Source organism: Platichthys flesus, chromosome 8, assembly GCF_949316205.1.
Source record: "Platichthys flesus chromosome 8, fPlaFle2.1, whole genome shotgun sequence".
Taxonomy (NCBI): domain Eukaryota; kingdom Metazoa; phylum Chordata; class Actinopteri; order Pleuronectiformes; family Pleuronectidae; genus Platichthys; species Platichthys flesus.
Genome location: NC_084952.1, coordinates 13443984 through 13583966, shown reverse-complemented (window position 1 = coordinate 13583966; position 139983 = coordinate 13443984). Strand labels below are relative to the sequence as shown.

The following is a 139983-nucleotide window of genomic DNA, read 5'->3' as shown; positions in this document are numbered from 1 at the left end:
CAGGATTGTGCGACAGGTGTTAAATGAACAATTAGATGAATGGATTTGATTTACAAAGCAATTACTTTGTAGAGCAAAATGTCCTTGAATGAAAATCAAGGACAGACTTAATGAACTGACAGCGATGAATTAGTGCAGTGAATTTATTACAGTTTGCATTCAATTTGTTCATTTTCAGCTCTGACTTAGCAGAGCCTCAAATATTCCATCCACAAGATCGTTAAACAGACAATTCAAGTTTTAACTCAATTGTTTAATGGGTGAAATACTGATAGGCTGACTTTAGCCCCTTTTCCACTGATAGAACCCCCCCCCCCCCAACATCTGGCTTTTGTCTGCATTGGTAACGGATTAACTCCTGGGTCAAATGACTGTGCAGTAGACACGTTTTAATCGGCTCTGGCTCCTATCAGCAATGATGGAAACGTGACATCTGGCAGAATACATTTATTTGGCAAGGCGAGGGAGCTCCTCAGTTTATGGGGCCTTTGTGACATCGAACATTTAATTTGATTTGGTGTAAAAGAGGCATTTGTTACTTTTGACAGGGTCGACCTGGTTGTTTCCCCCATTTCCACTCTTTATACTGTGCCACACATACTTAAGAGAATGGTATTTATGTTCTCAGCTCACCCTTGGCCAGAAAGAAAAGCATATTCTCCCAACTACTTCTTTAATGCAGGGCTCCACAGTTCAAGGACTTATATCTGTACTCCTCCTCTACAACCTTAAAACATACAGGTAATAAAGAAGATATCTATTGTAGGTTTTTTGTTGAGATAAATGCTTCGGTGCCGATTACAAATGTCCCAGCCCTTAAAGGGTGAGCCCAGACCCAACATCATTGCCGGATTTGACTTCTCCACCACCTGTCTCCTCTCTCCACTCGAATGATTAGAGGTGCAAGTAATCCAATTATTTAATTTGTTTAATTTACACTCTCCAAGTAAAATTTGTAAATTTCTCATCTTAAAAGTAACTGGTTACTAAAGTATTCAACATACAAAAAAAGGCTCAAATACTGTACATCTTTTGTAAAGAATTGCTTGTCCAAATATCATGGCAAAGATATGGCATAACACTTAAATAATATCACTGTGTTGCCAAAAGGCAAAATTGATGAAAAAATGTCAATAATTTTTAATTTTAAGACACCCGCCTACTGTGGAGGATTCCGATGTGCTGGCTCTTTTCTTACCATTAGGTTGTTCTCTGCCAGCCTGGATGAGATACTGTTTGGCCATCACTGCATCTCCCATCTCCAGAGTGGCTACTCCTGCCCTATACAGTGCTTTGACATTGCCTGGTCGCCACTGCAGCACGCGCAGGCTGTACTCCTGCACACGGGCAAAGTCAACACTCTCTCTCTGCAGCAAACAGGCTGAAAAAGATAGATGCAAGTATATCAAATATAAGACTATATACTACTGTATATAGACATGATACGAAAGACTCCTTACAAAACTAGTAACTACAGGAAACGTCTTCCTGGTGAGAAGCTACTACAGACAGAATATGAGATTGATTATGTCAAATAGCAGTATTTCTACTTGAGTTGGATATTCAAGTGCTCTTTCCACTTTGCAAGTTCTGAAGTTGTATCTACCAGCTAAGTTGTTGTAGCAGTCCACTTGTGTGTTTCTCAGTAAGGTATCCTGTTCTGGTGTGAGAGCAGGTGTCTTGGGGCCAAAATCCTTCACTCGTGCCATCACGTCAGAGTCGAGGCCTCGGAGGATCAGGAGTGCGCGGTGATAACGGCCAATGGCCGAACGAATGTTCTTCTCCCTGTAGAAGGCATTTCCTTCTGTTTTCTTTTGGGAAGCTTCCTCTAGCAAAGACCAAGCCGGCTTTGTCGAAGTCTGCTGGTGTCCAGAAACGCCTGGTTCTGCAGCTGCTGCAGCTGCTGCCCCCTGCGTGTCTGAACACTCCTTCTCTGCTGCATTCATTTCCGCAGTGGAGCTCATTGGCTGGTAAAAATGAGAAACTTAATGTAAATGCATGCGTTATGATCCCAATGAAGAACTTTATGTACAGATTTAATTTTTTCGCTCCTGTTACATGTTTCTAGCTTAACATCATAGCTGCAATCCTGATACAAAATATTGAAACTGAAGTCAAGTGGATTGACACAAAAGATGGTTCCATGTCATGTTGGATTTCCTTCTGGACACATGAATAAATGCAATATTTACATCTCTGCAGCTACCACTGACCACAATGTCATGAGACAGTTAGAGAGAAATGTATGCATTTTACCCTGATAATTAAAGAAATATTAATTATGTATTCACCACATAATTCATGATATCTTCTCTCAATCTCATACTGGTACATAAACTACTTTTGTGTGTGTGTGTTACTCCTGTTTAAAAACAGATCTAATTACTAAAGAGACACCACACAATCCACTGACGTCTATAAACCTGACTTGTGTGAAATCGCAGTACCCACTCCACTGTTCTCATTGTGTGTCTGTGACCTGCGTGAATGTGAGACATGTCTAAAACAGCACCCTGTAAGTTTCTATGGTTACGCTACAGGCTATTGTGGCACATGTTGTAATTAGCATTAGCAACATTTTAACGAACTTAGCCGCACGTTGTGTACATGAGACCGTTACTGGTTTGAAGCTAACCGAGCTAACTCTTTATCGAGGCTTACACGAGCGAACCTTCCCTTTAGCCCGGTCCAGGTTGTGGAAAAATTCTAACGGTTCAGTACATCCAAATGTTTGTTTTGCATCCACTCACCTTACACGTGGAAGATAAACGACCATCAGGGAACATTTACTTTCCACAGTTGACAACCATCCTGCTGCAGCCGCTCACTTCCTTGTTTTTCTGACAACGTCATCGACGTGCAGCGTTACTGCCCCCGCAAGGCCGGATATGGAACTACACCTGTGAGGTGAGTAAAAATGCTTCACAATATTAAGATAGTGTTTCAATCACTGTCTGATTTGCGATAGTTCTCCTGTTATGTATTTAATATTCGATGGGAAATTAAATGATGAGTTATTTACAGTTGGTGGACGTGTTTGAGGTTCACTTTTACAAATGTTTTTTTTTAAATATATTTAAGCCCTTAGATTATTAAGGAAAATGGATGAATAAAGACGTTTTGAAGTTTTGGCAAGTAATGTTTTTAACATGTCTTAAATTAACCAAAATCAATCTGAGGCTTCTTTTAATCTTATGGGTGTAGATTCAGACTAATTAAATATTTGATTATTGAAACTAAATTAAATGGGTTAGGCTTATGTTAACTCAATAAAAACAAGCCTATTATTGATTGTTATAATCGTTACTACTAATAATTGATGCTGATAGCAGTGCAGCTGTTATAATTATTTGACATTATTATATCTACTAGCATCACTATAATTGTACTGTAACCTGTCAGTGCTTGAATGCATCATTTACATTACATGACATTTAGCTGACGCTTTTGTCCAAAGCGACTTACGTATTTAGAACACTCAACAGTTATGAGGGGCCATTAAGGGGTTCAGTATCTTGCCAAGGACACTTAGGCATGCAGATGGGAAAGAGTGGAATTCGAACCGGCAACCTTCTTGTTGCAGAACACTTGCTCTATCCCCTAGGCCCAGTCTCCCCCACATGGCTGTACCAGTTATTCTGCTTTTATTTCTATACTTTCAGCTTAATTGTGTTGAGGTGAATGGCTGCTCAGCCTCTCTGGGCCCTCGCTAAAGTTTTCTCTCTGAAACCTAAGGGTTGGTTTTTCTCTCCAATTGGGCTGAATATTAGCTCACCATGTGGACTGCTGAGCTTCTCTGTGATATGGTCCGGTCTGATTCGGTCAGGTCTTATCTTTACCAGCGCGAACAAATGATGATGATGATGAAAAAGTTTATATATATATTTTTTTTTTTATTAAATTAAATTAAATTAAACATTAACAAAAATGTATTAAATAAAAAAAAACTGCACATGCACATCCTGCGCAGAGCCGAACTCCGCACATCATGCGCAGAAGCCTACTGCGCACTTCCTGCGCAGAAGCCCATTGCGCACATCATGCGCACAAGCCCATTGCGTGCGCAGTTTTTTTTAATAATTAATTTTAGATTTTGTATTTAATTTGTAAATTTACATAGTGTAAGATATTTTGCAATTAATAGGACAAAAAATCCTGCCAATTTTAAGAGTTCAGTAAATTGCCAGCTTGAGGATTGGAAAGAGTAGGGTTCAAACCCAGGTCCTTCTTGTTGAAGAACTAACACTAAGAACTAATGCACAACACTGGTCTGGGTGCAGTGTGTGATCCTTCAGCAGCAGTAGTGTGTTGCAGCAGAAACTGTCCACGTTTTCACCGCAGGGGGCAGTCACGGTCGATAACAACTGTGCGCATGCGCAGTAGGACTTCACACAACCGCAATAAGCAATCATGGCGGCCGCCGTCGACAGTGTTGTGAAAGTGTAAGTTTACCTTCATTTATTGTAAGAGTAGAGCGACCAGCCACGCTGGGGCGAATGTGCCGATCTGTATCGTTGTGTTACTGCGGAATGCTATAGTCCGCCAACATGGCGTCATCTGTGTTGATTCTAAAAAGTGTCCCAAGAGAATAACGTTGCCCACTGAGCTATGGTTAGCCTGTTAGCTATGGGACAGTGTGATAGTGGGGCAGTGCTTTAGCTGCTGCTCGGCACTAACTTTAACAGTCGGAGGTGTGTGGAAGGTTGCGTTACACACATTCTGACCTAACTGTTGCTGCACACACGGAGCAGAGGGTTCATGTAGCGGGCGGCCGGCAGCTTGGCGGGCGCTTTGTTGTGGCGAGAGCTCGCTAACAATCACCCTTTTGTTCTGACGTCCCTGCGTCGAGTGTTGGATGTTCTAACGAAGAGTCCCGATGATGAACCGGGAGAGAGAGCCGTCCGCAAGTGGAACGCAGGGCGTAGCGAGCCTCTCCACTGACAGCGAGGGTGGAAAGAAGAAGTGTATTTATGAGGAAAGACGCGTAATCGTCACCACTGTCATTCCTTTTATTTAACGTTTCTGAAAATGGCTGCCACATTATGATACTGCTAAGAAATCCCAGAGAACAGGAAGTGAGATTATGATGTACTGTGTATCAGAATTATGCAGTAAATGGCTGTCCAGGGATTACACGGCTCCTTTGTGTGGCACTAGTTTGTGATCACAATATCAATGTGTTGTCGAGTGCTGCAGCAAAGTGTAACTTTACCAGCCTCACTGCGACCCAAGAGAACGTGTTTATCAAGTGTGAATCTTTTATTCTCTAAGCACTAAAATGTTGATGCACTAAAAATGAATGAATGATCAGCGTGTTATTGATCTGTATGTTGTCAGGTAAGAGGAAATTATTGCAACAATATTACTCGGGTAAAAACTTTGAAAAATTATAAAGGGAATTATCACCATGATGTAATTTCTTGATCAGGGAGGACGTTTACTTTTTTAAGTGAATGTTTTTAACTTCGAACATACCGTGGTCATAATTATAAAAGGTAATTTAATCCCTTTATTAGTCCCACTATGGGGAAATGTGCCGTGTTTCAGTGGATAGCGGAAAAACTCCCTCAGTAAAAGAAAAGCAAATATACTGGACAAATACATGGAATAAAACAGTTTATACAATGTAAATGGAGCATACATGGGGTTACAGTATTACACATAAAGATTGAAATTACTGAAATTTATACAATTCTATTAACGAAATAATTTTCTGAAGGAAAAAACTCAGAGGCGTATTTTTGTCTATGTAATATTTAGAGCTGTTATAAATCAGCCATTGTCAAACAATTTTACCATTTGGTTTGTTAATTGGACAATATATGACAACATTTTTAGAAGTAGTTACATTAGGATTTGGAATATATTATTATAAATTGAACAAATATAACACCATGTTCATGTAAAACGTGTGGAACAAGAGTAGATTGCATACATTTAGAGATATTTGTGCATTAGTAGAATTGAGAACTGTACCGCGTTTGACTCACTGTTTGGAGTTTCTCTTTGATTTGCAATATTCCTACAGCAGTGATTATTTCTGGTCTCTCCAGATCTGTGTTATTTGACCTGTCAGTGTCCCACTACTACATTTCAGGCTGGGAGAGCAGTATTACAGAGATGCCATGGAGCAGTGTCACAGTTACAACGCTCGCCTGTGTGCTGAGCGCAGCATCCTCATGCCTTTCCTGGACTCTCAGACTGGGGTCGCCCAGTCCAACTGTTACATCTGGATGGAGAAGAGACACCGGAGCGCAGGTAAATGTATTATCGTTTTAAATCGAATTTCAGTTCAGTTATAGTATATATGATATTGTTAAATCGTGTTATCATTTTGCAAAACAGGTGATAAAAGTTCTTGTTTTATGTAGACTTGTTGATTATTCTTTCCAAGTTGTGACATATATAAAGTACTCTCAATAATAACTATGTCTTTTTAATTTTTGCATGCCACCTCTCCAGTAAGCACACAATAAGGCACATAACGGTCCATTATTTACAGAGTTATTCATGCCGCAGATCATTCCACATCTAACTTTATCTCTTTGTTTTATCCATTTGTCCTGTGATGTCACAACAGGTGTAGCTCCGGGGCAGCTGTACACCTACCCAGCCCGTCGCTGGAGGAAGAAACGGCGTTCTCATCCCCCTGAGGACCCTCGCTTGGCCTTCCCTCCTCTCAAAACAGGTATCACAACTTTTTCCTTCATGCTGGTGGAAGTTTCCTGGTGAAATTCCTGTCTTTGTGTTGTGTTATTACATGAATTACTGATGTTTTGTTGTGTGCAGCAGAATTGGAACTGGGTTTGAAGCGTGACACGTTGGGCGCTGTGGATGGCAGCAGCTTGGAGGCCCTGCTGAAAGGGGAGCCCCTCGACAGGAGGAGTGGAGTGGCAGACGCCCGCGGACCAGAGGATGACCAAGCCACCGTGGAGCCTCCTGCCACGTCCACAGCCACTCACACGTCCTCCGGGCGCATTCGCAAGGTCAGGCTCAAAGGCTTTATATTGAAGTCAGAGGAGCTGTTTGGCTATTAACCTTTAATCATACTCATTTATTTGCGTAGAGCAGATAATAGTGTTTGTTGAATAAGGATCAACAATCACCAGTTAGTCCCACCACATGTCACGGTACATTGTTTCATAAATACTCAAAGACTTGACTTGAAAACCACAATTAGAAGTTAAGACATATCTGAACACAGATAAACATCGGGGAGGCAATTTCTTTCCAATCATTCAACAACCCACAGTCTATATATTAAAATGAGACCTAATCCATACCCTCTCACTGCAGAGAGTCCTGGATCACGATGACTACCTGGATGACCTGGACGATGATGACTTTGAGGATGAGACTCCCAAGAGACGAGGGAAGAGCAAGTCCAAGGTGTGTGCCACTTCCTGTTCAGCCGTCCCTTGTAGGATTTCAAAAGATTGGTGTGTGGGGTGAAGACATCACAGTGATCAGTTTAAATGTAGAAGGAAAGAGTCACATTTCTGATCAGTTTAACCACAGATCAAAGCACAGAGATTTTTTATATTTCACCTAGTTGCTTTTTTTTCCTTCTACAGATTTGTTATTTTCAGGCAAACATTTGGTGGTGCAGGGGTTTTCAGAGACGATAATTTTGGATTACATGATAATTTGGTTTTTGAAATTCAACTTTTTCTAAATTTTCTGACGTTTTATTGACAAGTAATTGAAAGAATTAAATGCCAACAATGAAAATAATCATTAGTTGTAGCCTTACACTCAGGAAAAGGAAAGTGTTTAATCTTTCTTCTTGTCTTGATGGATTAATTTATCTTTTTGGTTTTATACTTGGTAGTAAACACTCTTAAGCTGTAAGTCATTGTAGCCTTCCTGTTCTTTTCTCATATGTCATGTTTGCTGTTTTTTAAGCAACTTAAGAAACTTACAAAGTGTGAGATGCTGTTTCAGTAGTATTTTCACTGTCTACTGCTGAATGTGTAGGGTCGCAGTGACAAGAATGGTAAGAAGAAAATGGAGGCTGCAGCCGCGGCGCTGGAGGAAAGAGACAAACCTTACGCCTGCGACAGTGAGTACCAGCTTCCTTTTTTATTGTCAGTGTGTAATGCATGTCAGCAAGAAAAGCTTTTGCTTTTCCCCCTGAAAGACAAAAGCCTTATGCCATGCATGGTGTGATCTGAAAGACCCCATCTGGCACGAAAGTTGAACAACATAGAGATTGGAATAGTTGCCGGACTTGAATGCTTTTTTTTGTTCTTAAATGCTTTTATTCCTGAGATGCCGCTTTGTGTGTGCTCTGTAATCTTCTGCTGGCTGTAGCTCACGGTGCAAATGCTCACTTACGCTGTTTGAGTTTGAAATAAGTGTGAAAAATATGTCTTGAAAAAAATTAATCAAAATGGCTGTTTTGGGGGAAATTAACAGCAACATGTTGTGGTTCCACCGTGGGCCTGTACATAGAATTAGCCGTCACCACTTTAACACTTTTGTATGACCCATTTGTGTGTCTGTGTCAGTCTGTGGGAAGCGCTACAAGAACCGTCCTGGCCTGAGCTACCACTATACACACTCTCACCTGGCAGAGGAGGAGGGCGAGGACCGTGAGGAGATCGAGGAACCACCCACTCCTCGCCAGCATGTGGAGCAGAAGAGTGAGTCACTATCTTGTGCTGAAACAGGGGAGGGAGGTGTGGGAGGTGTGGCTGCATGCTCTTTAGCATGCGTATGTTTGTTCAAGGGAAGTCTCTCTCTCTCATTCTTTTTTTTTTCTCCCCCCAATTTTTTTTAATACTGGTTTTGGGGGACTAGACTTCATGTTCCAGTCTAAAATATGCTTGCACATTTAGGATTCTTGCCATATACATTTTTTTCCCCAGCATATCATCCATCTTGTATTTAAAACAGAAACATATCTATCGCATTGCAACATGTGCAATTGTCGGTTGTCATTCATTAGTTTGGATCATGATTCAATGCGTCATCAGCCAGTTACTGAAACTGTTGTTTACAGACAAGGCATAAACAGGGTTATACTTTAAAGTCTAAAATACATTTGATGTTTAGTTCTCATATGCACTGAATAATCTCTCTACTCACCCCCTGCTCAGCTACCAAGAAGGGTCCCAATGGACTGGCGCTGCCCAACGATTACTGTGATTTCTGTCTGGGCGACTCCACCATGAACCAGAAGACTGGCCAATCAGAAGGGCTGGTATCCTGCTCAGACTGTGGACGCTCAGGTATGAACTTTTCCTGTCTCCACATTACTAGTTGACTGTTCACTAAGGCCCTAGATTTACCCCTGGGTTCTGGATTTGGGGCAAAAGTAAACAAAAACAGGTGGATGATTTCTAACAGCTGTCTTAAGCAGATAAAATCTGCTCTAGATTACTTTATTAATTAATATAAGCCTCATGTTGGCTGAGTATTTAGTTTTTACTGCTCATTTTGAAAAGAGAATCCTGTTAAAGCTATCAATAGTAAACATTGATGGTCACTTGATATTTTGTTACCTGTTAAATGAAGATGATATATTTTGTTCTGACATAACCGTGTTCAGTTGCTTAGCTCACATACTAAGAGTTTCCTGACTTAAACTGCTGGAAGAGAACACTCTCTCACGATGACCAGTGTGTTTTACAAACATTGGCTAACATGGATGTGTGGGTCAATGTTTGCTGGAGTTTCTGGACTCCAAACCTCTATTGAAAAGTCAAGTACAACTTCATATTAGCTACACACGTGTTCATCCAGTCCTCACACTTTTTCTGTTACTGTGAAACTCAAAAACAACTCAAGACTTGAAATTCTAAACATCAGCGTTATTCCAAATCCTGACAAATAAGCTGTGCCTCGGTCAAGTTGTAACTGATGTTAATCCCCCGTCGTCTCCCTCCTGCAGGCCACCCGACATGCCTGCAGTTCACACCCGTGATGATGGCGGCGGTGAAGACGTACCGCTGGCAGTGCATCGAGTGCAAGTGCTGCAATGTTTGCGGCACCTCAGAGAACGACGTGAGTTTTTTAAAACTATTCTCATCAAAGGTGTCCTCAGTGTCAAAAAGAACATTGTTTACATGGTTACAAGCTGCTGTGGTACAAATTGTGGCATTAAAATAAAAGTTTACCTGAACGCCATAATACAATTCTCCATTTGGTACAGGATGTTTGCGATGTACTTTGTAGACAAACCGATAGACTATTCACATATTAACCCCACCTAATGAATTGAGTCAGATTTGAAATGATTACATTTAAAGATAAAACAAAATGATGCAAAGTTGTGATATTTGTCCCTTGAGACGTTCCGTGTCTAGGTGATAAATGTGTGATCTCCTTATCAAGTCATTAGAGTGAACTTGTTGCTGTTGTGTGTTCACAGGACCAGCTGCTGTTCTGTGATGACTGTGACCGAGGCTACCACATGTACTGTTTAAGTCCCCCCATGAATGAACCTCCTGAGGGTGAGCTGACCAAGTGTTTTTCTTTCAGTTCGGAACCTAAAAATATTGTTCAAAAAACCGGAGCTCAACCTCATATTTTAGAGCGAGAAGATGTGAATATTTAGTTGTTTTTTGTTTATAAGAGTCATTCGTTTAAATCCGAACTGTCAATGATTATTGTTTACAGTTTCACAGTTTCCCTTATTGTTAATATCTTGTTTGAACAACCTTCATGTTCAGTCACAGCATTAACAAATGGTTCTTACTATTAAGGTATAAAAGTGTTTACGAGATGAACAGATGTTTGTAATTAAGCAGTCCGGTTACTTTCCCTAAATCTGACACTGTTGTTTGCTGTGATGTTTACAGACAACTAACTGTACTTAGCACATTCTTCTCTAAATGAAATCCAAGTGATGCGTGATGATGTGTTTCTACGCCCACGGTTCTTGACTCCTCTCTCGCTGTGCTCGTGTGTTTTCCAGGGAGCTGGAGCTGCCACCTGTGTCTGGCTCTGCTGAAAGACAAGGCCTCCATATACCAGCAGAACCAGGGCTCTGCCCCCGAGTGATGTCACATCAGTAAGTCGGACCCCCTCAGCAACGGGACCCCACACCCCCCGGTTGAAAAACATCTGACCTCCAAGTCCGGAGCTGCAGGCTCTCTCCAGATGTAGCTGAGTCAGATCGCAGATCAGAAGCCTTCATATCTACAGCGTCAACCGGGAGAAATGCAAAACCAAAACAGACCTCAGATCAGTTAAGATGGGGATCAAACCGCCACTAACCTGCCTACAAAGTCCCTGCGGCTTGCCGTCAAACACACACACACACACACACAAACAGACACACACGCACACACAAGACACAGAGAGCATGAAGTAACCATAGTAACTGCTGTCTCCATGGGAGCTCCCAGGAGCAGCGGATCGGCATCACAATGATCTGCACCCCCCCACTCAGAGACACAGTGTGGACTGTCAACACAACGGTTTTTTTTTCTGCCAAAATTCTCTATTTTTATTCCCAGAATGTGGGGAAAAAGACCAATTCACCATGTGTATTGTCCAAGAATATTATTATTACTATTGTCATTATTGTTATTGTTCTTGTTGTAGTGGACTTCTGTCTGATCCATCGCATCGGTTATCTTTTGAAGAGGTTTCCCTGAGGGGATCCGCTCAGTGCCAAGGTCCTTCATCATATGAAAATACGCACGTCACACAGAAACCCGTCACTATCACCTAAACCCTTGTGTTTCATTTTAATTCAGCAGGACAAAGACAATGACTTTGACTTGTTAAAGCTCTTAGCACAAAAGCTCGGGCCTCGCTACTTTAGGGTTTGCTGCGAAACCAACTTTTCACTGCTGATCTGTTACTGGGTCTATGAGTTAGTTTAACCGAACGCTATAGAGCTGAGCATGTAATGTAGGTGGGCCTCATTAGATACAACACATCTTACTATAATGTAATTTCTCAAACTTTTTTCTCCATCAGACAAAAACTAAACTTCTCTTGTTTGGAGTAACCCGAGTCAGATACTGATAGCAGCTCCATGTTTACCAACACACAAGACTCGTGACCATGAAGGTGCATCTGTTTCTCAAAGATGTTTTTGTGGTAGCCATCTAGAAAAAACGTTTGACAGTGACATCGTCCTTCATCAGTGATTGTAGTGACAGCTGCTGTCAGAGCGATGACACTCAGAACCATTAACCAACTGTAGCTGCTTTTATCATTTGTCACACTGAGGCAGATTTGCATGCAGACTGCACCTGTACGAATGCGCACACACTCACATCACAAGTGGTTTTTTGTCATATTGTTTGTAACTTTTTTTTGAAACATTTTATATTACCTGATAATCCATTGGTATTGGGAGTTTTTCTAGTAGAATTTTGTAAAGTCTATCGTATAGCAAACACTTCAAGTATATAGCTCCTAATGCATTCTATGTACTGTATTGACTTTTTATATTTTTGTTATGACTGTGACATGTTTGAATTTATTTGATTATTCTGAAATGTCAGACCTCCATTATGAGTATTTGTAAAATTATGTACTTTGTTGTACTATTTTTATTTTTACATTTTTTTGGTATGAAAGCCAATTTAGCCTGACTGAAATAAAGATCACTTTGAATTTTGTGTCCCTGCTTCATTAAATACACAAGACTGGCCCCTTTCAATGTCCCCTTATGACACCACATTAAATTCACTATATATGTTAACTTGGATTTGCACCACACTCCAGACACTAAAATGAATGAATGAGCATTCATCTGTTGTTTTTTTAAAAGGAGGAAGCAAAAAGTCACAGAACAAATTTTTTTTTAAGCATTTTATTGCACTCAACAAACACTGAAGGATTTTCTCCTACACAGAACTGTGGCTTAGTGCAATTATCCAGAGCGTGTTCAGCCATGCAATGCCATTTACAGCTACACACACAAAGGCATGTTGAAAACGTGACATTTAACTTAAAGTAACTTCACAGACTGAGTAAACGCTATATACATGTACATGTTTAATCATTGAGGTTACTTGTGGCAGTCAATACTGAATCATACTGTAAGTAAACCAACACACTTTGGGTTCCTTATACGATATTCTTGCTTTCAGAATACAAATTCAATACTTTATAAATTTATTGAGAGACTTTCGATTTCATAAAATCTGCGCTGGAGGAGCTTGGTACAAAACTATGTAAAATACTTGATTATCAAAGGTAAACCATGTTATCTGTTGTGTAAATGCTGCTCAAACACGTATGGCCATTACGACATGAAATGAAAATGTATCTGTCCAAACATAGGGTTAATAATGGCTGCAGCGACAGTGCGGAAATCAGTTGGACCACAGACCAAGTCTGAGTTTTGGACCATAAAATGTGTCGAGTGTGTGTGTCCTCTACAGCCTCTCGAAGCTGACGGCGCAGAGGAGGAAGATGGCGTAGAGAAGCAGGAGACTGAATCCCAGCCTGCGGTCCAACCTCCAGTGATTCAGATGAACACACAGGACCTGAAAGAGAGAGGGTCTGTTCTCACTACAGCCAAAATTTTGTACAAGACTAACTTAATTTCCCTTTTAACTGCTTTAAATATAGCCTCAAATAGGTGAGGGAGTCTGAAAATACAATCAAAGGCTCTCACGGGAAAAAAGATCAGATAAGAAATCCAAGGTGAGGAAGAACAGAAGGTGAATTTGTGTACTGATGCTATAATATGAGGAAAAGCTCAGATCAGATTTACTATCAATGGACAGATATGATTGATAACAGAGATCAACTCACAGTCAGTGTGACTGAGGCCAACAGCAGAACCACTGAGTACACCAGACCTTTGCTGTTGATTGTTACCTGAACACACACAAAACAAAACATAAATACTGTTTTAAAAAGCTTTCGTAAACCTGCAAAAAGAAGTTATAACACAACACAAACATGTCAACATAAATTACGTTGATTTAATGAACTCTGTTACCCATTTGGAGAAGAAGGTATTAGTTTGAACAGACAAACGGCTAGGAACACATCACTTGCTTGTTTGAGGTAAATATAAGTGTGTAGTCAAGAATCAAAACTAATTTGACTTCAATTCAAATTTGAATTCAAAGCCTGTACAAAAATGACTCAACTGAAAGTCTATTTACTACCATGGAAACAGCAGAATATGTGTTGGGTCTTAACCACTCGGTTAATTAGTCTCCAAGCGGAAGGCTCCTGACCCTGATCATATGTTGGACCTGGCTAGGTTTTAAGGCTCATGAATCAGGTCAGATATATTAGTTGGAGAGTTAGGAATCTGGTGTTACCACTGATCCATAGCTGACTATGAGAGTCCTCAGTGCCCAAGGGAAGCCCAGGCCCAGCAGCACATCAAAGATGTTACTGCCAATGGAGTTGGACACGGCCATGTCACCCATCCCTGCAACATTTCACATACGCACAAACACAAAGAGGAAAATCAAAGATGGAATCATCAGTGGTTATCTGTGATATGTCTGAGGTCATTTTGATTTAGATTAGTAGCAAACCAAAACAGACAGCAGCACAAGTTGTGAGTAAATGGTTTACGACTAGTAGAAAAGTACTAGTATAAAAATAATACAAATGTTATTGGTATAGTGCTTTTAACAATGCACAAAGACAATTTACATAGGAGAAGAAGAAGTTAGAATCAGCACTGTGTCGATGCGTGATGAGAGAGACACACACACACACACACACACACACACACGGAAAAGTTCAATTAAGGGAATTACACCGGACCAGAGGTGCTTTATGTGCTTTATGTGTGAGCCATGATGGAGTGTTTGCGGTTGGGTCATGTGAAGGACGAGGGTGAATCCAGCCTGCATTAGATTTAAACCCGATCGAGTGTGGAGAGAACAGCAGTTTTAAAGTCTGCTTCATGTTGCATTTTGTAGCATGTTCATCTTTTCCTTATTTCTACAGCTGTGATATTAAAAAGGGCTGTGATGTAACGCAGCAGAAACACAACCTCCTCCAGCTGAAACACACACACACACATACAAACCACACACACACACACACACACACACACACACACACACACACACACACACACACACACACACACACACACACACACACACACACACACACACCTTGTCGGGCGACGATCAGGCTGGCCATACAGTCGGGGACACTGGTGCCGGCTGCCAGAAAAGTGATGCCCATGATGACTTCAGGGATCCCAAATGTGTGGCTGATTATCGTCACCTGGAGGGACGAAAAGAAAAGGGGTGGTTGACGTGTGATATATGTGTGTGTCGGTGTGTGTGTGTGTGTGTGAGAGAGAGAGCATGTGTGTCCCCCTGCACGTGTGCGTTTCCTACCATCCAGACCATGAAGTAGGAGAAGAGGGCTATCCAGAGCGTGGAGGAGAGGAAGGTGAGCAGGTACCAGCGCTCCCACCGTGGCAGGTTACAGTCGGGGATGGTGAAGAAAAGCAGAACGCTCAACGGCCAAGAGAGCAGCCACTTCACACGCATGCACCAGCCGTCTGTGGACGTGAAGATGAAACACACACATTTCCCACCACGGATCATTACGGATTCATTAAAGATTAAGCTTATAAATAATTCACACACCTTGGTGTGGATGTGTCTATGACTCAGTGCCACTCTTCTCTAATGAGCTCCATTAACTATGATCCATCTACTATGCTGAAAAACATTAGGTGCAGCAGGGGGACCGTTCCTTTCCTTTCCTTCTTTCTAATTTCCTGAGTTTGACATGTCGGTTGAAATAATACAAAGAAAGGGGATGTTTTTTGGAGACACACATATTAGTCTGAGTTATGACTGATACAAAAAGAACTACTGACTTCGACCTGTCAATTGATGTGTAGGACCCTCAGTAGTCTTTGAGCTGGAGTTAGATATTTGTCACAAATTAAAAGACCAATAAGAAAACCACTTTCTTGGCTGAACATTTTCTCTTAAAAATAACAGATCCTCTCCTTATCTTTGTGTCTTTGCATTGATGTTCCTCATGATAACAATGGGGAAAGAACATTGTTCCAGATATATACCTATTGTGCTACTTGGTGGGATTATTTTCCGGTCTCATTACTCTTGAAAACATATCTCTCAGCTGGAAGTTCTGTGGCTGTTGATGGGAAGTAAGAAAGCAACGTCTGTGGCCTCTGATTTAAATCAAATAGTAAAGCTAATTCTCTCTTAAGGACATTAGAATGTGATTATGATGAAATTAAAAGCCGACCAAAATGAAACATTCAGTCTACCTTGAATAGTTGTGGATTTCTCTCAGTTTGAACATTGTTGGACACATTGTTGATAATGTAAGTACACAAGTCAATAACATATATATATAATTTAGATCTAGTCGATTCTAGACATTTCATTTAAGAGTTGTTGCATATTATATCTTGAACCACTCACATGGCACGATGAAGGGTTTGAATGGAGTGTTCTCCTCCTCTCGTTCCTCTTGCTCGTCCTCCTCTTCCTCTTCCTCTTTAGACGGTGCTCCCCCACTCGTTCCACCTGCCACCTCTTTACCCGTCTCCCTCTCTCCCTCCAGCGTCTGCCTGTCTTCCTCAGCCACCGACCCGTTCTCCCTGCCCCTTGGCCCGCTAGCCTCCAAACCCTCCTCCCCTGAAGCGGCCCCCTCCTCTGGACCAACCCGAGCCCGAATCAGCCTCTGCCTCTGTGGGTGGGGAGCGGAGTCAGAGAAAAGACGGAGGGAATATGAAAGGAAATAAGATTACAAGAAAGAGTGCTGCGAGCTTATGGAAATGACTTCATCAGACTGTAGAAAACAAGGTGCGGTGATTATGCAGCCAGGTATGTGCTCATATTCACTGGAGGGGATTTAGAAAGCATTGATCAGGGACATGCCTGAGAGCAGGGGCCGCACTGGCATACACACATTAATGTGGCAGTGGGAATGAGAAGCACACATGCAATGAGGAAGCAGATTTGGAGAATGACTTGTTGTCTGCTTTTGTATCTGGGAGGTTATTATGCATCAGGCAGCCCTCACACTGTAAGTGTCTGTTCGGTTCTTTGTGGATTAATTACATGGTGTCGATTTAACAGCAAACAGGAAGGGGTTTGATGTTCCAGTGAGAGAGTGGCTGAGGTCGCAATATTCTGTATGAACTCGTCCAAGCCAGAGAGAGAACTAACCGAGCCCGACCCAAGTCCGACAGGTTTTCTGTTTGTTGTGACTGAATCTGACCAGACTGTGATGTTTTCACCAGTTACAGGCATGTCCAGTGTAAAAGTTAATGAGGAACCCCCCCCCCCATTGGAACCAGATCGTTCCAATGTTAACAGACCGTGTGAGGTGTACCTCACTGATGACCATGTGCCCTGCCATACGCAGGCGTGTGAGGGGGGGGGAAATGCAGGGTCATGAGCAGGTGGAGGCTTGCCTCTGAGAAGGAGAGCTGGTGGGGGTGAGGGTTCATCTGCTCGTCCACCATCGCCACCCCTGTGTCCTGACCGGCCACCACGCACGAGTCTGGAGGAAATGAAGGGAGATGGACAAATATTAGCAGGAGCTTAAATCCGAGAGGACACGAGAGGACAGTTCATTAAGTCCAAAGAAGTAAAGACAGATTTTGTGAAGGAGAAAAGACAGAGAGGAAAAGCTCTTTCCCTCAATGTGGTGCAGTTCTATTTCAGCTTGTTATCCACAGAGGAACATAATTGGGTTTGACTGGCAGCATAAACTGTGTCACTGGGTCTGTTGAATGCACGTACAAACACGAGCTCCAGCACCTGGCTTCAGCGGCACCATGTCGTTGTCACAGTCTCCGGCGTTTCCGACAGCAGTTGTCCGTCGCAGGATGCTCAGACACGGCTGACCTTCCCTGATGCAGTGCTTCTCTACCAGGCTGCACAGAGACCTGTTGAACCTGCACAAGAGATATTAGTAAGTGTGGAGTGATGGGTTCATACCAACAGGAAGGTGAAAGGAGGAAGAGACCCACTTTATGATGACGATGTAGAGGCCGTACATAGACATCAGGATAATGGTCTCCCACCTGAGACATGAGCACAAACACCAACACAGATCCATTAATACCAAATTCAGCTCAATGACAGTTTGTCTGTTTGTCTGTCAACTGATCTGATGTCCAAACAACAGGAGAATGAACAGTAATATGTTCATAACATTCTTACCACACAACTTTTTCATCATAGATTACCTGCAAAAAAGAAAAAGTAAATAAACTTAATTACACTTAAAAAACAAACATTTCACAAGTTTGTAAACCGACCGACCGACCATTCATTCATCCATCCATCCATCCTCCCATTCATTCATCTGTCATTTGATCAGAGGGTTTCTCACCAGGATAAGCACCAGTATGGACAGGATGTAGAAAACAGCGTCACGAAACAGAGGCCACCAGCTCAGGGAGATGGGCTGCAGAGAACAGAAACGCGTGAGACATCAATATTAGTTTGACCAAAAATGTTTTGCGACAACAAATCTTGTACTGTCAAAGTTGGCTGAAAGGTTTGACTGTGTTTGTTTGGCTCAAAATGATGCATCTCTTCTATTGAGTCATTTGGAAATGTGAGGTTACGTCCTTCTTTTAGCTCCTGGTCTGAACACTCCCTTGTGTGTTTGTGTGTGTGTGTGTGTGTGTGTGTGTGTGTGTGAGAACCACCTGTTTGGAAAAGATGCCACAGAGACCGATGATGACCAGGATGTTAAAGACAGCTGAGCCCACGATGGTTCCCACACCCACATCTCCCTTCGTAATAAACACCCCTAAAAACATAGAAAATCAAGAGTCATATCTAGTCATTAAAGAAATTATGGATTGTTTCTCCCTCACACACATATTAAACCAGCAAATCAAATGGAGAACCGAGGTATTAGGTTTTCATAACCACAGGGGCTGGACAGACATTTCTTTTCATAATGATTGTGTAATATTCACTGAATATCGCCTGAAGTCTCCCAGAACACTTTTACAGGCAATAGATTTTGTTCTTATTCACAGTCAGACATTTGTCTCCAGCAGTTTTTAAGAACTTGCACCTTATGTTCTCTATAAACATTACATGAGAGATGAGTCTTCTAGGCAGGGTAGAACACCTTGATTGTATCCAGAATAAAGCGCTTATATTATTTTGTCTCATTTCCACAAATTAATACAACATCTCTGTTTTACAACTGGACCTTCCCTGGATAAAGGGCTCAGAATATGGACACCAGACTCTTATAATTAATGGTGGAAGGAGAATATTTGAATTCCCAAAACTGAATAATTCACGAGTTCAGACAAAAATGTCTTTTGACCCCCAGAGACAGTCCGACCTCTTTAGAATAAAATGTCAGTGAAGGATGTTTGTTTATGTGCACTTCTGCTCTTCACTTTAACGCTTGCTGCGTGTGAGCTTTAACTCCATTCATCACATTTACCTTCTTTTTGTTCTTATCATTGCATTCCTCCCATGTTAGATAATGGTAAATAAATTGTCTTTGATTTGGACCCAGTTGTTATCTGTGTGTTCTTTTGAAACAGAGAACAGAGATCCATTGAATTTGAAGTAACAGCTCCTTATATGAGACTGATCGATTTAATCAGAATGTTAAAAATTAAAAAGAGCAAATTAGTTCTGCTATTACACTGCAAGCCTGTGGACACTTGACTGCTCTCAGTCCTGATCCTGTGAAGATGCATATGATTGCTGGTGAGTGCTGATGTAGGACTGATCAGAGCTAACCCATTCGTAGAGTTATTGATTAGACAAGCGTCGTATTTACCGATCAATGAGGTGAAGAGCTCGGGGGCGGAGCTCCCGGCTGCCATGAAGGTTGCCCCGGCAACATCCTGACTGAGCTGGAGGTTCTGGAGGAGAGACGAGTTTGAACAGATCAAGAACAAAACTGTGGGGGGGGGGGAGACAATTGGAGCAGGAACGCAGGATGGTCTTCAACGCAGGATGGTGTATTTGAAGTTTTTGTGAATTTCTGAAGGCATAATTAAAATACAGCCGTGTGTATAGTGCGTATGTTTATGAATAGGTGAAATGTGGTTTGGATCCAGATCAGGATTATGATCCGGATGTATCTGCTCTCAATACATGTGGCAAATCAGCCATGGTGGTGGTGTGCACGCCCCTTGTTCCCTTCTTGTTCTATTATAGGTTGGAGCTGGAGAGAGGGAGGTCTTGACTGCTTTTGCTTAACCTGTTGCCACAGCGACCTGACTCTGAATAAGCAGCGCGTGATGGTTGGGTGGTAGGATATCTTTTTTTAACATCACAGTATATATGACTATATTTCATACCTCTGATATTTTCTCCAGCGATGGTACAAAGTAAACATCACACACGATGGCCAGCGCATAAAACATATAGATGGCCTGTAAAATATAGAAGATATTATATTGGTAAAGCAGGTTGATCTCTAAAGCAACAAATGCAATTTCTTTCATTTTAAAGTTCTGGCTGTAATGCCGGCAGAGCTGATACCCACACAGAGAACATGGAGGACGACCGCTCCTTGTCTCCGCTGCTCCAGAGTGAAGACGTCTTCAGGGAACTCGCTGATGGCTATAGAAGAAATGGAGAGAGGGAAACGGGAAGATGAATGAAATAAAGTAAGTCTAAATAATTTAAATGACAGGATTTGGACCATGAGATAAAACTGAAACTGTTGATTCAATGATTGACGGATCCCAAATGAGAAAATCTGCTGCAAATCATCCCCTTTTCTTGAAGCTGAGACACATTTGCATCAAGCCAGTGATCAATGTTCACCGGCATGAATAGAAAGGAGCTGTGCAACTCAGACCAGTCCCTGTGACACACGAAGGAAACTTCTCATTCCAATCAGCTAATACGATCACAACGTCCCTGCTCTGGGTCCCTCAAAGGCTGATTCCCCTCAAACTGTGTCTAAAGATGTAGATGTGCAATTTAAAGAAATGAAGGATGATGTGGACCGGAGGAGGATTGTGGGATTAAAGAGATTAGGGGAGAGATGGTTCTTCACACTGCTTTTGCATAGTTAAGTGATAGAAAATTAAACAACAAGGTTTTTGATAATGATTGAAGAGTCATATTTAATAAAATATGAATTTTTTACAGGCTCACAAATTGAAATTTAGCTGGTTTCCTTAGTCTTTGGTGATTGTGAAGTAAATATTCTTGATTGACGATGGCTGGCCCAAGAAAATAAACTATATGAAAATATTAGCTTCGGATCTGATAAATTACCATTGACATTTTTCACTATGTGTTGTCAAATTTTGATCCCAAGTTTTTAAAAGCATCTTAAAACTGTTTTTTTTACCTTGTGGTTTTTTTACATACTTCCCTCTTCGTTAATCTCACTCTTTGTCTTCACTTCTGTTTTCAGGTTTACTTGCCGACTGTTCTTTAGCTCATGCGACTAGAAACTGGATATTTCGTCAAACATAACAATTGATGAATGAAAGCAATTTGATGATATTACCTTTGGTAATTGTTATTTATTCTAGATTAATCAAGAATAATAATTAACAGGTCGTCATTTGCAGCTCTGTGCTGTAAAGGAATTCACTTGTGTGTGTTTGTGTGTGTGTGTGTGTGTGTGTGTGACTTGGATGCGTGACAGGTTTTATCCCCTAGCAACATAGGCAGTGACAGCATGAGGTGGAAGTTGTACCACAGTCATGCACCTTGTAGCGCTCCTCTTGTGACTTCACACTCATGACATCTAAACTCAGGTAATTACATCTTACATACATCACGTATCTTAATCATGAAGCTGATGCTTTTATCCAAAGCAACTTACAATAAGTGCTTTCCACCATGAGGGTACAAACCCAGAACAGCAGGAATCATGTTAGTACATTACGTTATTTTCCACCTCTTTTCAATAAGCTGCATTGCCTGTAAACCTCACCTTCAAGGCCATCTTGACTCTGAGTGGGACAATGTCAGCCTCTTCTCTTCTCTAAGTAAGCTCAGACAAATGCCGTGACAAGTAAATAAAACCGTTGCCTCCAGAGAAACTTGTGACTTTCCTCACAAGGTTTTCTGATTTAGTTGTTAGGATTATAAAACCTCAAGTGAGAATTAATGTCCCAAACAGCAGAGTGAAGCAGCTTGTGACAAATGTGGATGGAAGATCCTGCACAGTGGAAACATTGTGCAGTCTGAGGTGTCACATGTAGGGATTGAGACACGGATGTGATAATAACCTGTCACATGATTGGGTTTGGACACCCGGATCAAACAGGATATTTAAGCATCAAGAAAAAAGACGGTGTTTTGGAAAAAAGAAATATAATAATTGGAAGAAAACGGTTTTCAGACCTTATAATTCCCTGTGGCGATATGCTTTTTTTTCTTTTATCTCTAATTGGCTCTAAAATCTGTTCAGACTATGAGATCATCTTTCTCTCTCAGTCCTTGATCACCTGCTCTGAGTGATGATACAGGGCTGCTGATGAGAGGCGACCAATCAGCAGGTCAATGACGACAGGGCAGGCACTTTGAACCGCTGCAGACACACGCAGCATCCAGCCGCGGACCCAGCGTTCAGTTTCCTAGCAACTGAGTCCCTCAAAGGCCTAACTGTGTTTAAACATCTAGATGTGCAGCTCGAAGAAATGAGGGATGATGTGGACCGGAGAGGTGGGTCGATGCACCGGAGGAGATGGACTTGGATTGAACAGATTAATAGAGATGGGACCACACGCTCTCATGCAAAATACACTCACAAAACCCTCTGGTCAGATCACCATAGTGATTCATCACTGCATGAATATTCAAACCCAAACTTCAATCTGGGTGTGATAGTGGTTAGAGACATCATTATCTCAAGTTGAATTCTCACGAGGGAACTGTTTTTCAAAGGACCAGACAAATAAGAATAAATTAGTACGAGAATAAACTCTCTTCTCCTTCGTCTCACCGGATCTAGGGATGCTGTCATTTTGGTTGTCGGCTTCTTTTGGCTGATCGAGCTCTCTCTTGAACAAGATGTCAGGGTCCACAGAGGCTCCATGCAAACCTAAAGAGAAAAATACATTAGTAAAAAATGTAATAATAATAAAGTGTTTGTAAACTCCCAGAACTTCAGCATAATGTTTATATTAAATCTGTCAAATAAATAGATTGTTTGAGGTTGAAGTGATTTTGTATTAAGTGTATTATTATTATTAACATCTAACATTTGATTATGTTGTAATTTGCGTGGTTATAAACCATACAAGTACTGGATGAGTTAAAACCATTGCAGTTAGTGTATATTCGTGTGAAGCAGCACCTGTCACATCATTCAGGTGAAAGATCCAAGCGGCTGTGATCAGACCGACTCCACAGACGCAGAACCGCGGGAGGAGGCGCGTCTGCCTCGGCGTCTTCATCCCCGCCAGCCGCCGCCGCTCGCCGGGCTCTCCGCTCAGAACATGTCGCTTCCCCCCGCCGCCGCTGATGCTGTCGCTCCTCCTCGGCTCCGGACTGAAACGATCCGGCCTGTTGCTCCCGATCTACCCTCGCTCAGCTGTTCAGGCTCCGCTCTCCATCCGCGACACGGGAGGACGTTAAGAAGCGTCGGCCTCTCATCAGCATCTCAGCGCCCGGGACCGGTGAGTCAGAGTCGGTCAGTCAGCGAGCCCCGACCAGCCAAACGCAGCATCCGCGTCTGCTAGCTCCAGCTCCAGCAGATAGAAACACCAGCTGCAGCATCTGTACAGAAACACCCCTCCAACCCACACCGTCCTCACGTCCCCTTCAGTCTGATCCCCGATTAATGATGTGTTTCTTCCCCTGACTGGGAGGGAGGGAGTCACAGACGAGCCCACCAGGGAGCGCAGTCAGCTGGGTGGGGCGAGTGGACTGAGACTGGCAGCGCATGGAGGAAACTGTTAGGATTGACACACTTAACTAATGCACACAGTGAAACACAGTGAGTCCTAACTGTACAGTGAGATGGGGAATGAACCGCCCTATCATAACTATTAAACATGTGTAGTGTCATTTTAAGCCTGTCACAGAATTTGTCATGGTTTCAATGTCAAACTACATCTATTCACTTTCATCAGATTACGCAGCGCACCCAGTTTATTTGGAATAATTAGACTTTATATTTTACTTCAGTAAGTGACTTTGATGTAATTTAAGTAACATTATAATAGGTAGGCCTCTTTGTTTTTGAGAACATATGTTAATTAACAGTTTTTAAAGGTCCAGTGTGTAGATTTTAATGACATCTAGTGGTGAAGTTGCATGTTGCAGCTGAACAACCCTCACCGTCCCCTTTCCAGCATGAAGGAGAACCTGTGGTTGCCTTTTTTTATAATTGTGAGATAGAGCATTTTTATATATAAAAAAAAGTTTTTCCAGATAATTACCTGGATCTTAATGAAAACATTAGGCGTATTAACAGGACTGTTGGCTCTGCTGAGTACCATTCTAGTTAATGTTGTATTTTTGAAGCAATTCAAATATTAGCTATAAAGCCTTAGGATTTGTGTCGAAAACACAAGTTACAAAAGCAACCCACATTGATGCAGATGAGTGGATGTCACTTTATGAGAGGTTAAGATTTTTCAATCAAACAGGAGGTGCGCCAGCATAGCGCACACTGCAGTAGGGCGGTAATATCATACGTGCACCAGTCCAGAAAGTGTTGATAGGAAATAAATCGCTGTTTCCTGAGATGCTTGCTGACGTCACACAGACCAAAACCAGGAGAAAGAAGATGCACATCAGGAGGAGGCCTGCTCTCTGGACGGCTGTTTGTAAGGATCCTGTCCGTCTTAGATAATGGGGAAGTGAGGAGAAGAAAGAAAAGAAAAAAGAGCCAGAATACAATATATTGTCCAAAAATATTCCTAAGTTTCCTTTATCATACGATCATTAATATATCCAAGCTACTACCTGAATTCCTTTTTGGTCTGAAGATCTTCTGTGAGACTATGATGGTTCATCAAGTCCTCTGTGTCAGTTTCTTTCTGCAGCAACAACACCAGAGATCATCAACAACAGAGCTACTCCAGAGAGTGGACTCTGTAGAGGCACTCTACTTGTCACTTGTGGAAGTAAATTAAAAAGGTGGGGAATGTCTTAGTTCCACATTTTATAAGAGTCAAGAGCCTAAACATAGAAGCAAGACCACATACGTGTCTTAGATGTGTGGAGTCTGTTGTGCTTGTTTTCACTTCGTCTAAAGAGGACAGCAGCTTAATCTCTTCAAAGAAGGACAGAGGGGGACTGGGCGATCCATCAGTTTCTTCCGTCAGGTCACCCAGAGCAGAGCTGGAAGCCAACAGCAGACACACAATCCAGTGTTGAGTGCACACAGATGTAATGTGACATTAAGTGAAAGTAGAGAGGATTTTGAGTGTCAGAGTTACAGTAAGGCCTCATCCTGGCGGTCCTCCCACTGCTCTCTCAGTTCCTGATTTGTCTGCCTGAGATCCTAGAGCAAAGAAATCGAAACAATGTCGCAGACTTATTTCTGCACTGAACTTTTATTATTCCGTAAACAATACAAGGCTGTTTGTTGTGAAATGTTTCAGAAATAACGCAAGAGGAAATAATTAAAAGATGCAGCTTCAAGATATTATATTTAATAAAATAAACAATTCAGTTTGATAATATAAGGTTGTTAATTTCTTAATATAAGTTTAAGATTTTTTTTTTTAAATATGTGTTTTCTTTTTATCTATAGTTATATATAATAATGTTTGTGGTTAAGCTATAAACTATTAAGCTCCAATTTCTTTGTGATAAGCGTTTGATAACGTCATCTAACGAATCAAATGTTTGCTGATATATCATTATCTAAAATGTTGTACTCCTTAATATTGGCCCCCCCAGAAATCCTTATTGATCGGGATATGATGATGATAATGGAATTATGAGGTGTGTTCAATCATCTTTACCTTTATTATGATGGAAAACTCTTCTACGGTTTCCTTCAAGTGCTTCAGTTCTAAGTGTTTCTATTACAAAATACACACATTTAGAAAAACGATGATGACAAATACAAAACTGTCAAAATATTCAGATTGAATTTCCCAAGACAAAGATCATAAAAAAAAATGTTGGTCAGTCGCTGCCCACAGTGCCCAGTTCTGATGTCTCTGTTTATACCTGATGAAGGTTTTCATCCCTCTGCTGCAATCTGACATTAGCCTCCTCCATTTCAATCTGAGAAAACACACAACATAACAAATAAAGGGCTGTACATGCACAATCTGAAATGAGCAGTGATGCGATGAATGGAAGATGAACAATAATTAAAAATCCCTGAGTTTAATCCTCTGTGTTACCTCAATGGTTTTAAGCGCAGCCTTGAACTTGCTCAGGCTGTTCATGTCCTGCTCTCTCTCTTGCTGAAGGTTCTTCAGCTGAAATGATTTCAATTTGGGAAATGTTCACATGAATGTATATAAATGTAGTGGTATACTGCATGATGACAGACTGGAGTTGTTGTGTGGAAAGGAACAGACATTACACCTCTGTGTTTAGTTTCTTATTTTCTTCCTTCATCTTGGTGGATTCCTCCTCCTGCACAAAAACACAACATGAAGAGTCAGCTGGAGATTTTTAATACCAGTGCAGTGAGGGTTTTCTGTATAAGTCCTCTCAAAGGATGGAAAGATGGTGGGTTCAGAACATTTACAGGTTAGTATATGTGATATAACCAACTTCAATAAACTCCCTGTTGTTGAGTAGAATAACCAACGAAAGCCACATCGTATCCCTGTGACAACGCTTACACTAAATCTAAATATTTTCTGGAAACACCAGAGATACATATTGCAATACAATAATAATTATGGTTTCCCACCATTTTCTGAATCTGTTTTTCACTGCATCTTTTAACAACAAGGTCGTCGGTAAGGAGGAACCTGCAAGGTTCTGCTTCAACTTCATGTGCTTGACTGATGAGCTGCTCAAGGCTACAGAGACACAAACAAATTGCTGACAGTTAAACAGTGTTACAGCACTGCTGGGAAAGCACCAATACAAAAACTGTTAATAATAAAGGCAAAACGGTATCTAAATGACACATTCTGATACAAATTTAAATACAATGCTAAAATCTACTGGGATAAAGATGAGTCTTTCATGGCAGGTACAGATATGTATCAACATAGTCATAGGAGGAGTCTTCTGTAACAGAGCTCAGAGGAAGAACATATACATAAAATAGAAAAAGAAAGAAGCCTTGTGAATTCTTCTAATATATTTTGTTATGGTGGTTATTGGCTTGAATACCAAAAGGATGCATATTGAAAAAGACAGATAGAATTATACTGCATCTGATGAACACGCTAAAGGATAATTGCAGTGACAAGTTGAGGTCAAATGGTCCAGGGAGCTTTCTGCTAATATGTAGATGATGATGTGTGACAAGTTACACTTTCACTTGTTTTCTGAGGGCGACGTTCTCTGAGCGCAGTGTCGCCATTTCATCATCTGCAACATCCAGCCAGTGCCTCATCGTGGTGTTCAGCTCCTTCAGCTGGCTCTGCCCGTAATCCAGCTCAGCTATTTTCTCAAGCATCTCCATCAGTGTCCTACACACAAACATACACACACACACACCAGAAACAAAGGTTCATATATTGCTATTAGGTGAACAAATCATACAGTTTGTGTGTGAAGGTTCGTTCAGTGAACATCACTCACATATTTTCCTTTGTGATTTCCATCCTGGTGGATTACTGCTCTCTCCTGCTTGTGATCAACATATGAACAATTCCCATTATAAGTGACACACAGATACATATTCTCCATTGTTCTTCTATCCTTCATTTTTACTGCATCTAATAATATAACAACGTGACATATAAGCTAAAAAAAACATTACATCTGTGATCCACTGAGCAATGTTTATGGAGTAAAGCTCTGTATTGAACTAGACTCACTGATCCAATTATCTTATCAACTATATACCATACATTCATTATTTATACAATTAATAATTGAAATTTAAAAAGACTGCTGGGTTTCTGCAGGGTTAAAGGTATAAAATATACGGATGAAAACTAAAAGTAAGAATTACTTGTCATTCCCTTCGAGCTATTTCTAACAATAATGAATTATCTATACATAGATATCATTACTTCATGAAGCACACCCTTGACCCTCATTTGCAGCATAACATGGAAACGGATTGGATAACCACTTTCAAAAGTAACATTTTCAAATTCAGGGTTAGGGTTAACCCTAACCTAAAAAAGCTTTTCAAGATGTGTTTTTTTGTTAAAACTTTATATATGACATTACATCACATAACATGACAGTGGCAACTTTTAATACTTTTTAAGATCTGTAGATATCCTGGAGTTACCTTGTTAGCAACGACATAAGGTTAGGTCAAAGTAACTTAAACAGCTGCTCTGTCTAGAAAATAAAAAAAATCTATTAAATACAGGAAATACATTTGCCTGGTTAGCTTTAACAATTATAATAACTACAGTATTTCTAATGGAGTTCAGGTTCAATTTCATGCTACTTTCCATTGCTAATGTTAGCTCACATGTTTTGATTTAGCTAGCTCACAGCGAGATTGTTTCGAAAGAACAGATTTAATTCACATTTTAGATGATACTTGTAAACATTAACTAGATTTGAAAAGAGATGTTGACAAATCGTCACTCATGTTCTCACTCAGCTAGCTAAATGCTAACTACATCACCACGGCTAACAGCGTTCAGTTAACTGACTGTAGCTTGCTCATCAAATCCTAATAAACTCATTCATAAGTTGACCAAAGTATCACACTGCTGAGCCTGCCCTGCTGGGTAATACTACACTAGTACTTTATACTGAGAACAAGAAGACTTACCTGCATTGAGGTGCAAACTGGTGAAGGTATAGAAGCTACATTGTGGGTGTGGCTGCTCCATAAGGATCAGCTGTGTTGACTGCACCTGATGATCAGAGTCATGGTTGAGAAAGGAGCTGTAGGTTGTTTTTTATAGTACAACACATCTCCTGACATTCTCGTGTATTAGGATCATGGATATGGTTCGAAAATGGCTGTGCCTGTATTAGTTATGATTCTATTTGAGATATGGCGACAAGCGGTTTGAGAACATCCTCCCTGCAAATGAATTAAAAAGGAATGTGAATGAGTAGATTGTGTGAATAGATTGGCTGAGGAGTGATGCTTTTTTTTTTTTTTAAATGATTTCAACTGAAGAAAAAACTCATTTCAATCCCAAGTTTTATTACCACAACACAACTCACACCAATTTTCAGTGTAAAAAATTATTAAATTAAACATTTTTCAATAGTTCCCCTTCATAAACCTTAACTTAATCAACCTTTAATGACAAACCCAAACATCAAATGGCACGACAGAGCGGAAAAAAGAAATAAAGCACAAATATATTCAGCAAAACAACTACCAATGCTGACAAACAATAGTTTGGATTGTACTGTCAATTTTCGGTTGGACAAGTAGGAGCACCTGTGAAACAAAGGCAGAAGATTTTGCCACAACATTTAAAGGCCGGGACAATTAAAATGACAAAAAGCAAAGGTGCAAAAGAGCAGTGGGTGGGGGTGTTGTAATGAGGCAACAAAAGTGAAGATGGCATCAACGCTGTGTCCCTAACTCATACTAATCACTGAATCGAGGAAGGTTTTGAGCACCGGAAAAGTGATTAAATAAAATAATCTCATAAAAAGCCTGGTGAAACAGTTCCAGGATACATATCAGGAGAAAAAATATAACTATACAACTATTAAAGTGTAACATTTCCGGAAAAATGTCACCCTGAAGCCTGGTGTCTGACGGTGTGTTGTATCACTGGTTGTAAAAACAAACTAAGAGTAGGAAAATGGAGCACAGCAGTCAGAACCTGTCATGTCATTACACTGTAGGTTCGGTTTAACAGCCGCTTTTGGACTGACACATGAACAGTTTGATATGAAACATGGAGAAGGACCATTCACAAGTGATGTCAGTAGGAAGATTTTAAATACTGCATTTACTAAATGACTTCACATTTGTCTGTAAACTGCAACATTAGCTTTCAGATAAGTTGCCCTTCGGATGGTAAGACATCACTTTCAGTATCCAGTAAAAAATGTCAGTGTATTTGCAATAAACTCAGCTTTATAGTTACAGCAGCTAACACACAACAGCATATAAGAGGCAAATGACGGTGTAAATAATAATCTGATCGTCTATTCAGGAACAGTGCAAGCTAAATGTGTTCGCCCCTCACATTTAGGCAGCTATACTGCATCCAGCAGGACTACGACACAGCAGCTGCAGTCTGTGAGAGCCTGGTAGTGAGCATTTAAAACTGTTAAATTTTCATCTTCAATAAAATACATTCACGTTTACATACATTTCAGTGCTCAGTACTCCAAAGAAACTTGAGGCCCGCCTCAATGAGCGTACAAATTACCTTTGATTAAAAGTCAAAGTACCTTCTCAAGTAGACCCCTAGATCCTCTGCTAAAGATACAGAAAAATATTGGTGGGCAAAATCAAACAAAACCACATGATATTCTAGCTTCTTCCCTTCCCAAAATGTCTCCTCTTGAACTGAGGCGATCTCCCCTGCTGCTGATCCCTACCACTATTAACCATCACCACAAAAGTAAGGACAAACAGCCGGGTAGTCTTCGGACTTTCTAGCTTTTACCGGCTGGGTTCTAGTGACCCGGTGACCGGGAAGTTGATCCCATCTCCAGGTAGAGGTGATGGGATGAGAGGGCAGATCCAGCAGAGGTACCAGCGTATTCCTAGGGTGCTGCGCATATTGCCCAGGACTCCCAGGTTGTAGGGTCGGCGGGATGAGTACCACTCCCTGGTGGTCTGTCCCCGAAACAGCAGGAAGAGGTGGAAGAAGAAGAATGAGGACACCAGCAGGAAGCCCACCACACATGTGTCAGCGATGAAGGCGAAGGCAAAGGCGCGGGCTGAGACCTGGCCTAGGACACAGAGAAGGGACATAATCGGTCATAAAACACCAGGTAGAGGCATGCCGCCAGCGTTACTTTGTACTAATTAGATAATAATATACAACTCTGGAAAGGTAACTAAGGGTTAAATTAGTTAAAAACATGAGGCATCCATATGTATATGTAAATTTTACTTCTGATCTCTGTGGAACAATGTGGGAGATTAATGATATTGTGATTGGACCAAATTTGAAAATGTCAGATTAAAATAGAGCAGATGAAACACATATAAAGTAGCAAATAATGTTAAAATATATAGTTTCAGAACAACTGAATTAGTTTAAAATGGAGCAAAAATGGCACCAACATTCAAGACAGCAGATCTTACCTGAAACAAGCATGATCCAGGGTATGAGCAGCAGCAGGATGCTGTGCAGGCTCACCCCCTCCTTCAGTATGACAATGAAGACCTCGGCGTTCATCATTGTGGCGTAGAGGAGCCCAGACCACATGAACAACAGGCAGCTCAGGAAGAAGCGGTAGTTGCGAAAGCCCACACACTGGCCAAAAAAGACACAGTGGTGATCCCGCCGCAGCACACACACTTTGCAGTCGTAGCAGTGGGAGCATCGAGGAGGAGTGTGTGTCTCACATGTGTAACAGTACCTGTGGGAGGAAAATAAATACTAGTCTATAATTTCAGAGATGCACCTAAACACCATTTCACAGATGAAACTGTAAAAAATGGATAATATTGTTTAATTTATAGGCTCTGGCATAATTATATTGCATATTGATTACTTTTGTTGCCTAAGCTACACTTTGTATGAGCCCTGTGTTTGACTCGGGTTTGGAAACTGTAAGTTTGAATGGTAATAACCTCCATATATTATATTCCAAAAATAAGAGGGGAAGTCAATAAGAAATCCTTGATCTGAACTGAGAAGTCTTTCCTCAACCATGAGTCCAGACTAAATGAGCACAAAAGTGTGTAGATACGTGTCCAAATACCTTCGGCCATATCACATAATGTGCTGTGTATTCATCAAAAAGTAACAACCCCCTGCCCTTCCTCACCTCCAGCCCTGACCTACGCCTTCTCCTCCCAGGAACACCCCCCTGATGCTGGGGCTGGTCCTGAAGAAGAGCAGGGCGTTCCAGCAGATGTTTCCCAGCATGAAGTACTGGGCCAGCAGGTGGACCAGCTTCCACCAGGCGGACCACTCCGTCTTCTTCTGGTCCGGCTCCAGCGGAGCCTCGACCACCACCAGGTAGCTCACCTCCGCGGTGATGGAGAAGACCAGGAAGGTGTTGAGGACCACGGGCAGGTGGCGACACACCCGCTCCACCCGGCAGAAAACTTTCGCGGCCACACTCGTCATGTTTCCCTCTCGGCTGTGGCCGTGGTGTGGTCGTGGAGGGACCGGTTTGACAGACACACCCTCGAGTAAGCGTCTGTTAGCTTCGGTGGCGTAACAACCGACTCGTTAGCGTCCTGGCCGACTTTACACCAGACCCGCGATATTATTTAAACCTTCAACTTCTTCTGAGACAAACTAAGGTCACAACAGAGTAAATACAAGACGCTGCCACTCTCACCACGGCCCCTGTCAATGGACGGAATCTGCTCTCGAGTGTTACATAAAAATATATCCGTGATGACTCAAGCTACTTTTTGTTCCGCTAGTAACCAAATAAATCGTGTGCCCTTCTCGAAACGTAAAATGAACAGAGGTAACTAAGCACATAAACTTCAGTTCTGTACTTGTTCATTTTTAGGTTCTTGTACTTGAGTATTCTCATTAGTTACCATATACTTTCAACCCACCGGATTCATTTGAAAGATTAAGATACTTTAGATGCATATGAATAGATTCATCATGTTTCTAAAACATGATTTGTTATAGATGAAACTTCCTGAAAGTATATACAAATAGAGCTGAAATGATTAATGAATTTACATCCACTCTTCTTCTTCTTCTTCTTCTTCTTCTTCTTCTTCTTCTTCTTCTTCTTCTTCTTCCGTTGTTTTACCCATAGATGGTTTTACCTGCCCAGATGCAAATTTCCTGCTAGATAATGGCAATGTTTTTTGATTGTACACTGTACCTGTAAAAAATCTGTTACTAATGCTAATATATGAATAAAACATATGTTCAGTCTCTCAAATGTGAGGATTTGCTGCTTAGTAATAATTTCTGATTGTACAAGTTTGTTTGATTGGGGTTATGCTGGATCAGGGTTACTTATCAACGACATCCCATCCTCTTCATCCGCTAACCATTCAGCCAGAGCAAGTGTAATATATGTATAATGAACTCCTCAGGCCGACTGTACACAAGCTTCTTCTCTCAAGCTGTGAGGATACTCAACAGGAAACAATATCTAATTTACACGTGACAACAATAAAAGCTTGAACCTTGATTGGACCAAACAGACACTGGGAAGGTGTCTGTTTGGTTTGGGGAGAGCGTGGCCTAGGGGATAGTGCGGGTGCTCTGCAACAAGAAGGTTGCCGGTTCGAATCCCACTCTATCCCATCTGCATGCCTAAGTGTCCTTGGCAAGATACTGAACCCCTAGATGGCCCCTCATAAAAAAAAAAAATGATGAGTGTTCTAAAAATGTAAGTCGCTTTGGATAAAAGCGTCAGCTAAATGACATGTAATGTAATGTAATGTGTCGCTTTAGGCTCTGGTTATTGTGATGGACATTTCTCACTATTCTGTGTTTGCTGTCGTCAGATGTTCCCACTTCTGGTCCTTGAAAGCTCTTGAATTATCCCTTTTCCTCAACACTGCCCATACACAAGTAGCTCAAGTAGCTCATCATTGGAAACACTTGATCCAGGTTATGAGGTTTAGGTAAAGAGGGGAAATAGGAAGATTTACAGCAGTGCAACTCTCCAGGACTAGAAGTGGACCCGTGTTGCTGTGCTTCTCCAATATATTTTGCAGTAAAGTAGGCTGATAAAAAAGATAAATGTTATTACAATTTCATTATTAATATAAATTTAATATAAATCAAGGTTTCAGACTCTAACTGGCTTTTATAAGAGGTCCATATCATGTCCAAATGTGTTTAATGGTATAGAGTGATGATCCTCTGTTATGTTCACTGCACTCGTTCACATTTCAGAAATAAAGTTCCGTATTAATTGTTTTCAATCTTTTCAGGTACAGACCTATGGTAAAAGTGAAAGTTTCAAAACTGGATTTTAAGTCCCATTGACAAAAAAAAACTCACACTTGTTTAACTCCTTTACTTTGCCCCATGATGTGCGGATTGGCAGCACGTCTCTGGACCCTCCCCCCAGAGCACAGACCTTAATCCCTGATAATCTCTGCAATCACTGAGAGCTGACAGTCATGGCTGCACCGAAGGAGAATTTAATGTCTCTTGGAAATCTGACCGGCGCTGACAGAAACACTTTCACTCAACAAAGACAGCACATTCTAAAACACAGGTAAGACTCATGGATGCTGCCATGGAGTCAAAGAGTGGAAATCAGGTTAGTGTGTGTAGGTGGGGGTGTGCCATGGGGTGACACTTTTACTTTATGCAATGCCCCTTGTCTTACAGTCTTCACGGGCCAATGCTGGTGCGAGCTGACTTTTCAACTCCTCAGAGTCGCCAGCATCTGTAAGTGCACAGAGAAAACAAGGACGGTGTTTTAATGTGCATCACTGTGTATACGTTTGTGTCTCTGACTTGGTGTGTGTTTGATGCAGCAGAGAGATGCATCTGAGGAGGCGCTGGCAGGAGCTGACGGAGAGAGAGCATTCAGCCAAGCAACACAACAGGCAGCTTCTGCAGCAGTTTGACACAGCACAGGACGCACTGAGAGAGTTGCTGGCCCGCAACGCTGCCATGAAGACTGTCCGGGTCAGACAAGCACACAGACACACAGACAGACAGACACACAGACACACAGACAGAAAGACAGACAGACAGACAGACAGACAGTCAGACAGACAGTATAGCTCAGGAAGGAAGCCTGGTGCTTACTGACTGTAGTTGTACTTTATTCCTGCCTTTATAAATTACTAATGCTCAACTTAACACTGACCTTTGACCCTTGTAGATAGAGTATCAGAAGTACCTGGAGGAGAGCGCCCCCCAATGGCAGCAGCACCTCAAGGAGAAAACTGCTCAGAGGAAGGTCATAACAATTATTCACGTTCAGTTTTTAATTTTCAGTAATGCAGTAATTTGATTCAAAAACCCCTTCGTATGTTTATGAAACTGGATGATTGTGAAACCGTTTTTTTGACAGAGGATGGAGGAATATTTGACATCATGTCTGAAGAATTCAAAGGAAGAACAAATCATAAAATCCTCCGCAGGGCAACTTTTACTTTTACAAGGTTTGTTCTCTTCCTCACTCACTTTAAGAAAGTATATTCTCACATGTATTCTTCTTATTTTAGGGAAATACAGAGATATTTCATGATTTACTTGACACCAATGAATGAATTTCACAGGAATTTTCCACAATCTTTTTCCAAAGAGCTATGTTGTCCTTAGTGTCCTATTTTGCTGAGCTATTTTACTCATAGCACCACAACAGCTCCCCTTAATTTCCATGTCACATTTAGCATTTATTTCTGTTTGCAGGATTAAAGTCACAGAACTGTTCTGCACTTCAAGAGAACAACAAACAAAACAGCTGCTCAGACAACAACCAGGAAGTCTCCTCTCATCTGCCCTGTCATTCTTCCTTGCTCTCCCACACTCAACCCCAGTCAGCGAGATTTCCCACCAACATTCCCCATCAACCGCAAGGTTTCTCTCTTGAGCTTTCATCTCATCTCCCGCCTCCTTCCATCCTCCCTCACTCCCACCAATTCCACCACCTCGCCCCCTTGCTCGCTCAACATCCCCTCTGGCCCAGGCAGGATCAACCAGGCTGGGATTCCCTTCAGTCCGAGAACCCCTTGTCCTGGACGCCAGGTGCTACTGGGATCCCCTCAGCCTTTGAGGCTCTGTGGGGTCAGCTGCACATGGATGACCCTCCACACGAGAGGTTGGTGGAGTTTGAGACAAGAAGAGCACCAAGAGAGACAGGTGGTGAGAGCAGGAGCAGTCACTGCTCCCAGGAGCTGGACATTAATCCGGGTGGGAAAAGGAAACAAGCATTGATTGCATAAAATGTAGTGTTGGTTTTCTAACTGTAACTTGTGTGCATTTGTGTATCCAGTTCGTCTGTCCAGTGGCCAGGCGGAGAGCAGTGAGAGTGGCAGGGACTCCAGTCAGTCGAGCAGAGAGAAGTGGAAGAAGAGAGAGAAGAGAGGAGAAACAAAGCGTACGTCCTCATCCAGAGAAAGCTGCAGCTCTCAGGAGTAAGTAGATCTACACTGATCATCCATAACTGTTTTTTAATTTATGTCTTTTCTTTTTAATCCTGTTTTATGATCTTTCTGTATTTTGATTGATCTTATTGCTTTCTCTGAATTGAGCACTTTGTAACTTTGTTCAGTAAGTTATTCTATAAATAAAGTTAATATTGTTATTATTTCTGACTTTATATTTTACAAATTATTATGCTCCTTTGACCTGTTGTTTGTTCTCACCTAAGGTGCACGACAAAGTTAACAAGTTTTTGTCCCTCTAAAATAATATAATAATATACAGTAATATAACACTGAGACGGGTTATTCTGCAATAAGAGTAGGCTACTTTTACTTATGCTATATGTTCCCTATATTTTTTCTTCCAGTTTCATTAATTGCAGGGATGAAGTCTTTATAACAAAATACTTCTTCCTTATTCCTTTTTTCAGCTCATCTCAGACTTCCAGTGCAATTGTCATTGCTCGAGTCCCAGTGGTCCACAGCGATGCCTCGTGTGGGAACAGCAAGACAAGCGGGGGTCAGACGACAAAGAGGAGGAGTGGGGGACTCACTTTGGGATCACCACTGATCGAGAAGGTGGCGAATGACAAGACCAAGAGTGAAGGAGAAGACTCTGAGAATCACAAAGTGGACAGTCACTCCACTGGAGAGGAGTCAGGGAGTCAGAGTGAGGACTCCAGGAGCAAAGATGCAGAGAACCAAAGTCCTGTTGACAAATCAGACAGAGAGGAGGAATCAGAGAGTGACAGTGTGAGGATTGAAAATGGAGATGCAGAAAAAGAAATTCAGGAGAGCAACGGTGGAGCTGAACAAAGCAGTGATGAAGAGACGGATGAGGAAGAAGAGGAGCATAAGAACGATCTTGGAGATGGGGAGGAAAAGAAGAAGAGTCAGGGAGATGAAGAGAAAGACGTGAGACACTTGGATGACGACGACGACGACGATGATGATGATGATGATGATGATGATGAGGTTTCTGGCAGGAAGAACACAACAGAGGAAGAGCAGACAGAAGCAGAGGAGGAGTCCGAGGATCAGGGAGATGATGAAGACAGCATTAAGGATGAAGATGGGGAGAAGAGAAAACAGGGTTCTACCTCCTCTCAGGATGAAGAGGAGAACGAAAGAGTCGAAAACAAGGTATTTGAAGTTGAGCAGGGGTCTGATGAAGAGGAGGATGGAGAGGGAGAGGAGGAAAAGGCGCAGAGGAGTGACGAAGCAGGGGAGGAGGAAAGCGATTCTGATGACAGTATCATCTCACCACAAGAAAACAGGTAAATAAAGGAAGTCAATGATTTTCTTTGAAAATGACTGAACGTGACTAAATGAAATATTCTATTTTCAGACTGAAAAAGATTCACATAATTCAAGAGGAAGCAGCTGAAGATGAGGACAATGATAAGTCAGGGAGTAAAACAGGATCCTCAGACAGGGATGAGTTCAGCGAGGACGATATCGAGAATCTCCTCGCACCTCAACAACAAACAAAGAAAACGTGAGTCCACTTTTTTAGGTCTGTGATAGTGAAAACACATCAGAAGATATCTCTCATATCTTTTTATGATCAAATTTACAGAGGCAAGGACCTGAAAGTTGATGACAAGACTAAAGGTAAAGTATTAATTGTAACTAATCATGACAGGATGAGCTGAAGATTAAAATAGGATTTATGTTCGATTTCTTTTCCAGCTACTTGTGACAATGTGGAGATTTTTCAAGTGGAGGACAATTCAAAAAAGACGGACCAACAAAGTGATTCGGATGACATTGATGACTTTTACGACTAAACCTGAGAATCCATCAATCCATTATCTACACTGCTCATCATGTAAGGGTCACAAGGGGGCAGGCTGGAACCTATCCCAGCTGATACTGGTCGAGAGGCAGGGTTCACCCTGAGCCAACAGATAGCTCCAGGGACATTCATGCCTACTGCACGTCTTGGGACTGTGGGAGGAAGCCAGAATACCTGAAGAAAACCACCTCTGTACCACCTTGCCACCCATAATTGCATTATTGATGTTTTTGCTGCCTAAAGTTTATAGCTTTATTTCTCATTTGAACAGAACCACAGATAAAAGGATAAGTACAGGAAAGGAGCAGACTGTGAAACAAAAGAAGCATTTTCAACTGTTGGTGTGGAGGCAACACAAACCACAGGTGGACAATAACATTCTCATGTAGAAGAAAAAACATAATCAAGTACAAATGTTGTCAATAATTTATTGAAGAGATTATTTCTGCTGAGGCAGAGAGACTGAACCCAAGTTCCATCCAAAGAACAGTGCACACCCTCAACATGTTGGTCCCACCAAACTGACTGAACTGGGTGAGGTGGTTTCAACCGTTCAAGAGTTGAGTTTACATATCCTACATCAGAGAGCCTGCAGAGGGCAGCGTACAGAGCTGCTGACAAACTGGTCCCGTTCAAGTCAGGTTCTTTTCTGGTGACGGTGAGAATTACAAGTCTTGTTAGATTTTCACCACCTGAGCAGTCAAACAGGGGCTCGCTCTTTTCCCATCCTCTAACGTGGCGTTGCGCTGAATCATCAGCCTGCCGTAGGTCCCGCCCACTTGGCCTTTTGTTAGCCGCCCAGGATTGACACAGACGCAGCCAACCACATCCTGAGGACATGAGAAGACAGGGTTTAAAAAGGCTCATTTAAATGATCATTTAGAGTCTGACCTAATGAAATACACAATTAACAAGGTAGAATGTGCATTTGTTTTAATTTGACTAAATATATCAAACGAATATATCAGTATTATATATATTTTTTATTAATATCACCAATCAAAAATCCTTATCAGTCCAGCTCTATAATCAATAAATAGTCTTTTCTTGTTCTTTTGTGTCACATACAGTCTAACAATGTTTAGTCCGTTGTTACACTTCCTGTAAATGTGGACGACATATCAATGTAATGGAGGAAGGTTTGCACCTTTACAAAGTAGCGCAGCTCAGAGGGAATGATGAGAAGGTCGGGGGTGAGCGGCATCTGACCGAAGCTCTGGAACTTCTCATAGTCCATGTTGACCTCCTCCACAGGCGGATACAGCGGGTAGTAACTTCACAGACACACAGAGCGGAGGCGTTAATGTTCGGAGTCCTCAGAAACAGATAAGAACAAGTATCCTCAGGGTTCCTACCTCCTCTGCGTAAGAATGTGCTTCAGTATGCGGGAAAATCTGTCTGATCCGGTTCCACTGCAACACAAACCAAAGTATCTTTTAATATAAAAATATAGAGTGATGAAAATCCTTAAAACATTTATCTTCATTTGAATTATGTGAAACTTTCTTAAGCTGCATCAGTAACTGAGCTCCACAGCAGGATGAAGTTATGTGAAAATGTAAAATTCCGTTTCAGCATGAAGTGTCCCTCACCAGCTGATCTCCTCTGCGCCCATGTGGAACAGGATGTCAGTGGATGTCAAGCCAAAGGTCACCCCATCGATCAGGAGGGTGCAGGGGTCAGGGACCAGGGTGACTCGCTGCAGAGAATAGAAAAGTAAACATATCGATCAAGATGTGTGACTTCGCACTTAACCAAGACTGAGCTCAAATGCCTGTTGCATGAGCTTATCATGTCATAAAGACAAGCACTTTGTTTAGGTTGCACATAGAACACCACGGTCTGTGTGTGTGTGTGTGTGTCTGTGAGACCTGGGCCTGGTCCTTGCTGAGGTTCGGTAGAGTGAAGGGAGGCTGTGGGTAGATGAAATGATGGTGGATGTCTCTCTGCGAGGGCACGAACACCAGATGACAGCCAACACTGGATAAAAGAATGGTACAAAAACCAAGATTTCTGATTTAAGGCACCATACAAAACACCATGAGGAAAAATGTGGCTTCTCGGAAAATTCAGAAGCTGAATCAGTCCCATATGAGATTTACCTTTTGGTCCCATCCACAATGCTTTCAATGCATCTTGAGAAAATGGCCTCAAACGTCTCAGTCACCTGAGCTTTCTGTTGGAGAAACAGAAAGATGCTCACATCAAGATATGACAAATTAATCCTTGAGCCAGAAGCTCAAAATAGTAAGAGTGATTAATATGACTATTATAATGTTTCGGTTTTAAAATAACTTTCAAATCACAAAATAAAATAAAAAAGATCTTCTGGAAAACAAACGGATTGTGTTCAATGTTAACTTACCTCGATTTGTTCATGTTTGGAATCCACAAATGGGCCCAGCTGGAGAAACAAAGGGACAATTAGGAAACACACAGGTAACAGAGACACTGGAGGTTCAGGGTCATCAAGATACCAGAGAATTTGTAGCAAGGAAAATAAATAAATTCTTCACAATCTTCAGAGGCTGCTGCAAACATGCGCACACACACAATTTACTTCCAGGTTTTATAAATCTTGTCCCTGATGATCTGCGTTAACACTAAACATCTCCATACACCAGTCTCTGTGTGTTTCCCCCAACGTGTCAGTGTCGACATGTTGGCACAGATACACTTGCAGCCGCCATTCCAAGTGTTGTGTTATAATTTACGACGCCTGTCCTGCTCTTCAAGTTTGATGTCAGACGAGAATGCTTAACGTGTTATTAAAAGGGTTATTTACCGTGAAGAGCCACATTGCTATCTACAAGCATCATCTATGGTACATTCAATAAAAAAGAAAGTATGCGTTCTCATTACAGCCAGTAAACTGACTGAGGTCGTTCTATGAGCAATTGTACACAACTAGCTACACAAGGAGACTGTTTGTCGAAAGCAATAAAGATTATTCTCCATTAAAAAAAGGTTTTGATACCAGTAGGCAGACATCAGGACGATCTCTGACGATGATACCGATCAGATCCAGCAGAGGGTCGAAGGTCAGAGTGTCAGACGTTGTGAACGGTCCACAAGCCACAAGGACATTAATCGGTTCTGCAAATGCACGGACACACAAGTGACTTGGCTGATGTGATAAGAGACAAAACTATGGCACATGTCATGCTGTCAGATCTGCTCTGCCTGAACATGTTTGTTTAATCTCTAGAGGACATGGAGTTCTCAAAACAAATCAGTAGCAGTGAAGTGTGAGGAAAGCATTGTTCCTCACCTTCATCCATCTCCATTTTCATCTCAGGAGTGTAGAAAGGAAGAGGGACGCTCTAAAAGAAGAAAATACGATAAACGGATTTAGAGAACTACTTCATTTTTGATTATAAGTAAATGTGGTTTTAGAAATGTTCATCTTTGTTGCTGTAAATGTGTCTGCACTTGCTGTTGACTTGGAGCTGACCTGATACAGTTTGGAAGCCACCAGTTTTCTTCCTGTCGTGTTCATCCCCTCCATCACCACCACCTGCGGAACGAGGGCAGACACGGATGAATCTGTTGAATTCCTCCACAGTAGTTTCAGTTTTACTAGAAGCCGACAGTTGCTTATTCTTAAATATGTCGTTGGTGTCAGAGTTCTCGGTCAGACATTGGGCGAGACTCCCGCCCAGGTCTTTGGCATCCTCTGTTTCTCTTGGTGGTCCCATAACCTGCTGCACAAACTGCAGTGCACAGGCAAAGCAGAGCCCACCGCAGACATTCGATCCATTCATGTCTAAACAAAACTAAATCTATACAGCAAACGAGATTTCCACAGGAGACCCAGTGTCCTTCTGCGCACCTGACCAGGAAACAGGGAGTACTCTTTGAGCTCTGATAGGTCAACGGGTACTTGCTGACCACCTTGCTCTGGTCCCGCCTCCAACAGAACGGACTGTGCGTTCAGTTTGCCGTTACTGTCACAGCACACCTGTCCCAGCACTGTCATACTGTCCTACAGGTGGGGAGAGAAACACGCCACACTGAGCAGACAGGTCATGATGATATACAGACTTGACTGCTATTAACTATTCTAGTAATCTAAAATAACCAATGTGGTTTACACAATGATCAGGTCACAGCTTTTCCCCCTTACAAGACGTTTCTTTAAAGGTTTTTGGAAACACCTGGAAAATTTAACCTTGATATTTAAAGTAGTATAAATGAATAAAAAGCTCATGTAAAAAAAGGTTGGACATTAACTTAATCATATTTGTAAAGCAGTAGGTTAGTTTGAAGTCAAACATTATTCAATGTTTTTTCACGACGTTCACATCTTTACCTGCGCTGGCAAAGAGACGGGAGAGAACTCTTCGATGTTGAAGTGAGATTTGAGGCTTTCTCCGAGCTCCTCGATCTTGTCCGTCAACACTGGGGAAGAGAGATGCAAAAATCTCTAGTGTGAACTGTGACAGATGGGGTCGGTTTATCTTTATCATCCCAGAGGGTCAATTAGGCTCTTTGTAGTATTCAACACCAGTGCACAAATTAAGGACATTAAATAAGAAAAAAGTTAAGAATACATAAACATCCAATGGGGTCACTTTTGTGAAATTGCAATGAAATATTAAATATCTTTGCAAAAGTCGGTTGGTCTTGATTTGATTTGAAAACCCAACAGCTGACAGGAAAAGGATTATAGCACGGTGTCAGGTGTTCCTCCAGCCTGATGGCAGGAGTAAAACTCTGCTCACTCGTACCATCTTCACTCCACATCAAATTTTACTTTGAATGTACGTAAATGTATAAAATCAAGGGACTGTTATGTTTTGACAGAAACCGGGGTCTAGAATTGATGACCATGAATGAGGATGTACGGTTGCATACCATTTCGAACGTCTCGCAGCCTTTGGAACATGAACTTGTAGCTGCAGCGGAGGGAGTCTTCAGAACTTTCCAACAGCTGCAGCTGGACGCCTGCACCTGGATCCTTCCTGCCGACCCAGCGGGTGCCCTGCACAGCCCCGAACGTGACCACCACCTCCCCTTTCCCCCCCCGCTGGCTGTACTTCTGTGAGGGAGTTGCACTGCAAAGAGAGAGAGAGAGAGAGAGAGAGAGAGAGAGAGAGAGAGAGAGATGGGAGACGAGCAGAGTTAACAGAAATCCACCTTACCCAGCGAATCAGTCGATTGATTCATTTAGTATCACGGCTCCAAAGTCAAATTGTGTGTCGAGCTGTTGATGTGCTCGGCTCAGTACCTGGGAGAGAAGCTGGCGGGAGACAGCAGCAGCCCTGGGCTGGTCAGCAGAGCTGCAGTCCTCTTTGAATGAGGATGTTCAGGAGTGGACAGCGCTCGTTTCTGAGAGCCCTGCACAGACAAACGCAGTGCAAACATGGTCAGAGCAGATCACAAGGAGTGAGACCATTTCTCTCAGACTCACTCTCTGGACAGCTAGCGAGTCTTAAATGTGCAGAAATAGAAAAGTGTCCAATTTTTGGATGAGAATAAATCTTTTGTTGTCAAAATGTACCTTTGCAGGAGTAGAGTAGGCATCTAGAAGATTGTCTTCCTCTTCTTCAGCTTTGATTCTGAACAAATGGTGTTAAAGACTAACACAATGATATGATAAGAGACACTCGTCAGAGACAACAGGTGGATTCAGAGGGAGAATCGGTTGTAGAGTCAAGTTGGGTTTCTATTTTCCTAGAAGTTTAATCTTAAAAGATACAACTCCTGCAGTGAGTTAATGTCTCTGGTTCTGTTATGACTTTCTTCTTTCCTGGAGCTTGGCTTGACTTTCCTCTTGTTCAACACCTGCAAAGAAGATGGACAAACACTGAAGATATAAATAGTTTTCCTAACTTGTAGTCAGAGAATCTACCTTTTTGTGACCCAACGAAAAGTAGATTTTTTCAGAGCCACTACGAACTTCTCACCTCATGCTTGAATTGCTCCAGGGTGTCCATGGCGAGTTTTACTCCATTTTTCGTGCTGCTGCTGTAGGCGACCCACTCCAGCACCATCTCATCTGCCTGGATCCTGCTGCAAATACACAGCTCCACCACTGATGGAGCGAAGAGATGGATGTGAAGAATACGCTTCATGGTTGAATTGAACATTATAACAAGGTTATAAGCACTTTCATTTCTTCTACATTGTACATCTGATCACTCTCAAGTTGTGTCTGCAGCATGACAATGAGCCAAACACAAACAAATAAACAAAAAAAAATAAACAAAGATCAAGCACAAACAAATCAATATCAATTTGCTGTGAAGCCATTAAGATTTGGCACAAAGGCAAGTGTTGGTTTGCAGGACTGGGAGGAGTTGAAACACAACAACATAAACAAAGTAATCACTTCATTTGAAAGTTGAATAGCATACGAGACTAGTCCCATCACATTGCACCCAGGGCCGGATGATATGAGAGTATATTGCATTCATGTCGCTATGATGCTCAGCCCTATGAGCTGTAGTCCCCGGGTTTACATGCTAGCAGCCTCTTTTCAGTCACTTTCCAACTGACGTACAAAAATCAGCATCGTTAGCCACTTACTCTTGTCGAGGGTCGACTCATCACTACAGGGGATATCGAACATGTCCAGCTCGGACATTAAGCTCTCTGCGCTCACTGGTGCCATTGTTCCAATGTGTCAAAGCTCCGGAGAAATCCGATCAACGCCAGAAGCTCATTTCATTTTACCGCGAAAAGATTGATGTCGCTGTTGGCGGCGACCGGAAACTACGTCACATCCATAAGCACTCCAAAGTGGAAGTTGTTCTACTTCTTGGTTTAATGTCGGCAGACTGCATTGCCGCCACCTATTGGGCTGGAGCGTGGATCAGAGGATTAACAGCGGAACCAAAGAAAAGAAAGCAAAGAAACAATAAATAATTTATTTTCCTGGTTTCCTTTAATTTGCCGATAGCTGCCACGTGTTATTCCCAGTGTTTCTCCTTTTTTTTCTCCTTTTTTTTTAATTCAGAAGCATACTACAATCATGATGTTCTTTTTATATTTCTTTATTATCTTGTCTAAATCATTCTGACCTGCCTGCTGCTGTAACAAGTGAATTTCCCCAATGTGTGGATAAATAAAAATCTAATATTGAATATATAATATAAAATCTATCTATCTATCTATCTATGACAAATACCAACATTTCAAAAATACTGAGCGATGCCAACAACAACAATATACAAACACAAAACCACACATATACAAATAAGAGAAATAGGTAATGGTCAATCTGGAATTAAGGTACATAGATTTGTAGAGACACTGTAAAAAGATGGGCTGGAAGATTCTCTAGTGTGAAGGCAAGTGGGCGTTGAGGCAAGCCACAACTTTAGATCAGAAATATATTTCAACCTGGATTAGAAGCTGCAGGAGTTAAGTCAGCTGATATATATATATATATATATATATATATATATATATATATATATATATATATATATATATATGAAAATGTGATGGTTTCATCTTCTCATACAAACTAATTTCCTGTTTTTAAAAAATATATAAATTTGATTTGTTTTTTCAAAATATTTATTGATGCCGTTTGGTGCTGCAGGATATTGTTACGGGCATTTTCTATTGTTTTCTTGATGTTTAACTAACCAAATAATTAATAATAATGCAATAATTAGTTGCAGCCTTAATATAGATCTCCTTTAAAACATTTGTATCTTTTGAACTAAAAGTACATTTTGGGTTTGTGCAACACATAGTATAATAACAAAATACAAGTATTTTTCTTGTAATCAAAGGTTAAATAATTTGTCTTTATAGTATCACCAGCACATTTGCAACGTAATGAATATTTACTCCAGTGTTAACTGCTTTCAGAGGTTTCAAACATAAAACATCTCTTTTTTATAATGACAATCTCAGACAGTCTCAGATTTCTGTCCTGGTGAGTCCATCACTCTCTTCCTCTTCCTCCATCTGTGGGAGCAATGATGTGTTGTTAGATAAAGATACCAAACCAGACCTCTGACATTAATGAAGGGCTGCTATAGGAACTGGTTGTTGTATGTGAACAAACATCCCACTCACCTGAGCAGAGTAGCACCGGCCTCTGGGTGTGAATTTCCATGATGTCACCTTCCACAGAGATTCACAGAGGGAGGCCGACAATTCATGGGTGTCATGTACCTGACAAACATACGTACACATTTGTGACTTCTGTCACACCATCAACATGAATATGAACATGTGTTTGTATGTAACATGATTATTTACAGTCTAGCTGTTAACATCTTTGTGTTGTGTCTTTTCAAATGATTTTCTATTTAATATTTTAGTATAAATATCTGCATGTTCATTTCAATAATCATTTCTTTCTCACACCTTCATGCTGTTGAGACAGGCATTTCTGAAGTCCATGTTACTGCTACAGCTCACGATACTGATGGACGAAGAGAGAATCACCTTGACAGCTGAACGCAGCTTCTCTTGGTGCTGTCATGTTGAACACATCAGATCAATTATATCATTATTTACTTGAGCTATAAGGTATAAGGTCAAGTTAGATAGAAAAAATGACCCCCATAATCTCCCAAGCTGAAACTTTCTTATTGCTTGTTTTGCCCGACCATTAGTCCACACAAAAAAGATTTTTAATTCATAAGGGATAAAAACAAAGAAAAGCATATAATTCTGAGATTTGAGTAGGTGGCACAAGCCAATGGTTGGAGGTGTTTCTTAATGAATTGATATAAGGATTAGTCAAATATTCATTCCAAATCCAACTTGGATGAGTGTTTGTGTGTCATGCTTGCCCTTTTCCTGCGCTGTTGGGCTTTCAGTGTTTTCTTTAGCTCAGTCTGCAGGGCTGTTGTGACTGCCTGCCGGTTGTGGCTGAGAATATCCTCCAGGTGGTGCTCTATCAGGGCCTCCGTGGCTGTAAGAGCATCATATATACACTAGTTTCCACTGTGGCTGGAATAATATATAACTCTTGTATCGTAGCTGTTTAGGAATAAATGAGGGAAGGCTGTCTGTAGTGTTTTGTGAGTCTGCATGACTCAGTTTCTCTCACCCATAACATCAGAGAGCTGCGAGGTGAAGGGGTCGCTGTGCTGCAGGAAGAGGAAGAGCAGGAGACCCTGCTGCATTGTGGGAACAATTGATTCCTCCTCCTGGTTTTCTTGCTCTACTTCATACACAATGCCACCACTGAGCACAAGATCTGCAGAGGATGATAAACATTTATTTTCTCTAACAAAAGACAACAAGGAGTAAATAAAGGGGAAAGTCTCTCCAAATTGTAAAAAAACATTGCAAGCCCAAACTGGTTGAAGACACTGTTGCAATCAAACAAATGGGAGACACACCCCTGGGTAGGGCAGATAATCGTTTCTACCATTTGGTTTTATAGATCTAGTTTGAATAGCTTAATGCCAAAGTAAACCTACCTCCATTAATGTAAGTGTTTGTGGTCCTCTCTCTGACTACGATCTGGGCCGAGTGCATTATGAGACATTTCATTGTGGATGTATGAGCCACGTGCATCTCATGTCGACCTGTGGTTTCTGATTCACTGTGTCAACTACGGAGGAGTCAAATACATAATGCAACAGCAGTTTCTGAGATGTTGGTCAGTTTTTAGTTTTATCATGATTTTACTTTGTTACAAACATAAATGCTCCCCTGAGCAGATGTAAGCATCCTCATAAGATGGTGAAAGTGATAAACATTATAACTGCTGAATGTTCACATTAAGCAGAATTCATGCAGCTATTTAGCCAGCAAATTAGGCAAAATCCTCATTTTGATCGCTGTGTAATAACTGCTATTCTAACCAGTGCATAATTATGGTATAGTTTTATTGATCCTGATCCTGATCAAAGGTAAAAATGACAAACTCAGATACGGATTTCTGGTATAAATTAGGATGAGAACCAGAGTCTCCAGAGTCTTCATCACCGTCCAATCATGATTAACACTTTCTTCACCCCAGATTCCACACAACACTTCTCTTATGTGCAGTATGATAGTGTGCAACAAGACACAACACTCTGTTTGCAACCAACATAAACCACTGGTGCAGACTATAGTTTAATCGGAGCATTACTCATAAGAGACGATCATATCAGTGCTGAGCCCCAGATTTACACTGTCGACAGGAAATGGAAATATGTGTTGTCTTTGAGCGCTGTCTCTTTAAGGTACTTGTTATGTGTTCTGTGTCTGTTCTTTGTTTTTTGTTCTGAAATAGGATCTTCTTTTATTTCTCTGACTCAAATTATGGGCTCTTTGGTATTCATTAACATTTAAACAAGCAGCCACAGGCCAGGGCTGAACGCACACTCTCTAAACAGTTACAGGTGGCTGAGCTTACTCTTGCACTCAGACTGAGAGAGGTATGTCACTTGCTTACTCTGTGAAGAAACAATCCTTCTTGTAAAATAAACTAAAATGTTTCCTGTTCTGGTGTGTTGTTCCCATCAGTGGTTGTTATCTACCTTTGTAAGAGGAGCAATGGAGGCCGTGCACGCTAAGTTCTTCACAGCCCAGATGAGCAGGGAGGTTCTGGAAGAAACCCGAGGGGCCTGTAACAGGAACATTACTGGGGCTGTAAACCAAAACGTACACACATGGGAAGTCAAGGAAGACTAATTATAACCAGATGCCCATTCAACCTCCATAGAGTCACCATGGAGGAGCAGTGATTTTACTCTGAGCTCCTCTCCCTCAATGACTGGTGAGAGCAGAAACCCTGAAAAGGAAACTAGTTATCGGTATTGTGATTGCAGTCTTTTGGTTAATTCCCAAATCATACATCACCCTGTGCAAGGGTTGAGGGTTCTCCCTGGTGAAAACGATCAACTATTTAAGGAAAGTGGCCTGGGACTTGGAATTGCTGGCCATTATCACTGCAGCTGGTTCCAGTGCACCCTGGAGGTCACAGTGTTATGAAGCTAGTTGAATCCCACCATCTGCAAAAACAACAGACATAATCCAGAGACCACAATGACACTTTTCTAAACGCCCCCCCAATGATTGTTTCTGGCCGAGGAGGTAAAGAGGGTTTTCCACTAAGGCGGGTTGGTGGTTCAATCCATGGCTCCTCTTGTCGGCTTTCCAGGGTGTCCTTTAGCAAGAAACTGAACGGCAAATTGCTTCTGAAAGCTGTGCTGACAGTGTGTGAATGGTGCCATACAGAAAGGACTTTGTGTAGATACGCTGTATGAATCTGTGTGTAAATGGGTGAATGCAAGTTTTACTGTTAAGCCTCTTGAGAGGTCAATAAGATTGGAAAAGCTTGAAATAAAACAGTGCATTTACCCTCACATCCAGAATAATAATAAAATTAGCAAAGGATATTTGTATGTGTGTGAGCTGGGTTGACAGATTGGGGTACTGCAGCACACAGGGGCTAAGGAGTGTGACAGGCTGGACGCTGAGCTCCCCATACAGGCCTTGATCCATGGCTCGAGGTGGGATACTGAGCAGCAACCTGTCTCCGAGGTCAGGGTGTCCTCCCAGACACCAGCATCCTTTCTTAACACACTCTGGAGGCCTTTGAACCCAAGAAGAGAAAATTACTTCCTGCAGACTAAAGTACATAATTTGTCTATATTGAGATAAACATGATATAAGATGATAAAACAAGTTGTCACTACACATGTTTTCCTGAAAGTAGGATAGCATAAATAAATAATTTAAAAACAACATTACTCTGTATTACAGCTGACATCCAAACTCAATGAGGTCTCTCCTGCCTGTGCAACTCTACTTTTCATATTCACTCTGGAGGAAAATGAACACAGGGTCAGTGCTTCATAAAACAGAGGCTGATATTCCCATCCACCATTTAAAATAATGAGCTGCTGCATTACACCCATGAGAGATTAACTGGATTAATAAGATTTTATCTTTGTGATTATAATGATGAGACTTTTTCAATAGTATTTGTGTGAGGCTTTTTTAATTTAAATTTCTTAAATTACTTTATCCAATAACTAAGCACAAGGTTATTAACATGTAATACAGACTTTCAAATAAATGCAATATGTGATTTCGTTTACAAGCGTATTTGTGGCTTAGTAATGTATTAGAGTGTACCTGAATTCTGGTTGGAGGGTCTGCTGGTTGAGTTTGAATTTGAGGTGGATTTTAATCTGTAAAATTATAAAGAGTCAAGTTTTTACTAACTAGATTTGCTTATAACTATGAATAGGGAAACAGATCCTCTCATACCCCTGCATTAGCCAAGCTGAATGTGCGTAGGAATGTCTCTATGTGGGTTTTCCACTCTGGACTTAAAAGTCTCGCATCTTTCATCTGTAAAGTGAAGAGGGGGAAACAGAGAGAGGCAAATTACTGTCACTACTGAGATTAGATAGGAAATACACAAGAATTTCCAAGTTTAAAATGTTTGCCTCCGTTTGAGTCTTGGGGCTCCACCTATTGACATATGTGCAATTCTGTTCCAATTGTAAAGACCAGTAATTTGTCCCTGCACAGAAGCTGCATCACAGGACAATCCAATACAAATAAGCTGCTCTGGTGCTTAAATGTTCAACGTTCAGTAATTTTCATTCAGGACAACAGGATGCTAGAAGGATGATTGTTGTATGTACCTGAAAGGAGAGGATTAATCTGAGGGAACCATAGACATCAGTGAAGGCAGTCAGCTCCTCAGGGTCAGGCTCAGGACACGGCCACAAGCAGGGAAACATGCTCGCCTTCAAATCTGTGAGATCTCATGAAGAAAACAGAGGTTCGATAGAACACAGATGCATTCACACTATGTGTTAGGTTTGTGTACATACCAGGTTGGAGTGCTTTCATTTTAATCCCAGTGCACCAGGGACCAGCAGCTGCAACTGTACAAAAAAAGGGAAAACGGTTACAACACCTGGACGTTTGTTATTGTGATCATTGTTTTAGACTATTTATTAAACCCCTGTTCTAACAGAGGCTTGGAGCAGTCGCTGTCCTTTTAATTCTCTATACAATGTGGGGGTGGAGTTAATCCCTGATGTTATATCATCTGATATAAGTGTTTTCTACAGTGCAGGCTTCACTCAGTGACTCCTCAAAGATTGGGGATTATTAGAACTGAACCTAATTTCTAACTTGTGTGCACCATTATTAGACAATTATACTGTAGAACCAGTTTGTAATGGTTTGTTCAAACGTCTGCTTGGATCCACGCGCCAACTCTGGATGAGCATGATGAAGGCTAACAACATGCTAACAACACATTTTATTCCTTTAAACTTCAATCAACTCGTCAATAAGTGATTTTTTTCAGGTTGGTTAAAATGTAAATGTTATTTCCTTGAGGTAACACACTGAAACAAAACTTTTTTCTTCTATTTAAACCAGTGATAAGTACTGAGCGGCTTGTTTACTGGCTCGTGTTGTGGGTTGAAGAGTTCCCGCTCACCTGTGCAGTTCAAACTATGAGCAGAAGGTTCAGTGTCAGTCCACAGAAGAACAACTAGTCCCCCGTTCGTCTTCACGTCACGCTGTCGTCTCTGCTTCCCCAGGAGCTTCACCAGCCTCAACACCTGCAGCCATCACAACACCTAGCTCAGCAGGCTAACGCTACACATGCTAGTTAGCTTAGAGTGAACCGTCTGTAATTTATAAACTACAAACTGTCAATTCATTATAAAGGACAGACGGTCTGTTAAACAACAACTTTACCAAGTAAAATTAAAAACATTGAAAGATAAACTGAAAGAATTACCTGCTGGATTTCTCTCAACATGTTAGTAAACTACTGACCTGACATCACTGTGAAAGTGCTACTGAAGGTTAATCAGGAAAATGTACCTTAAATATCCGGGGTAAATGTATTGTAACCTATTCTGTAGAAAATTAATAATGTGATTTACATTATATATATTTAGATATGACTCACTGGGACCTTCACTTAAAAATAGTATTTTATTGTTGAAGTTAGGTTGTAGCATTATTGTTATACATTTTAGATGATAAATATTATAAACATAAATACATTCATTTAATAAAGAAAATATATGTAATAATTTTTGTGCTAAAGCTAATGGCAGTTTTCTATTTGATCTGATGCTTATTTTATTGATTAATGGAGTGATGACTTCATAATAAATAAACGTCTGGAAATGAAAAGTCACGCATTTACTAATCTGGGTCAATACCGTGAAATGTGTGAGTGAGTGCTTTTGCATGAAATATGACCTAAGCAGTTATCTCAATAGCTTTTCTGTTGGTAAACTACCCTCAAACTGAAGTACAAGTTATTCAAAATTGCACTTAAGTTCAATATATAAGTAAAATTACTTTGTAACATACCAGCACTATAGTGTGAGAACTTTAAATAGCTGCTATAAATCAAGAGGAAGTGACCTCAACTACATTTTCGTAAAATAAAACAGGATTTTGTTATGCTGGTGTCATTAATCCACAATTAAACTCTGGAAATGTTTATTACCAGTAAAAAATATAAAGAATTCATTGAGTTATTCAATAGTTTAGTGATGTAGTAACACTATTAGGCATATATAAACAGCACATAAACATTATCAGGTATAGAGATTTTTAATGTTTTCATTAATATGCAGTATTTGTTAACATCAGTAACTTCCATTAAGATACACACCAGTGTCCAATGGATTTTAGTTATTATTGTTCATCAACAAACTTAAATACGATAACAACTACATTATACTGTGTTATAACTATTTAGGTGACCTAACTGAAACTCACTAACTTTTTTCTGACGACTTCATGTTTGTTTTCAATTTGATGCGACCACTGTGTACCTCTTTATACTGTGCAGGAAGCGTTTTTCAAGTTTAGCAGAGCTCTCAATAGTGATCCACAGAAATAAATGTAGTCCTGACCAAATAGCCTAATCATTTTATTTGAATTCATTCATACATTTCAAAATGAAAACAAAACAGTATCAAAAAGGTAGCATTGAACTTCCCAAATATTTCTAAATTTTTTCTGTCAAGCTTTCACAATTTATATTTCTTATAAATATATATGAAGCATTCCTTCGACATGAGTCACTTCCCCTCTCTCTCAGACCACTCCTTGTATCCTCCAGCATAATTACGAGCACTGAAACACAAGGCAAGCACAGAATAGAACATCATTACATAACAACTTCAAATACTCATGGATATCAAAAGCATGACATATGTATGTGTGTATTATTTAAAGGTAACAGTTATTTATTTACTTCACATATCCTAGTTCTTGGGCCTTGCTCGTGGCCATTTCACCTCGCCTGCCCATTTGGCAGTGGAATACCAGCTCGGGGGCGTCCATCGGTGGCTTGGTCACCCCGTACTTGGCCTTGAATTCTTCTGGCTGCATTGCAAACGCAGCTTCGACTGTATCCACTGAATGAATGAACAAGCATAACTTTAAGATAACATAAAGCATTTACATGAATTGAAAAATGTTTGTAACCTGAAGAACCAGACTCAAGTGCAAAGATGCCTATCCTACACGACACACTGGTATTTCAAGTATACGCAACACACCCAGAAGCTAAAGTCTGGTTGTGGATGATTAGCGGGAACCGTGGGGACCGTGGGGGGAAATAAATGAAATTCAGCAATCAGGATGAGTTATATGGTTGATTTCAACGATTTCTCTTCCTGTAAATGAAAATAAAAGAAGCTCACCTGGGATGTGAACAGATCCTGGAATTTGTCCTTTGTCCACTTCTCCTTTGGAGCGGACATCAACCAGGAAGAGATTCTGTCTCTTTTCTAGAAGAGCTTTCAGATCCTCATAGGACACCGCCTTGTTGACTGGAAATAACAGAGAGAACACATTAAAGACGTTGTAAAGTGTGAGCAGCCATTGTTGAAAACTTCCATAAAATTGCATCATTCACTCTTCAGACACAGATTAGGCATAAAGTGATAAAACAGCCTGACATAAGATTTTATTACTGACCATCATTTTCCTGTGATAGGTCATACTATGTAGCTGTACCATGATACCTGCTATGTGGCTTCCTTACACAGGTAACAAGCGAACAGCCTGATAATTACAGATTTGTCAAATGGTAGGAGCAACAGGTATAAGCCAAGATGTGACTGATACATGTTAAATACTCTTTATTTGCTGATATATATTTATATATATTTAGTGTTTCTATGATTAGTTATTCAATCACAGAAGGCTACCCTTTACTTGAATTACTTTATTACTTTACTTTATTAATTTCTTCTTGGATTTTCACCTTCTCATCCTGATGATCATTGCAAAGTTTTGAAGTATTTTTTACACTATTCTTACACTCAGCATTTTTAGGATTCACTCAGACATTTCATTTTCACAAATATGCATATCAGGGGACTTTAGTTTATGTTGGATTTTGATATCTGCTTTTGCTCATAGGCTGAGTCGTGTTGTAGAACCACCTAGGTTACTGTCTCTGTTTTCATCTCGGATTTGCTGATAATTAGTGGAATCCATTCTTCCCTGAATTTGAGCTCAGATAGTTGCCACACAACCCAGAGGAATTAAACCTCCTCCCACATGCTTAGCGGTCGGAAAAGAGGAGGGTGGAGGTTCCTAAGCGCTGATGAGTGATGTGACCAAAAATGCCACCATTTTTTATTTCATATTAAAGTTCAAAACTGACATTGACCTTTTTGCTGGTCCTCACAAATCCAACGAGCTTTTTGAGGGTTAAGACTTGGCGTTAGGGTTGTAGCGTCCTCACAGCTATAGAGAGACGTGCATGTGTGTGTGTGAATTTGTAGTACAGGTACAGTTCTCTCATCATGTGGTTTGTTGTAGGTTTATTTGGTGACAGTGAACTAGACAAGCGTTCCCTGAGGATACACCCAACATCCGTTCTGCTGAGTCATCCTGAACCTGACATCTGTACAATTAACACAGAAACCCTCAATATCATCATAAACAGAGACGATATCCTCATTTGTTATTTATCTCATCAGCTGATGAGATACCTGCAAAGATACCCACACAGTTTAAACGACCTGACAACATAAATATACGGTTAATGCAACTTTGGGTGTGATTGTTATCTAAGTAAACGTTAGAGAAACAGGCTGATTAACGTAAACTCAATTAAAGTTTAAAAAAGCTCGTGTTTTGAATATTCAACCTCATTCATTAAGTTAAAAGAGTGAGTGGAAACTCACCTGCGCCTGCCATCCTGCTGCTGAACAAATGTGTATGCACCTTCTTCCTCACATTGTTCGGTGGCCCATCATTGGTTGAGACACCGGAAAAAGGCGGGACTTACGTTGCGAGACTCCAGCTCATGACCAATTACCACAACTTCCTGCGGTTTATATCTTTAAGACTTTCAAAACAAGAGTGGGAAAGATACCGGGATAGAAGTCGTTGAAAGGGAAGAGGTTTCACCGAAGTAGAGGCAGCAAAGCACTGCATTAAATACCGTACAAAAGTATCAGTAGTATACTGTAATGTGATATTGTTGTGTATGCAGTACCGTACTGTACACAAGTTTCAGAATCCCTTCAAAGTTATGGTATGAATACTGTTTATCAATCAGTTTATGACGCACAAAGTGAAATCTGAAATAATGATAATAATAAATATCTGAGATCAGGGCTCTGTGGAGGTCAATCACTCCTCACAGACATTATTTCATATACACAATATATTATTGCTTCATTTTTGTTATTTATTTATTCTTATTTTTGATAAAATGATGTTTATGTTGCATGCTGATTATATACAAATTGTTTATATTAAAGGCATAATTAGAGTTGAGTTCCATCTTAGGCATATAACATAAATGTTGTCACTTATTTTTGTAAAAATCATTTTCCATCTCTCTGTTTGACGACCTATACAATCTTCAGTTTGCAGTCGACCATCGGATGCCACAGCACATTAAAGCTCCCCTTGTTTTTTGCTCTGTCTTAAAAACTAAATATATGCTATCAATATCATTACTATTACCAATCTGTAAGTCATGAACTATAGGCCAGTGCAAAAACCTTTTGAATCAAAAATTCAATCAAAACATTTCAAACAGTTTTTTATTAAAATAAGATTTAGTTCATTACAAACGTTTTAATCAATAGCTATTGCCTAAAAATGTATTTACAATAAAATTTAAATCTAAAGTAAATCTACAGAGGTTAATTTGCCAGCAAACGACCCTGCAGTTATAATCCCCAAATAGCTTGATAAACTGTTATTATTTATTATTGTGCGCGTTATCCCAGTGATTGGCTTTTGTTCATAATCACACCAGCGTTTCAACTCTATCTCTTATAACTGGGATGGTGGTCCCTGCTGCACTTTTCCGGATTACAGAGTTCCCTCTTTGCTGTAAGAAGGGTTTCCTAGTCCATCAGCAGAGTCTCTCTTCCTCTTTTGACATATTTTCTGTTTCCATAGGATCACAGCAGTTATGATGATAAGTAGAAGCAGGGCGACTCCTCCACCTAGGATCCAGACCAGCAGGTTATGACCAGAGTTTTTAGGAGGGTTATACCGGGTGCAGGAGAATTCTGAGGGGCTGCTGTGTCCTGCACTGTTCATCGCCTCCACACACACCCTGGTCCCAACTTCCAAGGATCCCACCAACCCTCGTCGTAGAGCATCTCCAAACTCCAAAGCATCGCCTTCACCTCCCTCAACCAACACTCTATACCCAGACACCACAGAAGATGGAGCACACCACTGCACCTCTATCTTCCCGCTGTTAGCTCCATTACTGACTGGCAGCACTGTCTGGATGACTGGTGGGTGAGGAGGCTCATCTGCCCCACTGATCCCAGGACAGAGGCACCCGGTCTTCTCCGAAAGTTGGTAACACGGTTCCTGATCCTCCAGGCAGGAATTGATCTTGCAGAACTGGGGTTTCGTATTGAGAACTGCAATCTTCACTGTGGACGGGACTTCAGAAAGAGAGCTGTTGTCATCGTCATTGTAATCATCCTCATAGTCATCATCCGAGCCCAAGCTATTAATGAATCTGATGCGAGGACGAGTACTGGGAGAGGAAGTGGTGGCAGAATGAGTGAAGAGGTGGGAGTGAAGGAGTGGCGAGGCAAACAGAAAAAAAAGAAGGTTCCTGCACAGTGACGTCATCTCTATGGATAGAAATGACAAATAATGATGAGAATGACTTCGACAAAAAACAATAATTTCAAAAATATTACAACCATAAATAGATCCCATTTACTGTAATGGCATGTTTACCCATTCGGTGTATAGAAGTAATGAATCAATATTGATTTCATTGATTTCTCCTTTTAACTTGTGGCCTATATACAAATCAAGACTCGTTATGGAATTCAAATAAAGTGGAAGAAAGAAACTGAAATCGAGATGAAGAAGTTATTGTGGTCATGGTAACTGCGTCAAATCACAGTAACAAAAATACAGATCTTAGTTACAAAACAAGACACAAATGAGTCGAGGATCTGCAAATAGTAATACAAAAGGTTTTTCCCTTTTTTTCATTTAGGATATGTCAAAGAAAAGAAAAACAATAAAGTTTGTTGAGAACAAAGGTATTTGGCCACATTTGGGATCGATTTCACTTTAGTTTACACATTTGAGAATAATTAAACTTTCACAATGTTCTTGTTCCATCCTGTAAACAGCCTTAAATAAATAAATACTGAAAGCTGGAAGAACTAAAATACTTCTATTGGGGGGAACCCTTCAGCACTTCCATTTTTTCTGTGCAGGCAGAAAGCCAGAGGAGTTGTGTGGGAACCCAGAACTAAATCATAACAAAAAATAGGAATGGATTTAAATAACACTCAAATTGAAAACATCTCCATAGAAGATATGCTCTCATGCCTTTAAATGCTGACACAGATGACCACATCTCTAACAATGACCATGTGATCATGGAGTTTGCATCAGTACACGTAAAGTGATGAAATAAATGGAAAATAAAGTAGAAGATAAGAGGAAAAGTGGATTTCTATACCTGTTTGATGCTGATGGATTGTTGGAGTGTTTTCCTCGTTCCCAGTCTGTGTGCTTACACCGTGTGCTCACTCACTCTTCAGTTCTCACCGTCTTAAGTAGTTTCCCTTAGTCTCTCCTCCTCCTCCTCCTCCTCAACACCCCCCAATTTTCTTCGCTCAGTGCCTCTCCCTCCCCTCTTTCACTCTTTCATGCTCTGTCTTTTTTCAATCCTCGCCTCCTACTCTGTTTCCACAGGGCCCATGGAGCAGCCATTGCTGAGATTTTTTATTTCTTAGTGTTGGAGATTTTTGCGACAATGTGTGTCTGGGATTGGCAATATAGGGGTTTGTGTGTGTGTGTGATGGGGGGGGGGGGATTATTCTGTGCCTGTTCAGCATGTCAATATGGTGAGCAACAGCAGCAACAGCAGCAGGAGGCAGGCTTGTGCTTGTTGCAGTATGTGTTTGTGTAATCTGTAGGTGCAGTTGTGTGTTTTTCCTAACTTTGAGGGGCTAAAACTTCTCTCTGCAGGTGTCCCCCCCCTGGAATGAGCGGGACATGAGGACACTTTATTGTGTGTTTATGTGTTCCCCTTTGAGGGTGGGGGGTGAAGAATGCACAAAAGTGTATTTATTATAGACCCCCCCCCCCCCCCCCCCATAGCCACCATAGTGACAAGCTGGGGGGAACGATAAAAGGCTTTCTTTTTCCCCCGTCCTTTTATGGGGTAAGGCTGGCAGAGTAGGCAAGTTTTTTCTTATTCCAAGCGCCTGCATTGAACACAGATGAGAGGAAAAGTACCAGCGCAGGAGCCTCTTTGATTACACAAACAAAAAAATCCTGGAGACTTTCCTTCTCAGAATGAATGCATTCATCGGTCCTTACAACCTTCGAGTTTAGCATCTGTTTATTGTCAAGTACATCTAGTGTATGAGGAATTTTTGGGGTTTGTTAGTTTTTGAGTTTGTTTGAGTAAAACCAGCAACATAAAGCAGAGAGGGGGTTGTGAGAGGTTTCACTTCCATCTATAAATCAACTTATAATGTTCATGTGAAAGTAATCTGATTTAATAAAATGATCACAAAAGTTCTGAGAGCACAGAAACTATAACTTATTGAGAGAAAAACTAAGAAAAACTAAAAAACACATCCACCTAAACTTCACATCCGGAAACTGGAGTACAGATTTATGTAGCTGTTTTTAACACAAAGATGTAGAAAAAGTGTTGTTCAGCTTTTTGTAAATTGTGTGATGTACTTGTGATTGTGAAAGAATCCAAAATGAGAAAAAATTTCACACATACAAAATCAGTCACAGAACTATATAGTTTTAATTCCACAATATGTTTCCAGACATGAAAAACACATTGTTTCAACTAAAAATGCTGAGATAAAATAGCCTACAATTTCGAGTGGTTCTTGAGCTACATGTTGACTCTTGTAAACAAATTTCACAATTTGGATTCCTTCTCAAGTATAAAACTGTGACATATGTGCCTCTTCTTGTGAAGCCTGTCTTACGAGTTCTCTGTTCAACAAATTGTCATTGGCTCTGAGGAAGATCTTGAACGTCAGTCATAACATGGCATTATTTGGTTCCGGTTGTCGTACACACATGTCGGGCAAATGGCATCAAAAAGCTTTTCTCTGGACTACGTGACACTCAGAGCTTTAATGTCCTGTCTCCTGTGCTGAGTGTCTGTGTTTATCCGGACACAACGAAGACAGTCTTAATGGAAAAGTACGATTTCTCTTCCTGAGAAAGATCAAACATTTTAACTGACCTACTTTCACATGAAACCTAGTTTCAGATGTTAGGGGAACATAACAGACAGGAGTTTTTCAATATTGTTCTTGGTGGGAAAATATGTCACTGTTGGTTGTTTGGTCCATCCAACACTTGGGGTCTGTTTCCAGTTGTCGCAGATAGTCATGGTCCCAAGAGGATAGAGCCCCTGACGCATGAATATCAAAACCATGTATTTGTGACACATTTTAATCACACACAATCCAGCAGATAATTCATATATATATATGTATATATATATTTGAAATATCTGCTGGATTGTATATATATATATATATATATATATATATATATATAACATAGAGTATATATTCTATAGTCTGAAATGGGTGGCAGAGGTGAGTCTTCTAAAATCTAATCTCTCAAATCTAATCTCTTCTCTACATCTTTTTCAGCTTCAAGCCTCCAGTTGTTTTGGCTGCACGAGAGACAAGCATCTCCTCCAGCCTGTCTGTCCCCCTGTCCATATCCAGGAGCTGATAAGTCTCTGATGCTAACCCGCTTGTAACTGGGTGGTACAGGTTGCTGTGACTTATCACACATTTCATGATTCATTTCGACATTCATTCCTGAACGAGACAATCCGTCTCCAGGAACTCTGTGTCACACAATTCCAGCAAAACAACAGTTTTTTGTTTGGTATTTCCACTTCTAACTGTAGTTGGCGTACAATATTGTTGTACTCTTGTACTCTTGTGTCATAAACTGGGTTTATGACACTAAATCTCACTCTTGATCAATTTAGGGAAGAGGACCGTGCAGGGACTAGAGTGTGAATTTTTCAAACTGCAGTATCTCAGAAATACAACCGCCTGGATTTCCACAAATTTTGTTGGAAGGATGGGACACGGGCCACGAAAGAACCTCTTAAATTCAGGAATCATTTTCTTTAACATTGTGGGATAGGGACTTTTTTTGCAATTTCCCAAGGACTTATTCACGGACCTAGATGAAAAAAAGCACATATATTTAGATGCTTGATATCCATCAGTGTTTGCAAATTGTCTGGGCTTGATTTGATTTAAAAGGGACTATTAGGCCTTTAGGGCATTTTGGGCTCCACTGAGTGCCAATCTAATTTCAGTTTTGGTCCGTTTCTTTTCTTTGTCGGCAGGATTACGTAAGAGCCACAAAAAGATTTTCACAAAACTTTGTGGATCAATGGGTCATGGGCCAAGAAAGACCTTCCAGATATTGTTTATCCACACAGTGATCTAGCAATTTATTTATCACCTTCTTTAACTGTGCTAGATAAGTTTTTTTTTACATCTGTACTAATTTCCCAGGAAATTATGATTGGTGTGGATCCAAAGAAAAATCCAGACCAAGTGGATTCAAGAAGGTTAGGGTAGCTTTTTAAGCTGTTGCATGGTAAAAGTTTGGCAAAAGAAAGAGGCAGACTGGGGACTTTTTAATCACTTTCTTTACCATTCCAGGATAAGGCCCTAGATGGAATTGTCTCCTGAGTTCTATTCTACTTATTTGTATGTTACACTTTGGCTTTGAGGATCATGTCCTCATCACTTCACACACAGGCACTGGACCACTTCACCTCTTTCAAACAACTTCTGCTACCATTCTGTGATGTCATAAACAGCATAGTGTGTGGGTCTATATATTAGCTTTTTTTTTCGCTATAACTCATGATCATGGGTTGTTGAGTCATTCCAGGATGAATGTGTGAACACACCTCTCACATGCAACCAATCACAGCGCAGGAGGCAAACACAGAACCGTGAACAGATTGTTCCACTGATATGGTTCACAGTTTTGTCTTGAACTCCCAAAATACCCTCATGCACCGATGAGTAAAGAGGTCAAGCTGGTCACCCTTGAACGGTGGGTCACTTGTCAGTGGGCGACTTCACTGAGGAGACATTGCTCATTATTGTATAAGTAGGATGTTATGGGTTTGTCAGTGAGAGGCCAGAGTGCTGGAGTTTTGCACAGACTGTGGATCTTAGGCCCCAGAGGAATAAAAGAGGCCTTAGAGTGTGAGTCATAGCACCAGAGATAATGTCTCCCTCTCCCACCACCACAGCAAGTTAGAGCACGCTGCTGGAGAATGAATGAGACACCCTGCACGTATCATAACCATCTACTTTGGATTGTCACCACCAGAACAATTTCCCCAGAGTGTTGTAAACTCTTATAAAACCTAAATACTTTAAAACTAAGTAAACACAAAATCCCTCCACTTTAACATCCACTCACAAAGTCGGCCTTCATTTCTCTTTCGGACTCAGACATGTGGGGGCCTCTCTTGCTCCCCTTGCTACCCACACCTCTCTGAGGATTTAAAGTATTCCTGTTTAAACAGGACATACTACCATTGGCTGGATCCCTGACACTTTTGACCCCTCGTTTCATTCAAAAGGAATCCCGGGGTACAATTATAACCAGACTCTGTGAAGTTGTGCGACCGCTATTTTTAGTCGTGGAGCCAGAACGGGCCATCCAAACTTACTGTTCCTCATGTAGCTAATTGGAAACAGCCGTTAGGTGATAAAGCGGCTCCGTCTGATGACAAGGTCTCACATTCCTCCATCACAAAGCATGTTTTGACAATTATGACCAATGTAATGAAAAGAGTGCGGCGGTCAGAAAATATTCTACAACAGGTGGAATTTAGTTTAAATCCACCCTGCTGACGTGAATATCCATAGATGGTAATGTTAACCTTAGGGAAGGGAAAAGGCAAAAGACAAATTCATGTGTCCTTTTACATTTTGAGATGTACCACCTGAATGTGTCACATTTAAAATAGATTACCCAATGCTGGATACGGTAAGGTGTGAGTGGGAAGTGAGAATGCTGGACTAAGGTTTGAATTGTTCTTTTACCGACACTTTGTACAAAATAAAAGCTCTTATTGTGGAATATAGCTGTGTTATTATAAAGTAAAGTGTATTTATTCGTTACAATTGTTTGTACTTTGAGCACTGGTTGATTATGATGGCAGTGCCGACAGTTTCACAATTTAAGAATTAATAAAATGAACCATTAATATTATAATAATAATAAAATTGTATTATAAATAATAATATGGTATATGTATTCTCAGTTTTAGAATGTGAATGTAACTATTGAGTAGCTCCAACATTGCTCTTGTGCGGTCAATGCTGAACAACAACTTACAGTGTTGTAGCGCCTCTTAGTGGCACATGCTTATTATTAACGCCTGATCATGGTCAAACGAATAAAGATAAAAACAAAGAAACAAAGAAAAAACTGAAAATGGCTGGAGAATTTTTGAATGGGAACATTGGTCCTTATCTACTTGATAATATACTTTTATATATTATTTGGTAGAGAGACCTATAATAATTAATATTATATAAACTGATTTTTATTTTGTGTTTACAATCTTAAACTGCAACTAAAGTGACAAATGCTGATCACTTATGGGAAACACAAAAAATACTGTAAAAAATGCAGTGTTGTTTAGTAGGTAAATATTATGCTATTATTATACTTTTATTAGGTTACATTTCAAAGTAAATGACTGTACATTTCACTCTGCTACATTTATATGACAACTGTGGTAACTGTATACTTTACAGATAAGGACTTTACATACAGATATTATCCTTCCCTTATTAAACATGCACTGATGATGTGGATTAAATCAAATAGCAACAGCTACAACAGTAAAATGCTGATGACACTTTAATCAATGAGTGGTAAGAACCCAGTTATTTACTGTACACTAACATACAGCTCATACAGGCCTTTTCTGCATGAACAGACTTATTGATATTATATACTTATATTTCATTAAGATTTAAATGCTGAATCTTTATGAGTAATAACAAAATTCACACTTTCATATATTGTACAGATGTGATATAACACCAGTGGAGAGAGTAAAGAAAATATCAACTTCTTTGAAATGTGCTGAATTAGAATTGTAAAGTAGCACAAAATGAAATTCTCAAATGAAGTACGGTTTGTGTATTTGTGCTCTAACTCGTGCAGCTTGGTGAGCTACTTTTGCCTCTGTGGTTTTATGGACACGTGCGGAGCCCTTCGATTCTAGAAGCATATACAGTCTGTGCGGAGAACAAGGAACCCGGAAACATGCTGTGCGTGTACAGCTCACGTGGTAAGAATGGAGTTCGTTCATTGGTGGACTGTTTAAACGACACTTTTCCTCTTTTTCTTCATATATGTTTTTAAATCATTATTATTAACGGTATTATTACTTGTATATTTTCAGTTTTCATCTCCGTGTGCTTGGAACATTGTTGGTCTCCATCTTGACGAAGCAGGCACATTTTTTAGGTTGTACATAAATAAATGAAAGAATATAGGGTTGAATGGGTTCAACACCAGGGTCTTCAGCCGGAGGGTCAATCGTTAATTTCCCTTTTCACAGGAAACGGATCAAGTGTAACACACAACGGCCATTCCTTTAAAGTGCAGCGGCTGAACCAACGTGTTTGTCGAGCCTGTGAATAAATAATAACCACAGTAACATTATAACCTACAGTCTTCGACACGATGGAGGACAACGATTTGCGGTAAGTGTCGAGCGAACCCTCCTCGACCTTCCTTTCCTAGCCGAAGACACGTCACTAACAGACGGATAACCACAGCAGAGCAGTCCGAGGAACACTCGGCTCTCTGCGTGAAACCCGATTAGACCCGAAGTGAAAACTCGTCCCAAAGCAGCCGCACGTCTGCGCGGCGGCTCCACCACCTCTGGGTCCAACCCTCCATCCGCCTTGGAGAAGGAGGCGGTGGCGAGACGGTTGACTGACGGGCCGTGGCTGTGTTGACACTCCAGAGCCGAGCCAGCCCCCGGGACCCAGACCGGCCGACATATTCCATCTCGTTTGACAGCACATGAGAGAGGACCAGAGCCGGTTCGTGTCTATAACCACCGCGGGATGCTGCGGTCCCTGCGACGGGTCACGGGACGGTGCGGTGCCGAGGCGGTTGAGCGGACGTGTTCACAGGTTGGTGATTTGTCAGCGTGCAGGGGGAGCCAGAGGAGACGTACATGTATAGCGTGAGTCTCGAGGATTCACAGAGCCACAGGCTCACGTTAAAGGGAAGAATAGGCGGCGCCTGCTAATTCCTGGTCCAAGACAAACATCCGACGACAATGACACTTCCACCGTTCACAGGTCGGAGTTTATTCACTGAAGTTGCCGCTCGGACCGGGGCCACGAGCAGCGTGTGAGCGGCTCTTCCTGCCAGCAGAGGATCGTCTGCCGTCTGACAGATAGCCAATCAAAGCGGGTGTTCCCGTCGGCGCTCTTATGTCAGTGACCTATATCTCATGCATGTGCGCCAAGAGCCCACAGTAACCTCAGCACCACAGCAGACAGCATGGGGATCAACGGGTTAGACAATCAGGCGCAGCCGTCCAGCGGCGAGTGCCGCACGGAGCAGCCGACGGCAGATCCCCAGATGGAGCAGGGGGATGCTCCCCGAGAAGCAGGCGGCGGCAAGAGCGACCAGGGGCCGGGCAGCGAGCGCAAAATCGTACAGGAGGACAGCACCGTGCAGCTGATCGAGGCCGGGTGCAAGCCGCCCGTCTCCCCGGCTTCGGACTCGGAGGCGGGGATGCAGTCGGCGAGAACCGGACACGAGTTTGTCCCACCCGAGGGGGGTTTCGGCTGGCTGGTGGTGCTCGCAGCCACCTGGTGCAACGGGTCCATCTTCGGGATCCAAAACTCTTTTGGCATCCTGCACATGATGCTGGTGAAGGAGCACGCAGACCCAGACGACAAGACGTCTCAGTTCAAAGTGGGTGAGTAACAGTGGCGTGTGTGCGGGAGGTGAAGCAGCGCGTCGCGGGGACACACACAGGTACACTCTGTCCTGGATACACACGCTTGTTTGCAATCTCTGACATGACAAGTTAGGTGTGGAACTTGTGTGTCCACTGGGGGGATCATTGGCGGAAAGTACATCTTCATGAAACAAACACACTTATGTAAGTACCACCAACGGCACAGACTGGTATATTGTGTCACACACGAAAATCAGTCTGACAAAGATGTGGGGCAACACAAAAGTTAATGTGAGTTTAACCTACACATTTAAAGTGGCAGTGTTATATAACACATGTACATCTCAGGTCTTGTTTAGTGTTAATTTATTCTTGCTGTTTTGGAGAGGACAGTCACCAATGTTACTTATTAACACACATTTAACTTACCAGTCGTCTACCTATTTATTCATTAACACCACTGTTATTCTTATTATCTTACCCAGCTTCTGCCAATTGATTTCACTGACATACACATAGTGGCTCACCCCAAAAGGCTGAAATCTATAGATCCAATCCACAGACGTTTAAACACCAAACCAGTGAGCCTGCTTTTCTTGTCACCATCAGTGTTAGTAAAGTCGCTGGAAATATAAATTCCTTCTTTGCCCCAGAAGTTTTTTCCCCCAAATATTTCAATAGAATGTAAGATATTTATCATTGCATCTTTTGTTTCCCTGCATTTTTTTTTCTTTCCCTTTCACTGTATTCATAGGACAATAAGAGCTTCGGGACATTTGTAAAATGTCCCGAAGCTATAGATTAAACCCTGTGACTTTCTTGCCTCATGGAATATAATGCAAGTTAAAGGACATTGCTTTAACCTCATTCCATCAACTGTCATCACTTGTGAAACAATAAAGATGCTGTTGACCACTGTCTCTGGCATACACCAGCAGTGGAAGCCCAGTGTTCAGCCTGCTGTGTCCCTGCATGCATTACATTACATTACATTACATGCCTTTTAGTTGACGCTTTTGTCCAAAGCGACTTACAATTAGTACACTCAACATTCATGAGGGGCCATTTAGGGGTTCAGTATCTTGCCAAGGACACTTCGGCATGCAGATGGGAGAGAGTGGGGTTTGACCGGCAACCTTCATGTTGGAGAACCACCACTCTAACCACTAGGCCACTCCGCATGCCTAACTTTCAATTATAGAAGAGGACAATGACATCCGCCTTTATATAGAAATTACTGATGTAATTTCTAAGGAATGAGGCGGTTCATTGTGGCCAAATAAATAAGTCTCTTGATAAAGATTGAAAACTGTGGAGCAAAGATTGAATACACTGACCCATCAGCGGTTGAATAGGGAACACTTAAGATCTCTAGAGGTTTGTTCCCTTCATTCTATTACATATTAGAGCACTGGCCTCTCGTCTCGGGTCCCTAACTAAGTGAATTGTTATGGGAAAATGGGGCGGACCCTCGCTTTGAGCCAACTGCTACTCCTGATCGAGTGAGAGCTGGTGTAAAGCAGTGTACCCATCAGTTCTGCTCTTACGGGAAAGAAATGTTTTTGTTTTAGGAGGGGAGTAGCAGAGGTGCGTATTTTTCTGCCCTTCCTGTCAAGTCCAACATTCACCAGCAAAGTTTAAGGTCAGGGTGTGGGAAGGGATTATGGTTCTTAGCCAGTTCCCTGGAACAAATTCTACCCTTTGTTATTATCAGTCTAAAGAGAGTTCCAGGGGGAGAGGAAATAAGCCTTGGATACGCTCACTCTTATTTCAGTTGTTTTTGTAGGCCCACTTTAGCATCTTTAATGCCACCGTGGGCATTGTCATCTCTGATCTATGTCGAGGAAATTGCTGCGTCTGTGGTCAGCTTAAGTCTGAGAGCGACAGACACGTCAGGCATGAATTCAAATGGCAGGTGGCTGTCATGTGAAACCACAAACAATCCGTATATTTTCAAGCAACAGAGGGCAGTTGCTATGAAGGAATTTATATTGCTCTTTCAACTCGTTTCCTCAGTTTTAAATCTTGGTCGCTCTTGTTTGTGAAAGGATTAATCATGTAGGCTAAGTGTTGACTCTTCCCTTCAGTAACAGAAGAAAACTGAGAGCTAAGAGCTGCTTATCTGCAAGGCACTTTTACAATTGAGATGCTTTCAGGTTATCCTGTCGAAAAGGGCGCAGTTGGTAAAAGTCCAATCCATATGTGCGGAACGTCTTGAAACAACATGTCCAAGCACTTCACAACAAAATTTCCAAAAGGCCGTAAAGTGAGGATGTGACAAGGAAAGGCAGGGATGTGTTTACCTCTTGATGACAGATTGCCATCAGGTCTTTATGCTGAGCTCAATTATACAGGCTATTTATCAGACAGGGGATTTTCAAAATATCCTGTAGGAGTAACAAGGTGGGGAGTAAGTAAGGTGGGGAGAGGGCTAATAACATTGTCTCTTGAAATAAAAACTTAAGGAAAGGGGGTAAGATAACGAGTTGTAGATGGTTTAGCTTTTCTTGATCACACGTTTCATCCCTGTTGTGCTCACATAGACTTCTGGTATGTTAGGTTGTGTACAGAGTGGAGTTAAAAAAAACTAATTGCAAGCAAGGAATGAGCCCCTTGTGCGATTCAGCGGGGTGCGGTGATGTTTCTGCTACAGCCGAGTTTGCAACTCGGGGAATGCGTGTGAAGGGCAGAAGAAAGGGACTGAGTGAGCAGGTGATTAATTTTTCATTGATCCCTGAAACGATTTCCATCTGCATGCCACTTGTGTGAGACAGATTATTAGGAAGCTTCTTCTGAAACAAAGAAATGAAGGTTCATCCGAACACATTGTTTGTTAAAAAATTTTCGCTGAAGAAGTCCCTAAGCAATACCAACTTCATTCTCACTTTTTTAGTGAATTTTAGTGCCTTGTTCAAAAGCCTTAAGACGAGAGTGACGTAGCTTAGGCTCCATTAGTAACACTAATCCATCACCTAAGGAGTGTTTTCCACTCAAGTTCAGTCTCAAGTGGACAGACAATAAAACTGACTGACAGCAGCATATTGGGCTAGAAGGATTACTCATCTCGTCTATATTGAGCAGGAGAATTTCCCCTTTAATGTTGATAATGTATAAATTACACAATAAACTATACAGGCTCATGAGCAGTTTGCATTTAGGAAAACTGCAGGCTCCACACACACTTACATAACGACACACAAAGTACTTCAGAATAGCTCAAAGTGACTGCAGTAACAGTAGTGTTATACAAATGAAACCAAGTAGATGTTGGCATTTGTTCATATAAAGTTTCCAAAATTGCTCAAGTGTGTTTAAATGTCAGGTTGCGTGTTTGGCTACACAAAGAGGACGTTCCCCCTTTTTGGTGGGACCTTTTCACTGTGTCATTTGTCTTGGCATCATTCATATCAGGCAAGACAATTTTATTTATAAAGCCCCTTTTGGTTTGAGTCCTCTTTACTTTGGGCGCTTTAACTTTGTAGACATTCACATATTCACTAAAAAGCTATAACCCTAGATTAAAGAGAAAAATGCTTTAATGCATCAAGGGGATTAGTGGATGGCCTGGAATTTGAAACAGCATTTTGAACATTATGGGAACCTACAACTTAATTGAAGCACAGGCTCGTAAAATGTATGCAACATTAGTAGCTCTTTAAAAGTGCCATTCTTTTCATTTAGTGGGCAGAGAAACACAGGCTTGATATAATCACAGCACTGTCTTTATCTCTACAATGAGATATTTCATCATATCAGATGTGGTCAACATTCGGTGGCTGACTTTACTTTAAAGACACATATCAACTCAGTAAAAATAACTTTCTAGCCGAGAAGCAAGTGTCTGTCACAAGCGAACTTCTGTAGTCATTAACATACTGCTGTGCTCTGCCGCTCTGAGGCTCCGCTGCTCCAGATTGCTTCAGCAACTCCAGGGGTCGGTGGAAATCCCAGGTTGGCAGATCAGGGAGTACTGTGGCATTTTTGGCATTCCAGTGGGCGGGCAATGGGTTCAAGTCAGATCAGAGTATCTGCAAGCTCCCCACACAAGCAGGTACGCACAGAAAATCAAACACAGGGATTTTTGTTAAATGTGGGTTCATAAGTTCACACATTTATCGATAGGCAGTATTCCAGCAGGTGTAAAAGGAATTAGTGAAGGGGGAAGAAAGTAAATGCTTCTTTCTGACCCAAAGGACTGATAAGAGCTTATCAGGAGTGAACCCCAAGAGCTGGTTGAGGCAGGAAAATCCAGTTGTTTGATGATGTGACCAGTAAACATTAGCATTGATTTCTAATTGATAGTGATTGGTACCAAATTAACAACTCATACAGCATCTAGAGATTCCTGCCATCATTCATTTTTTTCCATGAAATCTTTGTGTTCAACTATTTTACATAGTTAAAGCTTCACTGGGCAACTTTTTAAACCTTCAAACAGGACCTTGATGAAATGTTCCGCTTTCATTCCTACTCCTAACCCCGAACAGTTTGTTTTAATCATTGTAATTTTGGTAGTCGCAGCTTGTTCTGCTAGAATCAGGCCCAGCAAGTTTAAGAGTAATGGCAAACTTTAAATAATAAGACAATACAGCAGCACATTGCCCACCCCTAGCATCTGCTAAGAGCATTTCATGTGGCCATGAGGGAATGGGCTTCCTTACCAGCAAGTCCATGGTCTATGTTCGTGTCACTATTAATGTTACAGACGTATGTCTGAGCTGCTCCCCCCACGACCCGACCCCGGATAAGCGGATGACGATGAGAGTGAGTATGTACAGCTATTGTTACTTTAACTGTTGGTACCCAAGACAGTTTCAAGAAAATGTGTTATGCATTGTTTTGCAGATCGGATATTTCCTCCCTTTCTCTATGGGAAATGGTTTGAGGCACAAACACTGCGCTAGGAAATAATTTAAACAGTTGTTTTGTTTCTGACTGTTTGGGCACATTTGTGTTTATGTTAAATAAATTAATATACAATTTAATGCATGTTTACATTTTTGCAGTTTCTCTCCAAAGATTCACTTTGATTGTTAAACTAATTATTGTTTGCCACTAAATGCAGGGACTTTCTATTCAATAGTTTGGTTTTAGTTGCCAGAGGCTGGAGATGTGTGTCTCTCCTGATAGTCGATACTTTGGAGGTGAATTTGTTTGTACTGCTCAAAGAATTGAAAAATGTAAGAATAAGTCAGCATCAACCCGACTTTCCAGGAACAATGTCCTTGTTACTCAGGATAATCCTCAAAACAGGCTGTGGACGTTTTTCTTTGAAAGCACTTTCATTCTGTCTAAGGGGCTGTAGTAAATCCCTCAGTGCTCAGCTGATCTGAACGTTAACAACCTCCAATTATAGACGAACGTTCCCACTCTGACCTCATAGTTTATTTTCAAAGCCAACGTCTTGGAGCATACGGCCAACACAACAGTCACTATTAGGACTGTTCGATTATGGAAAACAATCATAATCACGATTATTTTGGGCAATATCAAAATCACGATTATTCAAACGATTATGTGCCCTTATTCTGAAGTCTATGCTTTTTTCTTTAAATGACTGGAGCGTGCGCAATAAAGTGAATCACTTCCGGCTCACCGATGACGGCTGCCTGTCTTATTCTTCCATGAAACCAGGATATCGGTGCCTTGGTTATTCAAACCCTTAATGATAGCAACCCTAACACTGTCTGACCGACTGACCGACGCGGTGAAATAAGGGTCCGGTCTGACCGGTCTGAACAGCCAGGCGGGGGCGCACTTGAGAATAGCGGTGCGTGGCGCGGCCGCTACATGGTGTGCTGCTGCTCTTTTTCAACCCTTTTTGTCGATCAAACAGGGACAACTCGCCTCCTTCACTTTACCGCTGCTTGAGAGTGAGTGCCAATCAGCAGAGCCGCTGAATGCTTTGGGGGAAGGACTGAATTGCGCATCTTAAAAAAAAAAGCCAAATAATCGTTTCACCTCGATTATAGTAGTTTGGAGATCGTTTGACCCCATAATCGATTAAATTTCGAGTCTATATCCAAATTATATACTGTGCTGTAGCTGCTACTTAACGACTGTCACAGCAGCATATTGTAAGAGGAGTGTTGAGGTAATTGCTCCGTCACAATCCTGTCAATGTCAGTCCGGAAGGGACTCCGTGACTCACTGTCGGTGCTCTCACAGCAGCAGAAAAGCTGGTTTGTTTGGCATGCAAAACATTTATTAAGATATTTAAGTTGACTGGGGCCAGTTAAAGCTATATGTACCCTTGAACCAGACCAGCCAAAAAAGCCACATGTTCCAGCTTGTGTAGAAATACAGAATGCTAGGAATATTACTCCAACCCGGTGGATTTAGTTGGGTTTGCACATAACAAACAGCATGCATGTACACTATACAGCTTGCACTGCCTAATACAAGCTAAACCTAGTGACCCCGGGTTAAGCTCATGATGCATTAAATGAAAATGCCCCTTTAAAAACCCACAGAGTCTCTCTGCTGCAAGAGGTTTGTCCCGCTAATGTAAAGATGGGTCCTATTGAATCTCTCTGTCTCTTCACTGCTGTCAGACTGGACACACACACACACACACACACACACACACACACACACACACATACACACACACATTATGTTACATTACACAATTGGTCTTTAAATAAGCCAAACTACAGGTGCTAAATGTAAGTGCAACTAAACTCACACACTCGTTCTTCTGTCTTAGTGAGGACATTCACTGGCAAAATGCATTTCCTAGTCCCTAACTTTAGCATTAACCACCACAACTAAATCCCCGGCAAGGTCTATGCTCAACATGGTCCTCACAAAGATATAAATACAAGTACACACATAAACAGTTTCTTTTCATTTTGCGTCAACCCTCCTCGCTGAGTTCATTTCCTTTTGTTCGAAACTGTCCTGAACTAATCTTCTCTAATGAATACACTCTCCTCCTCTGTCTATTCACAGACCTCAGCCTGTGCCAGCGCAGAGAAGAATGGGGCATTGGTGGGTGGGTTGACAGAAAAGAGAAAGAGAAGGTGGAGGAAAACAGGATTGGGTCTGCGGTTTTGTTCGCCTCTGAGTGCACATCAGACCTTGTTATTTTGTAGACAACGTGCTTGTTTTTTCTCTGCACAGTAGCATTGAACCCAGATGCTGTCATGGTCTACTCCACATTGGTCCAGTCAAGAACCTGTGCATGCAGGCTTGAGGAAAAGTAGGACACAGGAACCACATCAACCATTAATTAAGACAGTTGTACTGGTGTTACTGGTACTTAGGTTATCATGTTAACTCAGGGCCAGATTGCTTTCCGCCTTCAGTTCGGGCGACGACACAAGGTACTGAGGGAGCTGGGAAAAGTGTTGAAGAATGAGTTTCTGGAAATTAGGCATTACAGTTTGTCAAGTGTTCCCAGTCCTCAATAATATGTTGTCTTTCCTTCTGTTTGTTTCCATTCACTACTTTGTTCTACATTACTCATACTGTATTTCTCTGGTCCCATCTTCCTGAAAACATTTATTCAGCTAGGGAGAGAAAAATAGGCTGACATACATATATAAGATCCATCCATACTAAACAACTGGCCATATGGTTTTGGACGAGGAGCGGAGAGTTTTGCTGGAGATAGAGGCGAAGAGTCTGAAGTGACAGCACCATCAATAAGACAGAATATGAGAAGCTAGAGAAATACCAGTGAAGGCAAAAGTGATCCCAGTTGTAGAAGCGTGCAGGTCTGTGGCCATTCATTTCTTAGATTCCAGAGGCCTCTAACCCAAACTGAAATCGACCTGATTATGTCAGGAGGCCAGAGTGCAGCGCTTTTTGTTTTTTTTTAGAGATATATACATATGTCATTAAATTTGAATGTCTGCAGGCTTTTCTCTTGGCTCATGTAGAACCGGCCCTCCACGGAATTGGGATGCCTCTATAATCAAGATATATACAACATATGTTTTGCCATTTACACATTTCCGTAACTAGCATAACTGAAACGATTATTGGGCAGAGTTGGGACTCTTTTGAGTGTTTTGCATTGTGTTTTTTTTTTTCTAAGAAGAAATTGTTCTGTCTTGATTCTTGTTGTTCTTGGTTTGTACCCTCATGGTTGAATGCACCTATTGTAAGTCTCTTTGGATAAAAAGCGTCAGCTAAATGAAAATGTAATGTAATGTAATGGTGCTGTTCGTACTGGAACACAGAGTATGTTCTGCCTTCAGGCCAAATACAAGGAGTAAGAAGTCAACATGAATCATGTGAAGTGAAGCATAACATGATATTTTGAAGATCAGTTGTGGAAGGGTTTTGGTTCAGAGTATTAAAGGTGCTATAATCCATGTTTTTATATGGATTAAAGGATTATGTGTAATGTGAAAAGGATTGATTGAAGTGAAAAACAGATTTTAACCCCACTCTGCAGTTACTCTACAGCACCATTGTTTCAGTTTATAGTAATTACCCTATTTGGATTCACCGTTTCGTTTTCAGCCACAGGAAACAGCAGTTTTAAGGGAAAAGGTCTAAAAGTGACTGTACTCTAACCACCCAGCACCAAATAAGAGATAATAAATGAGAAGCTACTGAACAAACAGGCTTTTAACAGATATTTCCCTGAGGATTTGGTGGGTACAGAATGTATCCTCAGAAAAGCATGGGCTAGACGGTTACAGACCACGTTAGCTGATCCAATGTACACCAAATTTAAAGCAGCAGTCCCTGAAGAGATTGCTATCGTGCCATGGGAGATTAAATCTAAAGCCATACCAGGTTCAACAGAAGCCTCTGCCTCCTATTCCCAGGCTCATTTTGAAGGTTGATGTCAGACAGGACCTGTATTTGATCTAATAGGATTTGGTCGGCTAGTGCCTGTGCTTTTGTTGGTTCAAAAACAATTTGATTGGCTGGTACCTCTACTGCCGCATGAAAACCTTTACCATACACAGCCACGATGTAGTTGGGTAGCGCATGACGTCGGCCCACTCAAAGTGAACGAGCACTGTTCCCATTAAAGCCTCCAAAGAATGCGTGTGAGTCCTGCTTTAACGCTCTAGATCAGTGGTGCAAAATGGGGCAATTGTAATGCTAAGGTGCTTATAGGAAGCCAAACCCCAACTCTTTGGCTCATTAAGTAAAGTGGGTTAATCTGATCTCATGCAACGTTGCTACTGATTTCTCCCTCAGTGCTATATGTTTTCATGGCAAGGGTTAAGTAAGAGACGCGTTGGGAGGCCAATGTAAAGAAGATATAAAGCATTTATCTATTTTGCTGTACATTTTGGTGTCAACATGAATCTGAGTTCATAAAGAACATGTAAAACAGTCCTCTCTTGTTTAATTTGATTAAACAAACCATAGGAAGGCTGAGGTGCAGTTCCACCCTTAAATTATACACAATCAGATGTACACAATAATGGTAGTACAGACAACCTCCACAACAATGGCTGTTTGTGTAACGATGCTGATCTTGTGTTTCTTTGTGTGGGTGTATGAACGTGTGTGTGTCTAAGTGGGTGTATCAGTGCATCCACCTGTTTGTCAGTCTGTCTGATCTCTTTCCCGTCTAGCTTTTACATCAGTGTGACCCACAACCCAGACATCATGGTAGACATTAAAGCTACCTTTGCCCCTGGGGGCCAGGACGCAGGCACTTGTTTGTTTGCACTCTAGGGTACACAGTGTCTCTGTTGGATCACTGTGGCTCGTGATGTTTTAACTCTGGTTGGATATTACACCACCAGCCTGAACTGCCAACATTGTTCCACTTTATAATCTGCTTAACCACCATTAAAAAATATTATAGAGTGTGTCCGATGAACAGTACATGATGCAGAGTTACATGAATTTATATTAATAGCATATTATCACATGGTGGAGTGTCAATAAGAGAGGTATTATTATTACTATTTATATTTATATTATCACGATAAATTTCACATTATTATTTCTATCAGGTTTAACGCCAGATTTTTGGTACTGAGTGAAGGTACTGGTTTTAAACTCTTCTTTATAGGCAAACACGTAAAAATCGGAGGACATTTAAACCTCCTCACTGTGCTTGCACAATGCATAAGCTATATATCTATATACAGTATATATATATAACTTTCAAATCAAATCACAATTCAGTCATTATTGTTATTGTTGTGTCCTAATGTATATAATTCAAATCCTTGGAACCCCCTCTCTTCATCATGTAATTGGGGGTTTTAGGAATTTGCTTTTCTTGTGGAAATTGTTGGACAATTACGCACAACAAGGTTTTGTTGTGGCTGTCAGTTGTATTGAATAGAACTGCATCCTTTATTTCCTCCATTTGTTGATTTACAGCCACAACCTTCAGCGTTTCCACGTTACTCTATCAATCTCTTTATCTCCCTTCTCCTCTTCCTCTACAGCCTGGGTCGGGGCCCTGGCCATGGGCATGATCTTCTTCTGTTCCCCAGTGGTCAGCATGTTCACCGACCGCTTTGGCTGCAGGAAGACGGCTGTCTGCGGTGCACTGCTGGCTTTCATAGGCTTGATCAGTACATCCTTTGCAAAGTAAGCTAGTGAACATTTATAGTAGACATCACTTGTTCTAGCCCCAGTTTGTGCTTCTGGTATATTATCATTGCATTTTAGTTACAGAGCTACTATTAGCATTCATTATTCAAAAATAAACAATATTCATTAGTTTCCCAGTTAAGATTTTAACCTGTTTCTCTAGCTTCAAGTGTATTTTCTAACCTAGCAGCTAGAAAAAAACATGTCTCTGCTATTGTGGAGATATATGAATTCATTATTTTGTGCGTATATCTTTTTATCATGTAAATATGTTTTAAAAATAGAAAGTTACATCAATACAGACAATATGAATGTACATAAATGATCAGGAAACGATGTAATGTAACTTCTGGGTTATTTTGGCTGTGATATTATTGACTTATGCCATTTTATATATTTTTTACAGTGGCATGCATCGTGTGTAATCATCTTATTTATACCTCGTTTGAAAGATAATTAAATAATTTAAATCAGAGGAACTAGAGTAAGTGTAATTGAAACATTATCTGCTCCTTGTCAACATCTTATCATCACTTTCGTATTATCTTATCTTCCTTTATCTCTCTTTTTTATTGCTTTACTCTTTATTGCAGCTCCCTCGGCCTTCGTTATTTTACTTACGGAATACTGTTCGGCTGTGGCTCCTCATTCGCGTTCCAGCCCTCGTTGGTCATCCTCGGCCACTACTTTCGTCGACGCCTGGGACTGGCCAATGGCATAGTGACAGCCGGTGCCAGCCTCTTCTCCATGGGCCTCCCAGTTTTCCTCAACAAGGTGGTGGAACCTCTGGGCCTCAGCAGGACCTTCCAGATCCTCAGCCTCTTCATGCTGGTCCAGGCGCTGCTGGCGCTGGCGTTCAGACCTTTAATGCCTGCTGGAGGAGGCATGGGACCCCCGGGCATGGGTCCTGGCTCTGCTGAGCCCCAAACCCAGTCGGGGGCTACTGCTCAGGGTGCGAGCTGTTGGAGCAGGGCTCTATCTGGGTTCAGGAAATACTTCAACCTGCGTGTGTTTCACATTGTGACATATCGGCTGTGGGCGTTTGGAGTGGCTACCGCTGTGCTTGGCTACTTTGTACCGTATATACATCTGGTAAGAACATCTCATGGGCATGTTTGTAGTCGAATTACATGTTGTGTGTTCCTAATTGATATAACGGTAACTAAACTCAGGTGGTACAAACTGTATATCTTCTATCTATCGCAAGTACAAGATAAGTCATATAGCTGTGTTATATTTTCTTACAGTTGATGTTAAAGGAAGATTGAATGTAGAAACTAAGCTTTGTGCACTTAATCGCCCTCCATCTCAGCCGTTCTAGAACATCATCTAATATAGAATACATACCATAACGAAACTGTGAAGCATAGTTTTATAATCATGTATCTGATATAAAAGGATGTTCCTCAGCTGACTTCAGCTGGTGGCAGACAGTCGTTTATTTGTACCATTGGCGGTCTGATGCCATTCATTTTCTGTGACCTCAGGTCTAGGGCGGTGGAATGCATGTTTAATGAGCGATGAAATGGAAGATATCACTGCGTTCTATCATCGTGTTGTGATGAACACACATCTTTTCCATTGACTGGATATAAAGATGGACGACACAATAGCCCCCCGCAAGTGGAGCCAAAGGCTCTCGATTATTACCATTAGCGGCTGGATGCAGTATATCTCATGTCTTCCTCTATTTTATTGGATGTGACATGGGCCATAATTAAACTGCCAAAGCACAGTTTTCCCAATATGGCTTCTGTCAATTTAGGTAGTTCTTATCCCCCCAAAATGTTTTACAAAGTTTGGTTGTTACTTATTAATTGACGCTGTACAAAGACACCTGAGACAACAATGACAAGCAGGTTCTCACTATTGTGACTTCATCCACCATATGCTATTGTAGGCTCTACATGTGCAAAATGGCAGCGTTCGTACCCAGGATATTTTGGCTTCACTTCTGGATAGCGAGAGGAAGACGAGATGCTTTTGCCATCTTTATTTTCAGTCTATGGTCTTACTTAGCTTATTAACTAACATCTGCTCACACGCTATATATCTACTTAGCTGCTCAGATTACAAACAGATCTTCATTACCACTCCTGACAATGCACTGTCCATGACTTGTACACTACAGCGCAAGTTTGTTTGCTTTGTCTCTTATTCCCCCTGCTGGGACTCAGCTGCTGTGATGGAAAGTGATATGTGTGATATTCTCCTTAAAGTTCTTGTTTTTATTTCACGTATTTATAAAAATAATTGACGATAAAATTTAAATAACACTGATGTTGTTTTCGTCAGCAAACATTTATAACTAGATGATAATGGTATAGTAATTTTTTTGTTCAAGAACAAGAGTCAGCTGCAAAATACTTTTGGAAATTCTCCACACGAACTATGACTTACTTTGGTGTGAGATAGGGATGGATGAGGATGGAAGTGTAAATCTGTAGCGTGGAGCTGTGAAGTTGATCTCCCTCCATCCAGATGTCGGACGTTCCAGCTCCGGCCTCCCTCTGTCAGGTCTGTTGTTTCAGGCCCGGGCCCAGATGTAAACACAGCCCCGGCCTTTGTATCGGCTCACCCACCTCAGGAAACCTCTCCTGTATGGCCTCTCTGTATCCCTAAACATGCCTATCCTATGGCCATTGATGAATGTAGAGCCCTTCAAAGGAGAGCAAATATTTCACAGGGACCAGCTTTTTCAGGAAAGACTTCAGAGGGTGGTTTCATGTTTTGGATCTGAATTGAGGGTCAGGGCTGAGGGGAGTTGGAGGCTCTGACATATATGCGTCGGGTCTCGCTCTCCTGCTGTTCCAAAGGTCGGCGGATGAAGACATTTTGTTATTGTTAGACTGTAGCTTTGGGGTTATGGATGGACAACTCCGCCGTTCCACAGAACACACACCCATTTACCGACTTCACTGATTTCATAGCAACTCAGAACAAAACCATGTGAAAAAAGCTCACCAGCAGGTTTTGTGGTGTCTTTGTTTGCTCATACATTATTGGCAGCTTGGGAGTGTTTTCTCCTGCAGCGTTATCCACTGTTGCAAGCAGCCAAATCTCACACAGCACTGTGTCTGTTTTTCTCTTTCATGTCTCAGATGAACTTTGTGAAGGAGCGCTTCGAGGGGACCGAGAAGGATTGGGTTCTCCTGGTTTGCATAGGAGCTTCGTCTGGGGTGGGACGCCTTGCTTTCGGAAAGATCGGAGACCTCATTCCAGGCCTTCAAAAGATCTACATGCAGGTGCGGAAATTAAACATCTGCACACTAACTTTAACCTGAAACAGGAGACATCTTTGAGCTAACTAGTAACACGTGTGCTTTGTTTGTTATTCAGACCCTGTGTTCCCTGGCACCCACATTAAGCCAATAGTTTTTTATATAATACAATAACAGGCTGATTGGGATTTACTGATTGAAACTTGTTTATTATATATGTGCAGTTAGAGTTATTTGGTGGATGGTAATGGCTTATTAGGCAGAAGATAAACATGACTCAGACACTTTTTGCACTTATAGAGTCTTTCTTAGAATTACACACTTTGTTAACGCAAAAGGAGATTCAGTCCTGGGTTAATAAAAGAGGGAAAAGCAGTTCAGAGCAGTTTTAGACGAGAAAACAACAAGTGTGTAATACCTACTTCCTGTTAACATCCAGATAATCCTTCATTGTATGGTTTAGCAAAGGGATATTAAGTCTTAGGCTGATTAAAACCTAAATACCTCAATATTGCCTGACATTTATGGACTAAATGCAGATGTCTGTAAACATATTGATACACCAAAACAATATGTTTAGACTTCCCTTTTGGCACTTTGGTCCATATAGATTGTGCAGAGATGATATTTGATGATTTAAGGATAAGGACATCATGTTTAAATACATTAAAATAAGAATATGTTTGCAGTGTTCAGCTCAGTAGTTTCTCTCCTGCTGGCTAAAGAATCAGAAAGTATAAAGCACGCTCATCCAATTTTAATAAACACTAGGTCCTGGACAGAAGTGACGTAAACCAGAAGTGGAGAACTGTCCGCACACCAGTTCATGCTCCCACAAACCTTTATATTTTACCAGGTAGGTAAAGTTTTGGGATGACCAGGCCTGTGCAAAAAACGTTACCTACCACGTTGGTGGAATACAAAAGTTTGTGGGAGCATCAACTGAAAGATAAAGAAACACACTGAGTTTAATGGTTATTGGGGGGGAGTTTTAATTGCATAAATGTGCCCGACTTTTTACCAGTTACTCCAACTTTAATATGTCGGTCTTCTTAAAGCTTGAGGTGGTTGTCTCTCTGTATTCTACCCTCATTGACTAACGTCAGCACTGCGGAAATGAACGAGTGGGCAAACATTAATTAAATACAGTACCACATGAAAATATAAATGCATAAATAGCTCATCCTCTCACTGTACTTTTCAGGTGGTGTCCTTCATCGCTCTTGGCCTGATGTCCATTTTGATTCCTCAATGCCATGCGTTTGAGGCGCTGGCGGTAGTGTGTGTGTTCCTGGGCTTGTGTGACGGCTGCTTCCTCACAATGATGGCGCCCATAGCTTTCGAGCTGGTCGGGCCCATGAAGGCCTCACAGGCCATAGGATACCTGCTGGGCCTCATGGCTCTTCCCATGACGGCGGGTCCACCCATCGCTGGTGAGTAGCTGGCTCTTTTTCCTATTTTTGGAAATTAACACCGATTTATACAGAACATCCCATAAGGAACTCATATCCTGTGGTCCGACTTTGGCAGGAACAAGGCACAGTAAGTTGAAATATATAACAGAGAAAAACAGGAGAACAAAGATTGAAAAAATGTGTATGAGCAAAATGTATGGCAGGATTATTTGTGCTGCACATTGTGTCTAGAGAGGTTTTGGCTTGTAGCCAACTCCAGGTAGTCTCCAGGGATTTGTCCTGAGAGAGAAAACCTTGGATGTCAGAGAACAATCTGTCCAATCTTGGAGCAGATCTGGATCCGAGGGCAGATCATTTGGTTACTTTTTAACATTGCAAGATAGAGCGTTGCTAAACAATCTCTTTGATGTCTAAGAGAATATTTCCCGGATCTTAATGAAAAAAAAAACAATGAACATCCCAGATCTTGATCCCTGCCCAATTGGACTGGGTTTTTCCATGAACCATACTGCATCCTTTACACCAATGTTAGTGATATCCATCTAGTTGTTTTTGTTTAATCTTGCTTAAAAACGCACAAACTAAACAAACAACAAAGGGATAAGGGTAACCATAATAAGTTTTTTTTTTATTTAGCATAAGCTTTTTTTTAGCTCTTTTCATCTTTTGCTGTATTTTGTTGAAAACATGTAAAAAAAACAAAAATATTATTCACAATTTCAGAAGCATGGAAAATAGTTTGTTTTCATGTGACCAATATTTATTTTAGCAGAAAAACAGCACGTTCGGCACGTTTGGCAGCAGAAACCTTTATGCTGTAAAAATGGTAGATTAGAGATAAATCTGCAATTACCTTGTACCTTTGCTTGCTGCTCCCTGTTCCTGCACATATGTCTGAAATGTGTCATTAACTGCAGTCAGATAATAGGCTTTACAGCATCCAGTGCATGTCGGATGCTACTGTAATAGGCTAACCAGCAAATGATTGCACTATTTCGTGGTTACATTTTGTGTATGATTACCGTACAGCCTCTTTCTGACTCTGGCTTTATCTCCTGCAGTTAAACCAACATGAAGCTGGCAGGATGCAGACTTTTATAATGTAGAGTAAACATACTGGATAATGTGATGCATCATATCATACTTATCTTTGACTAAATATAAAAAATGCATACATTACCTCTACATTCGATAGAAAGGGCTGAATAATATTATCCCTGTATAAACATATGTGCTTCTGTACAGTACGTCCTATTCACCAGCAAGAATGTGTACACAACAAGCAACAATGTATGCACTCACCCCTCCCAGTGGTCTCATGTCACAAGCTCAGTGCGGTAAACTTGTTGACCTTGTTCTGTCAGTGCACTGTGGGAATAGTTTTTTTGTTTTTACACACATGGGGATAAATACACATGTTCATCAGCAGTAGCATCAAAACCAGGAGCATTGACGGATTTCTATGGAAATAGACTATATAGTGTTTTTATGGCAGTTTTAGGGAGCAGACATTTCTGTCCCAAATTTGCTCAGAGGGAGTATTTTAAAGGAGTCCTAAAGGTTAAAGATAAGTTGAAGTAAAAAACAAACAAATTTGGTTATAATTCAAATGTTTGACAGAATTATTGTGGCTAAATATTGTGTGGTACATAATGTTATAATAAAATTTAGCTTACTTTCTTGAATTGGACTGTGAACTTTCTGACTATAGCAAAAATGATTAGCCAAAACAAATAAATAAATGTGTCAGGGTGTGAATTCAATAGCAGGATGTGACTCACTTTGTCTACATCCATAACATTTATTGTCTCCTCCTGCCACCACTGCCCAGGTCTCCTACATGATTACTTTGGGAACTACACAGTAGCCTTCTCCCTGGCTGGGGTGCCTCCTATGGTGGGGGCCGTGGTGCTGTTCTTTGTGCCCCTGATGCACTCCAGGCTCCAGCGAGGCAAGGCCGGGGCATCACCAGAGGAGACGTCCACCACCGCCCACATGTTGCCCACCACGCCACAAGCAGAGGAGCCAAAGAGCTGCACCAATGGAGACATCCTCCCCGGCTACACTGACGTAGAGACCCACATCTGAGTCGCACTGTACAAAGGTTACAAACATTTACATTTGATAACTGTCGTGCACATGCCTAGAATCTACATTTCCCTTCACGTTTCCTTTCCTTTTGTTTTTTCTCAGGGATTCAGCCCACCAGCACCTTTTCTCATCCTTCGCTCCTCACAACCAGAGCTCTCAACCATGGACTTCTGTTTGCTGACCTTAGCCCTCATTGGCTGTTTTGTTATTATTACATGGAGAGAAGTGGAAAAGGGCACTCTGGCTACAAACTGCAGAAAGGGCAAAAAACAGGTGCATCAGGGTAGTATGATGGACACATTTAGGGAGGATAAGCACAACAAAGTCTTTACTCTGATTTTTTCATCAGTGGGGACTCTGTAGTAATATAAACTTTACCTCCAAGAGGAAAGAAAGGAATAGATTTTACCTGACAGTGGTAGTTTCTGATTTCACAGCAAGTTTGACCAGAAATATATTATATTACATATATTTTCTTGTCATAAAAATGAAGAATAGTCATATTTATGACTAAAAATGACTATTCTTTGTTTTAGATTCCTTGTAAACCCATTGTGAGGTATATAAAAAATGAACAAGTGAAGGGATAAATTCTCAATTTCTTTACGTAGTACCTCATGCATCAAAGTTTTCTCAACACACTGCAGGTTTTACTTTATTCTACTGTTTTCTGCTGAGCCAGCGACAAGAGAAACATATGTACAGTACATGTTGTAAATGTCAGTTGAAAGTTCCTCTGAGAGATCAACAACCAGACACAATCACCTCAGTTCAACTGCACACTGTTCCAAACCGTGCTCAAAGGGTCTCAAACTCAACTACTCAACCATCCTGCCTGCACGGGAGACACATATGTGACTTAGGCAGCTGCTGATTCCACTGATTTATTTGCCACGGACTTGTGTGTTAGATCTTCCAGTGTTATATTATAGGTCAGTTCACTCAGAGGTGAGCAGTGAGATCAGTGCATCTCCTACACGGATCACCGAGAGGAAACACCACAGTCGATACAAGGTCAGCCTTAACTTTCAGCTTTCGATTACGTTTGCTTCTCCAATAATTCAACACTTCATTTGTCTTATTGGCCTTTAAAATCTTTAGTAGGGTGCTAGATAAATCTACATGAACTGTTTGCTATGAATAGTTTTTTAGTGTGCACACTGTCTACTCATATTAGTAGAAAAAGCTGGAATCAAGCAGGCCTCATGGCAGATAGACGATTGTCCTTAACTTTAGATTTTCATCATAATAACAAAAGGCATTTTTGGACATTTTTTATCTTGAGTTATCCTGTGTATGAATGAGTGTCTGTGTGAGTACTTGTTTTTGTTGCCACTTTAGGACCTTTTCCTGCATAAAGACTGACCTCGTCAGGACCAGTAGACCTCATGGGGACCACAGCTTGGTCCTGATGGGGCAAAACTGAATTTTTGAGCCTCTGGTTAAGGTTAGAGTTAATATGTGAATGGTGGTTAGATTAAGGTAAGGGTTGATTATGAATTGTTCATGGTAAAGGTTAGGAATAAAGTCCACCACGATTTAAAGTCGTTGCAGAGTCCTAGTCAGGATGGCTGCACAAAAAAAACCTGTGTGCGTTTGTGTGTGTGCGTGTACATGGGCACGTGTGTGTCTGTGTGCGACACCTGTGCATCTGAATTAGTAGTAGAGGCAGTTCTGTAATATGAAACTACGATGTTACAGTCTGTTGATAAGAAGGGGACTTCTGAGATTAAAACTGCCAAACGGCCACTTCACAGAAACAATGAATCTGCTGCTGTAGTTTAGTCTAATCATGAGCACCTCCATCACTGTGTCAGCAGCTGTGAAACAGAACGTTACAGCCTGCTGTCTTAGATTACAATGGACTCTAATGAACAGATGTGAAGTAGAGCTGCAATAATGGACAGTTTTTAGTGTTTTGAGTTTGGGTTACACTCTTTATTATCTGCGTAGCTGAATACCAGTGGGGGGTGGGGGGGGTGTAGTAGGAACAGGGAAAAGGAAACGCCCTGGTGTTGAGGTGGTATTCCTTTCTTTCAACGCCCCGTGTTGCTTTCACTGCCATTATTCAGTCTGTGTTACAACACTTAAGGACCGTACAGCTACACAAACCTTACTGCTGGGTGTAGCTTTTTTTGGTGTGTGTTTGTGTTTTGGGATGATGACGCCAGATTACAAACTGTTCTGAATAGGAAACACTTATACCTCAGTGATCAATCAATCAATCATTCCTCAGCTGTTTAGGTGTGAACGCTTGGACATTCTTCATTATCTTTGTGGTTTGTTGATGCAGTCTGAGTCTTAAAACCATTAAGTTGCCAAATGCTAGTTTTTTTTTCACATCCTCTGAACAAAGCTCATTAGTGTCCGTTTAAGCTTTATGAAAAACTGACTTCCCTTCCTCATGATCAGTTGGTGCAAGATATATCCTTCCCATTGTGTTTTTGCCTTTCCATCCATTTGGCCTGATGTTTTTCATCATTTACTACGGAATTTCTAGTTGTCAGTTGCTGTAGCTTGTCTTTATCACGGCCTGATTTCCTTGTCTGCAATTCAAAATGCAGTTAATTTAAAATGTCTAAAATTCTTAACTGAAGTGCGGTGGTATTTAACCATGAGCAGTGGCAACTTTTAATTGTTAACTGGTTGTTTAAAAGCAAAATCACAGACCTCTAATTTGACTGAGGCAGTGTTAAAATCTCTTTGCAGCACAGATGTTAATTTGTAGCTGCACAGAAAAAGGTAGGGAATCATTAAAGCTACGGGCTGCGTGAGTGGTTCAACTACCAGCTATATAAGCTAACCAATATCATACATTGTGATCACAAGTTAGCTTTATTTCAATTTAGCCAAATTGAGATTCATCATCTTTCAACTCCTGTTAAATCTTCAAAAATCACTTAAAATGATGTATGGCTAACTTCCTGCCTATTAAACAATAGGCAGAGCTAAACATGATAGTTTTATTTTTGTGATAAGAAGGTTGCAGGAGATGCTTTTTAAACTACACAACTGCTTGGAAAATGAGTAGCCCATTAACCTAATAGCTGATTTTTTTGTCATTTCAACCCACAATTTAAAGATGATGATATTTTGTTTCATCAGAGGATAAATAGGTTAAATTGTTTGCTGTATCCTCACATTCTGCTGGTTTGCACAGCCTTTCCCCAGTGAACGCATAGCGTTGCATGTTACTGACATGTTGCACTAGTTTACTAGTTTGCTGAACTAGACACACGTGTGACAGAATCTAGCAAATGAACTAGTGAATGAAAAGTCCGCAGGGGACTTTAAACCTCTGGCAGCCATATTGGACAACCTCAGCTGCTATAGGCTGAATGTGTTTCTATGAATGAAACAAATCCGTCTAAAACGAAAATTCTCTAGAGTCATTTGATTTAAATGTGTTATTATTATCACTGTGAACTAATAATTTCTTTTTGTGTTGAACATGTCGCCTCGTTATCATCCGCTGTTGTTTTGTAAAACACATTTTGGAAGAGACAAGGAATAAAAACAAGACATTTGAGTTACTATTCTGCCTTATAGATAAACCAGAGCGTGTAGCTACAGATTGGAGTCAAAACAGCAAAGCCTATAAAACGTTTTTAAGATCTAAATGTGACTTTTTACTTCTTATTTTTCTGTTTAGTTTATGGTTATTTTCTGTTCTGAATCTATCTGAAAAAGCTTAGTTACTTAGTTTCAGTAGAGTCGGCCCTGGATTCTGGTCAGAACCAGCTGAGGCTCCTTTTTAACTCTACTGTAGATTAAAATAGATTAAACTGATATATGTATACCAACATATGTACTTTACACTTTTTTTTTTATTAAACATAAACAGTTTTAATATGTTCTATGATTTTTTGGGGGTTGTGTTTTAATGATATAATTCAAAGACTACTGGAAAAAAAGATGAACTGTTAGTGAGTTGTATCTAAAAGTGAAGGAGCTGGTTGCATGAAGAATGATTCAATACATGTGATTGGTATTTGCCAGATTTTTGGGCTTGTGGTCCTGCAACTACTTCTCTTCCTGAAGTCTAAACACAAAACCATGGATGTTTGACTTTGACTCCCGAGTTTTTGTTTCAGGAAAAGCTAAATCCGTCGTAGAGCTCCTTCTATGTTAACCAACATGTATCACACTAACACTCATTTAGTACTTAGTTACTTAACACTTTTTTATCACTAGGAAGTTTTAGGACTCTTCATTGTTTTGCCTGACAATCAAAGCTTCTTATTTCTCTTCTGGTGCTGCTTACGACACACATTACACAGGTCAGAGATAAATATTGGCACATTAAACACATCAGGCTTCACATGAATAAAAACAGGCTTCTGTTAAAGGTTCAGTGTGAAGGATTTAGTGACATCTATTGGTCAGGTTGCATGTTGCAGCTGAATGCCCCTCACTTTTACTCTCCCCTTGAAAGAGAACCTGTGGTAGCCTTCAGTTGTCATAAAAACTCAAAAGGTGTTTAGTTTGTCTGGTCTGGGCTACTGTAAAAAAACATGGCGGCCTCCGTAGAGAGGACGCACTCCTGATTTAAATATAAAGTATTTAAATACAAAGGGCTCATTCAAGGGTAAAGAAAACCACAATTTGTACAGTTTAGATGAATCACACAGGTGATTACCTTATATAACATTTCAGCTAATAGATCCCTTTCACCTAAATCTTACACACTGGACCATTAAACCCTGTTTCTAAGCGTGATTTAGTTTCTCAGTTGTTTCAAGCATTGACTTTAAAGTTTGTAATATCTTATTCCACTGCAGCGTCATTTCATTCAGCATTAACTTCAATTTATTGCTGATAATCTTTCTTTCAAAACCTGACTTCTCCGTTGTAACGCCATTAGGCTTTTCCACTGGCAGGAGAGGAAAAAAAGAAAAACCCCACGATTATTCTGCTCTCAGATGTGCCATTTTAACCGCTCCTCTGACCTCAGTTTCCGCTCACACTCTAACTGCTTTGCTTTTCCTCCAAACCACACATGCAGCATGTGACTGCGGAGGGTCTGTACATTATGAGGCTGAGAGGTGATTTGCGAAAGAACAACTCAACAACTCAGATTCGGCCATGGACCACTTCAGCCCTCGATATGTTTCTGGCTCTGCTCCCAGCATCATAAATCTCTGTTCATTTTACTTAAGTCACATTTTTATCACACCTGGATCACTTAAATAATGCATAGACCTTTTTATATGCTGTTCTAGAAACCCTGTATTTTTCATGCATATCTGTCATCATCTAGACTGTATAGGCGTTGTGTTTTCTCAGCCGTAAATCCCCTGACTTTTGCAGGTGATATATTCTCATTTACATTTGTGCTCGGCCTCGGTGCAAAGCTCAGCCCAGGCCTTCCCACAGCCTTATATGTTTAGGTCATATTTCAATGCAGGGCTCTGCTAAACTTTCCTCCTCTAACCTCCAGTAAGGCTGCTGCAGTTTAACCTCTATTGCCTCCCCTTCCTTTCTTAAGCTACAAGCTTCTGTCCTCGCACCACAACTACTGTACCTTTTTTGTAAGAATATATATTCCTGTTTCACGTCATTTTACAAAAAAATAAAAAAACTTCTAACAAGGCCAGTGGCGTCACTACATCTGAAATCAAGTCATGCTGCTAGGAAATAATTTATGTAATCTGTGTTTTTGTCAAAGTAATTTTGGATCTGTATCATAAAATGGCACATTTTTTCTATTAAACCAACAATAAAGATGTAACATGAAAACAATCCATGTGGTCTTTTGTTGGTCATATGTTTTCAGTCCTCGACTGCTCCACTTCCACATGAGCTGCTGCAGGCACTCAGGTGTTTTTAGACATGCAGGCACTTTGAGATTAAGTCCAGGCTGTACCTTAAATGCATGAAAGACTCGGCTCATTCAGAACAGAAATGTAATACTCCGCTGCAGCTGTGCTGGGATACACTGAATGTGTCCTTGAATGTGTGATCTCCTCATTATCACCACAGCAACATGGCTGGGTGTAGTCAGGCATCAAGTCCTCGCTTGACTCCCTCTCGCCCTGTTTACCATCAGTAAATCACAGCCACTGATTCTCAGTCTTATATCACACAAGTCCCTGAATCTCCCAGGCAGTGGAGCTCTTTATGTACACACAGGGAACTATCGCATGTGACAAGGTAAAGAACAAAATCACTGGCGATAAATAAGGAGTAAAACAATGAGGAACGATCTTTACTGGAGATAATACACTAAAGACATAATGTCGAGCCTGAACTCCTTTACTCAACCATTAGACCTCTACTGATTCCTTCTTTTTTCAGCAAATGCTCAAGATTCAGAAACTCACAGGAAACAAATACCTGTGTACTAGATTAACAGTATTTTTACTCCAACATAATTCAGTTCCATATCAGAAAGCAAAAATGAAATTGTTTCTACAGCACAGGGAGGCATCACACAGCTTGCTGTATTTTTATAGTTAAAGAATGAATGCTCTCAGTTGTTTGGGTACAGATTGTACAAATGCAGGCTTCAGTCATTTCACTGTATGTTTGTGAGTGTACATGACAGCCAGTAGGTGTCACCATACCACTGGTCTGCGATAACTAATGTAACACTGTGGATTGACCAGTAGGGGTCCTCCCCTCCCATCTTCGAGTGAACCATTTTGACTGAACTCATCATAAAGAATCTGGACTTCACAGGGTACTGGTCGAGACCGTAAACATCTCATGGAGAGACGTTAGCTTTTAGTTTATATTTAGTTGAGTGACTTTACTGTATGTCCTGCTCTATAGAACATCTATATAGAAACCTTTCAGCAATGAAATAAAATATTATTAAAAATTCACTAGTTATTTTCAAAAGCATGCTATTTATCAAGAACTTCCCATAAAAAGCATTTATATGAATGAAAAATAAGGAATTAGGGTAGTGTATTGCTATCTGATTCAATAAAAAGACAATAAAAAATACTAAAAACATGAACTGCATATTTTTCCCAACTTGGTTCATATTTTGACAAGAAATACAGTTTTTAATTCATATTAAGTCTTTGATGTGGCTAGCATTATTTTTTTCTGTGGTTGTGAAACTTGCTTTCAGTGTAACTTGTATCGTCACAATAGAAACTAAAATTAGGAATTAACCACAGACGTGTAAAACGCACTGTCCAAAAATAATTCTACAAGGTTTTAGTTTGAGAAAATTAAATGCATCTTCCGGGTTGGTCACAGAAAATGTTACTGTGTTCATCTGTGACCCAGGATGGAGGTTAAACTAACCATGAATAATTCTTAATAAACAATAAAGAGTACATTGTGTCGCAATACAGGAATCTTATTATGAATAAGTACCTGGCTTTTTTTCTTAATATCACAGTGAAAATGATTTTCCTGTGTACATACTGTAGTTCCATTGTGTAATATAAGTGATGAATGAGGAACAAAGCATGTGTGCAGCAGAGTTTGTCACTTGAAATGATGTTGTCAATGGCACCGTGAAAGAAAACAAGAAGAACAAAAGAGAAGATAAGGTCTTCATCGGTTTGTTCGGTTTATCTCACATCCAGGGGCCTGTGGGTCTTCAGGGGCCTACGGACCACAGCAGGAAGTGACGTGAAGACGTTGATAAAACTGTGGTCATTTTATTTCTCTTTCGTCACAAGCTTTTCTGTCTTCTCCTGCCTCCTCATGAGAACCGTCCCCAGAATAAAGTTCTGTACACTGTTATTGCATATCAGCAGGTTTTGACAATGGAGGTCATGTCTCGCCAGGTTCCACATTCACTGAAGAGTATGAAGGGTGGATTATAAATAAAAACAAATCAGTTTACCTCAATAAACAAAAGGGATGTTTCTTTGGAAACTGATTCCAGAATAACATTTTTTTTAAGTGTACACTTTGAAGAAATTTGGACGGAAATGTTGTAATACTGTAACTTTAGCTTCACTCGCAACCACAAGCTTGCATTTCTGAACTGTTGCAAACTGAAAGAAGAAGAAGAAAATGGGGAAGAAGGAGAACCTGTTTCCCATCAAAGGCTGTAAACCATTCTTGGGCCATACCAAATGACTTTCAAAAGTATTTTTGATATAAATAATTTTTCATCTGTGAAAGGGGCTTTACAAATAAACTGGACTCATTGTGTCATATATGACGGCTGGAGCTGCCTCTCTCGAGCGTCTGATGTCAGATGATGATGATGACGATGATGATGCTACCCATGCAAGGTTTCACTTGAATCAACTTGATTGAGCAAATTGTCACCATATAGTAAAGTGTTGCATTAGAGAATAGGTTACGCTCAGAAAGTTCATTCTCTCCCAACATAGTATGAGATATATGTAAAAGCAAGTACTTACATACCTTCAATGAAGCAGAAAGGTTAATGGTATGCTTTTACTTTTACTTGATTACATTTCTTTATATTTATTAGTTTTTTTACTTACTTTTGCCACTTCAGGAATTGCATCCAAGGAAAAGTGCACCAATTTGGGTAAATAATTGATACATAAATAAGACACAGGACCAAATAAAACAGCCAGTCCTGGCTAAGAGTACTAATGAGGACAGGCCTATAGGTAGAGGTCACATTATTGCATATCAACGTGTCTTTAAGTTCATCACATGCCAGAGTAAGGAGAGTGTGGATCTAAAGATAAAGTTGGGTTGTGTTTAACATTCAAAAATCCTCAACATGATATAAGTTAAACCAATAACAGAACACTGCATCACCTCACAACCTGCAGTCCGCTCAAGTGAACACGGTCGGTTCAAGTAGTGGGTCACAGTCATACAGCAGCCAAACAGACTGTGTCAGGGCAGAAGCTCAACACAACTGTATATTATTCAATTCTGCCACAATCTCTTTCAGCCAATCATGCGGTTGCTGTCAAACTTTAAATCCTTTCTCCTCTCTCCTCCTTGACAATAACAATGTTAAAATGTCTCTCCTGATTCAAAAAGATACATGTACATATAACTAGGAACAAGTAGGTCTCAGCCACCCTAACTGCTGTTTGCTCGCAGGGAGGAGTTACATGCCACATACAGTTAAGACAACAGAAATAGGAAGTACATCATGAATTCTGAAATGATGAGTAAATCCTGTGAAGCCTCAGTGTGACCCGCAGGGTTCAGTGTCCGCAGTCGATGCTCGGCCTGTAATTGTTCTCGTCGTCTCTTTCACACGCTGCAAAGCCTCAATTCTTCAGTTGGAGCTGAACACAGGTGCTGTGTCATGTTGCTGAGATAACGGACCGTGTGTTATTGTTTTCAGAGAGATAAAGTGTGACAGCCAGGCATAACGTGCCACTGCTGTTACAATGTGCCAACCCATGTCCTGTCCAGGATAACCGTGTCCTCCAAACGAAACACACCCCCAGCACCGGAAACTTCTTCAGCTGATAGGGAGGTGATAAAGGTCGGGCGGGCGGGCGGGCCTGCAAAAACGCAGCTCGTGTTTTCAAGCCTCGCACAGCGGGGCCCAAAATACACAACTTAGACGCACATGCCCGCCGGCGCCTTTAGATCTCAATGTTTCCCTTTCAGTCACCTCACAATTTCATCTTCTTCTCGGTTTTCCTCAGCAAATATTTGAACTTGTAGCAGAACAATGTTGGAGCCAAGTTGGTCATTGTTTCAAGCGGGAGAACCTGGTGGAGGAGGATAAGCCGAAATAACAGTTTAGGAAAGATTCAGACTAAAGACAGATGGAGTGAAGAAAGAACAGAGATAAAGTGGAAAGACGGAAGAAAACAGAACACCCTTGATTTATCTGTGGACTATTGTTTGAAGCTGTGCATGTTCAAATACCTGTGGTTTTGAAAGCACATATAATAGTTATAGCTTTGGTTTTTGAATCTATATTGTTAGTGCAGTGCTCATTGTAAACCTCCCTGTTTGGTATGGGCTGTTTGCTCAGCCTGTGTTAAGTTACTTTATAATTCCTTGTCATTTGTGAATCCTCCTCAAACAGTTCTACTATATGCTTTATATTTTATAAACAGTATATGGTGCAAAGTAAAGTTTGTGTTCATCCGACCTGGTTTATCTACAATGAAGATTTTAAAATCAAACCTTTTCATATAATTAAACAGATTTTGGATAACTGTTCACGTGTGTCGCCTATATATAAGTTTGATAAGATTGAATAAACTGCTGTTATATTTTCATGTTCATATTTTCAGGGGTCTGTTAAGCAATTGACACAATCTACAGACCCAAGTCCACCACTTTACTAAATAAAAGCTCTGTAAATCAGTTCACTATAAACCATTGCTGCAACAAAATTCGATGAATGTCGTTGCCATGACGGAGTTTAGCATCAGTGTGAATGGTTGTGTCAGTCTGATATTGTGATCATCCAAAATTAAGATGACTACCGGATCCGGCTAAGACAGATATTATTGGCCGTAGGCTGCAAGCTGCAGACCGTTGCTGTAGTTTATCCAGGGAACCAAGAGGAAGACAAGTTCAACTTGGTCCAGAGACTGAAGACACACAGCCCCGTCCCCGCTGAATGCTACAGCGCACTGGTCACTTGAAATTCCTTTTTTATAGTATTGAACGTATCGAGTGTCCAAATCGCACCAATTTCGACACTGTACTTCCCTGGACCACCAAAAGTACAGATACCAAGTGTGAAGCTGATAAGATGAACAGTTCACCAGATATGTGTCCCACAGACAGACAGAGAGACAGACAGTCGTTTGTGGAACTAGATTCAATGTTTATACAAACTCTTATAAAGCATAAAAAATAAAAAAATGATATGCCAGTCAAACTGTTTACATTCTTCTCTAATATTTACACAAGCTTACATTCAAAATGTTTGATCTGGAGTTCACATAGCCTAAAAGTGTTTATCTTAAAACAAATATCTAAACTATCAACATATACATTTAATCTCACCTACAATGAATGCCACACCGGCAATAAGGAAAAAATGTAAACAGAGCTGTGGCTACGGGAGAAATAGCTTTTCCAATACAATATTTTATATAACTTAAGAACTGCTCATAACAATAAAATGATCACTTGGCAAACACTAAAACAACACAAAAATACAAAAAACACACTGCTTCTCAAATGCCGCTGCAGGCTGGTTGGTGAGATCCGTGGCTTCACAGCACCTTCTGCGCGTCACAGCCCAGGACCTCCAGACGCAGGGCGATGGAGTTGATCCAGCCGCGCGGGTGGACACGGAGGAAGCGGCCGAACAAGGCGGCATCGAACACTGTGACAGCCTCCTCGTCTGGATCATTGTTTCCTGTGAAGATCTGAGGGGGGACAGAGGAGGAGAGAGAAACGGCAGATGAAGAATTGTAATAAACTAACACTGAAGTCCACGAGTTTCAGATAAGCCTCAAAAATATATCTGTAGACCAGTGTATTCAACTTTGAGTTCATTAGAGGTGGATTTGGAGGGCGTGATACTAAGAAGCAAATATTTGTTCAAAAGTTGTATTCGTTACAAGGTTTTTTCTGTCACCACAACATTAAACGTGGTTTTATAGTATCACGGACTCCCAGCTCCTAAATAGAGTGACTCATCCCGAGTAATGGAAACTGGGAGTCAGGCCTGTGTTAATGATACATTGAAGGAATAAGTGAAATGAGTAGTGGGAATGTTAGTCATTGCACTTTTATGGACTATTTCTATGGCCGGCAGGAACCAGGATCATATCAGCTTGGTCTACCTGTTCTTGTTGGGAGCTGCCCTCTAACACGCTGCTCCAGGATTGTCCGTCCTGGCTGACGGTGACCGAGAACTCCGTCACCATCATTTGGGTCAACAGGGATCGTGCTCCTTGGGTTATGACCCCTGTGATGCGTCTGACTTTCCCCAAGTCGACCTGCAGCCACTCATGGGGGTTGTCGTGCTGAGATGAAGTGAACAGAGGAAGCATCGTAAGATCTCGGTAGAGAAAATATTCACATAATAGAAAACAGATGAACCAGAGTGCAAGAAACCAAAACAGCTCAGGGGAAAGCAGACTGTATTAAAGATGTTGAGAACAATTCTATAATTGAATCCTGACTGTGGCTGCTGTTCAAGGATAGTAAATGCTCCAAACCCTTTAGGATAAGTTACTAATAAAAACTCTGTGTTAGGGACACTATTCAGATAATAGTTGACCCACAGTGTTTGACGCCTGTCCAATCATCATAAGTGCTCCGTACTGTCTGACGTGTGACTTTTAATAACAGCTTGACACAGGGAAAAATCACACCTCTAAAGCTCAGTGCTGCAAAGTGTGAAATCGATAAGCTCCAGACGGGAGGAGAGGAGGAACTGCCACTCAAAATAACATGAGGGTAAAGACACGGAGAACGACGGGAGCAGAAAAGGTCTCATGACGCACAATACCATTTTTTAACAAAGAGTGAAGATTAACAGAACGAGTTTGTCTTATGATACTGAGGCAAACAAAAGAAAGAAGACAGAAAGCTATTTATTTATTAATTCTTTGACTTTGATTTTGAAGTGCACATCTCCGACTGTGAGAGCTACACTTTTCAATGGCTTGTGGCTCAGGTTTAATGGACAGATTACAAGTTCAGTTTTTTATCAAGCAGCCACTATCTGGAGAAATGATCAACCTGACAATGGCGACATCATAATCCTTGACTTATAGAATAACTTCTCTCACTGCTTTAACTGCAGGACAAGTCATATTACGCTCATTCAGTCTGTTCAGAGCCAGTGTGAGATGAGCTGAAGTCATGGCACTTTGGGGAATAATACACTACATGCATGTACAGTAGACATGTATTTGTGAATGTATGTGTGTCTGCTCACCATTGGCCTCCAGGCGTTGGCTCCGCCCTCCATATGGAGCCGGGCAAGACTGGGGCTCCATGTACGCAGCAGAGACTTGTGAAATGAGGAGGCAGTGAAGCTGCTGTCGGGAATCAGTTTCCTCTCGAGCCCGAGAGGCAGCGAGCAGCCTGATGACAAACACAGATACACACTGCTTGTTTTTCACTGTAAAATGATCACTTCTAAAAAGGTATGTTACTGTTTGGTGAAACTCACTGTTGAGATCGCAGCCCAGCAGCTCCAGGCGGAGAGCGGGCCTTTGCACAAAATTTAACGGCAGAATCCGGACGTAGCGAGCCACAAACGGTGGAGAGAAGGGATTGCTTTTCACCCTGTAGCTGTCCAGGTTGCCGAAAAAGCTCTAAAACACAGCCACACAAACACTTTTTATTTAATACTACATTTAATACTGCTCAAGAAACCATAGTCAGTCATATATGTGACCAGCAACATCTTTCAAAACCAGCTCATAACTGCTTAACCAGACCTCTGTCTTCGGTTCAAGTACAAAGGAGGTTACATGTTAAATTGACCAGTTACCAGTAAGTTGCTAACTAGTGCTGATTTATACACAAACAAAGAAACAAACAGCTGAAATCTACTGACTGGGGGGGGGGGGTTGGGGGTTATCTTCCTGAGAATGGAAATAGATTGTTAGAGTTGCTTCTAAAAATTGCTTCATTGTCTACAAAGTGAAATCAGGTCAGAGGTCACATGGTCTGTTTGTCTGATGTTCTGGGAACTCCATGTTCTCTGACTGTTGTCCTCTAGACTCTGCAGTGCTGAGAAGCTCATTTCCTGAAGCATCAACATTTTATTAGTTCTAGAGATGAAGACTAATACTGGTGTGATACCACAGCAGAGGACGTACGTTCTTCTGCCTGGTGCTATTTCCTTTGTAAGTGGTCCAAGTTTCCAGGTCCAGACTGTAGGACACGGAAAAGATTGTGATGTAGTGGTCCCTCAGCCTTGACCTGACGCCCTGTGTTTGTACACCATGCAGCAACATGGGCCTCTGGAGGTCCACCTGATAGCACACACATCACATTAGACATCACATTATTGAATTCAGGGCTAGCATTGGTCATGAAGGCACCACAGACTGTGACAGATAAACAAGGTTACATTGAGACAGACTGTGTGTCTAACCTGTAGCCATGACATCTTGTTTCTGCCCATCCAGGCATTGATGTAACCTGACTGATCCAGCCTGGCCAGCCTGGGCTCCCAGTCATCTGGACAAATTTATGTAAACATGTTATATAATCACATTTAATGGGACCAATATCCAGGGTTTATTATTTCATAAAGCTGCTCGGGGTGTTTTCATTTTCAGTGCACTGGTAAGCATGACCTCTCTCTGTAAGTATCTACAAGAATTGAAGGACTACTTGGTTTGTTTGTCTTTGTTAAATGAAAATTAGAAAGAAATGAATATGAATATTAACAGACTTACCTATGTGATCTGATGCTGTAATCTGGGAATCTTCAATTCTTCCTGATTTCATACCCAGAGGTATAACACAGCCTGCAATCAGTAAAAGATAACTTCAGTTGTCAAATTTCCAAGTTTTCATCATTATTATTTACCCAAATTTCTCAGTTTCAGTGGACTTGCTAAATCTATACAGTGCAAAAAAAGACCCATTGCCTGTTTTGGGGCTTTTCTGGAAATGATGAAACAAGCTTCAAAGTCAGTTTACCCAAGATAGTTGGCCCGAAATTGTGGAAAATCGTCATTAAAGAGCCCTGTACATTCAGTAATAGTCTAGTTTGTATTGTAATTAGTTCCAAATATATCTATAGCCCTGTCAGAAGCTACATGACGCTGGACTAATTACAATAGTGACAAGCATAACATTCATTTCTGGATCCACTAACACAGCTAGAAACAGTTCCAATCACACTAAATCCATCATAATAGACTAATCTAATACATTAAAACTCCAATTTCTTTATGAACAATATATAAATATATGTGACAAGTGCACCTACGTGGATTATACACCAGTAGTTTCGCCCTCATGCCAGCCAGCTGATAGTCTCCTATGGTGCACTCCACCAGCCACGTGCCGACAGTAGGAGGCGTCATCTCCACTGTGCCAAACACTCCTGAATGGTGAGGAAGAAATTAATAAAATACATGAGACAGTGTATAATGTATTGATAAAAAAAAAATAGCTTTTTTATATAACATAACCTTGACAAACTAAGTAGAATAAGCTAAAATCTTTGATTTCCGTTGTTCAGAAAATTCTCCACAAGGTTTCAGAATATTTGAATATAGAATAATATGTTACATTTTCAAACATACAATAGATTTCTGTGGAATGAAACTACTGCTGAGGTTGATACTGGCAGTGAAACTCAACATGCAGACAGAGACAACACATTATATGACAGAGACATACAAAGTCTGACAGAATGTAGGATGGAGGGTTCACGTATAAATTGTATAACCTATACATATCAAAGTGTAAGTGCATTTACCAGGGAAGAGGTTGTAGACACCCATGCGATGTTCCTGTTCAGTGTGAAGGGTGAAAGGTAAACCATGGAAGTGCACGGCGTGGTACTCCCCGTCACTTCCCACATTCAGCAGGTGCCACCTCGCTCTCTGGTGCTGGGCGACCAACAGACCAGGAAGTGTCTCAGCCACGTAACCATTTATAGCTACAGTGAAAATAAATCATTGGCATTATAGAAAAACAAGCTGAAACAATTGGTGGGCCAGTTAAGACACAACACCAACAATCAACCTTTCTGTCTCATTACCTGCAAACTTGTTGCTGGTGTGGTACCAGGGGTCGTCTGTGTTGACCCGACAGGGGGGGGCACAGTGCCGCTGCAGATTCTCCTCCAGGTACCAGCTTTTAGTTTCGTCAAAGGTGTGGAAGAGCAGGGAGAACTCTTGGATGTCTGGTTGTGTTTGCTGACCGTTGAGGAGGGTGCCAGGCTTACAGATCACCAGCGGACCGATCAGACCTGAGTGAAGGTCCTTCTCCTGGACATGGAAGGACATATGTTCAATATAACCATTTTAATACAGCAGGTACAAGTTTCTGTGCTGCATGGCCATGACAGATTTGAAGGCTGCGGGTGTAGACTCATACAGACCTTGTCCACGGTGGAGTAGTAAGCTCCTGTCTTGCAGTCAAACTCAGAGTCGGTGGGTCCTTGTTTCTTGGTTACTCTCCAGTTGTAGGCCCGCACCTCATCAGGGGCCACAGGCTCTCCTGGGACCCCAGGTGGAGCAGAGGAGGCATGGGATTGTGCTATGCTGGCCCCCTGGCTAAGGTCATACACTCCCTGGAGGTGAAAGGAGTAAGGCCTGGATGCCTTGTTTTTAAAGATCACCTTGAATAAGATAAAGAGGGAAATTATTTCAAACACTCATCTAAAGAGAGGTTGTGTTTTCCAAAATGCAGAGGCACAAACTTTAACTTTAGCCCAAGCTAAATCATCAACACTAGCTTTATTTCATAATTCAATTGTTTCATGAAACGTCAACATTGTTTAAGTATTTCTCACCTTTGATGACCGATCGTAAAAGTGGACGTAGCGCCAGAAAACCTTTATCTATTTGTTTTATCATTTCATTTTACTTGGGCTACAGCATCACTCACAGTGACCAGATCATTGATCTCAGCTCTGATGAAAGGTCCCATGATTCCCAGGTGTCGTTGAAGCTCTCCTCTGTTAATGGGACGGAGGAAGTCTTTTTCCTTGTAGGCCCGAAACACCACCTTCTTATACTCGGGCAGGAACTTCCTCATCCCTCGACGCATCTCTCTAAAGGGAGAGTCAATACTAATGCTTTAACATTGATATATCACCTCTGAATTGAATTCATGCTCTTTGATGGATTTTAGCTCAATATGCAGTTAATTCAAAAATGATTTAGTTTAAAATATTTCCACTTTTATACATCTATGCTACACTGCTTATGTGTCCTATCATTTAAGCTAAAACAAAAGCTTTTTCCATGTGCTTCCAGTTAAGATAAGCTGATATTGTCTTTCGCAGAAGCATCATCACCTTATCTAGATCCTCAACCACCACCAGTGTCTAGACCCAAGACCCAAAAGACTTGTAACATTCACATCACTCTCTGTGCACATGTCAATAAATGTTGTTAAAATGTTGACTCAAAGTCTCTCCTGCTTGACTTGATATTTACCTGTGTTTGATGAGCTGATGTGGTTTTCTGATGCCGTAGTCCCAACTGATCTCCTCTGCAGCGATGTAGTAAGTAGGATATCTGGTCCCTCCAGAGCGCGGGTCCAAAAATGAGGCAAAGACATCGGATGTGGTGTTCGCCTACAAAAAATATTGACATTGTTATGGGTGAGGTGGGAGACTTTGGACTTAACAAATGTACAAGAGACGTGTAGAAAATAGTACCTGAAGGTCGTAGTCATCATATTCTAGAGACAGATCTATTTGTGTTTCATTGTTGTCAGCAGTGTTGTTGTATTCCAGGAGTGGCAGACCCACTCTTAATCGCTCAGGCTCAGACTGGATGTAGTTTTTCCAAACAAAGTTTTTATCCATTTCCTCTGAAGTGCTTGGCTCCACAGCTACGACCTTCTTTGTGAGCAGTGGGGTGCTTTTCAGTGAGATCTCGTTACTCTCTTCAAGCTCCTCTTTTGGCCCAATCTCCTCACTTGGCATGTCACTCCTTCCCTGAGACGTTACCTCTGCAGCAGTGTCCGTGATGTTTCCCACAATCCCTCCACCGATCTCCAGCTGAGCTCCTCCATCCTCTGAGCCTCCAGAGCTGATGTCTCCATCTGTCCAGTTTCCTTCGGCCTGTCTTCTCTGTCGGCCAGGCCCAGGTCCAGGTCCAGTCTGATTAGTAATGGTCCAATCCTCTTCTCTTTCTAGTTCCTCCAAGATGTCCAGTGGGATTCCTCCCTCTGACACCTTGTCTGTTTGTTGTCCTCGTGCTGATGTTACTGTGACTCTTTTCAGATGACATTTCGCCTGTTCTTCAGTGTGGGTTGCATTTTGTCCTGTAGAGTTTCCTGACTGAGTGCTGTTATCATCGAGGGGTTTCTTGCACACCTTCACCAAAACGCTGTGATTTTCAGGTCTACTGCCTCTTGGCAGCAGTTTGAACTGATCGATATATTCAGAGATATCTTCTGTATCTTCATCTCGGTCAACGTGGAGGCCTCCACTGTTGCAAGGGAGAACGCTGTAGCTGATGCTCATCCCTCGGCTCTTCAGGCTGCCATCAAAAGCGCTGATCTCCCACTCACCTGAGGGAAGAGACAGGAAAAGGTTGATATGACTTCAGTACAGACCCACAGAGGTTAAGAAACCTCCCACTAGCCAGTAAGTACTGAAAAAGGCTGTTTGATGAAAGGTTAAACATCTTCAAGAAACACAAGCAAGTCTAGTTGCCTACCTAGTCCTGTACAACTCCTGAAGATCAAAATCTGAAGTTTTCATGTGAGCCAATCATGGCCATTTCTAAGTAGAAAGAACGGTAGCATATACACCTTGATGCTCAAGGCTTTCCTGCTCAATGCTCGAAAAATATGAAGAAGCAAAGATGATTCATCACATTTGTCTTTGGCTGACAGAAGAGGAACTTTCTTTCAACTGTACCATATTTGTGGATTTTTGAGGAATAGGATTCTCTCATAATGCTACCACCGGGGAATTCAAAGAATGCAATATGTTTTGTCATTTTGTGCATTACCACCAATCGTACAGATCAGCTGAATAGTGTGATTCTATTGGCACGAATGTCTATCATCAGTTTGCACATGGACAAAATGCTGATCCGCTCCAAAAAAAACAATGTTCGGTGTCATTACTAATTGGCAAAAATGGTAACTGTAATTTCTCAACAGCTGTTTTAGCTCAGATTTGGTCACCCAGACTGGTTGGATTTCTACTTGTTCCAAACCTCACCTATTAGCTCAGTCTCCATGGGAACGGTCATGCCAGTCATGGGGAACAGGGTGAGGACAGACTGGTAGAGGCCTTGGTACTGAAACAGGTTTCCCGTGAAGTAAACGGACAGGAAGTCGCTCTGGGTGCCCACACTGGCCACGTGCCAGAAGGTGACATCAGTCTGACACGTCACAAACTGACGCCCACTGAACATGATGCCATTCACACCTGGGAGAGGAGGGACAACACAAGTAGTTCTGACTCTGTGAGCTGAAAACAGATTTTATTCACTTCTTAAGAAGAAACAAACATACAACGTGAACTCACTGTAAATGACGTTGGAGTCGTAGACTTGAGGGTCGGTTATGTTCGAGGTCTGTTTGGACTTCTCCATGTTTTCATTAAAGTACCAACTTCTGTTCTCATCAAACACAGCAAATATCAAGCTCCACTCTTTATCTGGACCCAACTGTGTGTAACAACAAATCCCGTAAAAGAGACACAAGATATTAAGTCACATTGACAGGATGTTTTTCAAATAATTTTACATTATTTGCAGATTCTTCTCACCAGGCGTCCTCTGGCGTCGATAGCGTCATACTTGCAGATGAGCAGGGTGCCCACCAGCCCCGATACCAAGTCCCTCTCCGGTGAGACGGTGCTCTGATACAGTTGGGTCAGACACTGGGGGTCCCCCCCCAAAGGCCCGTCATCTGTTGTTATACTCCAAATGTAGCCAAACGTTCCGTTGGGGGGGACACCCATAGAGCGCAGGTCCTTCTCTGCATCTGTTCCAAAGGAGGAAATTAGATCACATTGGGATGTTGGGGGTTTGAGGTGATGCAGCAGAATAATGAGTCCAACAGAGAACACTAAAGACAATGCCATAAACCTAATAGGATGATAAGATTATACAGCGCAAAAGTTTTGGTAGCAGGATAACAAGCTTTAATATTACTATCATCAGAGATCATATCATAATAGTAACGCAATATTTCTAAAGTTTTAACTTTTAAACACAGGGTTAGGGGTTAGGGTTAGGTTATATCTAATCATTACAGATATTTTATTAGCTTTTCTTTCCTTGGATATTTAAATTCAGCAGTAAATGACGGATATCATATGATTCTAAAGCCATGATGTGCACAGTTGTAATGTGGTTATAGCTTTATAAAACTAACATTCAAATCATTAATAATATTTGGATGTTTTAAGTTTTTGCCTTCAGAAATAAGATAATTCCAGAGATGGCGAGGTGTGGGGTCAGTAATCCCTACAGCTCAATATGGCTGTGGTTCTCCAGAGAAGCCACACCCACTCTTTAAGCGGTCCAATCAAACCCTTGAACCATTTGAAAATCCCTCTTGAAATGATATCTCTCCATATATTCATTTTTAATTATGAAATACACAGCATTAACTGAGCTCAGGATGTTCAAGATATCTTTTAAACCAGTCAAATTAGAGATAAGTTAGGATTGCCTGTTGCTTTATGTCTGTGTTTAATCTCACCGTTGGTGGTTCTATGCAGTGGAGAGATCTGGGTGAGGCCATTGGGGTAGATGTTGTAGGAGCGACTGGCCAGGTTTCTGAAGATGATCTTGAGACACAATTGAAACCAAATATCAGATCAGTCCAAAGTCATACAAAGAACTTCCATGTTTGTTTTCTTGTACTATCAGCTTTTGTTTTGTTTTGCCTCATATTTTCCATTCACACCATTCCCATGTTTTCCTGAACGGACTCACTCACATGGAACTGGTCGTGGACTTTTCCTTTCAGAAGTGGACCAAGTAGATTCTTGTCAGGGTTTTTCCTCTCAGTGAAGGATGCGTCTGTGTATTCGACATACACCACCTTCTTATACTTGTAACCCAGGTGATGAGGAGGCGCAGGCAAATACCCAGACTGCAACTCACTGACCAGACCAAGAAAGGAGACAAAAACTTCCCTCACAAACGATTCAGATCAGCTCAGCGACTCCCTCCCCGATCTTGCTCCTCCATAGTTCTGACCTGTCTGTGGGTTTGAGGTGAGGAGCGTAGTCCCAGGTGACCTCCTCAGCGGCGATGTAATGCCTCCAGGTAACAGGCACCTGTCCTGCGCTGGATCGCCCCACCGCTTGTGGCCTCTTGGGCTGAACGCTGATGGTGTTGAACATATTTCGGTAATCAAAGTCGAAGTCGTCTTCGCCGCTGTCCCCGTAATCCTTGTGGTTGACGTTACGCCGGTCGGGCCCCGGCAGAGCGGCGGGTTCGAGGCATTTCTCCACCGTGAACAAGGCGTTCATACCATCTGGAGGGGGTCATGACAACTGCGGTTATGACTCAGATCGAGGCGGTAAAACACATTTTTGTCAGAGTAACAGATTGTTGTTACCGAGGCGATGAGCATGTATCTGGCAGCTGATAAGGAAGCTGCCTAGTGTGGCGGGTTTCATTTGGGCGGTGATGAAGGTCATGGGAGTCACCTCCATCATCACCTTACGATGAGTCAGCACCTGGAGAATCGAAGCAGACGCTCTTAAATCAGAGGCACTGGTCAACACAGTTAAAAAAAAACATGAAAAACATAAATTATGAATTGGTTTCTGAAAATAAAAGTGCATAAATGTCTATTTTTCAAACAATAATTAAAGTGAGCATAGAGAAAGATGTACGTTTACACTGTCTGTTATACTGCATACTTAAGACTATATTATATGAGAGACGCCTACTATTCCACTGCAACAACATTTCTGAAGTCAAGGTCACGTTCAACACAGTGCTTGATACTTTTGGTAAGTCTGTTTTTAAGCTATTTGAGCACCGCCTGCTTTACTCACTGCTTAGTTTTCTATTCGGACTTTAAAATAAACATAAAAGAATACAAATTTAAAAGAGTGATAGAAGTTATTTATGCAGTGTTGCTTCTCACCTTGAAAAGTGAACATGTACATCTGCCAAGAATGTAATTAATTCGTCCACATTTGTTTTTCTGTTTGTTTATCTGTGTATTACATTTGAGTGCCGATCCAAATCAAGGGATGGATCCATGATGGTTTTTTCACTTTCTTTAACATTGTGAGGGTGTTTTACAACAGTTCCACAGATTTACGAAGAGAGAGATCTTGATAAAACAAATCTGGCACATTTAGGGAACTGCTATGTATGAGTGTGTGAAATTTGATGAAGCTTGACAGAATTTAAGCAGACTGTTGGGCCTTGGCAGTGCTGTGTGCTCTACTAAGTGCAAATTCTAGTTAAGATTTTTTTTTTTAAAGAATGAATTAAAAAAAAATCTGCTTCAATGACTTCTGAGCAGCTGTTATCTGTGACTGACTTTTATGTGACAACTTGAATTACCTGCAGCGAGTGATGCTGAAACTGAATGGAGTGGATTTCTGGTGCTGTGCCCACTCCAATCAAATGCCAAAACACATGACTACGGCCCTGACACATTGTCAGACCTACACAGACACACACAAACACACACACACACACACATACACACACAGAGGGAGAGAAAATGAGGCCAAGTACCAGTGCAGACCACATTCAACACAGCCACTGATACACCCAGCACGATGTTAGCAACACTTAACATTACAACACGACTTCATGGAACCAACTCCAGTGTGGTGCATTACCAGGTAACGTGGAGTTGACATATCCATTGATGGTGTGGTATTCCTTCCTGCCGTAGCTCCTCTTGAATTTCTCTCTGCTGATCCTCTCTCCAACCTGTCCGTACCAGCTCTTTGTCTCATCGAACACAGCAAACAGCAAGACGAACGCTGGATTTCTCCTCAGGCCTTTGTCTGTGAAGGCACCTGAGGAAAGATACACACACGATGCAAGCATATAACATAATGTTGAATGGACTGTGTTTGCATATATTGTCCAATCTTATCAACCTCTCAAAACGCTTCACGATCTAATTCATGCACAACATCATTCATACATGGTTCGGCTGTCAGAGGCAGTTTTAAGTTCCTGACAAAGGACTCTTCTGCATGCACACTGGAGGTGCTGGGGATCAGACCACCAACCCTTTTGTTAGTGGACAACCCTCTTTACCCCCTGAGCCATACATAATGGCAAAAGAGCAAGATGCCAGAGACTCAGAATGAAAAAGAACGCAAAGGCAAATTTAGCCAAATGGCACTTCAGTGGGAAGTTGTGTCTGTAATGGTTTGAAGGGGTACTGATTTATTTAATGTTGCAGCTTCAACAGGTGAATTTCCCTGATATGTGGATAAATAAAGTTTTATCTAATCTATCTAATCTAATAAAGCTGAAGGACGCACAAGAGACAGGTTTAGAAAAGAAGACGAGCAGCAGAGGCCAGGATGAGGTCTCTAGTTCAGCCTCCTAAAAAAACACTGGATCCTGCATTTTAATCAACTCAATAACATCTGATTCCGCCACCTCCCCCTTACTAATGCAGGCTTTAAAATGTGTAGTTATTAATCAGAAATCTATATTTTCATCACAAGTTGTTGGAAAGCTCAACAAAAATACTGACTTGGTTTGCAGATGAGCAGGGCACCGATGAGTCCCGAGTTGACGTCTCGCACTGGGTCCACTTGGGATGAGTAGGAGTAAGTGAGGCATTCGGGGTCGCTGCCGGTGGGTCCGTCTTTGGGGCTGATGTCCCACACATACTCATAGTATCCTCCTGGAGAGACGGCGTCATCTTCCTTCTCCTGACCCGCTGTGGAGTCATCATACCCGGCTCCTGGAGAGAGGAGACACAATGTGACTCATCTGTATTCATTCAGACGTAGAAGAGAAAAATATTGTCCCTGGAGGATGATATTTTTGTGTAATCCTCTTTGAGGGAAAGGAGCATGATCATATAATTCTAAAAAGACACTACAAAAAAGGACATAAAGTATGCATACTAGTAGAGCTGTAAGTCCCAATTGTCTCCTTTGAATCAATCAAGCTGCACCAAATTTCCCACATTCATTAGATACAGGTTTTTTTTCATTGAAGTCTATGAATCTTTCTCTGAGAGACGTTAAAATTCCCCCCTGATCCAGATCGGCACCTACATTGAATGAGTTTTCCCCTGACCCATATCACATCCTCACATTCACCAAGTTCGGTGATCTGAGGTGATCCATCAGGTTGTTTGGGTGTAATCATGCCCAACAAACGCACAGGTGAAAACATAAATCAAAAAGTATAGAATAAATTCAATCAATCACTAAATCACGATCGTGTTCTCAAGCGTGTAAATTTAATTTGTTTAAAATTGCAATTCAAGGTATGTTATTGTTTCAGGAATAAAGTGTATTCTGCTGTAGGAACAGATCCAGGGGAAATCTCTGACATAACGATGACTTAAATCACACACCTGCACCCGCAAACGCAAACGCACACACACATACACACACAGACACAACTATCTATCCTCTCTTCCCCTGTGATCCGATTGAGATTAGATTCATGAAGCTTTATTCCTGTCCGTGATGGGAGCAGCTTTTCAGATTATGATAAACTCTGTTATAAGAATCTAACTGGTGACAAGAAGACATGAGCTGTTTTACAGGAACTGACTGACTCTTCATCTACAGCAGCATTAGGAAAAACGCCAGCGCCTGCTGTGGGGGGGATTAACCCTTAAAAGCTTCTCCCATCAGGGATATTCAATCATTACCAGTTGGTGGTCAGGAAGCATGTAATGGAAGCGTGTCAAATTATGAATGATAACCTCATTGGATTTCTGTGAGTGTGTGTTTTGTGCCGATTTTTTTTCTGCTGTAAAAACAGTTTGGCTGTAACTTGCTGCACGCACGAGATAATGATAACCGTTGACCACTGCTGCTTCTCAAGAAATCCAAAGAAAAGAAACCATTGGACTGTCACCATAATGTTAGTTTCTTGCAGGAATTAGATCGAAGGTGCATAAACAACCTTGACTTTTTCATTGAACAGATTCTTTTTTCACTTTTCTCAATAAACAGATTCTTCACTCACTTTTGGCCACATGTTCACTGGATCGTTGTGCTTATAGGGTTTCTTTGGTTTTTCCATTGCCCAGTTGTAGAGAGTTCATTTTAGAAAAAACTAATACGAGTCAAAAGGTTGAGTCAGATTGTTGCTCACTATTTGACCAAGAAGAGCAGAATGCTTCTGACTAATGTACAGTGTGTGATCTCACACAGTTTAAATGATCATGAGACGAGAGTGACCAGTTCTCCCAGTACCTTCACCCTGTTTCCAGTAGGTGATCCCCAGAGGGCTGACACTGTACGGCTGAGAGGCCAGGTTTTTGAAGTGAACCACCACCCTGTCGCCGGCCTGGGCCACGATCACAGGGCCTTGAATTCCTGCAACCAACAGAAGAACGAGGAGAATAAGAGCAAGAAGAAGAGGAAACATAATCTGAATCAGAATACAAACTATCAACGTTTGTTTAGTGCTGGACGATATGGAAACTTATGTCAAGATAAACATGTTTCTTATCAGTTGATAGCGATAATTATCACAAAAAATGTCACACTATTATTTCTTTTAAGTTACAAGACTGACTTCAATCCAAGGTGGAGGTTGTGATAAATGACAGCAAAACAAATCTGAGGCATACAGTATATGTTGCATCTCCTCAAGCTTCGTGTGTTCAGAAATACTGGGTTAACTGTTTACTGGCCGTTGACAGACGATCATCTATATCACCTGCATGTGATAATGACACAGAGCGAGGACAGAAGTGGTGTGGGCCATGAGTGGAGGAGACCTACCTGTCCACGCTGCTCTGTGTTTGGGGACAGTGTATTTGCCGTTTGTGTACTCCCTGTAAACTGCCTTGATGTATTTCTGAGGAATGTCTCCGGATCTGACTCTGCAAAATAAAAAAACACATAGAAAACAACTTCAAGGTAATAGTGATAATAATAACAAAGTCATTTTTATAATACAAATATTGTTATTATTGTTTCTATTATTCTAAATAATTGTCATTAAGTTCAGATGACCTAATTTAAATCGTTTTCCAAGAATTTTGTTGTATTTGAACTAAAGTAACTGGATTTACTACATTTACCCCTAATTTAACTGTTTAGTCAACTTTCTAACGCTGAGTTGTAGAATGACACCATCAACGCAGACAGGACGGGTGAAGTTGAAGTCAGAAGTGCTCACCTCTGGTCGGAGTCTCCATCTTCCAGGTAGATATAATCCCACCCGATCTCCACAGCAGCGATGAAATACTCCCTCACTGCGGAGGGGCCCTGCGGCGGAGGCAGCGGCGGCGTAGGCTGCGGAGCTTGTCCGGCGGAGGCGCAGATGAGCGGCAGCAGCAGCAGCAGAAGAGTCGCAGTCATCGCGGGGTGATCGGCGGTCAACTACACGAGCAGGAGCCCGGGTCTGGAGGTCCTGCTGCGGCGCGGCAGTCTTTAAAGGGCCGGTGGAGAGGGAGGGGAGCAGGGAAACTGGAGGCGTGTGTGTTTAGATTAGATGACCCGGGACATCTCCCCAGAGCTCAAGAATCGTGAGCCAATAAAACACATCATCACATGAAGGATGATTTCATATGTAACTATTGGCTCCATAAATTTGACTTAATCCTGTTTGTGTAGTTGGAAGCCATTCATGACAATAACACGCGGGGCTGCTGGTTGTGAAAATAAACTCTGGTGTGGTCCTGTTCCCATGAGTCACTGGGCATCTGAACAAAAATCTGTTATATAACGACTTCAGAAAATATAAAACTACGTACCCGATAGAATAAGTGGGACCGTTTTAAGGAATGGAGTGCTATGCAGTTAGAGCTGGTCTTATTAAAGGGCTAGTTCAGCCGAAAATGAAAGTTCACTCAATATCTACTCACCATTATGACATTGTCGGGCTTACTGAAGCACAGGATCAGTTTGGAGGCATTTTATCTTAATTCCTTATGTTGCTTTTACGTTTGAAGAACTGATCACCATTTACTTAAATTGTATTTGGCTGAAACACCGTTTACCCCTTAAACTCCAGAACTGTTTTATGGACTCAAACACTTCAGCCCTCCATCGGCATAGTGGTGAAATAATTTTCATCTTTGGGTGAACTATCCCTTTGAAGAGTTGTAACAGATCTATAATTGATAAATGGTCAGTTATTAATTATCCATCATAACACAATACAATTTCTTAATCTCTCATAAAGTGTGTAAAGGTAGCACTCTTGTGGCTACTGCTGCTCTTGTCCAATACACAGAGTATGTTTTGTACCTATTGTATGATCGCATTCACCAGATGGTTTATACTGAGAGGTTGCAGTTTGAATACATATTTGTTATTGATAAATACGATTCATGCATCTAAAGAACAGATAAAAGCTCCAATCCACTGTCCTTTACTGACAAAGACTCAAATGTCTGATAGCCTGTGAAGCCAGTTGCCGGAGAAATGGTGGTTCAAAACAAAAGCAACAAACAATAGATAAATAAATTGTAAGGATTTCAGAAGTCGACAAAATCACAACACACTTTCACTGTAGACGTGTGAGAGAACCATGTTTTATTACTCGCCTTGACTGCCACCTTATGGCAAATAATAGGTACTGCAAACCACGTTTGTTTACTGCAGTGACGGTTTGAAAATAAACATCACACGGTTTTAGTACAAGAAGCATGACTCTATGACTGACAGAATAATTTGACCACGTGTATAAAATGAATTATAATATAAAAGTTAAATAGTTAAAAAAGCAGGGAGAACACACAGCAGCAGAATATCACACTTTTTTAAAGAAAACAAATTAAAACACAAGTTTAGATCAAAAAGTAGATGATACGTGTAGATAGGCAGCAGATATATTATGGGAAAAAGGTTGAATATAAGCATAACTCTGACTGTGTTTCACCACTTTGACCATTAAAGTTTTATAGTAATTATGGATAATATCATATTTTTGAGTTGGGATATCAATCTTTTTGCAACAAGTTAAATTACAACTGCTCTTCTCTTTACATTCATGTTTACCACAGATGTTTGTATTAGAAGAATTGTAAACTTATATTTAATTGATGCGGTGCCCTTTCTCAGCTTAATGCAATTTGAGGCACAGTGAGTAAATATAATAAAATAACCTTCAAATATTATATTGCAGAGTTCGTCGTTATTAATTAGCAGATTGGACTTAGTTTTATTTACCAGACTTTCATAGTTTCAGTGAGTTGATCATAGTTCCAGCGAGTTGATCATAGTTTCAGCGAGTTGACCTCTATGATCTGCTGCAGGATGTCGTCCACGTCCGTCGACTCCAGGCTGATGCCGGCGAGGTCCAGCTGAGGCAGCAGAGCCGTGAGGAGCACCACCATGTTGTGACGGATCCCACGCAGATTCTCCTGAGCCGATCTGTTGGAGGATTAGCTTCGTTATTGTAGCTGGAGAACCTAACAGGTTAATTCACTCAGATGTGTACTGTACACATCTGACTGTATATATTGTTGTCTTTTATATTGTTGTTTATATTGTTCGATATTGTTGTTTTTATATTGTTGTTTGTAAAGAGCACTAACCACACCAAGGCAATTTCCTGTATGTGCAAATATACATGGCAATAAAAAGAAATTCTGATTCTGATTCTGATGTAACCCTGGTGGGAGGAGCTTCATTTTTTACTCAACAAAAAGAACAAGAACGCAAATAAACCTAAAGCATGGGGCCTCAGTGTTTTTGGAGAAGTGAGAGGACAAAAACAGAGGAAGGCTAAAAGAGAGAAGCTGGCATTCACACTATTTCTTAAAATAAAGCTAGTGGGGCCTGCGTAGTTAACTGTAAGTGTTTGTCTGTTCAGAACATACACACCTGCTGTCTTCACAGGGCTCGCAGTCACCGTCCCTCGTCCTGCTCTGAGCTTCAGTTTTCTCCTTCCTGACTTTGCTCTGCTCGTGCTGCTCCCTCAGTCCAGACACGGCTCCCTGACCCTGGACCTGCAGCGTGAGGCCCGGGCGGCTGGATGAGGCAGAGCTCTGGTGCAGAGGACGGAGAGAAGAGAGACGTTTTCTGTTAGACGCTCCTGCAGGGTTTCTGAGACTGAGCCTATTTAGACGAATGATTCTACTCAATTAAAAATAAAGCATTTTCCATTCTCTCATATGTGAATGTTTTGGTCGACGCTCAGTTCAGTTTGATATTCTTAAGGGTAAAATAAAATGAGCATGTCACCTGATCTGTTTATGGGGGGGTAACCTGAACAGTGTGAGTGAGGCTGCTTCAAGAATCAATTAAACTAAATCATGTCGTTGGGTATTTTACCATGAGCGAACCACAAACTACTCCAGGCACAGTAAAAACACTTCAATATAACTTTCAATTCCTTTTGAGTTTTGTAACTGATCATCATAATAATTAACCTAAGATGTTTGATATAAACTCTGCTGACCTCAGCCGTGTCCATCTGGCAGCCGACCTCTCTGCTCGCCGGGGCTGCCATTGTGCCTCGAGACTTTTTTGTGTCTCGACCGAGAAGCGCCCGCAGCTCCTCAACCTCTCTCTCTAAAGCAGACAGCTTTTGTTCTGTAGCCTCCTGCTCACTCGCTCCGAAATGCAGCGGCCCGGTCTGCGTGGAAGGGAGTGGGCGGGTCCAGGTGAGGTTAAGGGGGGTTTCCTGCCCTGTGTCACCTGGTTTCTCCACCCGGCAGTGACGGTCCTGATTGGTTTTCTCTGAGGTAAATGTCTCGGACACACATGCTGGCTTTTCAGGATTCATCTCCTCCACCATGTTCTCTGAGTCAGGGGGTTGCTCCTCCCTAAGACCCGACTTCCTTTTAGGGCTACAAAGAACAAATACTCGTGAGTTTGTTGAACACCAGAGCTGTGTGAAAATCATCTTAAATGTATGCATATATATTTTCTGTTTATACATTCTTGGGAATAGTTATCAATAACACTACACAGTTCATGGGTTCTTTTTCATTTTCAAATATATGCTATTGTTGTGTGATAATGCAGAGGAAAAAGGACCATATATTTGACTGACTCTAAATTTATTTTTAATAGAAAAATCTGTTACTTATTTTGTCTCTAAGCAGTGGTAACGTATTTCTAAAATGAATCGGTCAAATATTTAAGGGATCAATTGACTAAATTACATTTAAAACATTGTCATTACTTTTAAACAAGTAATTAACAGTATTTTCTGAACTAACATCTACATAAAGGTAAAAAGAAACGTCGAAAATCATAGTTAACTGCATTATCTTGACTAACAACACAACTATGTAATGAAGTATCTCAGTTTGTATTTGAAACTTAAATATATATACTTACAATGGCTAAAAGTTGGGAAATCAAACTTAAAGGGTCTTTTTGAGAATCTTTCTGAAGAATATACCAGTAGATTATTCTATAGTCTGAATTATAGACAGTATATAAAGATGGATGACACTTGCTCCCACTATCAAGAAATGAAGCCAAAATATCCCAAATACATACTCTGCCATCTTGTGCATTTGAAGCCAGAGTCTACGTATGGTGTCATTTCCCACCGATACACGCACCCGATCACTCGGGACACAGCTGTCAGTCACATCCCTTTTTAGAGCGACAAACAAAATTAACAAATTAAAACTTACTGGAAACATGAAAACTTGAACAAACATCACCGTGATGAGACAAATAATGACAGGACGAGTCTTGGATAAAATTTGAGCTATGATGCACTTTGACTTTTTCGTTAGGACATCTGCCAACACAGAGGAGACAGGATTTACGCCCTGCATAGCAGAAAACCACCAGGTGGCGATCAAGGCTCTTTGGCTTCACTTAAGGGGAACTGTTGTGTGGTTCATTTGTATATAAAGTCTATGGTTCTGAAGATGCAACATATCTCACCTTAATGTGTCTGTGGTCTCCTCTTCTCTCTCCACATCTGCATCTTTCTTTCTGTCCGTCTCTTCACGTCCTTGTGAGGTTTTCCCCTTGTCTTTCTTTCCCCTGACTCTGACAACAGACTTCTGTTTTGCGTGCGGGTGTTCGGCCGTCACCCTGTTTTGTGTCTGTGCCTCATCACTCGTGTGTGTGTCTGCGTGATGATCTGTGTTTGTCTGATCATCCTCACATGTGTTTTCCTCTTGTTGGTATCGATCATGTGTCTGTGTAGACCGGTACGTGAGCTGAATTGGTTCTGATGAACAACGTGAGAGGATCTGATGTTTAGCCACTTGGTCCCGGAAGTCACACACCTGCAACACACACGACAAAACACATTTAAAACACAAGTTCAGAAGTGGTAGACAAAACAGAGGACATGAGTTTCTGTATAAGAAAAACGTTTCACATACCTCCTCTGATCTTTCTCTTTTTCTGCTTTTGGGATGGTCTCTGTAGGAAAATCTGAGCAAAATATAATCTAATAATCAGTAGACATTTTGATTGCTGCTGACATGATATCTACAGTTCGTTGTATGGTGCTACATACAGCACTGCATGTCCCTCATTTCTAATAAGGTAATGGTACATTTTTTGTAACCATAAAAATCATATTTCTTTATATCTGAACAAACATGCTATACTATGAGGAAAACAAACATGATTCTGTGCTCAGTAAATGTGTTAATAACTTTGCTATTATCAACATAAATGGACAATAATAACCTCTCTCTTTCTCTGTTTAACTTGTCTGCTCTTTCTGTGATTACCTCACTCTTTGTGCTCTTGAATCCATTGACTCTCATTTAGCTACAATCAGCAGCAGACCAACCCCCCCCACACACACACATCCCACCCACACACAGATACACACACACACTCACACACGAACGTCTGTATGTTTGAGAAGAGAAATAAAAAAATGTACTGTTTCTTGTGGTTTTTCTGGTAGCTGGGTGAGAGCATCTCCTCTGCTTCCTCCGGTGATGAGCAGCTTCTGAAAGGCAACAACACCTGATTTAGTCACTACAGAGTTTCAACACAAGCCCTCACCACAGCCAAACACACTCACACACACCAGATGACTGTTGAAGCACATGTAGATGTAGTCTTGTAGTCTTCTGGTAATTTATTTTGGATTGGAACTTCGTTGTGAGGTTGTGGCTCATGTTTGGCTGAAAATGTAACGTCTAATTCGAAAGGGTCACTCGTGAATACAACTAACTGGTTCCTTCCGTTTGACACTGACCTGGTAAATGTCGCTGAATCGACTCCATGCACTCATAATGTGATATAAGCACTATGTAAACTCTTCAACATAACACAAATGACATAAATAAGTGGCGTTGCCCTTTACTTAGACACTTTATATCAGTCGAATGTGAAATGACTTTTTCCAAACATTACTGCAGTAAACAGTGTGGATGGTTTCAAGCTTTTTTTTGCCTTTCCTATGTATGTTGTATTTATTGCGTTTTTATGTTATTGTGTTTTTATGTCCTATGTTCATTGTATGCACCAATTACCAGAGCAAATTCCTTGTAGGTGTAAACCTACTTGGCAATAAAGTACTTCTGATTCTGATTCTGATTCTGATTCTGAAGTTGTTTGTAAATCAAACCAACTCTACAATGATCTGATTTGTGGGCGGAGGGTTGCATCGGAGGGTGTTTGGTGTGTGTTTGTGTGGTTTCATCTGAACACGACCAGTGTCCGACATAAACAGTGTGAAAATAATTTAGCTGCGGCTCAGTAAAATAATGCAGGAGATCAATTACGCACCTGTAACGTGGGTTTGGGTTCTGGCTGCAGTCCCACCTCTCAGGCGCGTCACTGTAGTAGCTCACAGGGACGCTGCGCCATTTCAGACACTCTTCACACTGGAGCAACTTGGGACCCCTGCCAACACAGACGTACACACAGAGGGGGCCTTTATTTGGGTGGTCCACTTTTAGAGAGTTTGACAGACTTTCAGATCCTGCTTTTGGAGAGCTGTCTGTTGAAGCAGTCAGAAGGTGGGATTATAGGGAAAGTCCCCTCATGAGTAATAAATAGTATTTTAAATGATCTCTTAATCTCTGGCATGATTTCCTCAAAAGTCCCTATACCCCTATGCTACAGTATTACTACTTTAAGGGTTTATATACCATGAAGTGGTTTCATCTGTAATGTTTACAGATTCAAAAGCACATGAGGGACCAGATGATCCTCATTCCAACACATGAACAAACTTGAATTACAATAATTAGATCGACGCGCCCTTCATGACACCTAACAACATTGTACACATGGTAAACACGGAGATAAATGATCACTGTCAATCTAAAAACAAAATGGATAGGGAGAGAGTGCTCCGGTTATGAAGATACTTCTTTCACCACAATAAAAAATGACGACGACAACAGTCAACACTGACTCATCTGCGTCTTGCTCATCGTCCTTCTCTTCTCTGGAGTCGACAGCGTGGAAGTCTTCCTCTCTCGACATCTTCTCTGTCACCTCCTTCCAGTAGTCGTTGAGTTTCAGGCCCAAAGCACCGAGTGTGAGTCTTGAGAGGAGGCAAAAGGAAAAGACATTGATCTTCAATACTTGTTTCTTGACAAGGCTGTTTCACTGAACAAAAACAACATTGTGTGGCCAAGATACCTTGAAAAATATGCTGATAATATCAAGATTTCCACTTCTCTACGGCAGAACACTCACATTTGATGTGGAAGCTAATCTAGTAAGAACCACATGAGTCATAACCCTGTAAATACAGGTTGTGGCATAATTTTTTGCGTTTGTCTGCTCTATACATCAACTTAAGCACCGAGCTCTTGCAGACGCCCTGCCAGTGTGTGTGTTGTACCTGTATTCCTTGGTGTATTCAAAGTCTTGCTTGTTGTGAGCAGGTTTGAGAAAGTTACACTCGATGATGCCGATGACGCCGACTCCTGCTCTTTGACCTGAACCCTGCAGAACATTGGGAAGTGAGATTTAAGAAGAGGAAAATATCTGTTAATACTCGATATGGAGGGAAGCAGTTTCACGCGTGCATTGAGATAAACAGCCTTACCTTCAGCTGGCAGCCCACTTTCTCATAGGCTTTAATGAGTCGGTTCTTGTGATACATCAGGATTCCATAGTGGTCTTTGCTTTTCAGATTCATCCCAAACGTCACTTTCACCTTCTCTTTCTGACACACATCAGTAAAGGTTAACAGGGCTGTGGTATTGCTTTTTGCTTCTTCTTGAGAAGAGATGAGAGCATGTGTATCGGATGACAAATATCAAAGTTATGTAACTAAATAGGATTTCTAAGACAAAAAAAACCTTGGAGTTTGCATTTTCCCTTCTCTGACTCTCAAACACACACGCACACACACACTCAGGAAGCAAAGGGATACACTGAAGTGGGGTTTGTACACGTCGTGCTCAGTGTGTATCAGCCTCTGCGACACCACCTTGGAAATAATCTTCGTCCCCCTCAGTATGATCTGTATCCTTGGCCTCAGATACAAAATACTGAGATAGGCCTGTGGTAAACACAAACACACAAGATGTAAAAGTGATATATTTTACATTTAAAAGAGAAATCGGTAGCTAATTGTTTTTATGGACTACTAGGTATATTAACCAAACTTATACCACAACCACACATGGGGAAATTTTTACCCTCGACTCACCTGGAGACTGAAGTGAATGTCGTGGGTGTTCTGCGTGGTTCTCATGGATCCACTGTTCCTCAGTCCCTTCCTCATCTCCTCGCTCTGAATCTCAGGTAAACGGAAGTCACTCACATCCGTCTCAAAGTCGATCTCTGGCTTACCATCTTTGGTCCTTCAACATTATAACAAAGGAGGCCGGAAAACAATGAATGGGGTTTTGCCCAGTGACAGTATATAAAGATGGGTGACGTGACATTGAAGCTAAATCATCTTGATCAGCCCCTAGTGGCTGGCTGGAGTACATGTCATAAACCCCGCCCCCTCAGTGTTAACACTCAGGGTTAACACTGAGGGGGCAGGGTAAAGGTACATTCTATCCATAGATGATTTCGGTCAAATTAAGAAGTTCTTATTACACAGTAATTCAAGTGTAATAAGCACAAGATGGCAGCCTCCATCTTGTGCTGATTAACCAATATATTTTGGCTTCACTTTTGTACAGTGGTAGGAAGAAGAGACTTGGATCAATCATGATATCATTTTACCTTTAAATACTTTGGCTGGCTAATCTTGATAAATGCCGCACAAAGTATTTGGTGATCTGATCATTATACAAAAGAAAGAATAAAGCAGTAAAATATAGTTTTACGAGATAATACCACATCTTTAAAGGTTCAGTGTGTAGAATTTAGTGACATCTAGTGGTGAAGTTGCAATTTGTACAATTTAGTACACAATAGTGAAAAATACTTCTAGGATTATTTTATATTCAACTTCTGCCAACAGATCCCTTTCACCTAATTCTTACACACTGAACCTTTACACTGTCTCTGATCCTCATACGAGGCTATGTATTTAAATGTATGCTTCCAGGCATTAATTTGTCTAAAGGCAGGATAGAACAAAAATCAGCTGCATGTTGACAAGATAAGCAAAGACAACATCTGGAAACCGCCAAAGAAAATACCGCCCGAACAGGGACTTGAACCCTGGACCCTCAGATTAAAAGTCTGATGCTCTACCGACTGAGCTATCCGGGCTCTGCACACACACACAAGGAGGTCCTTTATGAATGTGCTACTGTACAAAGGCAACACTACCTATTCACAATGTTCTCTACACATCACATTTTTGAACTCAGTACGAAAACCAAAGTGTTAAATGACAATTTGTGATATACAGCATGTTCTTTAAAAAGCTTTTAAGGCGCGACTTGTGCTTGCTTTCTAGCTTTGGACAGAGCTGTTTCCTTCTGTTGTCAGAGGGGATTAAGAGACAAGATGAGATAAATGAAGCTAAGCTAACTCCCGTCTTTGCACAAACTGTGTAACACATTTTGGATAAAAGTTAAAACAACTAAAATGCATGAGCATAAAAAAACGGTGTGACTCCTACCTGCGGATGTTCCAGATTAATATCTTGGTGCCTTTTTTGGAGAGAATGGAGGCAAAGTGTTCATGGATCTGCTCCTGGGAGCTGACGATGGAGTGCTGCAGAATTGCTGCCAGACTTGCCTCCGAGTCCTCGGTCAGCACCAACGACTGTGACTTCGGGTTTAAGGACCAATGTGTAAGATTTAGCGACATCCGGAGGTGAGGTTACACATTACATCCAACTGAGCCCCCCCCCTCGCCTCACTACTTCCTTTACAAGTGTAAGAGATTCTGGACATTCAGGAGCAGTACGGAGGCATTTTTGTGTTTTTTACATTAAAAGAATTGGTCACCATTTAATTCCATTGTATGGGATTTGGCTGCAGCACTTTTTACCCCTGAAACTCCAAAAGCGTTTTGTGGACTTAACCCCTTCACCCACCACCTCCATCAGCATAGTGGTGAGTAGATGAGTGAATAATTTTTTTTTTATGAAAAAAAAAATCACACTAAGAAGGATCTGAAAAATTATTTAGTCTGATCCAGACTGAAACCAGCTTTGTCGCACTTTACACACCTGTTATATTGGTTCATTCTAAACTGAATTGTCTGAAGAGCAAAAACCAAAAGAGGCAGATGAGAAAGTGCCAGGATTTCATTTGTTCAGCTCAATCCAGTCAATGAAATGCAGATTTCACACAAGTCACCAACTATTGATGGTTTACAGTAATGACCCCGGGGGGGGATTTGCTGAGGAAACAAACACACACAGACTCACACTCTATCTAATGATTCCCTCGTTCTTAAAGGATATTGGTTTGTTGGTTGAAGGGGACAATGGGCACGATGATGGCCTGGGCCTTGACATTTTCCAGGTAGGTCTGAGACAGCATTCCCACCGACTGGCAGCCGCCGTTCTTGGTGAAGATGAGTGCGTCGCGGCCCAGGCGCATGGAGCCGGACTTGAAGCCGTTTCCGTACAAGCCGATGGCCTGCTGACTGGCTTTGCCTGAGCCCTTCTCTGTAAAACCAAAACTGAACACAAAGGTGAAGGGAAAGTGAGGAAAGTGTGTACTGGTCTGTAGTTGCTTCTTTTTAATATTAGAACATGTTAACCTTTTTTTTTTTAATCATAAATATATATGAAGGATTAATGCTATAATAATCCAAATTCATGCAACAGTAGTGATTTATTCATCAACCTAACCTGTCTGTGATAGTGTAGTGACCTGTTTATGTGTGTGTGTTGTGGGGCCGTGGGAGAACGTGGATGTGTGGCGTCTTTATGAGTGTAGAGGGAAATACCTGACACACTTTGTGGTTTATATGAAGCTCCATTCAATTCAAGCTCAATTCTCTCACTCTCTCTACGCTTGTTGATCAGCTGATTGTCGGTGTCTTAAATGAGTAATCAGATGCTGCCACAGTCTCCTCCAGCCAATCATGCGGCTAATGTCAAACTTTAAATCCCTTCTCCTCTCTTAGTCAACCGTCATTCAGCGATGCCCATAACCCCCCCTACAACCCAATCTCTAGTAGGGGTCTAAAACGCCAAAAGACTTACAACATTCACATCGCTTTCCCTGTGTGCATGTCAACAAATGTTTGTTAAACCGTTCAAATTGAGGTCTGTCCTGATTGAAATATAGAAAAAGGAACAAAATGACTGTGTGTGACAATGTAAAAGAAAAGATTTCTGATGCAGCATACTTTCCTTTTGCGTGTTAACGTGATGGGAGTGTGCATGTACCTGAGCATCTTGTGCAGTCTGTTGGGGGTCATCCCGCTGCCATTATCAGTGAACGTCAGACAGAGGTGGCCGGCACTTTCAACTACATCTATCCAGATCTGCTTAGCAGTGACACCAGGATCTGATGCATTGTCTGTAACATGTGAGAAACAAACATCAACAGTGGATGTTTGCGTTTCCATTCCCAGTGTGCAGGGACCTATCTGCTAAATTTAGAAGTTGTTCAGGGTGGCGACACATTATAATGTCTCCACCTTCTGTCACTATGAAGGTCAAATAGTAAGTAAGAGGTGGTAAGACTGGCTTTCATTTTAAAGTGCACAGGGTGTGAGAAATATTAGATCATTTATACTTTGATTATGGTTAATTTTGTATTTTTAGCAGAATTAAATAAAAAAAAACACTGAGCTTACATTCATAAAACTGGGTGGAAAGACATAAATCATTTTTTTACATTTTCATTTGTTCCCCAGAGATTCATTCATGGATTTTCATAAAAACATAAATCATGCAAACTTAGGGAACTATTCAATATGAGATTGAGGGTAATGTTGGGTCTCGTTGGAGGTTTCAGATGTACTGAGTGCGAATTTGGTTCAAATTGCTTTGACTTCACACAGAATTGTTTGGAGTCCCTTGTCACATTAGGGCCTGTTGATGTAAAACTGATGTTAGTAGCCATGTGATCATCCTTATGATGTGCTCCCATAAACCTCCATCATGGGAAGCCGTTGGGGGACTGAAGTCCAGCAGAGTTCCAATGTTTAGTAAACGTCAATCATTTATTGATTTTGCTTTGATTCAGAAAAGAAAGAGCGTAATCGATTTCCTTTCAGGACAATTGAAAAGCATTTGATATTCATCGTCTTAAACAAAAGAACCAAAGCAGTGTTGATATACGAGTCAGTGTCCAGTGAGTAGGCAACAAGGTGGCCTGCTCTCCATGCCATACATTCACCAATAGCTACATAGCCCTTTTCCTAAGACCAGCAAAGATACTTTCCACAAGACAGCTTGGCTCTAAAATGAATAGTCCACCGATAGAATCCTGCCTCTAGATTGGCCTTATTCCTTGACAACCATCTTGAATTTGGAAGACGAAGACCCTGACCTCTGCCAACCAGCAGTTGGTCTTTGTGTAGACTCACGTTCAGTCAGAATATATGATCCGTGCTCTTCTGGAATGGATCGGCACCCAGCAGTGGTCGATCATACATTTTATTAGGTGGAAGCTTTCCTTAATGCAAAGAACTGTCGGACTTTGACTTGGCTCAAATGGCCAAGTCAAAGTTTCTATTCATTGTGTCAGTCACCAAAGCAGGTAGGTGATCTTCTACAGTCTTTAACAATGTGTAACAAGCCCAACTGGGTGAAGACAATGCCTCAGACAGATGCGATGACATCTTATATTTCACCACTTCTGCAACATTTCCTTTAAATTGCCTTCAGGCTCCGACAAGCCCCAATGAACATCGTCTTTCTATTCCACCGTCACTTGATGGGAAACGGATGCACTGGAGAAAACATCAGCCTTCAATGCCACAGGCTCTTGACCTTAATTGTGTGAGGACTCTAAACACAGAACTGGTGAGGTGAGCATCATGATCCAATACAATGTGAAGAGTTGGTTTTTGGGAAGGTACGGTCCATGATGTTAAACGGATCATACGCTTCCATCAGAGCGTTCCATGTGATGTTCAGACGTGTGCTCAACATTCCCCTGACTGCTGACGTCCTCGAGAAACTGGATGTTTTCCTAGTGGAGCTTCTCATTTCTCTCAAACTGCTCTTTAATCTCAATCTTAACATTTTAAGAATGTTGCACTGATTAGCAACACATCAACGTGTGACAGTGAACTCACATGTACACCAGACAAACAGGAGCCTGAAACTGGAGCATTCCATTTATTACTTATTGTGCTTTTACGAGTGAAACATGTCAAAACTGACCTCTGTGAAAAATACAGGAGGCCAGTTCCTGCAGGAATAGTTAAAAAAAATGAAGACAAATGTATATTAAAGTATGATAAAGATTCAGCACTTAATCCTTTACCATGTACACATGGATAATTTGTGCACGTAAACCTGCTACAAAATGTGATTGACTTCTTTCCTATTTCCAGTAGAGCAGGGGCTCCAAAGAGTCGCAGGGGAGGCGCGAAACAAGCAAAGAAATATTAGCAGTTAGCAGTTACAATAGCAGTTAACTCATTGTTCGTGCTTGCGTGTGTGAACAAGTTGGCCCATTGAAAAATGCATCGCTTTCTGATACAACCACCGAAGTCAGCAGAAAGGGAGGAGCCCACAAAAAAACGTAGGAAATATGATCCCGATTACTTAAAAATAGGGTTTACATGGTCGGGTTCCGAGAGCGCACCTCTGCCACAATGTGTGGTGTGCAAAGAGGTTTTGGCTAACGATAGTATGCGGCCACGCAAACTGCGCCGTCATATGGAAACAAAGCACACGACTTTAGTTAACAAGCCACTGGAGTTTTTTGAGAGGAAACGTGATGAATTGCGGTCACAAAAAGCAGTAATTCGTGCGTTTGGCACCACTAACGTCAAGGCAACTGAGGCATCTTATCGAGCTGCTCTCCGTATAGCGAAGGCAGGCAAGCCCCATACTGATGGAGAAACATATCTGCTCCCTGCAGCTAGAGAAATGTGTTCAGTGATGCTGGGAGAAGCAGCTGCAGCTAAACTTGACACGATCCCGGTATCTGACAAAACCATCCAGCGACGAATATCCGACATGGCTTACGACGTCAAAGAACAGGTGGTGAACAGTGTTCGCAAAAGCCCCATACACGCCATTCAACTGGATGAGTCCACTGACGTTGCACACTGCGCTCAATTGATGGTGTACGTCAGGTTTATTGAAGAGCTAAATGTGCGCGAGGACTTTTCCAGGGCAAAGAGTGCAATGTGTATACGGCACACGACCAAGTGTCTGGCTTCATGAAGAGGCTGGATGTGTGGTGTGCCCGTATTGGAAGGGGCTCTGTTGAAATGTTCCCGACATTGGAGGATACGCTGGAGAAGACAGCGCAGCCGCCCAGCTCTGTGAAACCGGTCATCAACGCGCATCTGAGCGGGCTGCGTGACCAGTTCGGAGAGTATTTTGGAGAGGAGCCACTGGGAAACCAGTGGGTCCGGAACCCCTTCTCCTTCCCACCCACAGTCTGAGATGATCTGAGCATACACGAGGAGGAGGCTCTTGTCGAGCTCAGCTCAAATGTGGACTTGAAACAGAGACTGGTGGAAATGCCGTTTACGCAATTCTGGTTGAGTATCGAGAGCGAGTTTCCCCATGTGTCCGCCAAAGCCATGAGAGTCCTGATCCCCTTCACCTCCACTTACCTATGTGAATGTGGGTTTTCCGCTCTGACCCTGATCAAAAACAAATACCGGTCAAGGCTACAAGTACAGGATGACTTGAGGCTGTTTCTTTCTTCTGTGCAACCTCGCATTGAACAGCTGTGCACATCAAAGGAGCGCCCGCACTGTTCGCATTGAGAATAGCGACAAGTGTGTAATTAGCCTAAAAGTAGGCCTAAATCGGAATATGGAATGTGTTGACGTCTGTTAAATTCAGGATATCTTTATTATTATTATTATTATTATTTCAGTTGACGTCTTGTGTTGACGCGATTTCAGTTTGACACTGGCGTCTGTTAAGTTGTCTGCTGTTGAAAACGATCGTTTATGAATTTGCAATGACAGTTCAATTTTAAAAGTAGGCATAGGCCCTCTGTTCGTGATGTTTCAATAAAAGTAGCCTCTGACATGGAAATATTGGATGGACATTTTATGAATAGGCCCTTTTTTGTGAATGTACTTTGTTAAAAGAAATACAATCAAAAAAAACATGTAGGCCTATTGGGCTATCAGTTGTTTTTGAAACAGCATTCCAGGAACACAAAATACCTGTGTGGTATTTTCAATGAAATTGAAAACCCCTGCAGTAGAGTTTGCCTTTCAGTTTCTTTTGCCTTGCAGTTTCATAACTCTGCACTCTGTGTTGTTCAACGGTGCATCTGCATATACGCACTGTTCTAGTCCTTCCTGTTAAAAGGCAGCAGCCAACAGGAGGTCAGCACGTCTGAACTAACACGAGGGGGGGCCAATCGAGAGGAGGAATGACAACGCTCACAAATCAACCAGTGAATCTTATAGACTGCTGAAACCTAGACTGCTCTCGTTGAAACAGACATCTGAGAAAAGGAAAGGGTGAAGATACAATAAACCTGACCACTCTTTTTGGAGTTAGTATATTATTGTCGGTGCGTAAAAGCATACACAATGCAGCTGACTTCTCTATAACAAGCCTGTGAAGTGTTGGGAGCCAGTTGCTGACAGACTGTAACCGTAATCAAATTACTGAGGGTGTGACAGAGGAAGTGCACACGTTTCACACGCGCGTCAACACAAAGACAAGTTAACAGTGTGCGTCATAGCAGAATAGTTCAGGAAATGAAACGATGAAACGGTGAAAAGCTGCAGGTGCACAGGAATAAACGCTCACTGCGTCTCGTATTTACCGATTAACTCTGCCACCGCGCTGAAGGGCCATGTGTGACTGGTGGAGTTGCTGTTCAGGAAGGAAGGACTCATCTGAAAAACAAATGGAAACAAGTCGCTCAGTTTGCATCATCCGTCAACAGGCCTCGAGTTATTTCATCCGAACTCCTGAAATACGCACAGAACTCAGACGAATCCCATGTTCGCTCAGCCTCGACATGATTGAGCTGCGCCCGGGCGCGGAGCTGCTGCGGAGTGTGTGAGTGTTTAGTGCGCAAAGGGAAACACAACTGTGGGCGTGACACATACACAGAACACAAACACACACACACACACACACACACACACAGGCACACACAGACAAACAGACAAACAGACATACAGACAGACAAGTAATCCAAAAACATGTTCAACAAATACACCATGGCTGTGATCTTCGGGGCACGTTATTCATACATTGGCTAATACTTACTCTCCACTTTTACCAGTCACATTTGAAAGTACTGCATCGTACATCATACAATCCAGAGTTTATCCATGATATATGCACATGATACTGAAGTGGACCATTCTGCATAATCAGTCATTTTGTAGTTGGTCAGGACATCTTGAGGTTCCCACTTCTCTTTATTGTAATCAGGGGGCATGTTCGAGTGCTTCAGTGTTGCTGATCTCACCTCTTCCACCACAAAACCCCTCCTAAAGCTTTCTGCTGAGAAAAAGAGCTGAGCTGTGTACTGCAAACCTGACCAGCTTCGTGAATAGAAGTGTTATAAAACAAGCTATTTCCCTTCTTGACTCAGAATTTGTCAGAGACATCATTGCAAAGCTGCACAGTGACATGTGATTCAAGAAGGTTCGATACAAGGTCAATTGAATGACGTGTTCAATAATTGAGTGTTCCTAGGAAGTCTTTAGCATGTGTTCTCATCTAGTGCCTCAGGGAAAACTGTGAATGCAGACGATACACGTCAGCAAGCAAGAGCTTGTCACAAGTACAAGTCTGACAAGTTTGTAAACTTTGGACTGTTTTTGCAAAATCTGTCAAATCTGCAAAAACTTACTGCTGAAATAAAAAGTATGTTAACCCTGTAGGAGTTTCTGCATTATTGCATTCAATTAAAAGTGAAAATTAACATCTGCAATTGAACACACACTTTTTAAGTGTCTAAATTGACAGTCAAGTGATGGTTATAAAGTAAGTGAAGCCTTGAATGAACTGGTTGAACCTCTTTTGCAAGTAAAACCTCCAACCAGCTCTTCCAGTAGCTCAGAACTGCACGATGTTCAGGAAGGACTTTAGACCAATTCCTCTTTACAGAACTGCTTCAACGGTTTGGTGTGAACAATTCTCTTGAGGTTATTAAAAAAATGCGGCATATTTAGGGAACAGTTTGTGAAATTTGGTGCAGAGGTTTATGATGTACTGAGGGCCATTCTAGATTCAAATCATTGCGTAGTAGATCTACTGTGATGCATTCTGCCTCGTAAGAAACCTCAACAAACTTCAACTTGTGATTTAAGAGGGACATTTTCATTTTAAACATTGTTTTGCATGCACCAATCTCAAAAGTATTAAATATCAATCTTTGGGGTGATTTTGTGTAATGGACTGAAGGAAAAAATCAAACAAAGCACAAATCTCAGAGTTAAAAAGATTTAAAACTATATTTTACGAGAGGTACAGAAAACAAAGAGGAATGGAAAGTATGGTTACTAGAGTAGAGTAAAGTTGTATTTTAAATGTATTGATGATTAAGTATCATCAAAAAATAAGGGTCAGACAAGAAAAGTATGTTGCTTCTTTTACTTTTTGGATGGAAAATTTAAATGTTGATCTACCTTTACTTATTTTACTGAATACTATTGTTAGGTTCTGAGTTTTTTTTGCCATTCATATTGATGATCTATCTATTCAATGATTTTTTTTTTTTTTTTATCTTTAGGAAATGTTTGAAATGAACTAATCTAAACCTTAACTAATAGCAGCAAAAGCAGCAACAAATCTTGACGCCCCCCTTTTCACATTGGTTTGCTGAGACTTTTTAACGTCCTCTGTAGTTGAAGCTGTTCATCCCAACAATGCCACCTTGGTTTCATCATCAAAACCTTTTCTCGTCAAGTTGTGGAGTATCAAGATGGTCTTTTTCAAACATCAGGTGCACAGTGATGCTTTTTGGGAGAACAGCAGTTTCCTCTGTGGCGTCCTGTCATTGCCACTGAACCCTTTTGACCTTGTGATTAAAGATGTTAATGATGTTAATGATGTTAAAGATACTTGAAGGAATCAAATGATTCCTTCAAGCCTTCAGCTTTATCACTGGGATGTAGGGAGGGAAGCCACTGAACTGAACTGTCTCCATTTATAGACACATTATCTTTGGACGGATCGGTATCTAAACTAAATACTGTCCCCATTTCCATTTCTAATAGAGAAAAACTAAAGCAATATATTTCATCAAACTAAAACACAATTGAATAAATACTGCCCCACAGACACTATTAGATAAATGAAAATGGAAGGACCTGTTCCATTTTCTCAGTAACATGATTATATCAACAATCTCTATTAACAGATCCTCTGGTGCGCAGGTTTTGGTTGCCCACGGGTAAACAGTCCTTCAATAGAAGTGGAAAACATGAAATGCATTGGCTTTCAGCTTGTTAATAAATCTGTGTTTATATGCAGATACTATGCAGATAGAGAGAGAGGCTAAAGTGTACTCTGGACCAAAAATACACAAAACTATTCACCGTTTTGGGTTTTATATGGAGAAATGTTCGACTTGTGTGGACTCAATGGACTATAAACAATCCACTGTTAATGGATAACGAAGTCTTGGCCCTTTATTGGCGATTGGCAAGATTCAAAATCGATCATTCAGCAAATTAACTGTTTACACAAAAAGTAAAGTGCTTCTGTAACATTCAGGTTCAAAACACACTGTGTGGTGTTTCATTCATTTTATTCCTCCATCTTTTTTAAGAAAACAAGGAGCTTCCCACAGAAAAGATTAATAGACAATAAGATTAGAAATGTTCATTTTAGTATCTTTTATTATCTACTCCATGTCATCACTCAATCTTTTGTTGCATAAAACAGTCCCCATCGTTGATCTCCAGTGTTAGAACGTTCCAGTTTTTCCCTCCACCCGTTCACTATTGCAATATAGTCCTCTTCAGAGAATTCCTGCAGGCAACACAGGCAGGTGGGATAAGCAGCCAGCCAAAGAATTCAGGAAGGAATTTAGGTTTTCATTAAGATGATGAATAAAGAAAAGTTATATTTACAAGTATCACTGTGTGATGTTGACAGTATTTCTGTGTGTGTTAGTGTGCAGTGCACATTTACCTCAATGAATTCATCCTTGATGGCCTCTGCTCTCTGCAGCTCTGTCTTGATCACACGGACGAACTGGTCTGTTCGGTCTTCAGCCCGAACGCTGCAGAAACCAGCTTCTTCGATGATCTACAGGAAGAGACAGTATGAGGTTTGCGGTGAGGAGTGAGAATCACCACCAGCTGATGGATGCAGTTACATAATAGCGAGTTCACATTCACAGTAGGAGCTTTCTGCACAGGAGAAGACATTTTATTGGAATACACAGCATATATGACGAAGAGCAAAACAAAAACCCTTCAAAACCCAAAATGACATTGGAAGATTTACACTTTTTACTTTGGACATATATTGACCATCAGTCAAGAGAAAAAGTCATCTCTTCACATTTCGGCAAAGAGAACCAAAGGGCTAAAGTACTTTTCATCCTTCCACTATGTATAAGTCTGCACTGTGTTTCTACCTTGCCATACTGTGAGGGTGTATGAAGGACGTAGCCTCTCTGTTGGACGTAGGCCTCGAACACTGGTGTCCAGGGCTTCTCCCCACAGCAGTAGTCACTAATGAGCAACTTACCCCCAGGTTTTAACCATGACTGGAAATAGAATAAAGTTAATTAAATAATTTATAATGTGACAAAAAGGGCAAAAAAATATTTGTACAGGAAAACAAAATGTTGCTATACTTTAATTTCAAATTAGCACCAATCGCACTGTATTGCTTTTGTATTCAATTGCTCACGTGAAAGCGTTTGAAAAGGGCCAGTTTGTCGTCTATGTGCAGGATTGTGTCTCTGCTGTAGATCACGTCGAAGGAACCTTCTGAGAACATCCTCTTCGTGGCATCGGCCACTTCAAACTGGACCTGATGTAGAGCGCAAGCCATTACTGATTTTTTCAATCTTTAAAATGTGTGACGATTAAACCATAAGGGAATATTTAGACGTACTGATGGCAGCTTCTCATTGGTTGCCCTCTCCATGGCAATGTCCACCATGTTGTCTGACAGGTCCAGTCCGAGCACTTCAACACCAAAAGTCTAGAAAGTCATCATTACAGTGCGTACAGTTAATTTAAACATGACTGCATTCCTCTGTCATCATCACTAGTCTCGCCCCAACTATCCCTGAATAATTGGTTCTACCTTTGCCATGTAGAAGTCTCCTCCCCCGATGCCACAGCCAATATCCAGAACCTTCTGTCCAGGCTTAAGGGTCAGCAGGTCAACAAACTCCTGTCAGCACGAGTTGTACACACATTTAGGTTTAAACAAACCACACTGTGCATCTGTATAAGCCTCAGGTATCTCTATTTTGTTAACAATGTATAACAAGAAATGTCAGAACTAAATAATGTACAGTAAAATGCAATAGTATTATCTGATATGCAGGAATTCTAAAAGAGTAATAATTTCTTAGTCATTAGTCATGGAAATGTACCAGTGATAATGCTAAATATAACAATCTAGCACAAAAATGTGGAGCTTCCCCAACGCAAAAATAATCAACGACCCTGATGAAGCTGCTCTGACTTGGGCCAATTCCCATGCTTTGGATTATGTTTGACAAAAAGAATGCGGTTGATAACTTCCAGCCGGTTTCTTTGGTTTTGTCCAGACTGTTCCTACCTTGGTTGTGCCGAGGCCCCCTGTGCTCACGTAACCAGCTCCAAACATCTTCTCGTAGCGCAGGATACCGCGGCTGGTGTACTGCTGGTTGTCCAGGAACTGCTGGAAGGTGCAGAATCCGTCCTGGGTGATTGAGGAGCGAGAAACCTTCTCCAGAAGCCAGCAGATTTGATTGGGATTGTTCTTCATCTGGAATAGGAGGACATCAAACCTCATCCACTGCTATGTCCTTCTATTTCATAGTTTCAAACTTATTTGACATTCAGTCAATTACTCTACCTCAACATAGGCTTCGACTTTCTTTTTCATCACAACATCAAAACCAATCGTTTCGCCGCCCTCAGCCTCCTCTACTTGTACCGATGATACCAGGTGGCTGTACTGTGCCTCAGTGCGGTAGCAGGTGGGGTTGAAGTCCCTCTTGCTGTCACCTTGGTAGATAGTTATTGGTTAAAGCAAATCATCCCCATCATTGCATTTATTGAGAAAGGAGATAAATATTTTGATTGATTATGTCGTGAAAAATCTGAATCTGGACTGCTACACTCAAAATACTATGAATGTTTGAATATTGTTTATGATGTAAGAGGGATATTAATATTAGTTTGTTACCTGATCGGTAGTTGCAGGACTCTCTGAAGAAAAGAAAGCCACCGGGCCGCAGCCATCCCAGCATCTTCTTTACTAAGCACTTCAGCTCCTCGTCACTCAGGTACATCAGCAGCCAGTTGGAGAAGATGAAGTCAATGCTGAAGAGAACGTTGAACGCATCAGGAATATTTAATTCTTATGGTTTGTTTATATTTCGATACATGTTTACGTACATTTACTGTTATTTTTTGTGTTTTATTGCATGTAGTGCATCAACAGTTGTGACAATGTTTTTTCAAGACTGATCAATGGCCCTTGAACAACCTGGTCTGGTCAGTTCTGCCAAATAAACACAGAGAGAAACCTTTTTTTTTCATCAAGTGGACCTACGCACCTTTCCCAATGATCATCAAGTGTTTTTTGACAATTATCATGAATAGTGAAAAGGTCTAACAGGAGAGAATGTCAAGTATTCAGGTGATTGAGAGCAGCAAATACCCAAATAATGATACTTGTTTGGAAAGGATGGGAAAAACTGTTAAGTAGTCATTCACATCACAAGTATGGACACAAGTAAACTAAAGTTCTTATAAATGTGTATTTTACCCGATTAGAGCAAATTAAGTGATTTCAATACTGAGTTTAGAAAAATCTTGCCATGTCCATTGTCAAATGACCAAAATGGGCTGCTAGTCAACTTATGTTCATTATTAACCCTCCACTGGCATCATAGGACTCCTTTCTCAGTTCATATACTAAATTTGGCATGAACCAATCAAATATCCACAAGGGTCAGCCTCATGGTGGCACGACAGGAAAACTCAGGGCCTCAACTAACCCACCTTTGTCCTCTGGGGGTGATGAATGTCTGCATGAAAAATGTCAATCCCTTAAATAGTAGGTATTTCAGGCAGAACCTAACTGGTGGACTGATCATGCAGCAAACAACATCACCATTCATACAGCCACAGTGCTATCATGGCTAAAATGTGAAATACAAAGTCAGGTATTCAAACATATCTTAACACGCACCTGTTTTGGGGGATATCCAGCTTTGTGACGTCAGCTTGGATGAAGGTGCCGTTGTTATGGTGACCATTGTCCTGTCTGTTCCTCTCCACAAAGCTTTCCATGAAGTCCACAGCCGTCACATGGGAAGCCTTTCTCAGCAGGTGGGTGGTGTAGCGGCTGGAAAGACACTTCAGAATTAAATCTATGCAGCTGCATTCATAAAGTACTCTTCAGTCCAAAAAATGCATTTGAAAATGACCTTTCTTTATTGGAGTGTTAAATCTACATCAAAGAACTTACTTGTTCCACTTCTTGGATAGAAATTAAGCCAATTTCCCCAATTTCCCCAAAGTCCCAAACCCTCTTACACCTGTCACACTTTACATGTTAATGTTATAGTAGAGTGAGCGACATTGAGCATTACAGATTGATAAAGTGGCTTTATCTCTTTTTAAGAGGACAGCATCACTGGCTCTTCTTTAACAAGTTTTTTCAAAGAACATTGTCATGTCTTCTGTTGAAATCTAGAGACTCATTCTCTTTTCTTTTGCCACAGGTGCCTACATTAAACAGATACCTGCTCACAGACATCCACTGCACTATGCTCACCCGATGCCAGCTCCCAGCTCCAGCACCCTGCGTCCGCTCAGGCAGGGCAGCATTGATAGGATCTCAGGCAGCTCCTGCTCAGTCAGCTCCCGGGCACGGGAGTCTAGCATCATCTCCTCCACTGTGGCATCCTTGGAGTGCTCCTTCCAAAACTCTGTCATGTGGCCACGGACTGTGAAGCGCAAAAGGGGTCGGTTCCGTGGTGGTTGGCAAAATGTTATCTCATCAATTTGAATATATTTACAGGAACAAAAAGGTGACGACCAGGGGGAGGAAGTTTCTTACTGCCTGTCTGGTCAAACAGAAACTAAACAAGACTATGCTTCCAAACCAGGACGGTATTGAGATGGTTATGACGTACAAATACATTTAGGAAAGTCACCAGTAAGAGTGCTGTGACTGTGAGCTTCTAATTGTTTAGTTAAGAGAAGATAAGCAACAGTTCTGAAGTACAAATGTATTTGATACTAAAGTGTAAAATTGGACTATAACTAATCAAAGCTTCCTGTGCATTAAACCAGTTTTAATCCATTTCAGATAACAATGTTGTAAATGCAAACACATAAAGGGGAATAAAAGCAGTATTTTCACAAAAGATAACTAGGCAGGCTTGTCTCATCACAATTTCGTAAGAAAAGCTACTAAAAGTAATGCATTAGAATTCGTATGAATTCCACTAAATTGTGAGTCAGGAGGCTTGGAGCACGTGACCTATGCGCTTCTCTCTCTTCATGAAAAAAAGAACATGTGGGACATTCATCTAGCCCTAACCCTATTATGAAAAATACATATGAAGTTTGCACCACGGTGATTCAGCAGCCGCAGGAATAAGCTGTTCCTGAACCTGCTGATCCGGGACCGGAGGAGCCTGTAGCGCCTCCCAGTGGGGAGGAGGGCAAACAGTCTGACACTGGGTTGTGAGAAATTGGGTTGTTAATGATCAAAGGTGTCTCTAACTTGGTCCAAAGTGAAACATATGATTGTGTTTAAATCAAACATACATATCTGGCCATTAAATACCACTTAAAACAGATTTGAAAGATTTGATCCAGCTTGGACCTCAATGGGGTCTGAGAAAGTAAACCCCAGAGGGCCTTTGTTCGGAGCAAGATGAAATGTAAACTTAGTCTTACAACAAAAGCAAAGACAGCATCGAAAAGGTCTTGACCTCGGGAGTAACATTATGTCAGTGGGGAAATTGTGGATGGCTCCTGCTCCTCAGGGATGACCTTTGAAACTTGCACCTGAGTCAGTTTTGATGGCTTACAGGATGTAAACTAAATATGCAGCAGATATGAACTTATGTATGAATTGCTTTGGAAATGTCTTGATCTCCGCTACCATAGCCCAATGCAAAACTATGGGGGGCGCCACTGAGTAGGGCCAAAACCTTGAAAAAATTAGATTTGACCGTTTTATTAGTAAGAAAAAGAAGCAAGGTTCACAGTCCCAATCTCACATAATAGGGAAAACACATAAGAACTACACACACCAGTACAGGAACGCCATTCAATTTGTGGTTCTTTGTATGGTTCTTCCTGGTTGAGATTAGGGTTGTGACATTAGGGTTTAGAAAACATATTAGCGTTTTTTTTTAACCATGAATGAAAATATTGACACTGAAACACACATCTCTACATAAATATCATCAAAACACATTTTTACTAAGAAACATGCTTAAATATAGCGTTTTCCACTAGGAATACAGCAATCTCCGCCATCTTGCTTTATCAGAGCGTTGCGGAGGTCTGCGCAGGGGCATTTCGTAGGATTCTGTACAAAAATTTAGCGCTAAAATTTCGTATACTTCTTTACGAAAATTTGGATGATAGTTGTAGAACAAAGCTTACTTCCTGTTGCCAGCAGGTGGCGCCATCACTATTATTACATACAGACTAATGGATCTGTTCAAGTATTGGCTCGGATAGGTTTGAATTGGACAATATTACAACAATTTCATTTTCACACTGATCAGTAGGTGGCGCTATGACCCTGAATTAATATTAATTTGACTTGACTGTGCACTTTTGAGCTATATATTGTAAAACAGCCAGGGGCAGTTCATCAAAGTATAAAACATATCACTTCCTGTAGCCAGCAGGTGGCGCTGTAATGATGAGTCAATATTGACATATGGATCTGATCAGGGCAGGACTGTGAATGTGTGAATGAGGTTTGAGGCTGATGGAACAATGCACAGAGGAGTTTGAATAAATCCCTCTATTTTGTCGAATCATCCAAATTCTACGCCAAGCCACAGTCAAACCGTTTGATGAAATTGAGTATACCGGGGTACTTTCTATCTCCATCTTGTTTAGATGACACTCACCTCAATAGTGTGGACCGTAATGAGCAATGAGCAGGCAAGGATCGACATTGTGTGACGGATGCAAGAAGTGAAGCCTTGCCGCAGTACACAAAACGCATGCAACGCGGAGATGTGCGTTTGCTCATTGATCGCTCTCTCCACCGACCGCAACAGGCTTCAAAATGCCTGTGCTCTGGATGGTAGTGCTACAACGTAGCTCCAGTTATGTTCATCTTCAATTCAATATATCCGACATAAAATGTGCATCCAAATAAGAAGCAACAGGTCACTTGACTTCAATTTAAAAGTGTCATTTTACAGAGATACGTGTTAATTCATAACTTTTGAAAAAATTGTTTTTGAGATCATGACTGGCTCGCAGGTTAACCATTAGTCAAACCCAGTGAAGCAATCTTAAACCAATACTGTGATGTGGCACATCTAAAGCTCCTATCCCAGAAATAATCTGTCGCACTTGCTGTCTATGACAGTGTGGGATGTTTAACATACTTTTGTAAATAGAGCATGTAAAATGAAACTACTTGGATTGTCAAAAAGAAGATTAATGCATTAAATATGGAGTTAAATCCCTATAACTCTTAATGAAAAAAACTTTTGCAGCAGCAGATCAGACATTCGGCTTCAGGAAATGATGCAACCCTGATTAACATAACTGTGACTTAAACTTCCCTGATGTTACATAAACAGATAAACACCACACTGGGTTGAGAGCATCACTAAAAACCTAAAACCCTCCAGTCAACAGATAACTGAAATGTTTTATGAGACCTGGATACACACCAGGCATTTTTGAACAAGTGCAGGTCAACCAACTGACACATTCCAGCTCGGACTGCACAGCAAGATTAACAAAAGAACTGCACAAAACAACGTGGCAGCTCCAACTGCGTTCACCCAAACTTTGGCGTCATCAGTTGCATCAGCTGCTGTAAACTCACGTTTCAAGGAAATCAATCACAACCATGTTATTAACCTGATCATACCTTTCTCCACGGAGACCTCTGGGTGATCTGAACTCATAGTCGTTCAGTGAGTGTGGAGATGAAGCAGACTTGATGCCAGGCGGATGACAGTGGGTGACCTGTGCGTGGCCGAGTGAGGGCTTCACGTGGTGCGGGAGCTCTTCAAATATGATAAGGACGGTGGTGCGTGAGGAGGTGGTCGCCAGGTATGAAACTGTCCACTGGGGAGAGCGCAGAGTGGGAGGGGAGGGGAGGGGAGGGGGAGCACATGAATAATCATGCCGGGACAAAGGTCTGAACACTGTCGGGGGCACGTCTATGGCTGGGTGGCATCCCCAGACAACGCGCGCACGCACACACGCGCACGGGCTCAGAGACGTGCGTAGGAAGAGTTGTTAGAGTAAAGTGCACTCACTTTGAAGGCTGGTGTTTATGCAGTAATGAGGAGTGATACGTTTCCCATGCAGACAGCCTCTCCCTCCCCGGCTCCCTGTTGATCCCTTTCTCCCTCTCCTCCCCCCTCCCTCCCTCTCTCTCTCTCTCTCTCTCTCTCTCTCTCTGTCTCGTCTAGGTTGTGCTGACACGTTGGAAAACGCTGGTGCCATTCGCAGATTGCATCATTGCCTCGTAGTGCTTGTGCACATCCCAGCTGTGAAGCTGGACCGCGGTGGCTGCTGTTGCCTGTGCGTGTTTTGACTGTTTTTAAAAAAAAAAAAAAAAACGCGCACGCGGTGCACTTTTACGGCACATGGACGCAAAGGACATGTGACAGGGATGGTTTCATCAGACCTACAATTAGCCAGGCTATTTGGTTTAACGCACGCGAGGCCACAGATGCAATTAGATCCTGGAATCCTTAAATATGGTCCAGTAATATCAACATCAGTTCAAAGTACACTTATAAGGTCCGTTAATGTGAACACAAATTAAACGGGAACATATTCAGGAGAGTTTCGCCAAGTTACTGATGTTAAACCAAAACCGCATCACTTAATGGTAACTCAATTGGTCACTGATTTGTTTACATATTGCAATGATTGAAATCTAGGTCATGTTGATGTGAGTTAGTCTCTGAGGTGGTGACGTGTGTTTATACTCACAGTCTATTTGACTTAGGTTCCCGACAAGTCCGTACAGCAGGGAATCAGAGCCCCATGTCGAGGCGTGTGCTTTGAGCAAGCAAAGATGAAGAATTAGGATCAAGTATTATATTATGAGTGTGAATTAAATCCTGGAAACACCGAAACAGTCTCATCACAAACCTTTAAAGGGTCGTGGACAAGAAATAGTGCAGAAAGATCTACAAACGTAAACAAGTCAAAGCTCAATCCTCCGCTCAGGCCGAAAGGTCCAAAAACTAAACTAAACACACCGAATAATATCAAGTCCCTAACAATGCTTGATTCAAAAACAATCTAGATCCATGAATTATACCCCCTGTGAATCAGTGAAAATTTAAGGAAACATTTATGACAACATTTTGTGTGTTCCTCCCTGATCCATTCCAAAAATTCCTGCAAGTTTCATGGATATACGTGTGGCATGATGGAATAATAGTGTAAGGGATGCTTTTATTTTGTAGTAACAGGATGTGAAGAAAGACCTGGGGGAAGGGTGATTTACAGACCGGTAACAGGCACACGGGTGTTCTGCTGTCAATAAGAAAATAAAGACCGACTTCGAATACGTCGTTGTACGAACTTCATTATAACCATAACTTGACAATACGTTGAGTAATAGCAGCCCTGCAAACTTAAAACAAAAACACAAATGGAAACATAACCTCTCTGGCCAAGGTAATAAATACACGATGTGGTGTTGAAATGAAGTATTTATTTTCAGCAACCACCACAGCAAAGGGACTGTAAACCATTAAGATAGATGATACTGACCTGAGTGTTGTCAAATATTCATTTCCCTGCATGTTTATGGAGGAAAGCCACATGTTCTGACAGCATTCAGGTGATCGTTTGTGTGAGTGTGGATCCTCAGGCACATCCTGGAACCAGTCATACCAACATTGTACCACGCCCACCTTCAAACTACTTACCTGTAAAGTCAAGTCAAGAACACTTCCACTCTTGTCCATGAGATGTCAGTAAAGACCCACAAACCTTCTGATTGAGTCGCAGCAGCTGCATACAGGCTGCGGTTGAGGGTTTCCAGGGTGTTTTGAAGTTCTTGTACAAAGGAGAATTTGCTTTAAAGTGAATGGTTGAATGAAGACACAGCTATTAACATATTGTGCCATTTTTTTTTTGAGAAAACATCTCAACTTTCATTAGAAACCAGGGCAGAAATGACAGCCAAGAGAGTGTTTGGACATCTTGGCAAGCAACTCATTAAATCATAATGTTCAGCTTTGCTGGAAAAAATAAATAGATACAATAATCAGGGCTTACATAATGGTCACAGGCAGCAGTCTCGGTGTCCTCAACCTGGTGATCACGTTGGGCCTGTATACTGGAAAACTGGGGTAAGGGGACTGAATTGAAATGATTTAAAACAGTCATTTCACCATTAAACAGCATCAGCAGCCTGAACTGTGGATAAAAAGCAGGCTAGGTGCATGAACTCATGCTGTTGATGCGATAATCTGAAACTAAAACCTGCAGACTCAGCAGAAATTATGGTTCATCAGACAAGGCTGCGCTTTCTCAGTCTCCAATCGTCCAATGTTGTTGAGTCTCCGCATGTGACCCAAACACCAGGAGGGTGACTCCACCAGATTCCAGGTTCATGTCCAGAACAGTAAAGGCCTATAGGACCAGCTGATATACTGTGTTTAACCCTCAAACTCCAAGGCCTCTGGTTGAGGAGCAGACCAGACCAGGAGCATACACATTTCTCTCTGTATCTGTTACTTTATGTTGCTATACACACGCACGCACACACGCACACGCACACGCACACACACACACACACACACACACACACACACACACACACACACACACACACACACACACCCCTCTTCTGGGGTGTTATTAACCACTCATGGAACCAGAATACCTCCTCTACAACTGCAACTACCACAAACACTATGCAAACTAAATCGTATAGAATATACCTTTGAAAAGTCAGACACAAAACCTTGCCATCTTTAAGAAAGTAAAAATGTTCTGCATATTTATGCGGATCCTTTAATAATGGATGGGTCATTCTTCCTTGGGTCATGCCACACAACTCCACAAAATTTAATGGAAATCAGTTCAACATGTCAGAAGTACCAATGGAACCACAAGGTTGCCAGATTGATTCCTGTCTCCTCCAGTCTGCATTTTGAAGTGCCCTTGGGCAAGGTACTATTAAACCAATTGCCCCTGACATCCGTGTTGATGGTGTGTGTGAATGTGTGTGTGGATGTGTGCATTAACACAGCTGTAGAGAGTAGTTGATAAGACAAGAAAAACACAACATATACACAGTCCATTTATTTTTTGAGTTATCCTGCAGACAGACAGATAAACAAATAGTAATGAAAAGAAACTCCTTGGCAATAATGTTACATCTCTAATATCCTCAAGCCAAAATACCAAAATACCCTTCATCTTAAATTTGATGTTTTTCTATCAAACATCACACTGCAGCTCTCTGCATTCACATCATATTGGAAACATCTTCTTCAGACTTGGCAAACGCTCTGATGAAATATCCTGCAAAACGGGCGACAAATTAACATCTTATTACACATCCCGAAAGAAAAGAATGAATTTCACGCTTCACATCTTTCCGTCAGAGCGCCAAATGTGTGCTGGCTTTACGTCTCCTGCATGAAGAGAGGTGTAATGATAATAATAGTCCACTGTGATCAACACTTATGAATATTCATGAGGCCTTTCACTTGGAGACGGTCTGTTTTGTTTTTGTGCGCCCTGCTCCAAAATTAGCTACTTCCCCTGGGACAGAAGTGTATCTCTGTGCATTTTACAGCTTTTCCTAACTGAGGGAGACAGGGAAAATCTTTCACTGCTTAAGTGCAGCTATAAGCTTATACACTTGCTGGAGTAAAAAAAATATGTTTGTGTAAATACGATATATGGGATATCTGAAAAAAATATTATTAGATGTGCCTGGTCCCAGAGAGAAAATAAAGTAATTGCACTTCACTTGAACTTAAGTGCAGATGAGTTGCCACTGGAGGGGAAATAAATATCTCTGCACATGAAAGATTCATCAGAACCTTCTCAAACCACATCACGGTTCCTCCAGGTTTCCCCACGAGAGGAGGTGGAGTGAGACATCAGCACAGAGAGTGATCGTGTGGTATGTAAAATGTATTTACTTATTGATTTTACTGCCAGGGCTGCTTTTCTGAATTATAGAATACCAGACACAGGAACGCTCCTACAGTTACATTTGGGATCATGTATGCTGTTCTTAGTTCCTGTGTGCTGTACGTGCATGTGCATGCTGATCTGTCTTCATCCATCATCCCGTCCACCTGTCTGTTCTCTCCACGGCTGTTTCTATAAATCCCACTCAGGACTATAGGTTACCTGTGATATTGACTGATCTCAGTGTGACTGTTCGTGCCGTCAATCCGTCCTTACACCTGCTGGTCCTCTCACCTGTCAGAGCGAGATCAGGACACAAAGAGGTTGTCAGTTTCTGCTTGTGCTTCCAGGAGAAGGCCCTCTCAGTTGAAAGCAACAGCTCGTGACAGCTCATATCATTTCAAAATGCTGTCCACGTTTTTAAAAGTAAAAGTGAAGGAATAGTTTTGGGTTCATTTTCAGTCTTACTTTGGACCCATTCTTCATGAAGACTGTTTACTTTATTCTGAGCATAGGCAGGTGGTCCGGGGACAAGCACTGACAATGCCAAGCATCCATATGTGCCAGCACTGAATTAGCATGGATCTGATATCAAACTTTACTATTGGTGCTAGGTTTGATCAACTGGAGGGACTATGCATCTGTGATTGGTTAGTTGGCCGTCAGTCATCTGCTACAGACCCCAACCACCAATCAATGTTGCTACGGATGATCCAATCTATAGA

The 139983-nt window shown here is 41.3% G+C and overlaps 13 protein-coding genes, 1 non-coding gene and 1 pseudogene across 16 annotated transcripts in view; 3 read left to right on the top strand and 12 right to left on the bottom strand.

The window, feature by feature from the left end:
- Positions 1-2887, bottom strand: part of ttc9c (tetratricopeptide repeat domain 9C) — a 3492-nt gene extending 605 nt beyond the window's left edge. Inside the window, exons 1-3 of the mRNA XM_062393483.1 lie at positions 2751-2887; positions 1607-1967; positions 1199-1381 (exon numbers count right to left, since the gene is read on the bottom strand). Coding sequence (XP_062249467.1) covers positions 1199-1381; positions 1607-1967; positions 2751-2786 — 580 coding nt within the window. The 5' untranslated portion in view covers positions 2787-2887. The remainder of the gene's footprint in view (positions 1-1198; positions 1382-1606; positions 1968-2750) is intronic.
- Positions 2888-4385: 1498 nt separating this feature from the next.
- Positions 4386-12579, top strand: LOC133958759 (zinc finger protein ubi-d4-like). Of its 2 annotated transcripts, none has more exons than XM_062393718.1 (11): positions 4386-4442; positions 6098-6258; positions 6581-6688; positions 6793-6986; positions 7297-7389; positions 7978-8062; positions 8511-8645; positions 9102-9233; positions 9896-10008; positions 10376-10457; positions 10922-12579. In XM_062393718.1, the coding sequence occupies exons 1-11, from the start codon at positions 4411-4413 to the stop codon at positions 11005-11007; spliced, it is 1221 nt and encodes a 406-aa protein (XP_062249702.1). In that variant the 5' UTR covers positions 4386-4410; the 3' UTR covers positions 11008-12579. The 2 variants fall into 2 exon arrangements, with proteins under 2 accessions (XP_062249702.1, XP_062249701.1); XM_062393717.1 differs by having other exon boundaries at positions 6790-6986.
- Positions 12580-12764: 185 nt separating this feature from the next.
- Positions 12765-24231, bottom strand: LOC133958757 (sodium/potassium/calcium exchanger 3-like; annotated as a pseudogene).
- Positions 24232-24240: 9 nt separating this feature from the next.
- On the bottom strand, positions 24241-28886 carry LOC133958758 (ERC protein 2-like). The gene is made up of 12 exons (XM_062393716.1): positions 28753-28886; positions 27591-27635; positions 27320-27478; positions 26746-26857; positions 26412-26462; positions 26225-26302; positions 26046-26102; positions 25835-25894; positions 25304-25368; positions 25070-25205; positions 24828-24901; positions 24241-24705 (listed from the first exon to the last, which is right to left on the bottom strand). The coding sequence occupies exons 2-12, from the start codon at positions 27611-27613 to the stop codon at positions 24501-24503; spliced, it is 1020 nt and encodes a 339-aa protein (XP_062249700.1). The 5' UTR covers positions 27614-27635; positions 28753-28886; the 3' UTR covers positions 24241-24500.
- A 230-nt stretch (positions 28887-29116) lies between these two features.
- On the bottom strand, positions 29117-32456 carry zdhhc24 (zinc finger DHHC-type containing 24). Its single transcript, XM_062394469.1, has 3 exons — positions 31905-32456; positions 31216-31493; positions 29117-30857 (listed from the first exon to the last, which is right to left on the bottom strand). The coding sequence occupies exons 1-3, from the start codon at positions 32207-32209 to the stop codon at positions 30565-30567; spliced, it is 876 nt and encodes a 291-aa protein (XP_062250453.1). The 5' UTR covers positions 32210-32456; the 3' UTR covers positions 29117-30564.
- Positions 32457-35111: 2655 nt separating this feature from the next.
- Positions 35112-38358, top strand: LOC133959308 (uncharacterized). Its single transcript, XM_062394427.1, has 7 exons — positions 35112-35193; positions 35444-35944; positions 36027-36168; positions 36609-37454; positions 37526-37675; positions 37757-37791; positions 37870-38358. The coding sequence occupies exons 2-7, from the start codon at positions 35830-35832 to the stop codon at positions 37965-37967; spliced, it is 1386 nt and encodes a 461-aa protein (XP_062250411.1). The 5' UTR covers positions 35112-35193; positions 35444-35829; the 3' UTR covers positions 37968-38358.
- A 31-nt stretch (positions 38359-38389) lies between these two features.
- pola2 (polymerase (DNA directed), alpha 2) lies at positions 38390-44691 on the bottom strand. Its single transcript, XM_062394426.1, has 18 exons — positions 44507-44691; positions 43885-44012; positions 43677-43762; positions 43479-43536; positions 43206-43315; positions 42833-43032; positions 42288-42376; positions 41808-41960; positions 41430-41492; positions 41247-41298; positions 40953-41071; positions 40341-40379; positions 40078-40151; positions 39847-39955; positions 39568-39674; positions 39331-39387; positions 39123-39249; positions 38390-38805 (listed from the first exon to the last, which is right to left on the bottom strand). The coding sequence occupies exons 1-18, from the start codon at positions 44589-44591 to the stop codon at positions 38653-38655; spliced, it is 1809 nt and encodes a 602-aa protein (XP_062250410.1). The 5' UTR covers positions 44592-44691; the 3' UTR covers positions 38390-38652.
- Positions 44692-45481: 790 nt separating this feature from the next.
- Positions 45482-51683, bottom strand: zgc:195212 (DUF4554 domain-containing protein). Its single transcript, XM_062394349.1, has 12 exons — positions 51663-51683; positions 51357-51480; positions 50737-50790; positions 50545-50666; positions 50027-50082; positions 49286-49481; positions 48424-48547; positions 46998-47147; positions 46738-46859; positions 46307-46417; positions 46013-46111; positions 45482-45901 (listed from the first exon to the last, which is right to left on the bottom strand). Exons 1-12 carry the CDS (start codon positions 51681-51683, stop codon positions 45854-45856), a joined length of 1227 nt encoding a protein of 408 aa, XP_062250333.1. The 3' UTR covers positions 45482-45853.
- Positions 51684-52800: 1117 nt separating this feature from the next.
- On the bottom strand, positions 52801-55211 carry tstd1 (thiosulfate sulfurtransferase like domain containing 1). Its single transcript, XM_062394553.1, has 4 exons — positions 55093-55211; positions 53596-53724; positions 53145-53307; positions 52801-53023 (listed from the first exon to the last, which is right to left on the bottom strand). The coding sequence occupies exons 1-4, from the start codon at positions 55103-55105 to the stop codon at positions 52969-52971; spliced, it is 360 nt and encodes a 119-aa protein (XP_062250537.1). The 5' UTR covers positions 55106-55211; the 3' UTR covers positions 52801-52968.
- A 629-nt stretch (positions 55212-55840) lies between these two features.
- si:ch1073-303k11.2 (LRRN4 C-terminal-like protein) lies at positions 55841-58009 on the bottom strand. The gene is made up of 2 exons (XM_062393187.1): positions 57876-58009; positions 55841-57024 (listed from the first exon to the last, which is right to left on the bottom strand). Exon 2 carries the CDS (start codon positions 57020-57022, stop codon positions 56237-56239), a length of 786 nt encoding a protein of 261 aa, XP_062249171.1. The 5' UTR covers positions 57023-57024; positions 57876-58009; the 3' UTR covers positions 55841-56236.
- Positions 58010-64038: 6029 nt separating this feature from the next.
- slc16a2 (solute carrier family 16 member 2) lies at positions 64039-88404 on the top strand. Its single transcript, XM_062393997.1, has 7 exons — positions 64039-65423; positions 75788-75932; positions 76529-77027; positions 79037-79180; positions 80361-80589; positions 82403-82675; positions 82765-88404. The coding sequence occupies exons 1-6, from the start codon at positions 65000-65002 to the stop codon at positions 82657-82659; spliced, it is 1698 nt and encodes a 565-aa protein (XP_062249981.1). The 5' UTR covers positions 64039-64999; the 3' UTR covers positions 82660-82675; positions 82765-88404.
- A 4944-nt stretch (positions 88405-93348) lies between these two features.
- On the bottom strand, positions 93349-108718 carry f8 (coagulation factor VIII, procoagulant component). Its single transcript, XM_062393666.1, has 27 exons — positions 108501-108718; positions 108101-108201; positions 107567-107689; positions 105877-106089; positions 104999-105181; positions 104715-104818; positions 103750-103870; positions 103386-103665; positions 103123-103288; positions 102883-102970; positions 101942-102159; positions 101699-101840; positions 101390-101599; positions 99869-100728; positions 99645-99784; positions 99091-99256; positions 98582-98821; positions 98240-98468; positions 97955-98137; positions 97460-97576; positions 96921-96992; positions 96614-96699; positions 96336-96491; positions 95681-95825; positions 95444-95592; positions 94341-94523; positions 93349-93920 (listed from the first exon to the last, which is right to left on the bottom strand). Exons 1-27 carry the CDS (start codon positions 108680-108682, stop codon positions 93765-93767), a joined length of 5013 nt encoding a protein of 1670 aa, XP_062249650.1. The 5' UTR covers positions 108683-108718; the 3' UTR covers positions 93349-93764.
- Positions 108719-109840: 1122 nt separating this feature from the next.
- On the bottom strand, positions 109841-124805 carry zgc:152774 (uncharacterized protein LOC553526 homolog). 2 transcript variants are annotated; one of them, XM_062393667.1, is made up of 18 exons: positions 124695-124804; positions 124534-124606; positions 119991-120123; positions 119055-119275; positions 118263-118410; positions 116886-117039; positions 116607-116735; positions 116277-116396; positions 116070-116173; positions 115635-115766; positions 115001-115117; positions 114147-114215; positions 113632-113683; positions 113183-113532; positions 112784-112882; positions 111732-112122; positions 111155-111318; positions 109841-110701 (listed from the first exon to the last, which is right to left on the bottom strand). In XM_062393667.1, the coding sequence occupies exons 1-18, from the start codon at positions 124731-124733 to the stop codon at positions 110545-110547; spliced, it is 2652 nt and encodes an 883-aa protein (XP_062249651.1). In that variant the 5' UTR covers positions 124734-124804; the 3' UTR covers positions 109841-110544. The 2 variants fall into 2 exon arrangements, with proteins under 2 accessions (XP_062249651.1, XP_062249652.1); XM_062393668.1 differs by lacking the exon at positions 112784-112882 and having other exon boundaries at positions 124695-124805.
- Positions 117835-117907, bottom strand: trnak-uuu (transfer RNA lysine (anticodon UUU)). Its single transcript has one exon. It is a non-coding gene; the product is annotated as a tRNA-Lys (tRNA).
- Positions 124806-127552: 2747 nt separating the features above from the next.
- pmt (phosphoethanolamine methyltransferase) lies at positions 127553-135188 on the bottom strand. The gene is made up of 12 exons (XM_062393664.1): positions 135003-135188; positions 131691-131862; positions 131103-131258; positions 130092-130228; positions 129759-129910; positions 129480-129668; positions 128997-129086; positions 128802-128891; positions 128595-128717; positions 128317-128448; positions 127866-127982; positions 127553-127703 (listed from the first exon to the last, which is right to left on the bottom strand). Exons 1-12 carry the CDS (start codon positions 135037-135039, stop codon positions 127593-127595), a joined length of 1506 nt encoding a protein of 501 aa, XP_062249648.1. The 5' UTR covers positions 135040-135188; the 3' UTR covers positions 127553-127592.
- Positions 135189-139983: the final 4795 nt, after the last annotated feature.

Excerpts from the sequence above, each read along its gene's own strand:
- LOC133958759 (XM_062393717.1), top strand. The coding sequence starts at position 4,411 with ATGGCGGCCGCCGTCGACAGTGTTGTGAAAGT. Across the intron at positions 7,390-7,977 it reads GAGGGAAGAGCAAGTCCAAG|GGTCGCAGTGACAAGAATGG; the intron begins GTGTGTGCCACT and ends CTGAATGTGTAG. Across the intron at positions 10,009-10,375 it reads GCGGCACCTCAGAGAACGAC|GACCAGCTGCTGTTCTGTGA; the intron begins GTGAGTTTTTTA and ends GTGTGTTCACAG.
- LOC133958758 (XM_062393716.1), bottom strand. The coding sequence starts at position 27,613 with ATGGAAATCACAAAGGAAAATAT. Across the intron at positions 25,895-26,045 it reads GGGATGAAAACCTTCATCAG|AAACACTTAGAACTGAAGCA; the intron begins GTATAAACAGAG and ends ATTTTGTAATAG. Across the intron at positions 24,706-24,827 it reads CAGACCAAAAAGGAATTCAG|ACGGACAGGATCCTTACAAA; the intron begins GTAGTAGCTTGG and ends CCATTATCTAAG.
- zdhhc24 (XM_062394469.1), bottom strand. The coding sequence starts at position 32,209 with ATGACGAGTGTGGCCGCGAAAGTTTTCTGCCGGGTGGAGCGGGTGTGT. Across the intron at positions 31,494-31,904 it reads GGCGTAGGTCAGGGCTGGAG|GTACTGTTACACATGTGAGA; the intron begins GTGAGGAAGGGC and ends TTCCTCCCACAG. Across the intron at positions 30,858-31,215 it reads CTGGATCATGCTTGTTTCAG|GCCAGGTCTCAGCCCGCGCC; the intron begins GTAAGATCTGCT and ends TCTGTGTCCTAG.
- LOC133959308 (XM_062394427.1), top strand. The coding sequence starts at position 35,830 with ATGGATGACCCTCCACACGAGAGGTTGGTGGAGTTTGAGACAAGAAGA. Across the intron at positions 36,169-36,608 it reads GAAAGCTGCAGCTCTCAGGA|CTCATCTCAGACTTCCAGTG; the intron begins GTAAGTAGATCT and ends TCCTTTTTTCAG. Across the intron at positions 37,676-37,756 it reads CAACAACAAACAAAGAAAAC|AGGCAAGGACCTGAAAGTTG; the intron begins GTGAGTCCACTT and ends TCAAATTTACAG.
- pola2 (XM_062394426.1), bottom strand. The coding sequence starts at position 44,591 with ATGGCACCAGTGAGCGCAGAGAGCTTAATGTCCGAGCTGGACATGTTC. Across the intron at positions 43,033-43,205 it reads CCCGCCAGCTTCTCTCCCAG|TGCAACTCCCTCACAGAAGT; the intron begins GTACTGAGCCGA and ends CTCTCTTTGCAG. Across the intron at positions 41,299-41,429 it reads TGGCTTCCAAACTGTATCAG|AGCGTCCCTCTTCCTTTCTA; the intron begins GTCAGCTCCAAG and ends TTCTTCTTTTAG.
- zgc:195212 (XM_062394349.1), bottom strand. The coding sequence starts at position 51,683 with ATGTTGAGAGAAATCCAGCAG. Across the intron at positions 49,482-50,026 it reads ACCCTCCAACCAGAATTCAG|GCCTCCAGAGTGTGTTAAGA; the intron begins GTACACTCTAAT and ends TTGGGTTCAAAG. Across the intron at positions 46,418-46,737 it reads CCCAACAGCGCAGGAAAAGG|CACCAAGAGAAGCTGCGTTC; the intron begins GCAAGCATGACA and ends TCAACATGACAG.
- tstd1 (XM_062394553.1), bottom strand. Across the intron at positions 53,308-53,595 it reads AGGATCTGTTCACATCCCAG|TGGATACAGTCGAAGCTGCG; the intron begins GTGAGCTTCTTT and ends TCATTCATTCAG. Across the intron at positions 53,024-53,144 it reads CAAGAACTAGGATATGTGAA|TGCTCGTAATTATGCTGGAG; the intron begins GTAAATAAATAA and ends CTTGTGTTTCAG.
- si:ch1073-303k11.2 (XM_062393187.1), bottom strand. The coding sequence starts at position 57,022 with ATGACGTCACTGTGCAGGAACCTTCTTTTTTTTCTGTTTGCCTCGCCA.
- slc16a2 (XM_062393997.1), top strand. The coding sequence starts at position 65,000 with ATGGGGATCAACGGGTTAGACAATCAGGCGCAGCCGTCCAGCGGCGAG. Across the intron at positions 75,933-76,528 it reads ATCAGTACATCCTTTGCAAA|CTCCCTCGGCCTTCGTTATT; the intron begins GTAAGCTAGTGA and ends TCTTTATTGCAG. Across the intron at positions 79,181-80,360 it reads TTCAAAAGATCTACATGCAG|GTGGTGTCCTTCATCGCTCT; the intron begins GTGCGGAAATTA and ends TGTACTTTTCAG.
- f8 (XM_062393666.1), bottom strand. The coding sequence starts at position 108,682 with ATGACTGCGACTCTTCTGCTGCTGCTGCTGCCGCTCATCTGCGCCTCC. Across the intron at positions 107,690-108,100 it reads ACACAGAGCAGCGTGGACAG|GAATTCAAGGCCCTGTGATC; the intron begins GTAGGTCTCCTC and ends TGTTGGTTGCAG. Across the intron at positions 103,289-103,385 it reads CACCTCAAACCCACAGACAG|TGAGTTGCAGTCTGGGTATT; the intron begins GTCAGAACTATG and ends TGGTCTGGTCAG.
- zgc:152774 (XM_062393667.1), bottom strand. The coding sequence starts at position 124,733 with ATGTCGAGGCTGAGCGAACATGGGATTCGTCTGAGTTCT. Across the intron at positions 112,123-112,783 it reads CAAATGCACAAGATGGCAGA|CCCTAAAAGGAAGTCGGGTC; the intron begins GTATGTATTTGG and ends TGTTCTTTGTAG. Across the intron at positions 111,319-111,731 it reads GCCAGATGGACACGGCTGAG|AGCTCTGCCTCATCCAGCCG; the intron begins GTCAGCAGAGTT and ends CCTCTGCACCAG.
- pmt (XM_062393664.1), bottom strand. The coding sequence starts at position 135,039 with ATGAGTTCAGATCACCCAGAGGTCTCCGTGGAGAAAG. Across the intron at positions 129,669-129,758 it reads AAGTCGAAGCCTATGTTGAG|ATGAAGAACAATCCCAATCA; the intron begins GTAGAGTAATTG and ends CTCCTATTCCAG. Across the intron at positions 127,983-128,316 it reads CACCCTCACAGTATGGCAAG|ATCATCGAAGAAGCTGGTTT; the intron begins GTAGAAACACAG and ends CTCTTCCTGTAG.